Raw genomic sequence first — 144,179 nt, 5'->3', positions numbered from 1 at the left:
CTGCTAGAGAGCCATATATTCCCATCCCGCAACACTACTCAGGAGACCTCGGGGAGTGTGGGGCCTTTCTGCTAAAATGTTCCCTTGTGTTTGAGCAACAACCACTAACTTACAGTACTGATAAGTCTCGTATAGCATTTATCATGGGGTTACTTTCGGGTAAAGCTTCTCAGTGGGCCTCTGCAGCATGGAAAAGCAACTCCCCTATTTGTAACTCGTACCACTTTTTTGTCTCTGAAATGAAACGTATCTTTGATCATCCTGTGCAGGGAAAGGAGGCAGGACAGCGTTTGTTAACCATAAAGCAGGGTGTATCCTCCGTAGCTCAGTATGCCTTAGAGTTTAGGATACTGGCTGCTGAAGGTGGGTGGGATGAGGTTGCTTTGCAGGGAGCTTTTCTCCACGGTTTGAGTGATTATATTAAGGATGTGTTAGCGGCTAGGGATGAGACAGATAGTCTAGAGTCTCTTATTTCCCTTTCCATCCGCCTTGACAATAGGTTGCGTGAGCGGCGCAGAGCAAGGGCTTCACGTATCCCAGCCTCCAGGATCCCTCCCCAGTTTCGGCCTTTGCCTCCACACTTCCCAGGGTCTCCCCATACCCATGAGGCTCCCCCTGAGTCTTCAAATGCCCCCCCCCTGCTGAGGAACCAATGCAGTTGGCCCGGGCTCGCCTTACACCATCTGAGAGGCAACTCCGTTTTAACTTTGTGATCAATTGAACGGCTTTAATGTGTTAATAAAATAGATCAGAGCTGTTGGTTTGCAGATCTTGTTGGGTCTCGACTCAGCCAGGTTAGCAGTATCCCTCTAAGCTACTTTAACAGGCTGCTAGCTCCAGCTACATTTTTACTGTATGAACTATGAAGTGGTTTTAATCTTCTTGACTAACTTGAAATAATTCAATTAACATGTTTCTTTAAATCTTTGTATGTATCATTTGTGAACTATTAAACAAATGATACATCAAGAGGGGCATTTGATTTCATGCATGGCTATTAAACCATTACGTCTTGATGTGTATTATTTACTGTCGTTTATCTCAGCCCTCTCATCACCCCTAATACAGCAGCATTCATTACAAATTGTTTAAGCCAAGCTACATTATTAATATTCACAAGGTAGTCTCCTGAACATCATGGAGGCATCAAAAATATATCCCCTAATTAGAAATTGAATCTCTTTGAAAGGCAATTAAAAGCTGTTGGAAAAAAACATCACATTTTAACTTTGGTCTCTGTATCTACTGTGGAAAGCCTGGGCATTACCTCATCACCTGCCCCCAGCGACCAAAAGGGGAAGCTCATCAGTAATAGAGAGGTCCCTGATGAGCCATACCACCTCCTCCCCAGAGACCTCTCCCAACCATGTCTTGTGTCAAGCCTCCCTGCTCTGGAACAGTGAGTCAATCCCTCTCATTACCCTTGTTGATTCTGATGCAGATGATAATTTCATTGATTACTCCCTTGTTAGTCAGGCTGGCATCCCAATGTCCTCAATAGACTGTTACTGCTCTTGATGGCAAAGTAATGGCTCACATTGCACCACCCCTGTTACACTTATTGTCTCTGGTAATCATCGAGAGGCCATTAAGTTATTCGTTCTCCCCTCACCTCATGTCCCTATTGTTCTTGGTCTACCCTGGCTCAAACTACACAACCCCCACATTGATTGGTCTCAAGGCACCATAGTAAGCTGGAGTATTTTTTGTCACTCCCACTGTCTCCAGTCAGCCCTTGCTCCAGGCCCTTCCCAAGCAACTCAACCCCCAGAGCCTCCAGATTTATCCTCAGTGCTCCCTGAGTACCAAGATTCAGGAGAGGTATTTAGCAAATCCCAGGCCCTTTCCCTACCTCCTCACCATCCCTATGATTGCTCCATAGACCTTCTCTCTGGGGCCCCATTGCCCTCCAGTCGTCTGTACAATCTGTCTCACCCGGAACGGGAATCAATGGAGAAATACCTTCATGACTTGCTCGCTGCTGGTCTGATCCGTCCCTCCTCCTCACGGGTTGGTGCTGGGGTTTTTTTTGTCGAGAAGGACAAAACTCTTCGCCCTTGGATTGACTACAGAGGTTTGAATGAAATCACAGTTAAGAACAAATACCCACTTCCCCTCATCGATTCTGCCTTTGAGCCCCTGCACTGTGCAACCATATTTTCCAAGCTGGACCTACGCAATGCCTACCACCTGATTCGAATCAAAGAGGGAGATGAGTGGAAAACGGCCGTCAATACCCCCCTTGGTCACTTTGAGTATTTAGTAATGCCCTTTGGTCTTACCAACACCCCTGTAGTTTTCCAGGCTTTAGTTAATGACGTTCTACGTGACATGCTCAATAATTCATTTTTGTGTATCTGGATGACATCCTAATTTTTTCCCGCAACATGGAGGAACATGTGCAACATGTCAGGTTGGTTCTTCGCGGACTCCTGGAAAACAAATTGTTTGTTAAAGCAGAAAAATGTGAATTCCACATTTCATCAGTGAGCTTCCTTGGCTTCATCATCGAACAAGGCCAATTAAAGGCAGACCCAGCTAAGACCAAGGCAGTAACAGACTGGCCCACACTCTTCACCCGGAAGCAGCTCCAGCGCTTCCTTGGTTTTGCCAACTTCTACCGTCGTTTTATTAGAGACTACAGTCATGTGGCAGCTCCAATGACCCAGCTAACCTCCACCTCTGTTCCCTTCACCTGGCCCCAAGAGGCTGACATGGCTTTCAGAAATCTTAAACAGTTGTTCTCCTCAGCCCCTGTACTCATCCATCCTGATCCCTCTCTGCAATTCATTGAGGAGGTGGATGCCTCCGACTCCGGTGTTGGTGCAGTTCTCTCCCAGAGATCCCTCTCTGATTTAAAGCTACATCCCTGTGCCTACTTCTCCCATCGACTCTCTCCAGCAGAGCGCAACTATGTGGGAAACCGGGAGCTGTTGGCTGTGGTCCTCGCCTTACAAGAGTGGAGACATTGGCTGGAGGGAGCAGAGCAGCCATTCATTGTGTGGACAGATCACAAAAATTTGTCATATTTACGTTCAGCCCGGAGGCTGAATTCCCGTCATGCCCATTGGTCCCTGTTCCTCTGGAGATTTAAGTTCTCCCTAACTTATCGTCCGGGCTCAAGGAACGGGAAACCAGATGCTCTCTCTCGCCTTTTTGCTCCTGAAACTGAGGAGACCCAGCCCAAAACCATTATTCCCCCAGCCTGTGTGGTGGCAGCAGCTCACTGGGAGATTGAGGACATTGTCAGAGATGCACAGCGCACACAACCTGATCCAGGTAATGGGCCACAAGGCTGTTTATTCATACCTGATTCTGTGCGTTCCCAAGTGCTCCAGTGGGGGCACTCCTCAAAGCTCTCCTGTCACCCTGGTATTAACTGCACTCTAACTTTTGTTAAAGGGCCTATATTATGCTTTTTCTGGTTTTATATGCTCTTTAGTGTGTTTTCCATGTGTCCAGTGCATGTTTAGGCACATCTATTTGCAAAAATTCAAAGTCCGCGGAAACGCGGTTTCTCCTACGTCCCCCTGTTAGCTGCAGCATTAGCTGCATGTAACGCTCGGTTCTAGCCACCCTCGAAAAAAAATTGTCAGTGTGACGTCTTGTTGTGGAAAGCCCAGCAGCTCATGTTGTATGCCCGTTAACTTCTGTGGCATGCCCACGATATGCCGTAGCCTTGCGGTAGCACAGTAGTACTAAGATGCTAATGTTTTTGCTCCCCGGCCCTCGGAGCCAGAGTGGCTGAGCGACTGACCAATTACGGCAGAGCCGACAGGCCGACTAATCAGATCAGGCTTGGCACATGTGGGGACTCTGAACGTGGGCACTTCAGAGCCTTAGAGAGAGAATCAGAAGCGAGCCGGTGCATGGAGCGGCAGTACATGAAAACAGACACTTTTTTCAAACTTTAGCTATTGTGAACATACTTTAGTAGGTACATAGATTAATATACAAACCCCAAAAAGGGCTTAATATGGGCTCTTTAAGGAGGGATTTTGGTGGCCCACCATCTCCCAAGACACTCGGGCCTTTGTGTCTTCCTGTTCTGTCTGTGCTTGCAGCAAATCGTCTCATCAGGCCCCTGCTGGATTGCTGCGTCCCCTGCCTGTCCCCAGTCGCCCATGGTCACACATAGCTGTGGACTTTGTTACTGGGTTGCTTCCATCTGAACGTAATACAACTATACTCACTATTATTGACCGTTTCTCCAAGGCTGTGCCTTTTGTTCCTCTTCCAAAGCTTCCTTCTGCTACAGAAACTGCAGATCTCATGGTGTTGCACGTGTTCCGCCTCCACGGAATTCCACAGGACATTGTCTCTGACAGAGGTCCACAGTTCTCATCTCAAGTGTGGAGGGCTTTCTGCCATGCACTCGGAGCCACTGCCAGCTTATCCTCAGGCCACCGGCTCCACATTGTCCCAAACTAATGGACAATGCTATTGTACGTTTGCTGCCGCGGCTGTGGATTTCAATATCTGGTGGATTGGGAAGGTTATCGACCTGAGGAGCGCTCCTGGATTTCCCGTAAACTCATTCTGGACCCTGCTCTAATACGGGACTTCTACAGTGAGTTTCCTGACAAGCCTGGTAGGGTGCCAGGTGGCGCCCGTTGGGGGGGGGGGGGGTCCTGTCACGGCTCTAGCTGTTATCCTGTTTCTCTGTGTATCCCTTGTGTCCCCTCCCCCTCTGTCTGTTTGTGTGTGTGTGTGTGTGTCTCTGGAGGGCGTGGCTTCAATCAAACACCTGGTGACTACTCACACCTGCAACTCATCTGCCTCAGGCTAAGACCCTGGGTTCAACTCAACTCATGGCCAGATTATTGAGTCTATTGAAGTGGTAGCTATGATCGGCTGCTCTTAACATTTGTTAGAGTTTATTCCTTGTGTTTTTCCAGTGAGTCTTAACAGATTTTCTCTCGTTGTCCACATTTTCACCGGTGTCATCTCCTCCAGTCTGCTCTCCTCTCAGACAACTCAACCTATTACCTGCCTGCCTACGGAAGCAGCTACTCCATAAGTCTCCTCCACGCCGTCACTACCAGCCAGCCAGTCAGCCATCCACCTATACCAAGCCCTGCAATAAAACCTCAAACCCTTCAATTTTGCTGCCGTGTCTGCCGACATCTGTATGTGTAATGCTGTGATTGAAGGGAGAGAAAGAACGTCCTGTTTCTACTAAGGCTCTCATTGGAAGAGCAGAGGAACAGTGAATGGAAAGTCCTGATTGAAAAATGAGATGTCTTTCAAAAGTTCAGATATTACTTGGTACAGAGAAAACAGCTGGCAGAAAATTTGAATCAATCTGTGGATCTTTATGGATGTAATGTTTGGATTAAATCTTTTACTGGATTTGAATCATGAGAACTGTTCCGCTGATGCAGCAGGACTGTTGTTGTTGTTATATAATGACAGGATGAGAAGCCTACAGTAGACCATCTGACAGTAAGAACAATGAATCTGAAAGACTTGTTAGTTTTTCGTTGGTCTGACAGATGCGTAGATTGTGACTGTCTGGGTTGGATCTTGAAATGGTTTACAAGTTAGGAATAGCAAGAATCGTAGCTTTCAAGCGATATAGCATGAGTGATATACACAGAGTTGGCAGTTGTTTACATGACGGTTATAATGAAAAATCACACATATGACCCATGGGCCAGCGGGTGATATGAAAAAAGTTTATATTGTTTGTAGATTTTCAACACATCTTTCTACATATATTTGAATTTGTTTCCCAGCTATGAAGAAGCAACAGCAGAAATAGAAACGGCAGAAATGGCACCAATCAAGCAGACAGGATTGCCACACCATCCTGCATCAGCATCCAGAGACTAATCTGAAAGGTTTGTTTTCAGTTCGCCTCCTTTGTTTGTTCAGGATTTAATTTCAATGTCGACAATACCAGTATGCACATACAACAGACTAAGATATTTCAATGTCAGATCACATGAAATGCCTGTGATTTGTCTGCTTATTGCATCTACATTGTTTACCATTTATGTCATATTGCTGGAAAGTTTTTGTTACTTCCATCTTCTCCTGCACACCTGAGCTCTCTGTTGAGAACTCAACATCAACCACAGCCTCACAACTGTGAAGGGATTATTCATGTTGTTTTAGATTTTTTACAACTCCACAACAAAAATCCAGTCAGCTCAGTGCATAACCCAAATGCTGGAGAGGATGTGGTCAATGCATGGTTGCCCAGCTCTTAAACCTTCTTGGAGGATATCCACAGTACAATCCGAAGAGATCTATGCAATGACATTGAATTCACTTCCCTTTAATTAAGGGAAGATGGATTTAAAATGACCTAAAGGTGACCGATACCTCCCAATATTAATCTGTGGGCAGACGAAGTTATAAACATGCAACATGTGACCTTCAGTCTAAGACTGCAGAAGGACAAATGTGATGCTTTCTGGGAAAATGGGACACATATCTATTTCTACATATATCAGGTCTTAACCTGTCTTAGATCTGATATTATTATTTGTATTACTAGTATTATTATGATTCTTATGTACCTATTGACTGCAACAGTGTTGATTTGCATCATTTTTGCGTACAATTTTGAAAATGAAAGTCAGTAAAAACCATAACACCATGTGCTAACAAAGATGACCGATGGATCAACACTTAGATCTTAATTCAAATTCAAACCTTCAGGTCATCCTCACGTGACAGCATACCAGTGTCATTTATCTTCTTTCAAACTTGAAACTGATATTATTTTACACAGATTTAACTTAACACGATAGTTTGATGTTTTGTTATAGTAGTTGCTTCTGCTTTTTTGGTGAGTGTCAGGTGAATATATTAAATGTTGTATAATGAAATATGATCTGGGCTGGAGAATATGTCTCCAGCCCAGAACAGCTAGCTTAGCCGTATATTCTCAGTTTAGCTGTCCAACTCTGTTCAGTACTGCATGTGAAAAGCGTTTCTGTCTAAATCCCTGGTAATCCTCACATATGATGCCTGGCAGCAGCAGAATATTACTACCTGTCTGACTTGTTGTGTACACAGAGGATTCAGCTGCTTACCTACAGCACCTTTCTATCTGTCAGGGAGGGCAGTTGAGTCGGAAAATGTTTCTACTGTGTGTCTGTGGCTTTGTGCAACTTGATATGTCTGCCATCAATACTGATCTTTCCCCATGGGAAAACATACAGGCTTGGTTTGTATTGGTGTGAGTTTGATCACCATGTAAGTATTTTCTACAATAGAACAATGCACTTCTTTTTAATTTGCAGGACTGATGATGTTTTGAGTCTACTAGACACATTTCTACTGATACATCACTTATATTCTGCTTATTGTCTGTTTTTTTTCTGCTGGCCTCTCATCCTTATTATCTCTATCCATCTCTGTGTTTTATTGCAATCTTCGTACCTTCCATCCCTTCAACAGTATTCTCTGTCCTCAAGGGATCTAATTGCCAGGGATGAGCCCAGCTGTAGATGTAAAGAAATTACTGTTCTACTTGACTTTATAATTTCATGGTCATATACGTATCAGCCATTTATAAATGTAGCTGTCTGTGCATGTTATGTCATCCTAGAGTAACATGATGGTACAGAAGGTACTCAGATCGTATAGGTTTAAGTAGATAAATAAATAGTAAATAGTCTAAATGAGTAAAAGAACAGACTTGGTTTGAACTTTCAGAATTTTCTTGAAGTGTTAAAATTACTCCTCAACCATATTGTCCCCCATTCGTTGTTAATTATGTCTCATCACATTATTGTATCTTGTTCTTGTATGTTGCTTGTTGAGTGAAGCTTTTATTAAGCAATATATTAAGACACAATATAAGACAGAGTAGAGCACCTTTTAGGTCATCAATAAGAACCATCAGCAATAATCACATAAGACATGATAACCTTTTGACACAACAAATTGTTTTCATACATGTTTAACTACTAGTCGAAGATTTTCATATTGAAAATCAAATATTTCATATAATTATTTTAGCTTTTTTTTTACTGTTAATATAACCTGAACGTGCCTAGACTAATGCATCATATCATAATTGGATCATTCGTTTTGTATGTTTAATCATTCGTACTACATCTCCCTCTAAAATGAAGTGGTGCAAAGTTTAGCATATTGTTAAACAAAAATACTACAATAGAAAAGTAAAGTTGAGTTGAAAGTTACATGCTTCAGTAATCGCTCACAAGCACTTAATCCAACCCAACCTTCTTTTTTTATTGGGATAGGGTCCTACCTTGTTATTACTGAATGTATAGCCATGCATCAATAAATCCAAATTAATCAACCACAAATAAAATGTACACCAAAAGCCTTAAACTAAAATCCACAGCCTGGATTGTAGCTGCTCTTTCTCACCTCACATCGCATGTTAAAGAGCAACCTCCATTATCTACTGGACTACAATGAGGATCTGCACTCTGAAGGAGTTCTACAGGTGTGTGTGTGTGTGTGTGTGTGTGTGTGTGTGTGTGTGTGTGTGTGTGTGTGTGTGTGTGTGTGTGTGTGTGTGTGTGTGTGTGTGTGTGTGTGTGTGTGTGTGTGTGTGTGTGTGTGTGTGTGTGTGTGTGTGTGTGTGTGTGTGTGTGTGTGTGTGTGTGTGTGTGTGTGTGTGTGTGTGTGTGTGTGTGTGTGTGTGTGTGTGTGTGTGTGTGTGTGTGTGTGTGTGTGTGTGTGTGTGTGTGTGTGTGTGTGTGTGTGTGTGTGTGTGTGTGTGTGTGTGTGTGTGTGTGTGTGTGTGTGTGTGTGTGTGTGTGTGTGTGTGTGTGGGGGAGGGAGAGGACGGGTAGGTTAATGGTTAGGTGGATGTGCCCTTTAGACTTTGACAGGATACAAGTGAGGTTTCTGTTTCAGTTGGGAGCTTAATTACTGTATAGAAACTTAACGAAAAAGGAAATGTAAGAGGAAAGAAAAGAAGAAAATAAATGCATGAAATGATGAAAGTTGTGCTTATGTGACAACATTTCAGCCACTGTAAACTGAAATTAAACACAATGTAGGATAAACCACTATGGTGGAAAATCCTCGTAACGGCATCGTTGCAACAATCCCCTTTTTATATAAATACTTTATCAATCAACTTTTCAATCCCAAAATTGAAGCACAAAAAAGCACAGACAGGACCTATAAACATGTATTTTAGGGAGAGATGTCAGAGTGAGGGGGGCTTCACAGGTAAACCGGCACCTCTTCAGCAACCTGCTGTAACTGGTCCATACAGTAACAGAACTTGAACTGACAACTCTCCGGTTCCCAACCTAAGTCGCCACAGACTTAGTAACTGGCGCCCCCTGAATATCGCAGAAGGACCATACAAATAATATTGAAGATAATCAATAGTTATTATTATATTGTATTGTATGCGGGAAACTCAAAATATTTTACATATATCACTGAACACAAAGTTGTTTTCAAAAGATGGGACCTAGGTCCATATGTACACGTGTTCTGGGAGTGCATGCATCCATTCTGGTGTGTGGTTGATTTGGAGATATTGGGAAGTCTACTTGATGCCACTCTTCCCATAAGTCCACTGCTTTGTCCCTGGCCGATTCTAGCTACATGTTAACTTCAAGTTACCGGTACAGTAGAAAGATAATCTGAATTATTGTATCTTTTTCATTTCCAAGATCTATTTAACATTGCCATATTACATATGGATTTTCCGCACATAAAATGCTGTATTCGTCGTCAATTTTCCCATACATCCGTTACGATGCTGAGCAGTGGGGTAAAACATATGAAGTCATTTAAAACCCTTGAAAACTCTTGAGAAAAGAGCGATCAGGATCATATACAAGATGAGTCCAAGAGTCCAACAAATTATTTCTGAAATCACAATTGGTTAAACTACATAGATGATCTGATCAATTTAAAAATCCTCTTATCCATGTTTGAAGTATAATGTGCTTCATTACCCTTTAATTTACAGACGTTATTACAAGAAGAGATAGTTCTGCAAAACACTCAAATATCATTTGAAGGTGATTTTGTTTAGAACAACATTAAAACAAAGAGGTGCTTCAATTTATGGAGTAAAATTATGGAACTGTCAAGAGCGTGGGGTTACATTGTAACATTGGTTCTCTGAGTAGAGAGACTATCTCTCCACCCGTTACATGTACGGGATATGATCCCTTGCTCGTCAGAGTCCGTGGATATTTCTTTAAGACACACTGGCTTACCCGGTCACGCCCCACAGTTCATCTATAAAGCACCTGTGCTGGCATGCAATCAGTCATAATTTGATCGGAACGTGTCTCCAAGCAGCCTAGAGGGTGGAGAGATAGTCTCTCTACTCAGAGAACCAAGGTTACAACGTAACCCCACGTTCTCTTTCGTCTCGAGACTATCTCTCCACCCTGTTACATTACATGTACGGGGTAACTCTTTAAGACACCCTGCTAGAGACAGTGCAACCCAATCCAATTCACCAGTGTGCAAACAAACAAACTATTTACAAATGTACACTATTTACATGTCAACAAGGACAAGGCCCCATGAGACGCAAAGGCCAAGCCTAGGAGACAGAGGGGCTGTATAGGCTAGTCTGCAAGACGCAAGACTAAGCCAGAACATGGGCAAAGAAAAGCTGGTTTAGGTCGGAGGACTACGCCAGACTCCCCTGGCGAAAACCTGCAGCAGTCTTCATGAACAGACAGTGCGTGGAGCTCGCTTATTCTTCTGGCAGCAGTTATGGCTAGCAGAAATGCTGCCTTAAAGGAGAGCCATTTGAGGTCTACCTCCTCAAGAGGTTCAAAAGGCGGATGCCGTAGTGCACTGAGGACTATATCCAGGTCCCAAGGTGGAACCAAGGGTCCAGTCCTGCGGATGGCAAGCCTCAGGGCACCCCTGAGGAATCGAGAAATTAAGGAGCAGCCGTCTTCAGTAAGCGCATATTCACCAAAGCGAACCACCTTAATTGCTGCTACCATGCCCCGCAGTGTAACAGCAGACTTCCGAGCCTCTAGCTGGGACTGCAAGAGCTGCAGGACCTCTTGAGGCGTGGCCAGGTAGGGGTCAACATGGTGGGCCCCACACCAAGCTGTAAATACACCCCAACGGTAAGAGTAAGCAGCCCTAGTGCCTGTGCTTCTTGCAACGTTCTCACTACAGGCTCCAGAGGCCCTAAAGCCAGGAGCCTGTCCCTTTCAGGGGCCAGGCCACCAATCTGAGCCCTGCCGGAAACGGATGGAAGAGGGTCCCACTGGCCTGGGACAGCAGGTCTCTCCGATGGGGGAGCTTCCACGGCAATCCGTCTAACAGGGGCGGGATTGCCGAAAACCAAGTCATGTGGGGCCAAAGAGGGGCCATCAATATCAGTCTGACTCCCTCCAACCGCACACTTCGGAGAGTGAAGGGAGGGAAGGCGTAGAGCAGAAGCCTTGGCCATGGATGCACCAAGTCCACCCCAGGGGAGGATTGTCGTTCCTCAGGGAAAAGAAGAGCGGACAATGCACCGACTCTCTTGAAGCGAACAGGTCGACTTCTGATCTGCCCAGGCGACGCCAGATTTCCTTGACCACCTGGGGATGAAGCCTCCACTCCCCAGGTTGTGGGCCCCCTCTCGACATCATGTCCGCTGCTGAGTTTAACAGACCCGGCACATGTACAGCTCTTAGAGAGCAGAAGAGTGGGTAAGCCCATTGCCACAGAATGGTTGCCAGTTTGCATAGGAGGGGAGAGCACAGGCCCCCCTGCCTGTTGATATATGCTGCCGTCACTGTGCTGTCTGTCCTGACGATGACATGATGACCTCTCAGTCTCGGCAGAAATCCCCTGAGGGCCAGGATAACAGCCCTCAGCTCTAGGACATTTATGTGCTGGCTCAACCAATGGCCGGACCAGTGCCCGCTGATCCCGCAGCCCTCGTGAACGGCACCCCAACCTGTTAATGAGGCGTCTGTGAAGACCAGCTGGCAATAAACTACTGGCCCCAGAGCATGCCCCACCCTGATGTTGGCCGGGTCCCTCCACCAGTGGAGAGCACTGTGAAGCCTCCGAGAGACAACCACTCTTGTCTGGTGGGATCTCTGAGGGTCCAAGCCCCGTCTTAGCAGACACCTTTGTACAGGCCGCATGTACAATGGGGCAAGAGGAACCACCTGCACCATGGCAGCCATGAGACCCATTAGGCAAAGGCAGAGCCCCCAAGTGACCTGAGAACGCAGCTGGAAGTGTCCGAGGCAACTTCCGAAGGACTGCAGTCCTGGTGTTAGCGAAATGGTCGCTCTCCTGGAGTCCAGAACCATGCCCAGAAATGTTGTCACCTGGGAAGGCTGGAGCTTGCTCTTCTTGTGGTTTAGTTGGAGACCGAAACCCTGAATATGAATCAGGAGAAGAGCCACATGGATTTATTTTTCCTTGTACAAAGGGTACACTCTAAGAAATTGCTGTAAATTTACAAGGAAATTTCAACAGTATGATCCTGTTATGTTTAAATACAGGACATTACTGTATTATAACGGTTTATAACAATATTTTACTGTATTATTGCTTGAAGGAAACAAAACAGTAATTTACTGTAGTTTTTGCAATGCATTTTGGGAAAAAGAAGTTGAGACCACATGGTTGAAAGGACAGTGGAGTTGGCTTTGCCAGATTGTCATCCATCTCCATCCTGACAATTAAGAGGTGAGTGCCTTACTGCTCTGCTAGTTAGAATAGGAAAAAACCATCACTTACTAAATTTGAAGTCATTTGTAAGATTAATGTTAGCTAGATTTGGAAATTACACAGAAACACTGCAGGCAGACACACACGCAGAGAGTGAATTCTTTGCCAGCTAACATTAGCTTGCAATACAGATCTTAACAGTTGCTAAATGGGACAAAAAACAAAACATTTTCTTGGAATGTGGTTAACTAAGTGGGCTATAATGAACTTGACTTGCTTGCCTGGTGGTAATGGTAAGGTTAGCTAACAGCAACAGTCACTTTTTCTTTGTTTCAGCTTCAGCTTCAGCTTCAACTGACACTGACTATTGATTAAATATTGAATTAGAAATGATGATTAGCTGGGCCTACTAGGCAATATGGCCATAGTATAAATAGTATAATATACAGTATTTGAAAATGTATAAAAGGAAACTTTAGTGAGACTGTCAGAATGGACCTGGAGCATGTTTTTTGTTTTTTTCTATTTTAACACATAAAGCTGCTGCCATACATCCTGAATTCATGTAAAGTAATTCCAGGACTTATTTTTATTCATACTAGTTTTACTTCATACTTTTACTTTACTTCTTTGTATATGGAGAATATTTAGAAAGGATTGTCCATTTAATAATGTTCACTGTTCAGCTGGAGCTGCTTTTGTTCTAATGTTGTTTTTTCCCTTTATAGAATCCTTGTGGCAGTTTCAGTCTGGAAGGAGAAATCAGAGGGAGGTGCAGGTCCAGGGACCCAGTTTCCCTCAGAGGACAGGTTGTTTTGTTCAGTTATGAAACTATAACAGATTTTTTTTTTCACTTCTCTGTTTAAAATGTATCCACCAAAACTATTTTATGCACTTTTTATACATTGGAAATGGCCTTTGCTAAATGTCTTAATGTAAATATTTGTGCAAGATTTTTTGCCTATTTAACCTTCATGTTCTTAAAGTGTATTTTCTTTGTTTTTGTTACAGTTTCAATAAAGACAGATGTGGTTTGAGAAGCCACTTTGAAGTTTTATTATTTGTCTTAACATTTTAAGTTGCAATTTTAAAGGCACTGTTTATTTATTATTTTAAAACATGGTGTTTTATAACCTGACATGCAAGGAATCATTTATCAAATCACTAGGTTTAGAAAATAAATATATTGTGTCCATTTTGGTAGAAGGAAATTAATCTATAGCTAGGTGTAGTATTTACAATTCACAGTAAATTCAACAGTTAATTCTTTCAACAGTATTTTCCTGTTAAGGTTTAAAATCACAGCTTTTTGCTATATTTACAAAAACGGTAGAAAACTGTAAATTTCAGCAACAGCAATATACTGTTATTTTACAGTAACTTCCTGGCAACCCTACTGCCAGTTGTTTGCCGTTTTTTAACAGGGGGAATTTCTAAGAGTGTAGGTTTTTACTTTTTTTATTCTTCCTGCACCTTTTCGTTCTTTGTAAAGGCCAAAGAAAGTATTCCTCTACATTGTACTGTACGAAAGAAAAATTAAATTAAATTAAATTAAATGCTCAGGAATGGCCGTCATATATTCTGTATAAAAGTCCTGTCTGTATCTTTACCATGATTTGCTGCCCTGCTTGAAAATGTTCAAAAATGAATACTAACTTTAAATCTTAAATAAACACACAATTTAGGAAACAGCTTTTGTTCAGGCTCAAACAGACCCAGCACTCGTAAAAAAAACCTCACTTCTATCGAATGAGTCATGTTATCTGCTATAGAAAGTTATTTGAACACATTTCCTGCAGGTCAGAAATAAGTTCACTGTATTGTTGTTGGAGTTGAGCTGCAACAAAATTAACCATTCATCTACCTAATGATGAGAGTGTTAAAGGTCGGGGTGAAATAGAAAACAGTGTCATCCTGTGTCATCTAAATGTAAAAAGAAGAACAAGCACACCCATAGAAACTTAATGAAAATGTATTCTAATGAATAATACTCTATGAGCTCAATACAAATCTAATAGAACCCTGTGCAATCTCCACATAAATACCACCTCCTGTAATTCACATGAGATGTTTCTTTTCATTTTCCCTTCATGCCGGGAAATGAATGTTGCTGCAGGTCTTTTTTTCTGTTTATCTGTAATACAGAGTATTAAAAGTTGTTGTGGTTTTGACAGAGCCTTGTGCTGGTTATGTGCTCATATCTACCACACAGGCTATGTTATCTGTTGTAACATCAGAGGCCAGTGTTTACTATAAATGTACCTTCTGCTCAGATCATACAAGCACAGTCAACTTTACCCCCCTCCACGGAATCCATGGCCCGCAGGAGAACAAACCACCTCAGGTTACAACTTATAAGTTAAATAACTGAACTGATGGGAAAAAATGATGTGTTGCATTTCATAACAGGAATATTTTATTTCCATGAATAAACTCCAGGATGGAAATTTTTCAATGCTTTGAAAATGCCCTCTCCTGCTGTTGAGCATATTAAATTCCACTGGAAATGTTCTAACCAAGACTGAAGTTCTGCCTAAAGAGAAAGCTGATTTACATTTTGCCTGTAGGAAGGTCATTATATCGATATTTCAATGGAATGTTTGCAGTGGCAAATAGACCCTTCTTTAGACTGGCCATCTTCAGCATTCAAAATGGACACCCACAAAGAAAAAAGATCAAAAGAGCTTTTATAGCACATGGAGTTCATCTGTAGGGCTGTTCCAAACAACAGTATTCATTGATTTTGTTAGTAACATTGTGTGAAAAAGATAAAACAATGAAATATTGAGCATCAAATTTAACATGGGGATTATTCTTTTCATTATTCTGTTAGATAGTTTAGGCTTTAACGTATTGACATGGACTGTGTCTTAAAATGGCACCAATCAATATTTATTTTTATTAATGTTTACTTAAAGGTGCACTATGTAGTTTTGATATATGTAGAGATTATGTGGTATATGTTCATAACTCTATACACAAACTGTCCACAGAGGAAAATTTGGTCCCTGGAACACTGTTTGAAGATAACATGCTATGCGAGAAGTTATTTTTTCATTTTATTTTATTTAACCTTTATTTAACCAGGTGGGTCCCATTGAGATTAAGAACCTCTTTTTCAAGGGAGAGCTGGCCAAGAAAGGCAGCAGCAAAAACATAAAGTTATAGACAGAGACACAAATACAGACAAATAAAAAAATAGTAAAAAAAAAAAAGAATGTTGCATTAAAATAGAACCATCTACAGTATGTGTCGTGGTTTACTCTTGTTTAGTTGGTTTATTCCTTGTTTTGTTAGTTTTCTTTCCTAGTGTTAATGTTTCCTAATTGGGTCTTTAGTGTTTCCTTAGTGTCTGTGTTTCTTTCCTTCTGTGTCAGTTCATTGTCATATGTTGTAAGCTGTTGTGTTTTTGACAGTTGTCGTATGTTGGTCAATTCTACAATTCTACAATTCACTTAGCAGACGCTTTTATCCAAAGCGACGTACATCAGAGAGTAAGTACAACATAAGCAAGGATCTAGAAAAAAGGGAGCAATGTCAGTAAGAGCAAACGATCAGCTTTGAGTCCGATTGGACACACAGGTGCTGACAGGAAGTGACCAGAGGTAAAGCACAACATTGACGGCAGTTCTTGAGAGCTCTAATCAGTATAGAAACCATCTTAGAAGTCATCGTTATCAAACAGAAACAATCGTGACAACCATCATCATCATCAATAATATGGAGACCATCATCATTAAGTTAGTAGGTATTCATGAAAGAGCTGGGTCTTTAGCTTTTTCTTAAAGGTGCAGAGGGACTCTGCAGATCGAATGGAGTTTGGAAGTTCATTCCACCACCGGGGGGCGACAGAGGAGAAGAGTCTAGTCAGAGACTTAGGACCCTGTTGTGAAGGTTGGATCAGACGCCTTTCATTGGCAGAGCGTAGTGGGCGGGAGGGAGTGTAGACCTGGATGAGAGAGTTAAAGTAAGGAGGAGTCGTTTTTGTTGCTGTTTTGTAAGCGAGCAGCAGAGTTTTAAATTTGATGCGAGCAAAGTGTAAGGAGATGAACAGCGGAGTGACATGTGCTCTTTGTGCAGACTTTGTGGGCATGAGTTTGGTTGTTCCAAGCTGGATATTGATCTGTGGTTTCATAGAGGGACTGGCTGGGATGACAAGGAGCTCAGTCTTTGAAAGTTGAAGGTGCCGTTCATTCATCCATTTAGAGATATCAGCAAGGCATGACGAGATTCTTGCAGAGACTGTAACATCGTCTGGCGGGAATAACAGGAAGAGCTGGGTATCGTCAGCATAGCAGTAAGTAAGTTTTCCTCGTGGTTTTCCTCTGTGTGATTACTCGTGGCTCCCTGTTTTTGATCTTTGTGACTTTAATATTTTTGAAAGTAAATTTGTGTTGACCTTCTGCCTTTTTGTTTAAAATAAATATTTTTAGTTTATTCTGTGTTTGGGTCCACCTCCTTTGTTTTTCTACAACCTTGACAGTATGAGTCAAATCTGGAAGTCAGCAGTTCAAGCAGTCGAGCTAAAAACGGCATCCAATAGAATCTGCTTCCATGACTTTCATTTTAGATTTAAAAACATTTAAGGACACCAGCTCCTTGAGTTTGAAGTCATTCTGTTCATGAAAAAAATGTACCTTCAAAAAAGTTGAAAATTTTCCTGAAAAAAATGTGGCTTCCAAAATGTTGAAAATGTTAATGAAAAAAATTCGGCTTCAAAAATTACAAAAATTTCATAAACATATTTCGTCTCCAAAATTGTTGAAAATGTCGGCTTCAAAAATGTTGAACATTTTCCTGAAAAAAATTTGGCTTCAAAAATTTTGAAAATTTTCATGAAAATATTTCGGTTTCAAAAATGTTGACAGTTTTCATGAAAAAATGTTGGCTTCCAAAATGTTGAAAATGTTTATGAAAAAATTTCGGCTTCAAAAATTTCATGAAAATATTTCGTCTCCAAAATTGTCGAAAATGTCGAAAAATTTTCATGAAGAAATTTCGGATTCAAAAAATGTTAAAATTCATAACAAATCACAAAATGTTGAATTGTACTCAGTCTGTAGTGTAATGTGAATCATCATGAACGATTATCACTGCAAACCATCTTAACCAAACTGGGCTCCACTCCACTTCTGCTTGGCCATTATGTATTTCAATACAACACTGACAGGTGCTATCATGTTGAGAAAATAGCAATCACTCAAACTTTAAGTAACACTTTAGACAGGGTATTTGCCCCTTTTTGACCTAAGGTCCCCGAAACATTTTGTTCAATGGAATTTCTCTTCATCAAACTAAAGACTCTTCCTCTCTGTTCTTGTCCTGGGAAAATGGATGTTAGTCAACAGCAGTGAGACAGGTCAATGTGACAGCTCAGGGGTTTCAGTTTGCTTTAGGCAGTGGTAAGAAGCACAATAAGACAGACAAAAAGGACAGAACAGACAGAAAGTAATGTTACTTAATGCCAGGGAGGTGGAAAGAAACAGTAAATTTCCCTTACGAAAACCTGGGAAAGATACGAGCAAGCCAGGCAATTAAAGACCAGTTGCACCAACGTCACACATCTGAATATTATTGGGAAGGGTGATAAACGTGAGGCTTAATGAGTAGCCTAAACTAATTAAAAGCAGATGGGAGACATGGAAATAATTTTTATTTCACAATAATAATATAAATGTTAATTTGCTTAATTTTCATATTTTTTCATTTCCAGTCCTGTAGTCGGCGGTAATGCAACACTTTGGATGCCAACCAAAAAAAACAAAGAGGAAGACGTCATATCCGGTGTGTCGGCTGTCAGGCTACCGCTGAAGTACACAGTTTGACTTGCTATGACTGCTACCGAAAGTCAAAGTGAAGGAAATATTAACCTTTAACTAATAGTGACGGTGGTTTAATTTAGTAACTTCACGGACGTTTGGTACCACTAAGAATCTAAAAATGTTTTCTTTCACGGTCCAACCACAGGTAAGAAGAAACATCGGGCCGAGCTAACATTAGCATTGTTGTTGTTTTTGTTATCCCCTTCATATGATCCTGCTAGCTAGCTAAGTTAACCTTCTTCTCGACTTATTATTACCTTATGATTATTGAAAATTCACTTACAGTGGACAATTTATTGTTATTATTATATTTTTATTTAGCCGTAATCTTAGTGAATTAAAGACTGCGTGCCGGACCTGTCAGATAAATTACTGTACTGAAAGTGACTGCTGATGATTTACTCTACATCTCGATCTAATGACCAATGACATTTAATCTTTATACAACTGTTTTAGTTAGTGCTACCTACATTATGACTGTGATTAATATAATGTTGACTTTGTGACAATACCTTGCTGAACTATTCTACTTCCTGAGATTAACAGTCTCTATTATATTTATTATTATCTATATATGGAAGCTTCATTTGAATGTTACTCACTTGCTGTTTAATTGCATGTGATCACAGGTGACTGTACCACTTAGTCATCTTATAAATGTCCTCAACTCAATGAAGAGCTCAGTGGGAAGCAGCAGCAGTGTCACCTACAAATCAAGAAAACACAAGGAGCATGTGTCACTGCCAGAACCACACTGCACAGAGGTATGCCTCAGTGGGATGAGACACTTCATTCTGTTTCATGAACCTATTCTCAGCTACACTTTTTTTTTAACCATTACCCTTTCCTGTGAAATCATGCACTTATATAATGTGGTATAATGTGTGTGTGTGTGTGCTCAGCCCTTGTGGAACATGCGTGAACTTGGCTTATCAGACCTGGGATCACAGCAGCTGAAGGAGCTGGTGAACAGCGTGTTCCCGAGTCCACAGGAGGCGTCTCTTTCACAGACTGCCTGGAGGACCTCACATCTATCCACACACTCATTTTTCTACAATAAACATGGTGAGCATGGTTTTTAAAAAAAACATTATTTGTTAATGCTGTACTATGAACTACTTGTTGATAAGCAACAATGACCTTTACTGAATCTTTTCCTACAGGTTTCCGAAAGATAACGCTAATACTAATAATCTTTCCTTTGTTCGAAAGGTTTCTCATACGCTGGGAGGCCTGTGTCGGCCCAAGTGTTTTCTAGGCAGCACTCCTCACCTCTCAACTGTGTTGTCACTGAGCTACAATACATGCCAGGTAACTCTAGATCAGAAGCGTTCTTTCAGATTATATGTAGTAAATAGATTAATAATAATGATACCTCCACTGTGTTTGTAAGTATGGGTCCAGAGCAGAGGTTTTAAAACATTGAGGACCAAAACCAGACGGCTGCAGTCAGGCCTTGAGCGACCCCTGGAGTCTGAAGGGTTCACACCATCTTTTATAAAGGTAAGTTCACATGCTTAAGCAAAACCGAGCATGTTTTGGGTATGTGCAGTTTATTAGATTGAATCTTTCTACAAAGTTTTTTTAAGCCTGAAACCACTGCCTCTAGGTCCTTGTCAGATGAAGTGTTTAAAAAGCACCCTGTTTCCAAGTTCCTCACAGGAGCTTTAATATGATATCATGATTTATATATATCCTAATAAGGCACATTTTTCAATAAGTCCTGTGATTTAATCAAAAACCAAAACAGAATTGAGTAATAGGATGCTTGCAATCTGGTGGTTAGTTTGAACCCAGTGTACGGAGGCTGTGGTCCTTGGGCTGGGGGACCCGGGATCGGATCTAACCTGTGGCTCCTTTCCAGCATGTCATTCCCCACTCTCTCTCTCTCTTTCTCTCTCTCTCTTTCTGATTTACAATAATATCCACTGTCCTGTCTCTCTGAGAAAAGCATAAAATATCCCCAAAATAAATGTTCTTTTTTATTTTATTAGCTAATGTTATCAGTAATGCAACTGCCTTTGTGGTTTATTGGCAACCCAAATACTTAGTCCTCCAGCTGGATCTCTAAGCATTAAGACTAAACATACACAGTTTGTCAAGGGTGATAAAATTGAAGCAGTGCTCTGACTGAGTGAATTTTGTTGACAAATCTTACATTATGCTGCAGGGTTTTCTGTCACGTGATAAGGGCTTGGAAGTTGAAAGTCTGGACAGCATTTTGAAGAACAAGAACATACCTGATGGACAGCAAGATGCTTTCAAACGGGGCTTCGCTGAAGGCTTCCTGAAGGCACAAGCCCTGACACAACGCACACAAGGCATGCTTTAATACAAACACTCTCTAAATGAACTAGAAACATTATTAAGCATAAAGCAGTGCTAAGTTTCAGTTTTCCTGGTCCAAATATTCAGACTCTCTCAGGAGGACTCGTCTCATCCTGTTGATCCTGCTTCTTGTGGGGCTCTATGGGATTTCTAAGACCCCCTTTATATCGGGTAAAGGCTCCTTTTCTCCTTGTAATGAGTGTTGTTATTTCATATCCTACATTAAATTATATCTAATATTTTAACATGTTGATATATTAATATATTTTTATAATAAAACTAACATTTGCCAACAAAGCCAATGCATGCATATTAAACATTCAATAACTCCTAATGAAGAAGAACTAGGTCTCGTGTAACAACTGTTTTCTGCAGACAACAACAGCTTGTTCTAACCTGCCGTATTGACGCATTAACACATGTAATCTGATGTGGTTCTTACATAACTCTTAGTAACAGGCAGTCTGATGTGGTTCTTACATAACTCTTAGTAACAGGCAGCATGTGTGTGTGAGTTCATTAACCTTGCCATGCAGTGTGATTTCGAACTTTAATCTAACCATTTTGGACAGTGCGGTTCCGAACCACAACAGGCCTGGACTCGGCGGTGGACCCAGTCCAGATGAAAAATGTGACATTTGAACACGTCAAAGGGGTAGAAGAGGCTAAGAATGAGCTGCAAGATGTGGTGGAGTTCCTTAAAAACCCACAGAAGTTCACTGCATTGGGAGGAAAACTGCCAAAAGGTAGAGTTCTCTTGCACTGTGTTTGAGGCTGGGTCTTTTTGTCAAAGTATGATAACTATAAAGATGACTGCGTTGCCTTTCTTTTCAGGTGTTCTATTGGTTGGTCCTCCTGGGACTGGAAAAACTCTGCTGGCCAGAGCGGTGGCAGGAGAGGCAGACGTACCTTTCTATTATGCCTCTGGGTCTGAGTTTGATGAGATGTTTGTTGGAGTGGGAGCCAGCCGCATCAGGAACCTTTTTAGTACGACTATTATTTTTAATATTTTAATAGCCGGCGCAGTCTAGGCCTGTGAAGGCATGAGCCTGGAATCTAGCCTGAATATTTCTGCCTTTTAATAAGGCAGTTTTTTCTTACCAAAGTAACTTTTCCTGCTTTGCTAAAGTGCTCATGGTGGATTAAGCTAAGGATCTTATATGTAATATAGCATTAAGTAAGGTCTTTTGATTTTTGTAACATAACAATGAGTAAGGTCTTTTTACCTGCTCTTTTGTAATGTTAACAGACAAAGAGTAAGGTCTTTTACCTGCTCTTTTGTAATGTGTCTCGAGATAACACTTGTTATGAGTTGACGCTATACAAATAAAAATTGATTGAATACATTTTTTCCATCCTAAAAATTTGACATTTTCTCTCACTTTTTTTTCTAAAAGCCACTTGTGTTCTTTTCCTAAAAAGAAGGCCCTATGCTTGTGGAAAACAAACAGATTATGCTTGTGCTTCCTATTGTGTTACATTTCTTATTTGTTGTCTTTACTTTTTTCCAGGGGAGGCTAAAGGTAATGCTCCCTGTGTCATCTTCATTGATGAGCTGGACAGTGTGGGTGGGAAAAGGATTGAGTCTCCCATGCACCCTTACTCCAGACAGACTATCAACCAACTTCTTGCTGAGATGGACGGGTAATCTATACATTTAGCTGTTGTATGTCAATACGTAAGAACAACAAGATAATGCAACTGTCTTAAGTTTGACTTACAACTTTGTTTGTGTGCAGAAAAGGACAGCTGTATAGACACAAATCTATATTTAAAAAAATGTTATGGAAATAAATATTCTGACAGTAAATAACGTATGGATAAAATTACCATAATTAGAATCCGTTTGTCCTTCTTAGTAACTTGCAGTTAGTCTTCTGTTTTGATTAATAGGACTATAGATAATAGAGAGCATATCTTATTCACAATACAGTGTAGAACAGTGTTTATCAACACACACATATATTATAAATGATGTACTGAATGGTGGCTACTATCATGTATAGTAGCGCTAAAGATTGCTACAAGACAAACATGACTAACTGAAGGTCAAACTCTGATTAACATGTATCGTGTGATTATATTTTATTTTTTTTAGGTTTAAAACAAATGAAGGCGTGATCGTCATTGGAGCCACAAACTTCCCAGAGGCTTTGGATAAGTAGGTTTGCCTGCACATCTTTTCCAGTCTCTTAAAGCCTGTTCAAATGTCAGAACTGATCATTTATATATACAGAGGTTTTATAGCACAGTCACAGCTGTTTTGATGCACTGACAGCATGATATGCAGACACAGTATTAGTATTTTATTAACGCACTGTTCCTCTCCTTCAGTGCCCTTATCCGCCCGGGACGCTTCGACATGCAGGTGACTGTCCCCAAACCAGACGTGAAGGGACGCACAGAGATCCTCAACTGGTATCTGAAGAAGATCAAAGTTGATCCTTGTATGTTTTGTTATTACGTAATATATGTTAAACCCACACCTGTTTGATAGTCCTGAAACATTGATACAGCACAGAGTTGTACATCATAGGGGAGTCTTTACTGTACTTTAGGTGTAACCTAGTCTAAAGCCTAAGTGCCTGTTTTTGATGAATTTGAGATCTTGGTTAATGTTGTGTGTCATGTCTGCAGCTATTGAGGCAAGCATTATTGCCCGGGGCACAGTGGGCTTCTCAGGCGCTGACCTGGAAAATCTGGTTAATCAGGCCGCCTTGAAGGCAGCAGTCGATGGCAAAGACATGGTCACTTTGAAGGAGCTGGAGTTTGCTCAAGACAAAATCCTCATGGGTGAGTAACGAAGAAGAGTTGGTAGTTGTTAAAGAGAAATCTCATCCTGCAGTTATTATAATCACTTCCTCTTATCACAGTTGGTTTTTGTCTGATTATCAAAGATAATAAAAGTAAATGATGTGCAAAAACAGGGGCACCGGGTAGCCTTGCAGTTATGTCCTGCGTCCCATGTACAGAGGCTACAGTCCTCATCGCAGCGGCTGTGGGTTCGAATCCGACCTCGTCCCCTTTGCTGCATGTCATCCCCCACTCTCCTCTCAACATTTCCTCTTTCTCTACAGCTGTCTTAACCAATGAAGGCAAAACAAAATTCAAAGACCATGAATGTTATTACAATGCATTAGCTAAAAAGAAGTATGGCCAAGATTAACATCATCAAAATGTTATAGCAAATTCTACAAATTGAACTTGCAATGAAAAGCATTAATGGATCTTTTCCTTTTGTATGGCAACAGCTTACATGGCTAGGATCACTGTCAAAAGTCATGTTCAGAATATTGAAATAGGGGCACAGTGGTTAGTGCGCGCGCCCCATGTATGGAGGCTGCAGTCCTCCAAGCGGGTGGCCCGGGTTTGAATCCAGCCTGTGGCTCCTTTCCCGCATGTCGTTCCCCATTCTCTCTCTCCCTGATTCCGACTCTATCCACTGTCCTATCTCTCCATTAAAGGCACAAAAAAAAGAATATTGAAATAGTCTGTTTTCATTATTTTTGTCGCATTTTTTAAAATCATACTCTTACCTAATGTTAACGTTTTGTTTACTTCATTTTCTCTTCTCCTGTAGGGCCTGAGAGAAGGAGTGCAGTAATAGACAAAAAGAACAAGCAAATCACAGCATACCATGAATCAGGCCATGCAATCGTAGCTTACTACACCAAAGACGCCATGCCCATCAATAAGGCCACCATCATGCCCAGAGGCCCCAGCCTGGGACATGTAAGAAAAACCTAAATGATTAGTCTCTGCACATTAAGCTATAAAACCAGGTCTGGAACAAACTGTCATGAATTTAATGGAAATCCTCTCTACCCCTTTAATTCTCAATACTCTTCAATGTTTTTTTTTCCAGGTGTCATTGCTCCCAGAGAACGATCTCTGGAGTGAGACTCGCTCTCAGCTTCTGGCCCAGATGGATGTCAGCATGGGCGGTCGTGTAGCAGAGGAGATTATCTTCGGCCACGAGTACATCACTACTGGTCAGATGAATATCTAAACATTTTTTGAAACAAGAAGCAGAATGTAAAAAAAGTCAGGATAATATCTTATTGGAAGAGGCCTGAATGTAAAAGGGCAACATGTTGTTTCCTCCTCTCCAGGTGCATCAAGTGACTTTGACAGTGCTACAAAGATTGCCAAGATGATGGTGACCAGATGTGGAATGAGTGAAAAGGTAAACTTGTTTAAGAGAGAAGGCTGTTAGTTGTATTTTGCTATATTTTATGGACATTTATATATTTATTTTCCTTTCTGTCTTGCAGTTAGGAGTGATGACCTATACTGACATGACAGCACAAAGCCCAGAGACACAAGCGGCTGTGGAGAACGAAGTCAGGGTCTTATTAAAGGTTTGTGGGATCATTTACAATGTTACAATTCACCTAGCAGACGCTTTTATCCAAAGCGACGTACATCAGAGAGTAAGTACAACACTAATCCATTCATACATCGCCATCGAAGCAGAGGGCGCAATGCAGGGTTAAGTGTCTTGCCCAAGGACACATCGGACATGTTGCTCACCTGGGGATTGAACCCTCGACCTTCCGGTTGAGAGGCGACGACTCTACCAACTGAGCCTCAGCCGCCCTTTCTAAGGACATCTGAACAATTTTATATCCGTTCATTTTGTTTATTCAATTTCAGTGGAACATTTGTCTTTGTCTGAAGCCTTTTTCACACATGCACTCTAAAAAATATTTGGAATATTTCAGGACAGGCTGCATCTAAAATCTTCCTGACTTGCTTGTTCACACATGCACTTCACAGTGGGAGACTTTCACTAGTCAATAGACTTTCACACAGTGTAAACACATATATCTGAAATCCCTGTAAAAGTAGTTACTGAACAACTAACTGACTTTTTAAACTCAGGAAAAAACCTCCCTTCATCCAGTGCAATTCAGCCTTAGAAAAAAACATTTAACGTATATTTTTTAAGATTTAAGATTTACTTTTATTGATCCCCGCAAGGGGAAATTTCAGTTTTTACACTCTGTAGGTCATGCAACACACACATGCACAAACAGGATCCTATGGACATGCACTAATGGAGAGATGTCAGAGTGACGGAGCTGCCTACAGTGGGCGCTCCAGAGCTGATGGTGGGGAGGGGGTTTGGTGCCTTGCTCAAGGGCACCTCGGCAGTGCTCAGGAGGTGCTATGGCACCTCTCCAGCTACCAGACCAACTTCCATATTTGGTCCGCACCGGGACTTGACCCTCCGGTTCCCAACCCAAGTCCCTACAGACTGAGCTACTGCCGCCCTTTTAGTGTATATTTTGTCTCGGTCTCCTGTCCAGGGAGGACATATGTAAATTAGCTCATAGCTAACGCTGGTATAGCTTAGCGGCTGTACATGGTCGCTATCAAAATAATTAAATGTCTGGATAAGAACATACTGGTGTGCAGAAAAGAGTATGAAGCAGCTTACATGCACAATGATCACGCCACTTGCACACTGGTCCTGTGGCCTTGCTTGTGGTGAATTATACTGAATACTTCCTGCTGCCTTCACACAACATTTTACCTGGGGGCTGGTAGGAAAAAGTTGGGGATGAAAAATGATGCCTATTTTGTACCCACATGCAGTTAACCAGGAAGATTTCAGGAGTTTTGTGCTTGAGTGAAAACACCATAATATACGCTGTGAATACTGTTTTCATCTATAAATACTATTTTATGTGGTATTTATTTCATTTTTATTTGTATAGGGACAAGTAGGGAGCAAGTAAACTGTTGCAAACGCTACAGCATTTATAGCCTGAGCAATGCCTGTCCCTAGATGGGCCTTTAAAATACATAATACTCAACAACAGATGCACATAAAACAGTACCAAACAAGCACAACAGTAAACAGACGGAACGATACAGGGTACGAAGAATCGTACAATAAAACAAAGTAAAACAGGAAGAGCAAGATCATACATGCCTACAAGACTGATTCCTCTTTAAGAACTGTTTCAGTTTGGTAAATATTGTTTATTTTTATCCATTGATAAACTGATCTTTTCTACTTTCACTGTACTGCTCAGGGAGACTCTTTGCAGTTTCTTTGTTTTGCACAATGACAAAGAAAACATATTAAAACTGCTCAGGTTTTTAAGAATGATCTGGCTAGTCCAACATAGTCATAGTCCAAGAGTCCAACATTTATTCTCAGGCTCTACAGGTATGATTTCGGGTCTTTTCTAGTGGCTGCAGGCATACCTGTGATTGCTGACACATCTGTCTGATAGTTGCAGTTACAAGTCTATCCACCAGGGGCTGCCATTTAGGCCGCATGGAAAAAATTCAGATCTAGAACATAAAGAAAAATCTAAACTTTTTCTGGCCTTCACTTCTCTCGCTTTCTCCAGGAGTCCTATGATCGCGCCAAAGCCCTGCTGAAGTCTCACGCCAAAGAGCACAAGAACCTGGCAGATGCTCTGCTCATGTACGAGACTTTGGATGCCAAAGAGATCCAGCTGGTCCTGGAAGGAAAGACCCTTAATACCAGTTGAAAGTAGCAAGGACACCATCAATCAGGCGGGGCAGAAAAAAAAAAGGAGAGCGGTGTTAGGTTTTGAGAGCTCAGCAATCAAGGAAGGAGGAATGGACTCAGGTCATTAGCAACAAATTATAAGTGATATTTGGTATACCTTCATGCTGTCACCTTCATGTCAACCCATCAATATTTCCAAAGACAAAACGCTTTTCTGTGTTGAGATGTTGGGAGGGGGGGGGGGATCTGTGCATAGTTGCACAGAGTCCCCCCCCCCCACGGTCTTAGATTGATATTATGGTAAAGGGAAAACCTGAATGTAATGCTTATTTAAGGCCACAATGTTTCCATGCTATGAATGCACCTAGAATTTCAACTCCTCAGTTGTCCTCTAGTGGTGGTATTCATTTCATTTTTTATTTGCTTGTGTTTTTCTTCATCAAGCTTTCATTATTAGGTGTTGTGTTTGGACTCAGATTATTTTATATTTAGAATGATTTGAAAGTCATGCACATACACACTCCCCTCTTGCTGAACCTTCTGCCTATGTCGCGGTTGCTCATTTTAAAGGTGGCCTTTTGGGGAATGTACTGTTAGTGTAATATTCCTTTTGAAGTAGAAGTAAAAATATAATGTCTCAGCACTTTAGATAAGTGTACAAACTGAAAATGCACTTGTAAACTTCTTCTTGTAATTTATTTCATTTAATCTGTATGTACAGATGGTTTGAAACCTGCTGCTTAGCTTCAGAAAGCATGCCACATTCACACACTGGGGTTAGATTTTTAAAGTTCTAATGTTAGCCCAATTAAAAAAAAAAAATCTGAATACAGTTTAGATTTTTTTTTCATGCAAATGTGTGGATTAAATACTGTTAATCCCAAAATTATTTTTTTTAAAAGGCCAGTCACTGACACTATTCTTTTGTCATCACTTTAAAACTAAGATTTCTCTCATCTATGAGTCTATACTTTTTGGTTTGAACACTTTTAAAGAAAGGTTAGGATGTGCCAGCACTGTTAGTGCAAAAAGGAATTCAAACTGTAACAAGTCTAAATTGGAAAGTGATAGCCAGGAGTCTTATTGTGACATAGTTATTTCTCTATATACAAATTCATATTCTAATTATTCAAATGAAATTATTTTTTAACTCCTGTTGAGATGACCACCAGCATATGTTTAACTTCATAGCTTTACCTTGTTTTCCGATATTTGCTTCAATATGAGACACCATAACTTCTGTTTATTGGCCTTTTGCCCATGTTAAACTGTACATATGATTGGGATGTAGTGGGATTATTGTATATAGATGTATAGTAAATGCTTTTATGCTGAGAACACATCCAATAGCTGTCTGCCGGTGATTGAAAGATGGCAGTGGTAAATGAATGTTTGTGCAGCTGAAATAAATAAGTATCCAAAAGAAGGAAAAAATATGTTGGATTTGTTTGGAGGTTCTGTAAAGTTGATCATATTTGTTCCTATGAGTCTTTAACATGCAAAGTACTTTGTTGCAGTTATCCAAAATGCACATCATTTTAGACTATTGGAAAAACAAAATAAAATAGAATCAGACTCTTCTCCAAATTCATTAGTGTGACGCTGACATACACAAAAAAGAAGTTAAAATCTGAAGTATTTTTCCACAAACAGAGCATGTGAAATGTGAGTGTGATACTGATGGAAACACTTTAATGTAATTGGTCCTGCAGCTGTACAACTGGGCACTAAAAGTGGTTCTTAAACAATGATTATGCTAACAAGGTCAAGGATGATGATGAAAGATTTTCCTTTCAGGGATACACAATAGAAATTCACAGATGATGCAAATTCAAAGCACACAAAATGTCTCAACAAATGCAATGACAGGAGCATACTGCAACTAAACCATCAAATAGACACAAACTAACAATTGCAACAGAGAAGCACTTTATAACTGGAAATCATAACAAAGTGGCTCAAGGCCTGTGTGTGTGTGTGGGGGGGGACACTATACTTCCGTCCTAACAGCCACAAGGGCAGCAAACTTTTTACTCTATGATTATGTGGAATCTTAGTTAGCAATGTTAAAAGGTTTTGTTCAGGCTAAGCTAAAGGGAAACAAATATTGCCGAGTAAACAGGCTTTGACCAACACCCTAACAGAGGTTTGAAGCTTATTCACGTCTTCCACAAATATGTAAAACATGTACACAAAAAAAATCAAGTTAATATAGTCATTGCCCAATCATTTGAGTTTTTTTTTTAACTTTTTATAGAAAATGTGGGAACAATTCATCGCCAAGTTTGACTTCCAAATCCCCTCTAAATCCACTACCAACAGGCCCCACTCAATGTCAGAAACACCGGAATAAACACTAAGCCATGCAGCAGTCCAAACATAATCACAAGAAACACAATTTTAAAGAAGGTCCTAAATATGTAACTCCCAGACATGGAGAGCACAACCACTCCTAAGATTGTGGAAAGAGCTCCTTGCAGTATGGGATAACCTAAACGTGCCAAGGCATCCTTTGCTTTCTCATTGACATCACTCTTTAGACTGGAGCTGAAAGTGTAAGAAATGTGTGCCGAGAAATCTACAGAAAATCCGATGCACATGACCAGGTTTATCATGGAAATGGAGTCCAGGCTTATGCTCCACAGTGCCATGAACCCCATCACACCAACAATGACGGAACAAATTGCAAAAGCAACCCATGCCGAACAAAGAGGGTTGGGTGTCAGGATGAGAGAGACGACAAGCATCACGATCACAGCCACCAGGATGGTTTGAATGGTGTTGTCCCTGATGATAGTGTACTGGTCATAGTAGATGAACGCAGGATGGTACACCAAGAGATTGACTGAACATTTATCTGCTGTTTGCCTGAGTACAGTCATCAAGTCTTGCATTGGTGTTTTGTTTAATGTCTGGATGAAAAAACGAGAGGCTTGAATGTCATTGTCTACTGTTAAGTTGAAGTCTTGTGTGAACATGAAGTTGAGTTCTAAAAAATGTTGCAAATGCATTTGGAAGGCATCTTTAGAACTTATATTGACATTGGTCGCAATTGCGTACTGTTGAAAGGAAAGAAACCAAGCCAAAGTATTGTTGACAAAGTCTAAACTTTCAAATTTTGAAATGCAAAGACACAGATGCTTCAGTTGGTCCTCATCACAGAAATTGAAGGGCTGCTTTACTGCTACCATCACATTACAGCTATATTCAGAGAAGTGTTGCCTCTGATTGTTGTAGAAATCAATCACATATGAATTGTCCAAAGCAAGATTCCGGACATCGAGTCCCTGCTCTAAGATAAAGCAGCCATAGATACTTACAGCCAGATAGACTGCGTAAACTCCAAATACAAACACCTTCATAGATTTGTGGGTTAGAATTGGGCCATAGAACTGCTCAAAAAAATGGCTCATGGACTCAGGTTCTTCCTTTTCTGAGATTCGATTGTAGCTACCCCCAACACAGCAGATACTGAAGACTTTGGACTTCTCCGATGGTAAGTCTTCTGGGACTTTGGCACAGGTGAACCAGTGCTTGTTCCCTGCTTCCCTCTGTCCGTTCAAAGCCATGCATGCCCCCAAGAAAGTAATAGTGTACAAATAGCAGAAGCAGATAGAAATCCCGGCATATAGGCAGAAGGATCTGACAGAACCAAAGGGCGAGCCGCAGCCCAGAAAGAGAGCCAGAGCATCAGTCATGGTGGTGATTGAGATGGAGACAGCTGCTTCCTTGTAGGTTTCAGCTAGCCGGTCAGGGACACTGTCCAGAACACGGGTCCTCTGCCAGCAAGATATCATGATGAACATATCATCCAGGCCAATACCTATGGGTACATTTAAGGGGAGACAGGGAATTACACAGTGAATGTGACCCAAACATTACAGATGTTGTGCTGTGAAAAACCAGGTGAAGTTGCACTGCTTAAGTACAACATCAGTTAGAACTGGTCCTTATCTTAAGGCTGTGCCTCTTTTAGAATCTTTTTAAAGGACACTGTAGCTCTATGTTAAATGAGTTTAAGCTCCTTAAAGAACCAATGAAGAACTTTATTTTTGGTGGCCGATTTGGACAAAGCGGTTTGTCTGATACCATTGTTGATCCTGTCATGAATGTCAATCTTCTTGCTGATTGTCTTGTTTACTTTTGAAGATCTTATAGACTTCTTGAAAATGCAGACTAAGTTGTCTGGGTGTATTTTTAATTTTGCTCCTGAAATCCATTGGTATTTATTAACTTCAGATGATGAAAATAAGTACACTTTTGAACTTGGAAACCCTCATTGTCAATATTTTTTTCTGAGTCATTTTGATTTTTGGCAAACCAACTGGCAAAGTTTTGCCAGGGGAGACCTCACTGGTTAATCTAGTAAATGGTATGTCACACTAAAAGAGAAGTATACATTCACAGAGATAATCATCATTTTGAAACAGGGGCATATCTTGTGACATTTACACCTGGTTAGAAACATGCTTGGACTAACCATTTCTATATGACATTGCATAGTAAAAAGTCATTTAATGTCCATGCATGTTAACTTTTTATGTCAACAGAAAGTCATGTTGCTTTGAGTATACTCTCTAAATTAGATTCAGTAAGATCTCATTGACCTGGATGTTGAACCTACCTAAAATCATGAAAGGACAGGAGGCAACTGTCATAACAAAAGGTTGATTCAGCAACAAAAGCAACCCAAAACTACTCAGGACAGCTAGACCTGTTGAGAGGACCCCACAGGAGGCCACCCACACCTTAGTCCTTACAGTATCCAACCTAAAAAAAAAGAGGAAATCAGAGCTTAAAAAGGAAACATTAAAGTAAATCAGATAGCACATCAAATACATGTCCAGCAAAAGTTTGACTGACCTCCAGCATGATAGGATTGAAAATGTGATGGCAATGGCGTAAGTGTTTGAGAATAAAAAGATGACAGAAGCTGGAGTTTTTTGAAATTCCCACTGCATCGACATTGAGGTGGAGTATGACACCTAGAAAAATGATTAATAAATCAGAAATGGATAATTTTACAAAAACATTTTTTAACACTTGCGTGTGTTAAAGTTGTGCTTACCTGAATGGAAGTTGATGAACAGTTTGAGACCAAATTGACAAAGCTTTCCAACCAAATGTCAGTTTTTGTTTTCTTGTCTTCACGTAAATAGTAATGGAGCTGTATGGCTTTAGCACTTTTAACAGCTGAGTTTCCCTTGTCCAGTGTTACACTCCCTAGACCTAAATATAAAGGAAAACTCTTAAAACTAGAGTAATACCATGGGAATGTCAAATTTACTTCTTCTATATTGTTTGCGTTGTATGCAATAATATCTAAAATATCATTTGAGGAGCAGGATCCCATCACCTGAGCACAAACATCTACATATTCAAATGACTTGTTGTCAAACTGCACCACCATACTCCTAACTTTAAAGTCCAATTCTAGGATGTGCTGAAGTAACTCCACAGTCAGAATATTTCTGTCACTTGTAGCTATGAACGTTGCATAATTCCCATCTGTACTTAGTCTTAGACGTGAAAACATGGAATCATTTCCAGGAAAGGTTTCTTGGATGTATCTTCTCTCCGTCTTGGCAGGTCCATAGACAGGCGTGAACTGCTCTTCTATGTTGTTTGACATTCTGTCCTTGAGGAAATAAAATCCGCTCCCCAGACATGTTGAGAGAATAAGAGGGACGATCAAGAACCACCAAGGATGGGATCCAATAAAATGACCCAGCAGCTTGAAACAGATGCGTAGAGGTCTCTCAATGCAGTCTGTGTGGAATCTGGCCATAGCTGCAAAAACTCAAGATCTGTTTTTTCTTATTACAAAAAAAAATAAATTCCTGCTGTTTTCTACAAATTTCAGACTGACATTAGAGAGAGCTGTGGGTATTCACAACTGTCTGTATTTATTCTGCTGCAGACTCTTTTAGCTCCTCTTTGAGATAACATGTGCACACTAACAGGGTCAGCCTGGTCTGTAATGAACAGAAGTAACAGAGGTTTGAGGTCTTGATGAAAAAGCTCATTGAAAACTGTAGGTGTAGTATGGCTCACTGGTTCCCTTCAATACTCACTGTTGCTGGCCTACAAAAGCCTAACCCCCCCAGGTGATTCCCTCTCATGGTTGAGGTAACGTTAAAATTGTAGGTACTTGAAGGTTAATGAAAGGTAGCAAAGGCAAAAAACAAAGAGGTATTATGATGTAGGTTGTTTAGACCAGTGGTTCCCAACTGTTCAAGCCTCAGGACCAAATACCAACTCCTTTTTTAAGATTGAAACCAAATTTCTGGTATTTTTCAATCAGTCAGATATATTAAATAAAAAAAGTTTGGACCTGGTACAAACCATTTGACAAAACAAAGAAAAAGAATAACAGTTTTATAACGTTTTTACATAAATATTTCAACCTCTAAATGGTTGTATCACTTATCTTATCCTGTATTTTATTATTATTTTATTTATTTTTCATCGGTTTTATTTATTGTAATGTACTACTTTCAAAATCGTTTGAATAAAACAAACAGTAGAGTACAATGGCAGGTGCCAAGCAAAGTTTCAAAGAATATAAAAACACTACACAGTAAAATATTCTGTTTAATTATTGAATCTTATTTTATGAAGTAAATCATTTGTTGTTGTTTTTTCACTAGTGTTATTAAATATTCAAACTCAGGACAATCAATAATTTATAGGCACAAAATCAGTTATTTACATGTAAAAAAACAATTAAAACAAACAATTAAATTAATACTAATTTAAATACTTAAGTTTAATACTTAAAATATGTAAATGAATAGGTATAAGAAACAATAAAAAATAATTCAATTTAATATATAAAATTAATAATAAATAATTAACATTTATTCCAATTTATTTTGAAACCACGTTAACCTCTATGACGTCACGCGTCGCAGGTTGGGCGGAAGTTGAGCGAGCAACAGACTTGCAGGCTGTCATCGGAGCTATTAGCCGCCTGCCGCCCTAAAAACAAGTGAAATTTACCGATAAAAGTGTTGACAAGGTGAGGTCAAACTAGCTCGCACGGGAATATGGACGAAGACGTGCTGACAACTCTGAAGCTGTTGATTATTGGTGAAAGTGGAGTCGGAAAATCCAGGTTTGTCTTGTGTTTGTACAAGGCTTACTAGCTAGCTTATTGTGAATGTTGATGTTCTTGTTATGTAAGTTTAGTTTCCACTGCTCAACAGCTGCTGCTGCTGCTACAGCCAACTGGTCGTGTTGTTGTTCTTTCTCCACCAAGTCAGGACAAATATTTTATGTCTATGTGTTGGAAAATGAGCTCATCGTGAAGGTCTACGTCACAGCTGCTAACTTTCAAAGTTTTTGATTGACGATCAAGATAAAAATATGTCTTAGAAATTCAGCTGTCAACATCAAAACTGGACAGTTGTTTTGATCCTGTATCTGTATAATGTCTGATAGAGAGTTGGGTAAACTACAGAGGCCTTCTGTGGATGCCTGACTTATTCCGTCATATCTTTCTCTCCCAAACAGTCTCCTCCTGAGGTTCACAGATGATACTTTTGATCCAGAGCAAACAGCAACAATAGGTATGACACACACACACTGACATGCAGCACGAATACACATTAACTGCGAGAGGTAATATAAAGATGTTTTAAACTTGAGAGTTTAATTTCCCCTTCTCTTCCCTCTTTTCACGACTGATCAGGTGTGGATTTCAAAGTGAAGACACTCGCTATAGATGGGAACAAAGCAAAGCTCGCCATATGGGTAAGAGTGAAGTCGTTAAGCCTTTTGTCTACTGATTATCTGTTGGCAGGAAAAACACGATGATCTGCAGGATCTCTCCACTAGATGGTGACATTGCGTAGCCTGAAGCAAGGAAAGAAAATAAAGAAGAGATCAAACTTTCTTTTAGGAGGCATTGTACTTAACTCCAGCAAAATGTTCTCAGTATTTTAAATGAAGTTAAGATTAATTATGTTTATGATTTTGCACAAATATGAATCTGCTAGCGTCTTCAGCCCGTTGTTTGCATGTGGAGTGTCCACTGCTGCATTTAAGTTCTGTTTATGCATTATTACTGTTTGGTTAAGCTCTCTCTAACGTGTAAAAGCCTGTCCAATATTTACTCTAGTCCGGCTTCTTTCTCAGTCACTCACTCTTTTCTCTTCTTAGCTTCATCTGCCACCGTCCTTTTCTGACTCTTAGCTTCTGCTAATGAAACAGTACCAAGATGGCTGACGGCTGCTGTGTGACTTGTAGACTTGACAGGAAAACATTGGTGTAGACATTCAGACTTATATACCTGTTGATCTGTTGAAAGTCTGGTGTCATTAGAGTCTTTTGCTCCCATTGATCATGAGTGTGTTCACTTCTGCAGGACACGGCTGGACAGGAGAGGTTTCGAACCCTGACGCCCAGCTACTACCGTGGTGCACAGGGAGTCATACTTGGTATAATGTCATGCTTATAAAGCCACTCAACCCTTCACTACCAAACCTAGAGACCTATTTCTTTAAGAACCATAAGAACCATATCCACTCCCTGCTTTTTGTAGCACTTTCTTGAGACACAATAGTTTAAAGGATACAGAAACAGTTTAGGACTTCTTGCTTATAGTAACAGTCGTCTCACGTTGAAATTAATCACACTGTAGTAGAGAAGGTTAGCCACCGGGGAAAAAGGCTTCAGATAAATGTTTACACTTTAATGCAGCCATCAGATAAGTAAGATTTCCTGTTAAAATTGCCTTTCATTAAAGGATTTAGCCCCACTCAAAGTAGAAATGTACCCCTTCAAAATATGCCCTCTAATCCCAGTACTTTGTTTCTGTGGTTTTTGATAGTTTACGACGTCACAAAGCGCGACACTTTTTCAAAACTTGAAAACTGGCTGAATGAACTGGAAACCTACACGACACGCAATGAGATTGTAAAAATGCTCGTTGGGAACAAAATAGATAAGGTGAGTCATACTGTGCAAGTTTATATACTCTGCCACTGTTCAATAGGCATATCCTCTTAAAAGTAATGTTCAGTTTATTGGCTAAAAGATGGATTTATACCTGACTTCTGAAATGATTTATACCGTAGGAATTAAAAATGTAAAAAAACAACAACATAAGAAATAGTTAAAGCTCTTGTATAAATGTCATCAGGCCTTGGTGTTGTTACAATTGTGTTGCTTCCTTTAACACGTGTATCCTGCACGTAGAAAATGTCATAAAATATCTTTTCGGTTTTCAGGACGACCATGAAGTGGACAGAAATGAAGGGCTGAAGTTTGCTAGGAAGCACTCAATGCTTTTTATTGGTAAGTATTCATGTTGGAGTAACATCACACATGGTCATTTAAACTAACAGAGCCATCAAACGTAGCTTGGAGCCATGAAAGGCACCACTCTGGACTCAAAAGTCAGAGCTATTATTGCTTTGCTGGAGCAAGTCAGGACACAATTGAGTAAATCGTGCATTGAGTTTTTGTTTATACGTTTTTTTGTGCATTTTTGAGTCTTTACTGTCAGATCTGCACTGAAAGATGCAGCCACTCCAGCAGAACAGCATTATCATTACAATCAAGCCATTTAACAGATCCCTGTCTACACGTGTTCCTGATTCTCATCTCCAATCTGCAGCTCTCTGGGAAATTAGGTTAACGTTTCTGTGGAGTTTCCATTTCAGAACGACTAAATGAAGGGTTTTTAAAAAAGGGTTGGGCAAAAAGATGTTGTGGATAAATCTGTTGTGTGGATGTCTTCATCCCTCTTGATGTCTTCTGCTCTTAAATTAAGTCATTTTGTACTTTAAATGTCTTGCTTTCACCACATGGAGTTTTTTCTAATCCCTCTCGGAAATTTGACTATCACTAAAAAGAAAGATGTTTTGGATTGAGAAGCTGATGAGGTGCTTTTTTTGCTTTTGCTAAATTTTGGAAAGTGCTCCATTGTTTTTGTTGGCTGATGTCATAATTCTTGCCTGTTTGTTTTGGACAGAGGCTAGTGCAAAGACCAAAGATGGTGTCCAGTGTGCCTTTGAGGAGCTGGTGGAGAAGATCCTCCAGACTCCAGGTCTTTGGGAGAGTGAAAACCAGAGTCCAAGGGTCCGTCTTGGGGAGCAGGAGCAGGGTGGGGGCCGGGCATGTGGAGGATACTGCTCAATACCTTGAAAGTGGACAGAACCAAAGAAACAACAACCTGATAGGAAACACTAAAGACCAGGAACAGAACGGGAAAAGAGAGAGGGAGAGGTGGAATCAGATGAGTACCTTTTTAAAAAGCTGGAGTAGTTCTGTCTGTCGAGAGGACTTTGCTGTTTGCACACTACCTTTTCAACCATCATCTGTCACTACTTTCTATTGAAAACATGAATGAAGCATCATGAAGAAAAAGCCTCTTGTCTTAGGAAGTAAAGCGTTTTAATTTGACATAACCACGCCAAGTGTTCTTCAATCGGATACATGTCTGGTTTGGGTTTAATTTCCTGGTAACAGTGATTCTATTGTACATTAAGGCAGCAGGTTAAAAGTGTTCTGCCTATGACATGTACCAATTTGGAGGTTAGAGTGCGTAGCTTGTCAAGCAACATGATCCAATATAATCAATAAAGAAGTCCCCTAAACAGTACGTCTAAAAGATAGTTCCCTGCTATGCAGCTGCAAATTTAACGTATTAAATATTCTGCAAGAAGTATATTTCCCAACTTTATATCATATATAACACATTGGTTGGGTTGAGGATGGAGCTGAAAGACACCTGTTATGTAGATTGTGTTCACTTAACGTCATTATGCGCTACAACACTGTGATTGTGACGATAAGACATTTCACTTCAGACCACAGTTACTGTTTTCCAAGTATTTGTTGATAGCAGTTTCCATCAGTTTCCATGTACATGTGAATGCTTTCAAGAGAACTGATTACCTTGTTTTTCATTACTTTAAAAAAACCTGAGACAAGTTGTCATATTTATCTTTTCTTTTACCAAACTTGTTTATTTTTGGTTTTCATGTCTGATCTGGACCATATCAGCTACAGGTGCCAGGTTTACAGTATGAAGAGCTATTGTAATAAAATAGAGTTGATTTTTGCCTTTCTGCTCTGCTCTTAAAAACCATGCAATTAGTCAAGCTTCACCCTGTACGTTTTTTAATCCCCCACATCTTTTATGAGTTTGTGTGTTCGGTGTGGTCTATCTTGTTGAAGGCATTTCTCACCTGAGAACATTCCTAGTATTCATATTTGTATTCCTTTTTTCATTTCTTTGAAATGTTCCTTTTCCCTCCTTTATGTCTGTACTTTTCCCTGTTGCTTTTGCTGTGCATCTGTTTGAATCATAAAAAGCAATATGTTACATTGCCTTAACATTAAAAGTCAGTCAATAGGAATATGGTCCAGTAACGTGTGTAAGGTTTCAAACTGAAATAAATGACAACCTCAAGATGACTGATTATTGCTTAATTGTCATTCGAGAACTGCCATTTACTTCTTCTGTTGTGCAGAAGACACGTTAAATGGAAAGCAGGCTAACAGTGGAAACAGGACTGAGCTCCTCTTTCCATAATTCTTTGTTGATGACTTGTCTTTTACATGCAAGACTAAAAACGTACTTTGCACAAAATGTCAGAAAACCGACCAAAACTGGGGCACGAGAGGAAAATTCCTGTTCTAATCATGTTTTGTAAAATAGTCCCAGAGGACATCTGATTACAAGCTTATGTTTGGTGTCAGTAAGTCCCCACATGGAGCTGAAACCTCCCCACAAGTTTCTCTCTGCAGAGGCACAGCACCAAACGTTCCCCTGAGGCTTATTGTGTCTCTTTATTTCCAATAACGTTTATTTTTTGGCAGTTGGTGCTTAGTTAAGGTTTGGAAATTCCTCAGATCTAATTTTGCATTTCTGTTGGGTTTTAACATCATAAACAGATGACAGTTGTGTTTCTCATCTACCCTAATGCTATTTGCAGTTCAGGAAAATACAGAAAAAAAATCTTTTGTTCTTCAGAGAAACCCATTGCTTCTCATTTCATCACAATATGTTCAAATCTAAAGAACTCCATATTGATCAAACCTGCATTAACTGATCTTTATGTCACTTTGAGGCTTTAAGCTCAACACCGACCTCACTTTTAGTTAGACGTGAGAACAGTCCAAGCTCTGAGGCAACAAACAAATTGTCTCAAAGCCACAAAGCAGGAATCATAAGATAATAAGCAACAGTTAGTGTTCATGCTCGACACCCTGCAAATAAACGACTCTCTTTCTTTCTTGCCCTCGGCTATAGGTTATGGATCCACAAACAATGATTGCAGTTAACGATGCTTCCACTATTAAGGAGTTCTGGATTGACCATATTGCCTTTTCATAATAACCTGTTAAAGTACTAGATTGGGTCTCTTTATTTGGGGTTGGAGCTTCTGAAGGAGCACATGAGGAAGGGGGGTGTATTGCCTTGTAGGTATTTGAAAGTCATATACAACATATTTTAAGGAAACACTGAAAAACATGAGGGTAAAAAAGATGAATACAGATAGCGTGAACATGGACAAATAGCAAGTTACATGGGGGAGTAGGGACAGAGGTGGGGGAAAAAAATCGATTCATGTAAAGATAGAGATTCTTATCTTCTGAGATTCTAAATAGATTCACGGCTAACAAAAATCGATTTTCTTTTTTGGCTAATCAGTCACTCCCTGCTAAGTGCTAAGGCGAAATCTTGAACTCAGTAGAATGCCAAATGGAGCAGCAAGAAATCTCAGCCAGTCTCACAGATGACTGGAGTAGATCCTGAAGTATGTACTAATTCAAAAAATAGACATTGAATCGTGAATCCAGAATCGTTATGAATCGAAAATAGATTCTCAATCAAATTGTGACCCCAAGAATTGAAATCAAATTGTGAGACATCCAAATATTCCCAGCCGTATAGGGAACCTGCCAAACATAACTGAGACATTCGCCTGCATGCCTTTCAGTTCGGTTTATTGGTTCCTCTAAGCTAACTCTGCTTTTTAGCTAAACGTCTAAATGCTCCATCTTTACTGGCAAGCTAGTTTCTGTTTCTGTGCACTAAAAGGTTTGTTCATCGCCTGTTTTAGAAACATATACCATGGTGAGAAGCAGTCAGTTGATAATTATCTGTTGATTCACAAAAGCAGCCACTTCCACATGCTCATTATTTGATCCATTGGTCTAGAAATATTGGTTATTGCTGCCATCTTTCAGTCAGCAACTGCACTGTCCCATTTGAGTTGTCAGTCTATCCCTGTGAATCCCTCTTCATCTGGATCATAGCTCAGAGGAAAAACTTGAACAAATGTTCTTAGCTTGAAGCACTGTCTCCCTGTTATGAAGCCACAACTCCTGCCCAAACTACAACCAAAATAATTTGAACAGATATGAAACTACAAGGCCCACAATTACCCACATGAAATCTACCACTAAATACAGCTCTACATGCCTGTGCTGTTTCAGCCACTGTGAGGCAAAGATTTAAAGCAAATGACCGGTCAGAAGATTTCACATTGAGTTTATTAAAATAGCTGCTGTCAAACTTTAGCATTGGATGATCATCCAGTCTCATGAAGTTAATATAACTTACTGCAACAGACGGCAACAGGGAGAAATTACAAACATTACAAAAAGTGTAGAAAAAAAATCAACGGTCACTTTTTCCATTTTAGAACGTAAAAAGGATTAAAAGTGTCAAAGTTTATCAACTTTACAAAGCAACCAGAGGCTGTTCATAAATTGCAAGGCACTTTAACATCTGGTATAACTATACAAAATGATTTAAAGCCAGATGTTCAAATAAAATGCCTACACAGTGTTAGGCAGGGCCACGTTAACAGTCTGAACCTCCGAGATGTGAGAGGACTTCTGGATGATTCGGCTGGTGAGAGCAGGCCCCACGGTGCAGCTCTGCCTCAGAGCAGTTGTGGGTCCAGTGACACACATGGTGTCTATGATAGTCGTCCTTGTAAATGAGAAAGGCTTTCTGGTGAAGTTTTGGTCTGGGCCTGGAATGGTTACGCAGCCCTGGTCTGCTGTGCAGCTCTGGCCCCGGGCCAAGTTGGTCAGAGCGACAGCGGCATGGATCTCCCTCCAGTCCTGATCGACCCGTTTCTGCTGGACTCGCTCCTGCTGCTGAACACTGCGAATATATGAGAAAAACTGCAGTTTATGCAGTGCATTGCTAAATATCCATATTTTACCTCTAAGAACCTCAATACGACTGCTTTTTATTTTACTAGAACTAACTCTTTGTACAAAATTCCTTCTTAAAGTATAATACACTTTTGCCTTTTGGACGATTTGGAAATTGTTTTTAAACTCCCAACCTCTATGTTTAACTGTTTACTTATCTGTATTGTATTCTTCACTTTAAATAGATTTTTAATACAAACTTATTCTTTAGAATTGTTTTGAAGGTTATAAATTAATTAGAGTTGTTTCCAGATTTCCACAGCTTTTAAAAAAATATCTTTATTATATTTGACCTTTTAATCATCTTAATATATCTTTATAAAAAGACCCTCCTGGAAAATGAAAAGAATAGTTTTTAACTGATTTTGAAACCAATTGAAATAAACACTCCTCTTTATGTCCTAAAAACTCAAACAAGACCATCAGCAACAAGATTGACTATTTCAATATCAAATATTTTGAACTATTAAAGAAAGCAAGATGGTGTATTATGTCAGAAAACACCATGGACAAGAAAATAATTAGTAAGGGGACAAGCTGAACCACTAGCCAAAATCAACACAAAGTTCCTCACATGAGCTTAAGCTGCTGTGTGGAGTTTTATGCTAGTAATTAAACAAACTGAAATTATGACCAGAACATCAAACAAGCCAGAACATCAACATAAAAACTGGCTTTTAACGATATTTTTAGTGTATGTAACTGCTGCTGCAGAGTAGGTGTCACACAAGACGCTGAAGTGCCAGCCTTTTTGTTTTTACATTTTCCACTGTAGATACTCTTAATAAGTGAAACAGGATGTAAGAAAACATTCCTTACAAATATACAGGACAAGATCAGCATGGAGATAAGACGTACCACTTTTTTAAAAAATCGACACAAAACTAAAATCATTCACAGGAGCTTTAAAACATTTTGTCCAAAAGTCAATCTCTCTTGTGGCTTTTATTTTATATACTTTAGTAACTGCCTTGATTAAGTGTTGCCCTTTGATGATAAGTAGATTTTTCATAAAGGTTGATTGATTGTTGAATCTCATGGTAAGCACTACCTGGATAAATCCATCTGAAGAACAGTTTCAGAAATCTAAAGCAGGAAGGAATCTTGATATAAAGCCAGAACGATGAATCACAAGTGGTGGTTAAGTTTCAAAAAACATCATCCAAAAGGGTTTGAGAATGTTAAATTACACTCACCTGTCACATTTAGTTGAAGAATAGTCCATTGTGTCTGGAAGAGAGAAGAAAAAGACTCATCTATAGATGTTATAAATCAGTTTACATGATGGCTGTGAAATTGTATACAGAGTATATTCAAAGTATAATCAAGGCCGGATTAGACCTCATGTAAGCGATCCCTTGTGTTATTACAAATGTATGAGAGTTTTCAGACTGCATGTTAGTTATTGTGACTATGAGTGGGTTTAGCGTGTTTGTTTGTGCATGTAATGGTGTCTCAAAGTGCAAATATATTCTTCTTTGTCTATACAGCTACTTCATGCCCAATGTGTCTCTCTGGGTGTTTTTTTTTTTTTTTAAAGAGTTTCTCTTTTTTGAGGTTAGAATAAACGGATATCTGCAACGTGTCACATACTGACACTGAGTTTTCTACTAGCACCTGTAAAGTTAGTTCACTATATGTCTTTTCCTTTCCATAAGTGGTCCCTGCAGACCTTCATCTCTTTTTTTTTCTCAAGGCCTGAAAAGCACTTTCCCCATCAATGAATATCTGGAGAAAGGGTCAGTCTATTTCTTAAAAGGCCTGAAATCATACTCAGTATCTCTGGCAGAATCAGAAGCCAGAGCTGAGTAAATAAAACTTATGAGTAATATTAAACCGCTTGTACAATTCCTGTTTGTGGTCAATGCCTAAGCGTGCATTATATGTAAAGCATATTTTCCATTTCAGGTTTGGATTATTGCCTTTATTCATTGGAGCAGATAGAAGTTGGTCGAACTGGATTTTTCAGCGAGCACTAGACGGGGAAATTAAAGGCCCTCAGTGAAACACAGTCTTTCAACGCTAACAGCCCGAAACATCCCCGTCTCTGATTTCTTTAAGCTAGCTGAAGCCAAAAAAAACTACTTATTGATAGTAAATCATTTTTCTGTTTTATGCTATTTTGCTACTGAACGGCCCTGGGATTTTTTTCTCTTTGGCCATATGACTAGCTGCCAAGAAAGTACTTTAGTACCTCTGTTGTATTTTTGTTACCAAGAAAAAACATTATTTTAACTCTGGTGAGTCAAATTTATAGCAGGGATCAACTGCAACAAAATGTTAAACCTTAATGAAGCTGCCTGCTGTTGCTATTAACATTCACTACTTTGACAACAGAGATACGGTATACCTTCAAACAGAGAATTAGATGCAGGAGTTAGTTAGCTTAGCGTTGCAAGTACAAACAGTGGAAAAAAGCTAGCCTGTACCTGTCCAAACTAAAGGTGAAAAAATTCTCCGACAGACATCTCCAGAACCAACAAATGATGTTTTATTTGTGGAACTGTAAAAAAAAAAAACTGAAGTGTTAAACTAACAATTGCAACTTAAGATCATAAAAAACTGTTCATCACAAATTCCGACATAAACGTCTAACTTGGGTTTATTGTAAATTGCGAGTTATTGTTGAAAAACCAGATATAGCTTGATGGATAAATCAGAGAGAGATAGCAGAGTGATTGATCTAGCTGTTCCTCCAAAGATCACTTGGATCACAGGAACTAGTTTGAACTAACTAACTTGAAGCCAAACAAGCTTTCCAGTCATTTTGCTAAGCTAGTCCCTCCCTGGCCTCTGCCGAATAAATTAAAGGATATTTCCCATTTGAGCAGTTTTTTCTATTTATTTAATATGCTGTACAGCTTCAAAATCTTTGTTTCTGACCAATGTTAGCTAGGAGGCTGACAGTGCAGTGGCAGTTACATTGAGGATGGCATCCGCAAATGAAAATAAAAAAACAAAATTTTTTTAGTATTGATTTAGAAGTTTTTAATCTTAATTATATTTTTAGTTGTCTTTACTTGAGTTATAATTTAAAGCCAAAGAAATTCAGCAAGGGTTGCTTTTGAACAATACTGATATATAAGCCCTGCTAACACAGCTTTGCGAGCAGGAGGTCTTAGCTTTATCGTCAGGAGAATAAATAGGCTGACTGATCACATTCACATCAGCCAGACATCCACATGTAACATGGCCTTAATCTGCTTTTATGGACAGATATTAAAGTTGTTCAATCGTGACATTTACTTTAATATATACGGATACGCCAAAAACCTTGACTTATCTACACTTTTATCTATGGTATAACATTAGCAGGGATTCATATCCCCTTATGACCCAAAGTCCGTGACTTACACCTTCTGACAGGTGTTTCATTTGGATCCAAACTGAAAAACAACTACGTACTGAGAAAATAATTTAACACTTCATATTCTTGATATGGTTTGTGGATAAGAGAGTCTCCTCTGCATGTTTTTATTTGGAACAAATTTGCGGAAAACGCAGAAAGGCAATTGTCCAGATATGTTTTTTTACAGCTCTGTGTCCAATAAAACACAACTCTGGTCACATTTATGGCTCTCTAGTCTTTCAGAGGAAATACAGAAGGGGATGCAGGGACCGTGTTACTAGGTGTAAACCGCCTCATATTTCTGAACATTAAGCTGTAATATAACTAACACGTATTATTCCACTAGACTTTTAATCGTCTGTGGGATTCAGACTGATATGTCCAAAGTTTTCTTGTGAAACACTGTGTCGTGGCATCACTTATTCGACCATCTCTCGAGCTTTAGTGACTGTTTAAGTCGTCTCGCGGGTGAAGTATAAACGTGTTAATGGTGTCAGTGCCTGTCATGAATTTGGCAGCTTGACTTTCCACCTCACCTCCACTAAGGAGCCGCTGTAGGTCACAAACACCCTTAATATGACCAGCAGGGAGACATTAAATGTTAGAACAAACATCTCGACACTCTCTGCTGCCCACATACAGAGTAATGATGACATCAAGAAACCTCCAGGTTCTCCAATAAAAATAATTTCAAGTGAGCGAGTAATAGCATGTTTGAAGGAAGCTAGTAACATTTTGGGAAATATGAGTATTTGCTTTCTTTTGCTAGAAAGATGCCAAGATTGATACCATTGATACCTCATGGCTACATCCTGAATACAGGGCTGACGCTAACGACGTCTCACTTCGCCTAGCATGAATGCTAAAGGCAGAGAAACAGCTAGCTTTTTTTCCATTGAAAAGTAAAGAACTAGGCTAATCATTCAGCCACTTCTAAGAAGCAAATATCAATATGTTATATTTCACTTGTTTAGTTCAAGATAGAAACTGAACCCAGCTAACCAAAAGATGGCGACATACAGTAACCCCTGTAAAGCCACAACTTCTCTTTCAAATGTTTTAAATGGATAACACAAATTCATTTAGGTTTTTAATGAACGAAATGTTCAAAGTAGTTAAATCCTCTTACTTGTAGAACTAGCAAGCTGTTAGCCCCTCTGTTTTCATTTTAAATAGTAAGCCAATAGCTTCAGATTTAGCTTTAAAAAAGAGTGCAATTAGTGGTATCAGTCTTCTCAGCTAACTTTTATCAAGACAGCAAACAAGCTTTTCCAAACATGTCATAGAATTTCATAAAAATAATGTATTTAATGATAATCATTATTTTATCATTGATTCATTCATACAATCACTATTCAATTATTTTTTTATTTATAATATGTTAAGGCATATGTTAAGGCAAACATAAAATATAAGCCTGTTTAAATGTTTAAAAAGGTTATCCCAATCTGCGGGCCAGAGCAAGGTTAAACCAAGCGGCAACCTCAGGTTTTAAAAAATGAGGCCAATGCGAAAGTGGAAAAAAAGAAGGAAGGAATGGAATCCAAAAGACAAGGAATCCACTTTAGATCGTATATTTTAAAATTACCCCTTTTCCAGACGAAATAAACATGTTTAAAGCCTGGCACAAAAAAAAGGTTTTAGTCTCAACAGCTCATTTATCTATTGGTAAAAACTCTACTAGTGTTGACATTTTTTATAATTCATCCATTTTGATTATATCAAGGCTAACAGGTGGCCGCATTGTAGCTGTTTGCAAGTAGGCAGAAGACCTGCCTCAGCTCCACCTCTTTGCCTGTTACTAGAACGACCAAAAGTTAGGTAGACCGCCATTGTTGAGCTTCATAATGCCTCTTCAGACACAAAAGGTTGACGTCACTGAGACTACGTCCATGTTTCATACAGTTTGTGGATAAACTGAGTGTAAAGTGTGTATCTGATAGACTCAGTGTGGACAGAGTCTATTAGACACATCTTATGCCTGGTCACAGACTTTAAAAGTATTGATGAAAGAACTTCAAGACTTTAAGCAACGCATGAATGCATCCATTGTATAATTTGAGAGAGACATTTATTTGTTAGCCTAAAGAGTAAAATCTGTTTAAAAAATCTCTTCACAGCTCTTATGACATAATGTAAATCTAGATTGATTTGAAGTTGCAGGGTTACACTAGGGAGTGTCCGCCTGCCAAAGCACACAAGAGTGAAGGAAGGAAAGCCACAGCCTCAGATGGATATTAGAGATCTCGCTCTGTGTTTCCTCACATCTGAGTGGCAGCTCTGACACTCGCTCTATGAGACATCCTCAGCGCAGTACTGACAGACTGCTCCATTTCTACATTTGGCTGAGGTTTCTTCTTCTCACCCGGGGAAGAATAAAGTCTCAGACGTTCTGTAATTGTCCTTGAGACTGGACTGGACATTTCCACCACGGCAAGAAGCTGAAGCGGAACAAATGGCACATTCTCGTAGATGGAAATGATATTTGCGGTGAGCAGCGGCAGCCAGCACAAGCGCCATCCAATTTTAAAATGAGGGATTTGAGCGTCTGCATTGGTCTTTATTAGTAATGTTTGTAAAGGTTTGGCTCCTGTACCTGAGCAGATTTGAGGGTTGTCAGCTTACTGGTTTCCCTGTAGGACTGAAAGGGCACCCAGGTGTCAAGTTTAGCTATAACTTTATAATTGAATATCGCTGCTGACTTTCAGTGTATTGCCAGAGATTTATTAAAGTCATTGAGCTCTGAGGAGCCATGTGGACGTTTCTGTACGGTCTGTTCTTATTTAACTGTACACTGTGGTGTGTTAAAAAAGAATCAAGGGGAAGCAGGGTAGTTAAATTGTCATTTTAGCTAAATTCAACATAAATCTGCAATTAGCAAGGCAGAAGCTTTGAGGATTTCTGTGGACTGAGGCTTCTCCCATCTCCTTTCCTCCACATCTACCTTTGATGATGTACTTACTTACATAACTTGCTTTGATTTAATGCATAATATCAGTCCTAATTACAAGAAGTCCTAAACACATTTTGTGAAAAAGTTATGTTGTGATATTGTCCTGCACAGAGATAGAAAACTAACATGTCTCACCCATGTGGTAGACAAAGTTGGCCTCTGTTTCGTATGATGATGCCGGGGAAACGACATCTCGGTCACATTCGTTGGAGCTGAAAGACTCTGAGTGGCTCCTCCCCCTGCGGGTTGAGGTGACGCCATCAGACTTCACTGCCATCATGTGTCGCAGGCTGTCGTTCAGGTATCGGTTCAGTAAACTGCTCTTGTACTTGGATGGTGGTGAGACGCTGTTGTAACTGTTGGCGGAGTCCGCCATGGCCAGGACGCTGCCCTGTTTCTGGAGTGCACTCTTGTGGGATGATGATCTGCCAAAGTCTGATTGTCTGATGGGAGCTTCTAAGGGACAATCTTCATCTGCAACAAAGGAAACAAAACGTTAACCACTTTTAAAATGTATGGAAAGGAAGTCATAAATTATGATAAAGATTATGGTTTATATCTTTTTTTTCCACATTTCCAACACACAAAAGGTAAGTTAAACACATTGTAGAATGATATATTGTAGCCATACCATCTGAGTGAGTTTCATCACTGCACACGCTCAGTCTCTCAGCATTTCCTTGGATGTATTTATTGTAAAGTTTGATCCTGAGTGCCCAGCTCAGGTCTGGCTGTCTCACTGTGTTCTTCAGCCTCCGCCGTGCATTTGCAAACCAGTTTGACACCTGCACAGATGCACCTTGTTATAGAACACACTCTCAACTCAACATGAACATGTAGTAGCTGCAATCGCTGTTTCATCTTTCATGCTTGCTCTTACCTGCACTAGTGTCATATGTGAGCCCAGAGCTAGCAGCACCTTCTCCGTCTTGGTGGGGTAGGGGTTGTCCCGGTGTTTGTACAGCCAATGTTTCAGGGGTCGGGCCATGTCCTGCAGCACCTGCCTCTTGTGGCGGACTTTAACCCCACCCAGGCGAGACCTGGAGATATCAGAAGTTATCTTGTACATTTAAGAGGGCCACCTACAAATCCCTCCTGGCCAACAAAAAATCATCTAGAGACATTAAAAAAGCAGGTCTGGATTCTACTCCTTGTCATATTATTTTCAGAGATCCAACATAATTCCACCATTTGCAAAACACTTGTGCAAGAGTGGCAAGGAAGACCTTTCTTTGGACAAGCAAACCTCGAGCAGAACCTGAATCATGTTGAACAGCCATCTGCTGAGACTGTTAAATTATCTCTATAAATGAAATGTTTTAAAACTGCAATAGACTGTTGAACCACATCTCAATGAATGCAAACATTCATTCATTCAACATGTTTTACTTGAAATAATGTAGGAGTAGAGAGCCAGAAATGACTAGGTGAACAGATGAGGACAAAACAGGAAGGTTATAGAACTTGAATCTTGAAAGTTGGCTTTCTTCATGAGCATCGTGATGTTTTATCTCTCAATAAAAATAAAAAATAGTCGGTTATCTACTGTGTGCCTGTATTTGTTTTTCATCTTTTTGTGCTAAATACTGGTGTCTCGTAAGCCGGTTTTGATTTTTTAATGCAACACAAAATTGTAAATGAATATATCAACCTTATAACTGCCTTTAGGAGCCAATTACAACTCTAACACAAAATTAGACCATCTGTTTTGAGCGTGATCATGTCATAAAACAATATGAGAAGTGTTTGCTTACCCATATCTTCTGTAATTGATCGTGGAGCTGTTTTCAGAGGTGTTGTTGCATCGCAGCAGATCTGTTCTCTCTCCGTCTGTCAAACTGCTCTGAGGTAAATCTACACAACTCAGTCTGTTCCTCTCCTCAGCTCCCCTGCCGTCCTTTAAATGTAGCAGAGTACCAGACTTCATGGCAGCAACTTTGTTCATTTTTTAACACGGAGAGTTTTCTTCAATCAACAGGTGCATCTGTAGACTCCAACCAGATGTAAATAGAAGCAGCAGGTTCCCATCCTGGATGAATTTATTGAAAAGGTATTTTTAAAAAAAAGGTTGTTACAAGTAGTAAAGAAGTGATCCTTGTGCTCTTGTGAGAGAATATTGTTAGAAAGTCAGACAGAGGATGTTGTCTGGTTCTGTTGAGCTATGTGAGGAGAGTTCAAATAACCTGCTACTTCTCTCCCTATTGGCTCTCCCAACATCCAATCACTTCTTTCGGGAGCTTTGTGAGGAAAACATGCAGGGCAGCAGCTTCTGTCGCACCCCGGCCCTGCTTCTTAAAAATCCTGCACATGTAGGAACATCAGCGAATGTGGTCGTCAGATATACTCGTAAGAAGGTTTGTCTGGTGTTTCCGTATAGTCTGTGCTTAGCAGTCTCATATTTTTAACATGAGGCATATACATTTCTTCAGTGGTTTTACCAAAAATCGTGTCAGCAGATAATAGATGTTTCACCGGGGGGATTCTGGAAATTCATGGGTGTAATGACATGGTTGCTAATAACCAGCAAAACCACCAAACTGTGCCTTATACGTTAGGCTCTGAGTCCCGTTGAGCTGAAATGGTTTTTAATACAAATTGGCTCATTATAAAGTCAACACAAAAACTGGAAAATGAAATAGATCCTTGCTCGTGTATTTCACAGATTTAGAAGACAGAAAGTGTGTCGGCATGTGCATTTAAGTGTCAGAATTGTGCATCTTTTTCTGTGTGCAGTTTAAGCTTGGATAATCCAGCCAGAATGCTTATATTTGTCAATGTGATCTTTTAGAAAAATGAGGTCTGACAGAAGCTTATAGCATCGTCATTTTCTGTATGACAGCATGCGGGCACTGGGCCCATTAGTTGGAAGACTGATTTAACTCAACCGTCATCCACGCATGTTTTCCCTTGTCATCCCTTCTCAGTATTGGCTTTGCCTTGCACAATAACTCAAGCCGTTTTAAGCAAACACATGCATGCATTGTTCTTGCAGAGAGTTGAAGGTGATGGCTAGAGTTGGAGCAGAGCTTATTCAGTGGTTAAACAAATTAAAGGACTTCATAACTCTCTCCTCTGTTCATAACTCAGCTGTATCAGAAGAGAGGTTGGGTTTCGACAATTTCAAGCGGAAAAACACATGGAGCAGAAGCATCTCCGTTAGGTGCAGTAAATTCCTCGCTCACATTCCTCCACAGCAGTAGGAGAATGCTACATGCTATCACAGACCATTTAGTCGGGTCCCTCTGTGAAACATTCACCGGCTCAACTGTTGATATTAGCTGAAACACACCCTCATTCAGCAGCCAAGAGAGCCTTAAAAAACACTGAGAGAGGGCATATATCTTTTCTTGTTTAGATTGTTCCCTGTGAGTGTGTGCGTGTGTGTGTGTGTGTGTGTGTGCGTGTGCATGTGTGTGTGTGTGTGTGTGTGTGTGTGTGTGCTAGTGAGTGTGTGCGTGTGTGTGTGTGTGTATGTGTGTGTGTGTGTGTGTGTGTGCTAGTGAGTGTGTGCGTGTGTGTGTGTGTGTGCGTGTGTGTGTGCGTGTGTGTGTGCTAGTGAGTGTGTGTGTGTGTGTGTGTGTGTGTGTGTGTGTGTGTGTGTGTGTGTATGTGTGTGTCCTGCAGGTTTGCTGACTCCATGCCCATCTAAAGAGCCAAGTCTCTGACAAAGTATGTTGGAAGAATTAATTGCAAAAGGGAAGCTTTGCCGAATTTAAAACTTCATCATTTCCAGTTCAGAAGATTCCGATTAGGGATTATTTAAAAATCATCTAAAATAATTGTCCTTATGTTACATGTAGCTAATGTATGTTAAAACATTGTAGCTCTAAATGAACAGAGTACAATGTGACCATATGGAGGTAATCTCAACACTATGCCGAAGACCATCTGGAGTTTGTAGCTTTAACTTAAAAATGTTCATGTTAACAATTGATCAAAAAACAGTGATTTTTTAAAGTGAATATTTGGGCCTTTTTGTCGCATTTAAGATAGGACAGAGAGACAATGTTGGGAGAGGAGAGAGGTGGATTACATGCAGCAAGGTGTCGAGGTCGGGTTTGAACCCACGGGCTGCTACATTGAGGACTATAGCCTCAATACATGGGACCGCTTGGCTATGTGCCCCCCCTGTTAACTGTTGTATGTGTGAGTATTCTGCCACATCTTTATACTTAACCCTGCCAAGCTTTTTAGCATCCTTCAGCTAATTGTTTTGGTTCTACCAAGTGCAACTTTACATTTTTGTTTGAACAGATTACTTCTGCTCATTACTACCAACCCAACAACAAAAAGAAAACTGAAAAACTTGTGTGAAACAGATGAACATTTGCCAGACAATGAGACACTTTCCTCAGGAGTTGGTGTAGACCAAAACAGAGCTAAGAGGAGATAAAGGTAAAACATATTATGTTAACAGATGAAACGAAGGATGAACCAAGTTTGTTTATTCACACTATAAAACTATAACAAGTCTGTAAAAAAAACTTTGGACGTTGGGGCGCTAATGGCACAGTGGTTAGAGTGCACGCCCCATGAATTGAGGCTTTAGTGCTCGAAGCGGGCGGCCCAGGTTAAAATCCGACCTGTGGCTCCTTTCCCGCATGTCATTTCCTACATTCTTTCTTCCTGATTTCCGACTCTATCCACTGTCCTATCTCTCCAATAAAGGCACAAAATGCCCCCCCCCAAAAAAAATGTTGCACATTCACTTTGCTACCCAAGTAGCAAAAAAACAGTGACCTTAAAATGACCCAACCATTGTCCACTAACAGAATACAGCAAACACAACTTTTAATGAGTCCTGTTTGTTATCTTCTCTTTTGACTTTCATAATTAAATTCTGTACATATTTTATTATTATCTGAAAGGGACAGATCATGTACATTCAATTCAATAAGTTAACACATTATGTGAACATGCCATTGTTAGCAAAACGCTAATGTACAAGGCATTCCCTCACAGGTAACAAAAACAGACAGCCTTGAGCTAAGTAAGTTATTTTGGGTCCACAACAGCAGCACTCATTTAGTCGTGTGTCAAGTCCTACGCCGACTAAGCCTCTACAACAAAACCCTGGAGGGGATTGAGTTGTGCAATAGAACATTTTGTTTCTTATCATTTCAACTTTTTCTTTGTAATGAAATTGTTATGTATTTCTGTAATCACTGTATGGTCACCTGGAAGAATTCATGACTTTTTAGTGAACAGTACTCTAAAATGAGCTGAAAACTTTCCCCCACCAGCTTTAGGTTTGTATATGTACCTCACATATACTGTCAGCATGCGGTTAACTGTGAGGATTGTTTCAGAGTTTTGAATATCTCATGAGAAGAAGAAGATATTGTTTAACATCACTCATGTTTATTTTTACATACTTGCGATAGACAGTTACATGAGTGAGCCAAATTATCCGAGACCAATTGACATCATACTTCTGTGTAATGTTTGAAGCGGGAGCTGCAGCGAACATAAAATGGCGGGTTTTCATTGGACCACTCCGGTGTCTTAAATGGCATGGTTATGATCTCAGTTGGTGCCTGCAGATTCTCAGCGGTGTGATGAAATTATACTGCCACGCTTTGGCAGAGCTCGAGCTACGGGCCTGGCAGAAGTGCGACTGCCGACCTGACTGTCTGGTTTCTTACGTTTTATTGCACAGGAGACATGCAGACACACCAATGATTGCATCTGCAGTCATCCATTTATTCTTCTGTCTTCTTTGAGTATGCAGTTATGTTTGACACTGACAGTACGCATGTTAAAGTAAAATAAAACAAACTAAAGGTCAGTTTGTTAATGCTATTTATCCCTGCAGCCTAATAGACTGTGTAGAGCCTCAACATGCTTTTACAGTAAGCTTTTATGTTCCGTCGTAACTTTCTCTCCATACGTCTGCAAAGGCAAAAATCCCTGGAAAGTCATTACCGTCTCCCCACATCATGCAGCTCCCCCCCAAAACACGACATGATAGACACATTAACACTCCTTCACACACAATTGAGCACAGCGTCCAAGAAGAGGAAGGAAACACCATGCATGTACAGGAATTCAGGGGTTAAAAAAGAATTAGATTAAGCAGCTAGTGCAGTAGCGTACTCAGGCTGCTGAAGGGCACGGGGCGGAAAAAATAAAAAGGGCACCATCTGTATGACATGGGGTTTCAGCATGCAGAAAGTTAAGGTGCTTAATAGTGCATTGATAAAATGTTTAAGATTTAAATGTTGTATTAACTACTGCACCTCTGTGATCAAACACATGGAGAACAATTAACTATTTAACCATTTATTTATCAAAGACACACGTACATATTTAGGAGCTTGTCATGTTAGCGGGGATCGATCTAGCCTTTTAATGAAGAACTGCCTCTAGCAGCATTTTGAAGACTTTTTGCAGGCTCTTCACATTTTGTTTTCTCTTTGGTTTTGACAACAGCTACATGCTTCTCTGTGGGGGGGGGGGGGGGGGTGGAGAGAGAGAGAGAGAGTGGTGAAGGGTGTTGTCATACGTTAAGATTGGATTATGCATGAGCACCAAATATAACTCACTTTTTCCAGCAGAAACCTGTATGACCCTCTCAGGCTCATATAATTTAAAACAACAATTGCTTATCCTGCCTCTCCTCCTTCTTTAATAGCTGAAGCATTTCCTTCCATAAAATACCCTATTAATATAAGCGTTGATTATAATATTATACATCATTACATTATGCTACTGGTTAAAGTAAAGTTTTTGGTAAAAAAACAAGATTGGCTGGTTAATTTTTAAATCCACCAGCCACAGTGGCAGGTGGGCGAAAAAGTACATTTTCAACCTTGATTGGAAGGGCACCTGAGATTGTACTTTTTATCTCGCCGGAGGGAAACTGAGAGCCCCCCGCCCCCGTTGTGTACAATCCTGAAACAAGCAGCCATGAAACAGGTTTTCCTCCTCTTTCCTACACAGTCTTTAATCGACTGTTATCTTCTGTCTGTCCTTATTTTGTTCAGCTTGTTGTTGGCAGCATGTCTCCCTGGCTGCTACTAATAATATTTCTCTGGTGTACATTACAGTTAATTGAAGTGCAGCAGCTGTCAGAATAATTACATGCTGATGTTTGCGACTTGGCAGGGGACGATTACACTCAGCCACAAACTCTGGAGAGTTTCCTTTTTTCCCTACTTCTTCGTCTCCTCCATCCTGTGAGTCGACGTTATTTCAGCTTGATGCCAGCAGAAAAACTGGCTCTAAGACAAACTGAGGGAGAGAGAGAGAGAGAGAGAGAGAGAGATGGATTCTGTTTGCCTAATTCTATACACACCGGGGGACACTATGGAAAACTGTGGTAGTTGCAGGACTTAATTACAAATGGAAAACAAAATATGATAGAAATTCAATGTTTATGAATAGAAATTAAGACAATTCTTTTTGTTTTGCTCTTTTTTTTCTGGTTTCAAAATTCAAATCCAGCCACCCAAATAGCCACAACTTCTCCGTGCTTTTGTTGGAGAAGAGGGGCAAATCCACTCTGCAGGAATCCACTGCACGTCTGCCTCTTCCACCCTCTTTAGGTCGGCCTTCAGCTCTCGGAACGCCACAGCGATATCACCGTTAACAATCACTTTGTCAAACAAGTGACTGCACTGGCTCTCCATGGTTTCAGCTGAGTCAATCATGTCCTTAAAATCCTCCTCCTGTGACACAAGAAAACCAGGATAAACAACCCTTAGAAACATGATGTTACATTTATGTTATGCTATTTATGCTATGAGTAAACAACCAACTCAGGAGGATTTCAGGGGCAGTTTTTCTAGACATTTTCAAGAGTGCATATGTGAAAAAAGCTATAGTTAGTCTTAAGAACACAGACAATCTCTGTCCAAAAATGGTCAGATGTAGATTTTCACATATGTAATTTACAGTGGGAGATTTGTATGTGTTCTCCCAAGTAGAAATACTTGTATGAAACACAGATGAAATACTAGGTTTTGATGGGGAAGGGGGTGGTGCATGAAAGGTTGCACTCACACTAGGCAATCTGTACCGTGCCCAAGCACGTCCAGTTAGTTGGACTTTGTGAGTGCTCCATTCTGTGCTCAAGCACGGTACACTTCATTGGCCCTGGCCTGGAAGGAAGAGGTGTGCTTCAGCACGGCACAAACACGGGCACAAAAAAAAGGACATGAATTATAATCGATACCATGTTTCCCTTTTCAAGAAATCCTTATGGATTTAACAAAATGACAACAAATAAGCCAGAAAGTCCAAAAATGCAGTCATATTTTTCTGTGTCATTTTCCAATGTGTGGACGCGGACTGACCACACGTTCCTTTCTTAAAACTTTTTTTTTTAGTCTGCCTGTCTTGTAAACTAAGCACGCTCCATGATAACATAAAGTCATGCATGTTTTGGATTATGACGTTATGTGCAAGAGCTAACCGTGCCCTTCATTGTGCTGCCCATTTGTTTGCAATAAATGTTCCTGACTATTACCTGCTGTGTTCAAACATCAACTCACCCTGACTTTAAAGGAACAGATTCAGCCATTTCTGTTTGCACATGCACCTATAATGGGATAATGTCAGGAAAGGTTCAGGAGTGCAGTGTGTGAAAGGGGCTTAAACAAATACTGCAGCTGAAGTCTGACCATATGCTGACAAAAAAAAAACTCCTATGTCTTTTCTCCATAATCTGCACATACTGTATCCTAACACAACATGGAACGGAATCACATGGCCGTTCAACTGTAAATACAGAGGCATAAAATGTTGTTACATGCTCAAGGAGTCAGTCAAGGAGAGCGGGACTTTTTACAACAGCTGTAGTACGGGTTGAACGCACAGCCCTGAAAGATATGCTCCAAAATATCTAAGGGGTATGGTCTTTAGCAGTGGGCAAACTCCATCCAGGCTGCAAACCAGGTGTGTGACCTGGTGGGTTTAATAAGGGCAACATGCGCAGTACGGGTCAAACAGCGAGTGGGAAGCCAGATGGGGATTATGAGAGTTATCTGGCATCTTTTTGTTATGTCTGAAATATGTCAGCCATCAAACAAATCCTGCTTGTTTGGAGACACCTGAACACCTCACTCACTTACATGTTAAGTTATGGAACAAGAAGCCACCCACCAAGCAGCTTGTAACTCCCCTGTCTCTTAAATGTCTCTTAAAGGCAAACCACAGGGTCAACCATGTGTAAGGTAAGGTGTGGGGGTGAGTAAGGGAGTTTTCTATGGGTGTAAGGTGGGTGTACCACTGCGTTTAACCTCACTCCGCCCTGCATGTTACAAGACATGGAACAAGCACCTGACTTCACACATGTACCTGGTGTGTTCAGTGTGTTTTTGTGTTCAACTTTATCTTACTGAGAAGATCCTCACTGAGTTCTTGTCCTCTTCGTCACAGATGAATTTAGCTCTCCGTCTGGTGAGGCGTAGCTCCTCGATGCGCGGGGGCTTCACAAACACCACGTAGGGTTTGTATTCAGACGTGTACACATGCTTTATTTTCTATTGTGGCAAAGAAAAACAGGAGGAGGTTTTAGAGTTTTTTGGGACCCAATTTTGCCTTTAGAAAATGACGACAATTAGGATAGAGAGTGGAGTATGACATGCGGCAAAGGATCAGGATTGGATTTGAAAACACAGCCTCTGTGACGCGTCTGCACATGGGGCACGACATAACTGCTAGGCTATGTGACACCACAAACATACAGAGGTTAGACAAATGGAGAAGTAATTATTAATGGTACAATAAGTAGCATATAATAGTAAAAAGTATTAATATCATCTTCTTCATCTGGCTCAACCAACAGAAACTAGTTCTGAACATTGACTGAAATCTGACAGTACATTTCCACAATCTTAGAGATTGCAATCAACTGAGGAATGTTGAAGATTGGTTAAATTGATTTAAAAACGTTCTTACTTTGAACCATGAGGGATTACTTTCCATGCTGTTTAATAATGTGCAGGCTGTAATATGCAACAGATCAATAGAGTACAACAGAAATGATACAGTATGTTTATTATTTTATTGTTTTTCATTTGATTTCCATTTCTTCATTTAATTCCCCCTGCATTGACCTGAGGAGGGTAAAGAACAGTATGTGCCTCTTTCAATACACATGGGCCTTGTTTAGACCGTTGGCCAAACGTTGCGTTTTGTCAGATCCAGGTTCAATTCAAATGGTTTCAGAACATTTGGAGAGAAAAAAAATCAGATGATATATTCATTTTGCACAATCAGATTTAAGTCAGTGGTTGAAATTTGGATAACCACTGATGAACATCTGATGCTAAAATTTTCATTTATACTCTTTTTTTAATAACTCGTTTAACAACGCATAACAAACATTGTCTAATCCAGATTGAAAAATAACATTGATCCTACTCTGTCGCTGAGATTGTCAAGTCCTACACCACCAAGTAACAATACAGCTGCTGTAATTCTCGTGTTTGTTAGCTGCATCACCAGCCTTTGTAGTTACCGACACCTCCATCTTCACCACTTATAAGCCATGCTGACATGTTGGTCATGTCTGGACACAAAAGTCAAATGTGATCACTCGCAAATACTGACTGCTGACGATAGTCTTTTGTGAAGGTATAGTTGATGCCTGAGCTTCAGTACAGTGTTAAACACACCATTGAGTCCCAAGTCCTAATTTGTAAGTGTGGACCTTAATTGTAAGGGTGCACCACATGTAAATGTAAATGCTTTTTATCCTTACTCAGGCACTTCAACTAACTGGTAGCATCAGATCCTACACTGTCTTCCCAAAATGCACTACTGCCAATTCCGTGTTTGATGGACCACCTGGTCAATTGGAAGCACTGCTGCCAGGAACCTAACACTGAAGTGGTGCCCTCTGAGACTTTATTTTTTTTTATTATTTAAACATTCACAAGTCACTTGATGAAAACTATTAGGTTGAATGATTTACCAGGAACACATGAATAATTTTGGCTAGAATATGCCCTTCTTGGAAATTCATCCAAATTTAGTTGGCTACATAAAACACATTTAATTAGCTTCTCTGATGAAATGATACTTACACTAGGGTGCACATACAGGAGGCACACCTTGCCCTCAGCCATCACTCTGTCCACAGAGTCTAGACTAGTACCGTAGTAGTGTCCTTTGTGTCTCCCATACTCTATAAACCTGGAAGAGAGAAACCGAAACCGACAGGAAAGAGAATAAGACAGCACAAAATGGTACTCAGGCACTACTAGAAATGGAGGACATTACCCTCATAAAAGGGTAGAGAGGAAGAGTTAGTGAACACAACACCAGTGGGACTATTTTTAACATCCTGGGAATGGAAACCTTAAGAAACAGCACCTTTGATTGAGAATATCCTCTTCAAACATGTGAATGGATACAAAATGATAATCCACTCCGTCTTTCTCCTTCTTCCTCTTCTCACGTGTGGTGTCTTAAAGAGAAAAACACAGGGGACTGATACAGATTTCAATGAGGAGAAACCATTACTAGGTTCAAGAGGTAAAGGTGAGGGTTTTGGATGTCTGTCTTACACGGCACCATGACGCCATAGTGGTCAGGGTCGGATATCAGCAGCCTCCTCTTCAGTTCACTTACGCCAACGCCGCTAGGCCCTGGAGACCAAGATCAAAATCACTAATGTTTTCCTCACGACAAGTCTAACATCGAATAGGCTTAGTGATCTGGTGACACATCTGTCTTTATCATTTGAGAAGAAGAAGTGAGAGAGAGTCAGCGAGACAGAGGTCTGATTTCTGCGTGATTTTAGTCTGAAAATGATTATTTTTTTCACTAAACTGAATGTAAAACACTCCCCTGTCCTCTGGATAATCCATAGCATCACATCTAAATGTGACATCTGCAAAGCCACACAGTATCAGTGTCATTAAAGTGTAGGATGCACAGGATGGAGCAACAATATACACACTCCAATACTCTGTAGCATATGGGATTTTCAGGTTTGTGCACCATGAGATTGCATCAGACTCTAATGGAGCGCCGTCTCAAAGTAGGATTCCTGACATACCTGCCTTTTCCATCACAGCCTTGCATGAGCTCAATACATTACAAAATATCAAGTTTATGGACTCTGCGCTCTAACACTGCTGATGTCCTCCACAGCTGCTCCACAGAACTGGAGAGGAGGGCTCTTTGGCAACTTTCTCGGACGTTTCTTCTTTTTTTTTTTTTTTACATTTGCTCAATCTGTATGTCTGAAAGAGGTCACTGCCACCAATTTTTCTGGGGCATAACGGTCTTTTTTTTTTTTTCAATTTAAAGCTCCTTTGAGGAAATTTTCCTTTGTGTTGATTGTGGCGCCCCCTGTAGACAAAGTGGTACATTAGATCTCATTGCTAATTTTGCCCTGTAAATGTGTTAAAGTATCAATAATTGTTTTGCTCACTGTGAATCTTTGCTGTGGAAAATGTAAATAAAGGTTTCTACAGTGTGTGCTGTAAACCAGCTCATCTGACACCTACCCCCCTGCAGCAGTTTCAGACTGCAAAAAACAGCAATAAAGAAGTGGTCAATGTTTATGCTGATGTTCTCTTTCGCTTTTGTAGGTCATTAAGTGGCATCAGTGTTCATTTGAGTTTGTTTTATAAGCAGCTTAAAACTCCTCACAGGAGCTTTAAAGTCAAAATGAAGGTTATGTTTCTAACCTTCATGGTCGGACATTATCCTGCAGGCAATCTACAGTTTTCCTGTCCCAGGATCTCATCACCAGTAAGCTGAATATTCTTAATAATGAACTTCAGTCAATGAAGAGCCTTTACAGCAGACAGTAAAATGTATTGCAGAGTCAGGGTGAGCTCAAACGCAATTAAGGAGGTTTAAATGTAAATCCAGGCTGTCTTTACTGTTCTAGTTTGATGACAGAGAACTTGGCTGACATTATAAGGGGTCTTATTCATAATCCATCCGTCCCTTTCTCTCCATTCATCTATCATTCATCTCTTTACTATCTGGGCTTGTTTTGCACCTCAACGTGTCTCTCCTTCAGCCTTCCAGTTTTACTATTTTCCCCTTTTCTTTACTTTACTTTCTCCATTAACCCACAGTCACAGGTGACCAGGAGTTGCATCATAATCTGACATTAAAAAGACTAAATGTAAAACTCCCTGGGGAGAGATATAGCTCAAAAAATACATAGAGCAGGCCTGCAGGGTTGGCAGAGAACTGAATTTGGGGTGGGCCACAAAGTAACGGAAGAGAACATAATATATTCTGCCGTAGAGTTTTTTGACAGTGTTTACGTGGTTTTGATGGGAAATAATTGTTCATGTACTCAAGAGTTGAAGCATTAATCTTCATCAATGCAATACTTTTTCTTTTGATCAAATGCAGCTTCAATAATGCTGTCCTTTAATGAATAGGATCATGTTATTTTGATTTTGAGGACAAAGGAAAGCAGTGGGATAACATTAAACAGAACACAACTGACCACAAAATGTCGTATTTTCTTAAGAGTATTTTCTTAACAATGTTATATATTGGACTGGCTAACAGCAAATGAACCAGTCAAACATGCTTTTTGAATTGTACAAGATGGGAATTTGCTTTTTTCCTTCAGTTTAGCTCATACATACCAACCAGTGCGACCAATCGGTGTCTGTCCGTGGGGTTTCTGTAGTGTGGGATCACCTCTATGTAGGTAGGCGCAGTACATGTTCTGTGTATGCCTGTGCTCCACCTCTTGGCCCGTGCTGCTTCTCTGGCCCAGCTACTCTTTCTCCCGAGCCGAAAGCTTCTTCTTAAACCAGCTAAAAACAGAGAGGCAATCTTAGACCAGTCAGGTTTCTTGCGTAAAAACCAAAGAGTTTCCTCCTATTAACAGACCTGCATCGCTGCATTGCAACAGAATATCTGGCCCTATCATTGGCGAATGAAGTACTGTTGTAGTACTGAAGGTTTGCCTTGGTCTCAAGAGCAGTCTCAAGACCTCTTTAATATCTCAGTCTTGTCTCTGACTCAAACCCATTTTCACTTGGTTATGTAATTGTCTTGGACAAAGAGGACTTAGGCTTTTTTTTTTAAACTGTAAAGACCACAGCTGCAGGGATATCACTTCATTAAACTTGCATTGTCTGACTTATCTCATCAACTGCAATTTCACAACCCATCAGGTATCCTGTGACGATGATGTAGCCTCTGTTCCAAGCCACCAACTTTTCAAGGCTTTCAGTGTAGCCAGCAGGTCATGGGAACGGACGTCTGGCCAAGTCTCCCTACTTGTGAGTTGCCATTGTTTACAACCAGCGAGAAGCGAGAACGTCGTAAGATGACTGTTGCTGGTACCTGGAGTTGCATTATGTCTGGTTGTGTCTCCCCTTTTCGCTCTCTACTAGGACTGTTTTCATGCAGGCTAAGCACTCTGAAAAGCTTGTAGTGGATACCCCTTGAACTACAGAAACCAGAATACTTTTGGGCCTAGAGGTTCCACTATTTTTACGTTAATACATTTTATCCTTACAGTGACTGGACCAATAACTTTTGTTAAGCACTGTGTTACATGCACTGCTCTAGTCTTAGTTTTGAATAAACCAGTTTTGTATATCTATCAAACCTATTGGATAACTTTTAAACCTTAATATGTTAATAATCTCTTCAGAAATGTGAGGCTTAATTACTTAAGCACTTAATTTAATTCCATGATTCAACATCCTTTTAACATGATTGAAAGTGGGAAATCTAGAACCATTTTCAAAAACACCAATGACTATAACAGAAAGAGGGGAGGGCTGCAGTTGTAAAGAGAGGCAGAATAAAAGATTACAACACCATTTAAGAAGCCATCAACACCAAAGAACTACAATAAGCAACACAAACCCCCGTTATGAGATGACAACACAGCCTGTCATACAACGCTTGAAGGCCGTCTGACAGCAATCGTCTGCCATGCGACTGTGGTCTGGCCTGGCTTGGCAGGCACGCTCTCTTTTATGAAGTTAACTGCTGCTAAGTGATGCTGCCAGGCTTTCTTTGACGTCAGCTGCAATTTCACTTTGTAAGCAAATCTGTCCATTTCCTCTCCAGGCTCATTCTAAGAAATAGGGCCGTATGATTGAAGATTAAAACATTTTGTTTACATGAGAAATGTACTGATGATTTCACTTATAATGTAAAAGGTGATTAACAAACCAATGTAAGACAGTAAAGGAAAAATCCTCTCCTATGATCTAGAGGAAAACACTGTCAATCTAAAGTAATGTTGGCAGTGAAATTCTCCTCTGTCACAGTGCTCTCATCCATAAAACCTATTCTTTTTTTGGCAAGGCTACATGAGATTTCTTTCTTACAGGAATGAATGAAAAAATGGATAGACAAGAGATAAGCCTGAGAAGAGAGTGACATGCAGTAAAAAATGCGACTGAGCCTTTCATGCCAGGATTATAAGATACAGAACCAGATCTTTTAGGGCATTCATGAGGCACATCATAATTCAGTGTTGACATCAGAAGAAATAGTTCAACAATCTGGAAAAACAACTACAAATTGATTCCATTATGACTTTTCTTCATTAGTGCCCTGATGAAAAGATTGTCCTTAACTTCAGGGACGTGTATATATACAGTATATAGGATAGTGTTTGAAGGAGTTTTATATTAGGCTATTCTTTAAGTCCAATGGACTTCGTTAAATTTAAACATCAATTTTTGACAGAAACATTCAAATTTAAAAGCAGGTTAGCTAGTAATTCTGCTAATGGCTATCAAATGCACACACATGATAATTGTTAGCTTGTGGTACATCTTAGTAATTCAGATATTAACTTTTTTCAAATACATTTTTTACAGTGAAATAAACTCACTAACATGGGGAGACAAAATTAGATCTTGATTTTTGTGTATTTTATTATCTGTGGCTTTAAGATCTGATTATCTTAGCTTAGCTTAAAAATAAAAACTAAGAAGATTAGAAAGACATTTTGTACAATTTTGGTGTACCAGGTGTGTTGAAAAAAGCAGTAAAAATGTGTGTTGCGATTTTGAAGCGGCCATTATGAAGCTGTAGCTCCTGGACGAGCCTGAACTCCCCCAAATCCAGTCATGCCCTGAAGATTTTATGAACCCACACCCTCCTCTTTTTTGTTGCTCGTCTCGTCCTCAGCAGAATGAAAATCCAGGGCTTTCTACTTAATAGTGGACAGATACATACTCAGCATCCAAGGATTCACTATTTTCACAATATCGTTTTGGTCTCCTAGCAACTTCCTAGCAAATCCTAGCGCTGGTGATTTGTGCTTGTGTGCGCTCCTCTTTTGCTCTGCGCCCCTTAACAGTGTGAACTGCCAGCTTTAGCTTAACGTTTCAAAGCAGAAATGAGTGTGGTTTGCTCATCGTTCATAGAACGATTAATCACAAGCTAACTTCATAAAATGTCATAAGGGCAGAGTTAGCTTGTAGTACCGTGAATCATCAGAAATGTTTGTTTTAAGTTGAGAAAGAACATTGATTTTAATGCAGTTTTTCACATATTTCATAACGCAAAACATTATGAAAAAATACAAGCCTGAGACAAGATAACATTTAGATTTTTTGTTGTAATCCACAGGGGATTTTAAAATATAATCTACAGGTTAGCTACCTTAGAGCAAAGCTTCGCAAGCGGAAGAAAACAGTAATTGCTCTTACAAAAAAAAACGTAAAAGATGCCTCTCAATGCTTATGTTTTGTGAATTCAATCGAAAAACAAAAGATTGTAATAACAATACATTTTGTTTTACAGGGGTGAAATGCATCCCTCTAATTGATAAATTTATGCTAGGTGGAGCTAACTGTCTGGTGGCTCTAGCAATTTAGCCATTGGACAGGAGGTGGTATTTGTCTAGTCTAACCCACAACAAGAAAGTGCCTCACAATGCCTTTTCTGGTGTATCTACACACACAGCACTACTCTATCTCACTCACTGAGTACTCTGCATGAAGTCGGTTAGTCATGCAGCATCAGTAAGTTTACAATACATGCCAGACAAAGAGGGAACACAGAGTCTGAACCATGTCGTGAGGTGGAAGCTGGCCTGAGATCAAATGAAATGCACGTTAATTAAAGTCGAGACTTAGAACTGATAAAATGCTAAATATGTAATGACCTTGTGCGGAGCAGATGTAAAGAATAATCAGTCTGAAATGCATACACCCATATGAACCATATGATCATCCTGCACTGCTGATATCCATCATATATCCATGAGATCAAGACCAATAGAATAAATGCAAAGACTTAAACCACATTTGCTGTTCCAGTTTTCTCCCACAAATCCTAAAACCACAAAACTACATCACCATAAAAACTGGTTTATAAATATTTATACTTGAATAAAACTACAGTGTAATTTTTCCCTGTTTTTACTCTGTTAAAGATAAATACATATTTACTATATGCATGTTTTGAGCTGTAAAGTCCAAATGTCTGCAGTTTTACTTTCTTGTTTCATACAGATCAACAGTATTTCCCAGTATCAGTGAAACTTTGAGTGTAACAAGTTCAACATCTCACCAATGTGGATCCCGGATATAGCTCTGTAGTCTACATCCTCTGTGACTGAAAAACAATCAAATAAAAAGGAAAAACAAGAGAAGAGAGTTAGAAATTCATGGAATCAAACCCACATGAACTAACTAACTATCCATCTATCTATCTTTCTATATGCTTTGGAAATTCTAATAATAGTTTTATCGGTAAGTCATGACATTAAAAGATTTTTTTTTAAATTAAGAACTACCCTTCTCAGGAATTGTCATTGAGAAACTAGCACACAGTAGAAGGCCAGATACTTAAAACCTGCTTGGATACAACAAGGGAACATTTAACAGAATACTCTCCCTTTTTGTAATGTGATGCATTTGAGGAAATACTATTATTGTTTTTGGATAACACACCTCTATAAATCTTTAAAAGACTAACCAAAACAAAAAAAGTACATGTTTTTCATGTCATTTGAATTATGCAGAAGGTAAATGTTCCAGAGCAAATTCACACAGACAAAAACATTACCTTCCCCCTCATCTGTGCAGCATGTGGAGAAAACAAAAGCAGTGAGTACAACAGCAGGGCAGCAGAGCTCAACCATGACCCTGATCTTGAGACGTGACCTGTCACCTCTCAGCTCAGCACTAAAGGACCTCGAATGTGTTTATTGGAAAGTGTTAAAAGGTTTTACTCCTTTCAGGTGTGCTGATTTTATGGAGAAAAGGTCGGCTCATCACCTGGTGGTTTGACTGGTCGAGGCCTGAACAGAGCTTTAGGTCGCTGTAGTGCAACTCTCCTGCGGAAAATAAACAACAACAAATCAAAACAGCATTTGGACATAATGTCATCAAGATATTAATGAGGAGCAAGATGAGCAACCTTTCATGGAGCTGCTTGGAGGGGATGAGTCCTGCCCGAGTGCTGCTGTCCCCGAGGTGACAGGCCTGCCACCAGGTGTCATCCTCCATACTGACAATCTGGAGGACTTCGCCTCTTTTAAAGCCCAATGCTGCATCTTTACAGGGAACCGCAGGATCCTCGAGAGGATCATAATCAAAAAGAGGCCGCAAGAACATCTAAGGAAAGAGTATTTTGTAGTGTTTCAGCCTTAAAAGACGACTAGCAGTTGACAAAGACAAAACAAGTAGTGTCCGTGTCTTTCAGCTAGGGAACCCCTTCTCTATCCTGCCGTTGGAAACAACATCCCTGTCCGATGCATTTAAGCATATGTTAGTGTAAATATTTGAATAATGACCGTGATGAAAGAAGGTAATTCATCATAATCCTTTACAAATGCTCCCTGCGCTAACTGTTTCCAACATCTTGGACATCCACTTCATGTATGTGATGATAGTGTCGGAGAAATCGAAACAAAAGAGGATTCTGTAAATTCAATGTTTCAACATAAAACATAAGGTGAATAGATTGTTATTGTTGAGTGTCTGCAGCCAGACATGTGATAAGTGTAAAATGATCAGTCTTTTTTTGATATTATAAAAGTACTCCCTGACATCATGCTGCTGCAGTTACAGCATCGTAGCAAAGACACAAAATAAAAACCAAACACACAAGATACCACTGATTTCATCCCTTTTTACTGAAACCATGTGGGTAGCCTTTCCAAATGCAGCAACGTTGCATGCTCACATTAAAATACACACGCCACGGATTATGCATGGTTTACATTCACTGTACCTTCTTCTTATGTGGTGACATTTCTCCGCTGGATGAGGCTGGAATGATTTTGAACTTCACTTCACCTTGAGAACAATCCTGCACAAGAACGACACAAGGACAAGTCTGAAGCTTTGGGGAATAATCTTGCTCCAATCTTCTTCTTTTTTTCTCAGAGATAATTAGATGAGACGTATGATACCTCTCTGCAGCCGTATAGCGCAAATGTGAAGTTAGATAACAATAATATGACGTAAAGACCGAGAGCACGGGGGAAATGTCTAGATTTGTTTGGTCCCAACATGAGAACAACAGCCTACCAGCCACTTTACTTTGTATAATTAATCCGAACAAAACTTGTTGTGCTAAAGGTGTAAAAGAAAGTATTTTATTTTTCTTCTTTTGTTCCTTGTTGCCCTCTCGCTGTCTTTATGCTGACCTAAGCAAAGTGTGTGGTTATTGCTTTACAGGATGCTGTATTCACACACACAAAAGCCATGAACATTTTCTGAGATATTCTGGAATGCAAAGAGCCACATTTTTCACCCCCTAATTTTTCATGCCAGCTCCTAAGTAAAATTTTCAGGGCGAGCTGATGTGAATGCAGCAGATAAAAAGTTAGGAACGTTCTCCACAGGGGAGCAGGAGGTGGTGATGATGATATATCACAAGAACCAGTGAGCGACCTGTGCAGTTGTCATGTACATAATGAAACCTTCTCTTTGCCAACCATCTTGGATATCTTGAACTTTTCGTGACTCAGAATCACGCTGAGAGGGTTCACATAAGTGAATAACATCAAAATACTCCATCCTTCTCCTGCACTAACTTCACCTCACATCCCATGACAATTATTACACAGCAGGAAGTAGTAAAAAAAAAAAAAAAAAAAAGTTTTCTCATGTTTTAGCAACATTTCTCATATTGATAGATGGACTGGTGAACGTTCTGTATTTGCTGACAATAGGAAGTAAAAAACAATGCCAAGAAGAGAAAAGAAGAGAAGAGAAGAGAAGAGAAGAGAAGAGAAGAGAAGAGAAAAGAAGAAAAGAAAAGAAAAGAAAAGAAAGAGAAGAGGAACAGTCACTCAATTAGGTAAACATTTGAAAAGAAAGCACTGAACAGTGGAGGTGAGACTGACCAGAAGAGGAAGGACTTCGTTTGGCTTTTTGTGCTCCAGTGAGACTCCATTCACCTCTTTCAGCTCATCTCCTTCGTGGATCAGGCCTTAACAATGTTGGAAATACAAATGTAAATACAAAGCAAACACATCTGTTATGCACACACTAGTACAACTTCATTTAAAGGTACAGGAATGGATACAACTTTCATACAAGACTTTTTCAGCTTACCGCTTTTATCAGCAGCACCTCCTCTCATGATCCTCGCCACAACAATCGCCCCAGTGGATCTATCCCTCTTAATAGTTGCCCCCTTGGGGTTAGAGATTATTGAATAAGTGATAGAAAGACAAACACACAAACAAGGGTTGAAGTTTTGGACAGTAAAATAAATAACATGTTGATTTCATTACAGTGCAGACATATTAAGAGTCACTTTAGTCCAGGGGAAGCTTATTTGTATCAGCACGGACACATTCAGCCAGCTGCCTTCATGTAAAACACAGAGCGCTGGAAAAGGTTATCCAAATCAGCATTATGTTCAACAGATGTTATTGATGTGAAGCAAATCGCAATGGAAAGAGCATCTTATGTAGATGACTACAATCAGCGCACGCTCGGGTGTAACTCTGTTGTCTGGAAAACTAGAACATGTTGGATCAATCAAAGAGAGCATGTCAGAAAAAGGTCAGCCACCCGTCCAATCTAGTGTTGGGATCAATACAAAAGTATGTTCTCCATTATTGGTGCTCATGCACAATCCCCTTTCAAAGCTAAGACAAATACACACATATAAATACACACATACAGTATACACTGCAAAAAATATCCCATCATTGGGTAAATGATGCTCCTATTTTATTAAGATCATATTCTATTTAAAAGAAAAGATTCACTCATCTTGCTGCAGGGGATATGATGGTCGCTTTGTAAGCAAGATATCGCTAAAATTTCAATTGAATTTGGTGGAAAACTGAGGTCACATGCTAAGAAATGAATACTTACTTTTGATGTGAATCCAGGAATTTCTAAAATGAATTTTAACTGTGTGCGTGAATGCATTTTTGATTATTTCTGATATTTTCTAATGAACTGCTGGACCTGCTTTAGTGGAAAACAATCTGGCACATGCACCTCGCAGCTGTCTGTCACTATACGTATTTTATGGATACCTTGATCCACATGCAGATACAAGAGCATTTTTCAAACTGAATTTTGTTATTGAAATAGAAAATCGAAGGATTTAGCAGCCTTGGCGAAGGTTTGTAGCCTTTGTACTCTGATTAGTTTCCAGTCTAGTTTCTGTTGATCCAGGAAATCCCAGAAATAAGGGACAATGGCCTGGATTAAGGTGGAATCAGGCAGACCAGTCAGGTAGTATCAAGTATACTAGGTTTGATATGGGACCTCGGGATTTAGAAACAAAAGACAAATTATTCCAACCCATTTCAAAGCAGTGCAAAACACACACACACATGAATGCTGAAATGATGCTGCGTGTCACAACAGATATATGGCAACAAAGATGTGGAAGAATTGACTCTGTAAATTCCTGGTTGAGGAAAGTGAGCAGCAGTCCAGACACAAAGGTGATCCAGGCTGCAGCAGGAACAGATCCAGTCCAAGAGCTGCAGACCTGCTACACCTTGGCATTCACATCTTTAGCAGTCACGCTGCTTGACAACATGACATTAATCCAGTCGCGAGAGAAACCTCAGGATAGTGTTTTTTTATTTGAACTGCCTCTGCTGGTCAGATGTTGTGGCAGGACAAATTATACATATAAGTGTAGTTGCCTTATTACACGGTTGTCTTAACTGAAATACCTACACTTGTGTAGGTTGTGTGCACATTACACAGCTAGAACAAATTAGAAACAGGCCGACATACAGTACAGTTGTTCCTATTTACAGAGCCAGATGTCAGTTGTTCTCATGGAGTGAAAAACAGGATCATGTTAGTGACATAGTTTGTTTATCTGAGTCATGATGTGTGAGAATGGTTCAAACTTATTTTTGCATGGATTTATCACAGTTTTTTAGTCGTTCTACCGGAGAGGTTTTAAACTTTTTTGCCATAGTTTAACATTTTGCTGTTTGTCATATTTGGTGAGATTTAGATAAGAGGAGTGATTGATGTACACTGATTAAAATACGGCTCAAGTTGGCAGGTCATTATCTTGGTTTAGTGAAATGATTTGAAACTAGAGAAACATGTTACCTCTGCCTCGGTCCAAAGTAAAAGAAAAATGAATGTGTATGAACAGCTGCAAAGCTTGCAATAGGACATGATATCTTTGGTCAGGCTAGGGGTCCCACAATCAGCAACCTCCGGTGTTGAAAAATGAAGCCAATGTGGAAGAATAAAATAGTGCAGTTCCTTAAGTGTCCACTTGAGGCTAGCTCCAAAAGTCTCGAAAGTCAGAAACACACCCATTCTAAAATCTTTATATCAACAGCAGAAATAAACGTAATGTTTACAGCATGGTACAGAAAATGACTTTGGTAGGAATAGTTCACGTCTTTATCGACACATTATTTCTTAGAACTCCTCCGTTTTGATTCTTATGAAGGATAAGAATTGTGCATAATTAGATGCGTCACTGATGTGACTCGAGGGACACGTTGTAGCTGTTTGCTAGGAAGCAATGGCCCGCCTAATCCCCAGCTCTTTGCTGGTTGGGTTGGGTTGAGATAGCAATTTCAAAATGGTGACCACCATTCAATGGGCTTCAAAAGTATGCTTCAGAAACTTATGAGTGACGTCAATGAGATTGTTTTATACAGTCTGTGGGGCTTATCTGTGCTAAGCTAAACTCATGTAATCATTAGCGCTGAACAGAAATGACAGTGGAAGTGTATCGACCTGCTACTCTACACTCAGTAAGAAGTCAATGAAGTGTATTTTGTAAAATGTGGAGCTTTTGAGTTAAGCTAAACAGGAAATACAGTACATTTAATTTTACTTTTCATTTGAAGCGTGATGGTGTTTTCACTGACCAGAGGCTCTTTGGTTTTATACAGACTGACAAATTTGACTGTATCCTCGTCGCTGTCCAGGACGTCATCAGGTATGGGTGGCAGAGTGAGCTCAAAGTCTCTCTGAGCTACAGAGTCATGGACAAACAGGAAACTCTGTACATGAAAAAAGGAATTACAGTCAGCAGCATTAAGGCACTTAGATTTGACATTGGGGATTGTATCTTCCTCAAAGTAAGAGGGACAGTTCAAACAAAATTTAAATTGGTGTGTTGTTGTTGAAATCTGTATCTTGATGTAGTTCACTTAATAACAAATGTATCTTTAAACAGATGCATGTTTAAATGTCACATTTTAGGTATTAAGCTCAAAATCCTGGTTGACATTGTAAAGGTGATTAACTAGAGAATGAGCAAAAAGTTTGGTGGGCCTGCATTCACTAAAGCATTTTAATCCAAATGCAGCACTTTCTTCATGGTCTAAAACGTACTTTTTGCCCATACAAATATTCCAAATTTAATATAATTTTTAAAGTACTGCCAGGCTGTGGGCCACCTGAAAGGAACCCCCCACACACGCCTAACTCGGCCTGTCTGCAGTCACACTGGCTCGGCTCAAACATCACATGTCTGGGAAAAATATAGCCCTCCAAAGCAGGACTGTCAAGTGATATATGACTGACTATCAATGCCCAGACAGTTCATTTAAGTTCAGTATTTGTGAACTTTGGCAGAGTCAAAACTCCAGGTTTGTTTGCAGAAAAACAATATTCTGGATCGGTCCTCTTCTGGCCAAGAGTGCAAATCCAATAAAAGGGAATGTACTGTAATAAGAAAGAAGGAGATGAGGGAGGGGAACATCTGCTCATCAGCTTAATTTTAACAATCAGCCAATCCATCTGTCAGTTAGTCTACTTGTTATCCCGGGTCCGTCAACAGTTGATCTGCTTAGAAACTGCCAACGCGTGAGCAATGTGTCTCTGGCCACTTTCAGAGACAGATTTTCAAAAAAACAAACATTAATTTACAGAATATTAAACCTTGAGTCTCTTAAAAGTATGTGTGAGCTCCTGCATTTAAGCCAAGAACAAACTGGTCATTAAAATGTTTAAACAAACCTGTTAGTTCTCGGAGGGCCTCAGCTCCTCATTATGAAACTCTACGACTCCTGCAGCTCACTGGAAAAATCTACACTGTGTGTGTGTGTGTGTGTGTGTGTGTGTGTGTGTGTGTGTGTGTGTGTCTGTCTGTGTGTGTGTGTGTGTCTGTCTGTGTGTGTGTTTGTGTGTCTGAAATATGACTGTCAGCAGATCAGAAAAAAAGGAAAACTGCATTGAGTCGTCTCGGCCTCTACATGAGTGAACACTAATAAACATAACTAGGGAGTAGATTAGCTTCAGTGCCAGTGTGGTTAAAAGATGTCAGCACCTCTCAGCAGGCAGAATGATGAGGTGAAATCAAGTTGAATCCAATTTACAGTTGAACAAATTTGTCACTTTGTGTGACCCATAAAAGAGCAGAATGTAGGAAACAGAATACTACGAGACATTTGATGTGCTCGAGCGTCTTAACAGCTTCAGAATAGCTCCGATGGAGCATGACAGCATGAGAATTAGCAGCTCAGATTACTGCTCTTGTGTTAGCTGTTTCAATAAGAGTGACTGAACATGTTACCACACCATTCATGAGGTGTTTTCTTATACTATAATGATCTGCTGAGGCACTGAAGTACAAGGAAGCAAAAAAAAAGATCCATGTGAACAGCAATTAAGTGATCTGCTTCAGTGACCCAAAACCCAACGCTGCTCAGTCTAACTGAATCAAGCACAGACTGGAGACTGTGTATTTGTTTGTGTAGTAATATTAAAGGGATTAAGATGTAAGGGGATTATTAGACATGTTTAGAAATGTTATTATGTATTTAGTTGCAAAGAGATGTAGGATGACAAGAGTGATAGCACATGAAAGTCTGTGTGGTATTTGATATCGTTAAATAAAAGCTGAAAACAGGAAGTAAAAGCCTAGATCTGTCTCAAAGTCTCAAATCTGCCCACCCACACCTCCCAAACCCTTGACCTGAATTATACTAGGTACTTGGATACAATGGACCTGCAGACCCTTACCCATATAATCACAAGAAATGTAAGGGTTAGGGTTTATTATTTAGGCTTTATATCTGGTTTGTTTCATTCATACAAAGACCGTATTTCGTGTTTATTCACAGATATTAGTCTGTACCTTTTGAGAAAGCAAAGTTAGCTTTATTATTATTATTATTATTATTATTATTATTATTATTATTATTATTAATAATAGAAATTTAAATCTGTCATTGATCCGTCTTTTGTCCTTAGCTCAGCAACATAATCCATCTCCTTCTTGAGTGTCATTGGTTCCAAACCCGGGGGTCAACGACCTCAGTGTGCCGGTGAGGTTCATCTGCTCTGTGATTGTCAAAATCAAATTGACTGAAATCATGATAACACACTTACTGGATAGTTTATTCAAACGTCTGCAGATGTAAAACTGAGTAAAAAATAATATGGCAGCAGCTAGCTTTGTGGCTAGTTGCTGTTTTCTGGAAGATGCTGACATGCCAGGTCACAGCTTCCCTCTAGTTTTATTTATGTATCATTTCCCCTGTTATTAAGTCATTTATTTTCTCGCCGTAGCTTTGGATTTATTGTACACATGAAAGTGTTGTAAATTTACTAAGCTAACTCTCAGCAGGAGAAGCAAGCATTTCCAAAACTATTAAAAATTTTTTTAAGAATTCAAAGTTCTTCGGTACAAATATGAGGGAGTTTAATTTGACTAAGGACTTGGCTGGAGGAGTAATGGTCAACACACACGTGTAAGTTTGTTACAAGAAAACATCAACATGAAAGAAAATACTTTTCACCATAAAATGGGGTTTAGAAACAAGGTCAACCAGTTCTTTGGCTTCATCTCTCCAACTCTGGTATATCAGCCCCTCGGCCAACTGGAAGCAGAGAAAAAGAGAAGGAGTGATGGTTAGATTTTTGATAATTAGAGGTATACATTTATATCATGGCCTGGGTGAGGTTACTGTAATACGCTGTAACTGGCCAAAAAAGACAGAGAAACAAGCAGAGACGTACAAGAAGAGTAAAATTCCACTTCGACTGGCGTGACCTGTCAACATTACTGTCGTCATTTCTGTAACAACCCCTTCACCTCATCGGGAGTTTGCTTTTCAGTTCATGATGTTAACATTCTGTGTTACATGTAACTCTCTTTGGTTTTTGTCATTTAGCCACTGTTGGAAAAATGCTCCCTAATGTTCAAGGCTACACGGCAGCTGCAGCGACAGCTAAAACAGAGCAGCCCTGACCGTCGACGGAAAGCGAAGAGGCGGAGAGTGACTGTGTGCAGTCGCCCGTCTTGTCAAGCAGATCACTGTAATGACTTCTACTGCTTCAAGATGTGGAGGCACACTCCAGAGACACAATGCATGAAGGTCATTAGTTTCCACTGTGAGCAAACAGAAGCCTCTCTGAGGGGAAACAGACGCATGGTTTGGCCCTAACAGCGGGTCCTGATGATTTAAGCCAGGCGGAGAGTTGCTGTCGAACCGAATCTGGAGCAAAGGAGGAGAGGGTAAGGAGATGGAGAGGAGAGGGATGGATAGACAGTATGGGAACATGGCAGGAGTAACAATAAAAATGGTAACCCTATCCAACGACCAAAACAGGCCAAATAACAATCTCAATCTAGCCCTGAATATTAAAAAATTGATTTGAAAAGAAGTAATAAAAATAATAATTATGAAGCTTTCGTCCATTAAGATACATAACTTCTTTTTTGTTAAATACATTGTTTAATTAAAAATAGTTTTGTTCTTAGGCGATTAATCATTTGTGTGAATCATAATATTAAAAAGAAAAGAGATTTGGGAGAGTCAAACTGAAAAACACATGTCCAACATTTTGTTAACTAAAGCAGAATCTCTTTCAGGATAAAAAATGTGCATTATTAATAGAGTCTGACAGATAAATCTATCAATCTATCTATCTATCTATCTATCTATCTATCTATCTATCTATCAAGGTTGGTATCGGCCCAAAAAATCCCATATCGGTCGGGACGTAATTGTTAACACATTTGTATTCATAGCTTTATCAGTTTGACATTGATAATTCATTTGCCCCTTGGCACCTAACTCTTTGTTGAATCTGGCCCTTCTGATAAAGTACTTTAATTTGCCTTAGATAGGGTAAAGTGAAAGGACACAAGAGTGCAACAGGAGAGAAACCGGAGAGTTAAGGGAAAGAACCGTGAAATGGGAGAGGGACTTTGGTGAAAGGATGGAAGTATAGAGTAAAGGAAAAATGTAAGAAGAACATGCTTCTTTAACACGTGGCCCAGGAATATGAGGGGAAAAATCAGGAAATGAATGTAGAAGAATACTACTAGAAAGAAGTCAGTGGGATGAAATGGAAATATTGGAGCGATGGTTGCTAACATGATGAAGACTGGTAAATGTAATACGATGCATATCTGAGGGAATAGAGACTGGTCTAGACTCGCAGCATCAGTGGGAGTACTCTCTACTGTCACTTCATCTTATATCTGATGTTAAGTGTGTAGACTACACACTAAATGATTTTAGCAACCATTTGCTCGGCTATACAGTCTGTGACGTACTCCTGGCACACGCATACAAAATCATATCTGCTCTGAAACGCTGCCTTTCAAACTGTAATAGAGATTTGAGTTAACATTTCATCATTCAGTACACATGAGACAGGATGTACGTTCCACTTGTGATTCTGTGAGACAGGAAAGTCATCAGTATATCTGAGGAATCACTTTGAATGATAAAAGAAAATCCATCTCCCTGCTTCCCCTGCTGTCAAACTGTCGTCTGTGTCTTTCTGTAAAAGACGTTTGGAGGGAGTCACTTACGTCTGAGGCCAGACTCGCTGCGTTCTCCTGGACAGGGACTGGGCTTCGCTCCTCAAAGCGCTTCAAACGCTCATGGATCTGCCAAGTTGAAGAAGAAGCCTATCACAATAAAGTTTTTTGATGTAGTAAAAAGACCCTTTCTACTTTACTTTGACTATTCATCCAAAAACAGCTACTACTGATATTTCTGCTGCTGGTAACATCAATTTATTGTAATAGAATGCTTTTTTTTTTTTTTTTTTAAATACTTGTAATGTTAACAGGACTATGACGTAAACTACTGAGTTTTGGCTGCAACTTTTTAAAACATCCAATAATTACAGATGTTCAAAGACCGATTATTTACCGGCTTTGAAAACAACATTTAAAAGTAAGTTACAAAGTATTTTAAAAACATTTCACAAGGTCTCAATATCAGGAATTGAAACTTTATAACAACCATTAAAATGATTTACAAACAAAGTCTATGTTAAAAACAAGTCTGCTCTATCAATTTAAGATGTTAAAACTTCTTTACGCTTTCAAGTCATTAGGATATCACCAACAAATAGTTAAAACAACATCGAGTGTTTCAATGTGAGCCACTATCAACTGTCAATAAGTCGTTTACTTATCTAATCAGAGTATGAATGTTATTGTCTATTAAGATAAGATAAGATAAGATAGTCCTTTATTGATCCCCAGTGAGGAAATTCAAATGCTGCAGCAGTAAAAGATAACAAGAAGAACTTGCATATGAGTATTAATACATTTAGAATATAGGAATAAAAATAGAAATAAAGATACTATGTATTTACAACTATAAACAGGATGACAGGACAGACTAGGACCCACTGCTGTTGTATAGTCTGATGGCAGTAGGCACAAAGGAGCGCCTGAAGCAATCAGTTTTATCAACTATGATACAAAATATAATGTATCAAATAGAGCCCGACCCATTAATCGGTCAGCCGATAATATCAGCCGATATTAGCTTATCAATTGATGATCGATATCGGGTAATTTTATTGCAGATATGCGCCGATACTACTAAATTTATTCACCAGTCATAAGCATTTCATTTCAGTATCATTGGATTACACTAGCAGTTCTCTGTCACCAGCAGAGTGCTTTATAGATTACAACAAGCCTTATAACTCCATAGTGTCAATCAGTGATGCACGAACATGCACAGATACTTTCCAGTTGAGTGACCATCTTGTCTTCTTTATATATCTTTTCCACAAGTGTTTGATAACTGCATTTGAGGGATCAACAAAATAAAAGTGTGTATATCTATATCTATATGTCTCTACAGATCAAAATAGATCTAAGAAAGATATTACCCGATATTGGCATCAGATTTTTTCTCTCCCCAATCTCGATATCAGTATTGGCCCCAAAAATCTCATCAACAGATTGTATTTGACACAAACTAATGTTAAAATAACAAAATGAATGCATTATTAATCATTATTGAACATCATTAATTGTCACGTCATTTTTTTGTTAACAGTAACATAATAATTAACTTTATTAATGAACTGCTAAATACTCATTCATGACTTTTCTCAATAAATGCTTTGATTTTTAAATCAGGTACAACTTCTTTTATGTAGCCTGTTTTTTTTGTAAAAAAAAAAAAAAAAGTATAAACTTCATAGATTGACTAAACTAATTATGACTTTAATTAATTTTTAATTATTAACAATATCATCATCATGTAGATAATGACCCCTGTTATAAGTATAACTAACAGGTAGTGTATATAATATAGTAGTTTAAATGAAGTCAATCTTGATGAACTGTGACATTAAACTACCACTTGCATGTGAATGCATTACTAATGTATTAACTGTAAATGGTTAGAATCAATAGTGTGACTGACAGGGATTCACTTTTCTTGATAAAAGCACATAAAACATTCTTACTTTTCATTAAATTTGTATTTGTGTTGATAACGTCTCTGTATTTTTACATACCGGCTTTTCCGGTTATAGAGTATTTTAAAAGTTTTTAAAACTCAGTATTATAATATTAAACCATCTATTTTGGGCACATACTATCTGCAGACTTTTGTTTTTTGTGATTTGCATTAATACGGCACAAATCAAATGTGTGTTGACCTTAAAGAGCAGATGGAGTTTCTTCTCCATCAGCATGCTGTGGAGAAACCTGTAGTCGTCCTCTCTGTCTGAATGAATCTCTGGTTCCGACATCACTCGTGAACGCAGAATGCACCGGCCTGGAGGAGGAGAAGCAGGGAACACACACAAATTCAAACACACACACACACACACACACACACACACACACACACACACACACACACACACACACACACACACACACACACAAACACACACACACACACACACATCCACCTGCACCTGTTAGTGATTTACAGATCCTGTTTGTAAGGTTAGGAGGTCAAGAACCCAAAAGAGAAGTCAAAGGCTAAATTGAAGGTGTGATGAAGAAACTGTTGGGGGAGCCTTTAAAAGACACCCCGATGATGAGGATCAGAACTTTATATTTGGTTGTATTTTATCCTTTCTGGCAGGATAAGGGAGGTGACAAGGTAAATGTCAGATTCACCTGAAATATTTTGGAGGTATCTCTGTGTTTTATTCAGCTCAGCATCGTCCTTGATCTAAAACTGAAATCAAATATTGGACAAATGTATCAGTCAGGAATAAGACCAAAACGTGAGACTATTGTGTGAAGAATGATCAGAGATAGGAGAGAAACGTATTGTACAGCTTCTTATGAGATATTACTGCCACCTAATGCTGGAATGAGATATTTCAACACACACAGTTTTACAAGCGTCACTGGTGACTCCTCTATATGGATGTTAGACTGAATCTGATTTGTGTGTGGTACGTTGTTGTGTATGTAAACTGTATGCAAACAGATGCTTTTAAACAAACGAAGCTCCTAGCAGATAAAGCTATTTGAATATGAATTTATATGCCATGTCAGAAACAAGTTGAGTAAGTCAATATATTATCGATGATATTCAGGCTTCTTTTTCTTTCTTTTTGACACTAAACGTGACATTTCTGTATGATTAATGGCACATTGCTGACTTTAAATTACATTCAATGACAGGAAACATGACTCACTGAAGGATACATATCTGATGTCCTACACACAAAAATATAGGTTTACCTTGTGTCTTTATTTATTTTCAACAATTTGAGATTATATGACCAATGTGAAAATAAGCATGCAAATACACAGCATTCTATGTTCAAGCATTACAATCAGGTTAACATAAAGGCACTTATAATATAAAGAAACTGATGTTGCTTAACAATACCGTTGAAGAGACACACAACACAATATCAACACCTGTATTCTGTGTTAGAGTAGTTCAAAGTTTCACTGGCTGATAATACATTAGGATATTGTGTTAAAACAAAAACATGTCTGATAACAGCTGTAACATCTATAATCTGAAGTACAGTTAACAAGTGTACAGCTCGTTTTTATGAGCTTTATAATGACATTTTAAGAGTGGAAAAATGTAGAACAACTTAATACTCACCTCACACTGTCTGTTATGCCACGTTCAACCCGGCCATACCACTTAATATCTCCAGCTTAATATGAGCTGCTATCAAACATCCACTTGTCGAGAGAAACAATTGTTTAGATTGTAGGGGCTCTATCTGTCGGTTTTATTCAGTCAATATGAGTCAGGGCTGACCTAAATCGAGTCAGCAGACAATCAATACAGCACTCAAAAAACATAGCTGAACCAGTTCACTTAATACTACCACTACATTCACACAGATTTCATAGGCTGTATCTGAGGTCAAAAGTTGTATCCTTTTGGTTTCCTTTTATTTTTACTATAAAATACCAATTACAATTTTTAGTTAGGCTATGTTCATCATCTATCATATAAAGAAGTTAAAAAAAAAAATTAAAGTGGTTGTATCATATCACATTATTTTATCCTCCTTCATTTAATTGACTAAGTAATATTTCATGTGTTTTTATTGTTGTATTGTCTGTGTTTTGCTCTTTTATAGTGAGTTTCTCTGCACTCTTTCCTCAAGAAAAATGTCCCCCTGTGGACTATACAATATCTAATCTAATCTAATCTTACATTAATGAGATAGCCTGTGCGAGCTAATGAATACTTACACAAGAAGCTGCTCAGTATCACAGTATCACCCTGACCACTGACCCCTCTGAGGGGGAAATTGTTGAGAATTTAAATGAATTTACTTATTTGCTGTGTGATTAATCCAGTGATAATTGGTGCATTCATGTTCCCTCAGAAAAGAATTAGGTGTCCGACTTGCAGACAGAATCGTCATCAAATGGGGGGGAAAATCTGTTTTTTTATGGTTAACATACTTTGTATTAATTCACCTAGGCCTAGCCTGCCTATTGCATATAAACTATTTGCTCAAATAGCCTATAATTTGTTATATAGATACACATGACAGCGCTCCCATCCACTCCTCCAACACCATTGTCAAGGTCCCCGATGATACCACCATAGTAGGACTGATAACTGACAACAACGAGACGGCCTACAGGAAAGAGGTTCAACATCTGGTACAGTGGTGCTTTCATAACCACCTAGAGTTAAACACAAATAAAAACAGAATAAATAATTGTGGACTTCAGGAAAACAAGACACACTGAACATTCTGCCCTCTGGATACAGGGAGAGGAGGTAGAGAGGGTGGAGAGTTTTCAATTCCTGGGAGTCTACATTTCAGCTGACCTCACCTGGTCCAAAAACATCTCCTACCAGGTGGGGAAAGCACAGCAAACACTCCACTTCAGCTGCTCTGCACTACTTGCGCTTTTCTAGAACCTGACAGCTGCTCTGGACGACTTGCACTTTTCCAGAGCCTTTTCTACTGTTTGCTTCTTATGATGTGATTTTTGTTTGTCTTTACATAATCAGTCCATCTGTGTGTGCTGTTTGTCTGTGTGTGCTGCAAATGACAGGAGCTGCTAAACTGTTTTTCGTTGTTTTCATAGCAATGATATAGCCTATATTCTATTACAAATATCTTCTTCGTAGCATCAACTCTGTTTTTTTGCTGTTGTTACAACATTCCGACTTTCCGAACTGAAATCACTGGCCCATCCGAGCAGCACATGAATGCAGCACATGATTCACCTGTTCAGAAGGCCCACTGACCAAAGAACCAGAGGGACTTTTGTCCTGCCTCATAAAGCACGGACCACAAACCAGTGAAGTCTGTATCGGGAGATGACGACAGCATTAAACGTAGGCTATAGGGAATAGTGAATATCATGTGAATATAAGTGTTAACCATAGGGTGTTAACGGTACACCAGACCGGCGGACAGACCGTGGGTGTGTCCCCCATAAAAGTCAGCCAACGAGATGTGAATACGGAGGAGGAGTCCGCTACAACTAGCTGCGTTTTCAGCTGCGTCACGTGATCCAGAGACAGCTAAGACCGGTAATGAAGCTATTCCCTTCAAAATAATAGTGCAGAATTAGTCAGAGTTAACATCCAAATTAAATCTCACATTCGTCGTATGCTTTGGCGTTTTCAAAAGATAATGTGTTATACATAAAAAAAAATAATAATAATAAAATAAAAAAAAAACAGATTAAAAATATTATACGGTTACTGTTTCTCGAAAAAACTTAGGTTATTTATCATATATGACGTAAAATGTGTATTCTTGTGATAAGTTAGGATATCTGCTTACATTGGAGTTAACTAATTAGTAGGTTCAAAAGGAGAACCATGTTTCCAATAAAAATACGAGGATCTAATACAGTCAAATCATGGCAAAGGTACAAAAACGTTTCTATCTTTGGGACTATGAAAATATTTAATTGATAATTATTTTTTATAATTACTTTGAAAAAACAAACATTAATCCACCATGAGCACAACTGAGCAATATTTAGCAGAGTAACAGACAGAAACCTAGAGCAGAACCAGGCGCCTGTTGAACAGCCAACCTTATGAGGTTTTTTATTAACTGATATTGGATTTGGTATCCCTTTTTAATATACAAACATTTGTATTCATATTAATAGACTTTTAAACCGCAGTCAAATTCCTCGTCAGCTTATAAACCTAATTCTTCTTCTGATCTGATCTAATGATTGCGCTTTTACTTTGAAAGGTTCAACCGGAACTTCCACTTCTCTAGCTAAACATTACTGATGAGTTCGTCTTCTCCGTTTCCTCCTAACTCTGCTGCTTTTCCGCTGAGCTACAACGACCAAGCCAAGCGCATACCGCAACTACATGTCAGATGATGCGCTGAGGGTGGTTTTTAATAAAGACCACCCGCTATGCAGTGCTGGTGCTCGGTGTTCGGCTTGTAGGTATCTGTGCGGCCGCAGAGACCGAGTGTAGATATCAGGAAGCTGAAGAAAAGAGAAGTGAGAGAAGCAGACAGACAGGAGGCCACGGTTCCCCCTCAAACACATACATACATCACCTCGGCCTTGATGGTGATGTATGCAAGGAAACCAACAAGAGTCAGCGATGGGTAATTTAAGCACAAACCTTAAAATGAAGTAGTGTATGCGTACGGTTCACTTCTTTTGTAGGCGAAGTGTTCGTGTATCTGTTAGCTTTCAATGCTACCAGCTAGCGAGAACAGCCAGCAATTATTAGCCTCGTCGGTTTTTTTTTCCTGTAGCTAGTCGAATCGTTAGCTAACTAAAAGTTCATATAAAACCCTGCATACATATGGATATTGTTTTGTTTATATTTAAAACACAACTTGCTTTTCACTGCAGCAACATAATGACAGAATAGTGGGTTGCTAAGGTGGAAAATAAAGCTAACTCAGCTAACGGCTAATTAGCTAAGATGTACAAAAAGTGTGTTGCAAAGGTGGAAAAATGTTAAATACTAACAGTGTTGTTTGTCCCCAAAGGTGCAACGACAGAAGGGATTCGCAATCCTATCAGGTATGTTATAATCCATCTGTAGACGGTCAGCTGTCATAGCTGTCACATAATCAGGTAACTAAAACGGTGTAGTTATTTTACAACAGTATTATGTTAATGTTTGAATACTCATAAAACATTTATTTTAAACTATTTTGGATGAGTTTGGTCTCTCCTATCCAGCTCTAGTTAAAGTCCAAAACAAATTAGCGCTTAATCATAATGTAGAATGATTTAAAACTAAATATATCAAATACCAAACAACAACTCTCCATGGCTATTAAAAAAGAAAACATATCTTTGTAAAATGTCCTCAAGGAGAGTTTGATTTTATATTAAATTCATGTTGTGCTGATAATAGATTAGACATGATAAGATGGGGAAACCATATAGATACCCTTTAACAGCACTAAATACAGATATTACAAACTTTTCAATTGCCTCCATCAACCAATGCACCACAAAGACAGAAAATGTGCCCGTGTTGAGTCCTTCTTGAAAAGCCAAATTCCATATGGTAATATTTATCCAACAAAAATAAAGTTTGAATAAACACAGTTCAGTAGACTTTGCATTTGAAATGGTATAGTTCAACACATTTATTCTTCATATAAATTACTAATAAGAGTAAGAAAAACCTTCACAATGCTTCATCGGTAGTCCTGGCGTGTTTCTTTAGAAGCATCATTTTGTGACATAATCTTTGTGAATCAATCATCTCCAGTGAATGAGTCATAAGACGTTACATTCAGCCACTCCACTCCGAGCTGTAGTTTGTGCTATTATCAGTTATTTTTGATCAGTGGTAATAGATTCAGTACTGAATGCACTAATTGTCATCAGTGTAAAGTACACTTTATTTCATTTGAAAAGTTAATGTAAGTTTTATCTGCATGAAGGGAATGGCATGACAGAAAGCTTCAGCGATTCTTAAGGGCTCTCTCTACCATGCTGTCTTTTACCCAGACCCATAAATCTCAGCCAAAGAGCCAGTCCAGCAGCCTTCACCGGTATGACAAGGTGCGTGATGGCTCTTCTGACCCAACACCCCCTTACAAGATGCTGCGGCGCTCAGACGAAAGTCCTGTCAGCAGGCATGGAGACGGAGCAGGACACGGCAAGGCAAAAACCTCTCACACTGTCAGAGGAAAAAATGGTAAGCCCAGATCTGGTGGTCATACGTATGGATCGGTATTGCATTTAATCTTGAAGACGTAGCACAAAGAGAAGGCAACACAGTGATCCTGCAAAAACAAAAGTAAAGACTAAAAGAAAATCAGATACTGGAGCTGCAGGCAAACTAATGGCTCTAAGCCTCAGCTTAGAGTGAATCATATGGTTAACTCACCATATGGTTTTGATGAATATCACTGCATCAAATTTCCTTTGGAGACTTATTTTTCTGTAGAATTTTGGCACACTGTATGAATTTGTTTGGTTATGAAATCACTCTCACCCTTATCAGATATGGGTGCAAAGTTTGCTGAAAAGTCAAACCTTGACCTAGAAACTATCATTGAGAGCAGAATCAAGTTTGAAATTGTTTTTTCATCTGGTCACATCACAGCTATTACTACTCAAACATAAACAACTTCAGCCAAAAACAATTACACATGAAGGCAGTTGTCGCTGTCACTGAAGATTTAGTCCTCTGCAGAACACTGTGTATATCCTGTCACTTCATAAATGGCTTTGTTGCAGGGACCAGCGGCTCTCCTCAGGAGAACTCGCACAACAACAGCTCCCACCACGGCTCAGACTCGCATGCGACTCAGAGCAAGCCTGCAGACAGGGTAAGATGTTGTCCACTTTTATCTGATCATATACCCTCAGGATTTCGTGTACAATTTGCTGTCAAACTACTTTGGATCATGGTATGTGAGGCATGATGTAGAGGCATCTCTCTCTCAGAGAAGACGGTCTGATCAGATTAAACCTCCTTGTTATGGGGAATTGATGATCATGTTTTTTTATTTTTCGCTAGTTGGATTGAGTAATGAGACCAGACACAGATTATTTAAAATAGTTGTGACACTGACTGTCAGTTGTTTTTTTTTAACATGATGAAGACAGGTAATCTTGTTCGAACGTGCTTTAGCAATCACATAGTTTTATTTCAAACATATTATTATGCTCGTAGACGGGAAACTCGTAATCATGACAGTTAGATTGAACAACAATTTCTATCATGAAGTCATATGCGCATAAAAAGAATACCTGGAAATCTTGGGTTGGCATTTACCAAATCCACTAGCAGTTGAAAAATGTGCAGCTCTCCCTTGATCTTTCAGATTTGAGCAGCCGAAATAAAATACTTTTAAGGAAAAGAAGGTAGAGGAGGAATAATGTCAGAGAAAGAGACTGAGGATGAATTCATCCCTTTTAAATTGGTTATTTTGATCCTTGACCAAGGGGGATAAAATGAGGCATTGTTGCAGATTAGCTCTGGTCCAGTTGGTGTTATAACTGACGTTTTACAAACAAACCAATGATAACAACTAAGGAAGGGAAGTCCAATTCTGGTAACTGACAGATGTGTAAGCGGCACCTTGATGCTGCAAACCTGAAAAAAAGGCAAACAGTGTTTAGAATTCATAAGAAGAGTGTACAAAAGCCAATAACCTGAAATTGGCATATAAACCTCAGATAGGCACACCTGCACGTAATCTTCTCACTATCAATCAAGATCCATCTGAAGCGATGAATTGTGGACACGACCAGAGTAAGAGGCGAAAAAAATAAAGTTTCTGAAAAAAATCAAGGTGCTTGTGAATGAAGTGGCAGTTAGACGACACATATTGTATCACAATCATTTGTTGGCAAATGTAGCTTGCACTATGGCTTATATGAGGATACATAATGTTTGTGTAAGAGCTGTGGTTGCTTTGCTTATATACACGATACATTTGTAGGCGATGAAGACGTGCTGGTTGACAAGAAGGCATTGTGTGAAGGAGCTACAGCAGTGTCTCGGTGTACTATACACTACAGTTATCTAGCGGTGATATATGCACACTAGTAGAAGACATTAGTGTTGCAGTCAAGACCACACTAACCAAGACCAGAGTGCTCCGAGAATGAGACAAGACCAAGACATTTAGGGATCGAGTCAGGAGACGGGCAGGGTAAGACCGAGACAAGACCAAGACCATAGATATCACTGAAAAATCATCATCTTGTGTTCAAAGGGCGTGTCAAATAATTAATTAATTTAAGTTTTCTGTTGTTTTTTCTTCTAATCACAGTAAAGATGAGGGAAAATAGCCTGTCAGTGGTGGTCTTGACCGGTCTTGATTCATAATCCAGAGTCCTTCAAAAAGTCTCGAGACCAAGACCAATTTGGAGTACTACAACACTAGAAGATAAACCTAAAAACTAGTTGGTTATGGTCAGCCAATATTTCTTTCTTTTTGTTTTTTCTTTGGATTCCATCAAAATAATAAGTTAGTGAACAGTGCGTCCATCTGCTCCCCGGGTGAATAAATAAATACTAATAAACTTAACGGCAGAAAAGACGACGACTATTTTTTACATATTAAGAGGTAGTAATTCAACATGACTCACTTCAGATACAGGTTTAAATGAAAAATCTGGTTTGATAGTTGGTGAAATTGCATGTTTACAAGGCATCAATATATAATCTGGCTTAAAGTCACCACCTCACAGTCATAAATGTAAGCATGGGACAGACTCTGCTTACTGGTGCGCACATTTTCAAGACAGGTTTGTTTTTATAGTTACAAACTTTGCATGGAAAGTGACGTACCCTCAGCACCCTCAGAAACCAAGATGCTTTACAGTTTAGCTGTAAGATGATTTAAGAGTGAAGATTATCTCTTGCTGCTATAAAGCGACTGGTGATTATGACCCTGTCCTTCTCTGCCCTGCTTTGAGGTTCAGGAGCCCAGAGCAGTTTTCATTATTGTAGAAGCTACTGCCTATCAGTCTATATTAAATAAAAACCACAACAAACACCTGCTTGCTTTCACAAAGACTCATGAGCAGATTTGTTATAACAGGGATAAAACATAGTTATTTGTAGTTTTATCACACACTAATGCTCCTTTTCTGTCAAAACTAGTCAAAGTGGAATCTCCTACTTCATTTCATGCATTAAAAATACTGTTTTTGTTGCTGTGGTGAATGTCGTAACTTTAACCCTTCTGTTAGATCTCATTCATACCCAGCTATAATCTACTGTTACTGCAACCGGCCATATTTATCTTAAATAGTGCCCTCTAATGTTTGCTTTGTGGAGAGAGAAAGTGAGACACAATGTATCATGGAACTCAAGCCCCCTCTGCTAAATCTGCCTTTTTGATTTATGTCCAGTGGTAAATAGGAGAACAGGATGAACTACATTCTCTAGAATTGTCAGTAAATGCATGAGCATTAATATTGAACTCACCAGCTTGAGTACAGACTGGAAACACCTTATCCATTATTGAGAGTGGAAAGTGAGCGATGTTCACTTACTAAAGGATGACAGACTTATGATGACGTGTTCATATAATTGTGACATTATCACCGTTTCATGCTGTGGTCTTTTTTTTAAATCATGCAGTTATCCTTAGAGGAACATACATTAACTTGCACACTGTGATGTGAAGATGTGGCCACTGGATTTTTCAAACTGTGCTGCACTGTTTACATCTTGAATGTGTTGTTGCTAACTAGGGTGCAAGAGATCACACATTTCGTGGTTGAGATAATAAAAATAACCTTTTATTATAGTGTTTCTTCTCCTCATCTAGAAATGTCTCTAAAGGCATTTTACCAGCACAACAAATCAAAACCCATCTCAATAATGTATCACATCCTCTACATTGTTACAATTCAAACGATAACACAAGCAGTCCCATACAAAACATCTCAAATCCAAAACAAAAACTCTGTGAAAAGTGGCTCGCTCTAATCAGCAGTGACAGGTTTTCCTCTCTTTTATGTAGCGTTTAAAATGTGCAGTAATGAATGAATGAAGTAATAAAGTGAGGGATGTTACTAATGTTCATACAGCGTGACCCAAAAAAGGGTCTTATTGAAGCAGCTGTGAAGAACTTTTGGTTCTCTTCAGACCGAGCTGTATCTCCAGCCTCGTTACTTATCCTGTCCTGTACATGTATGTGTGATATTATATAAGGTTAAATCTCTTCCTGCTTCCTTTGAAAAGTCAAATGTAAAAGCTTTGTCAGCGTCAGAATATCTGGTAGCTGTGAGAGGCATTAAAATCACAATTTAGGTATCATCTTCTTAGCTAATGGTCTTTCTGCTTTTTAAGGTCCTTTAGAGGTCTGGGTTTTAAATTGAGACTGTTACATAACCGTTTAAAAACTCTTTGTAATAGGTTTAAATTTGTCCGACTTGAAGAATATTTGAACTTTTTACCTCATCTCAAAGATTATAAAGTCAGCCGTCAGCTTACATCTTCTTCAGACTTCTGTTTGACTCATCACAGTTCCACTTCAAACCCCTAACATCTCGTGTCTTGTCTCTCTCTGCACCAGGAGCCGGCGGATGACTGGACAGAACACATCAGCTCCTCTGGGAAGAAGTACTACTACAACTGTAGAACTGAAGTCTCCCAGTGGGAGAAGCCCAAGGACCTGTTGGAGAGGTAAGCCCACTTACTGGATCAATAAAGGTACACTGAAAGACTTTAGTGATAGAGATGATCGGTCTTCTGCTTAGTCATACATCATAAGCTCAAGCAGTGCACCTCTTTTTACGGAATGCTATTATCTCAGAGTGCAGGCTTGAAATGCATCCTGCACATCGTCAACGTTGCTTTTTGTTTATTCTGTTTCAGGGAACAACGACAGAAAGATCCAGTCAAGATGGCGGCGAACAGCTTCCCCAGGGACATGGACTACAGACAAGAGGCCTTGCAGGACAAAGCCACAACAAGTAAACATGGCAGCATTATAAAACCTTAGCACCCTAACATTGAAGCTACCTTCCTTTAAACATTTAAATTAACTCAAGAAATACGAACATATGGGGATTATCAATGCTGTGTTGTTGTTTCTGCCTCTTCTCCACAGAGACCACATCGGCGGACCAGTCCACTGCATCCAACTCCGGCCATTCCTCCTCTTCCTCTACTTCTCAGAGCATCAACTCTGCTTCTGGTGCTCTAGGTTCCACCCCCTCCACCATGTCTTCCTCCTCTTCCTCCTCCGCCTCAGGACAGGTGCCTCAGTCTCTCCAGTCCCCGTCACCAGCACTGCTGCAGGACCCGGCCCTCCTACATCAGCTCCTCCCGGCGCTGCAGGCCACTCTGCAAATGAACAACGGCAGCATGGACATGGCTAAACTCAACGAAGGTGAGTTGACAGAAGATGACCTCGAAGGGTCATCGACAGATAACTGTGGTCTCCTTAGTTGAAGGGTCAGCACCTTTTTTCCATCAAAAGAGCTGTTTTTGCTGCAAACATGTTTGAACCTATCAATGAAGTGTATGCAGCCCATTCACATTCCTAGTAGATCTAAATGAACATCCAGTGATATCTTTTACCACATTACATGCAACAACTTTCCAGTGGTGGTTTTCCTCCATCACATGCTGCTGTCTGTCTGTGTACCATACAGGAATGCGTAGGGATCTGTCACATATTGGCCCGCTAATTAAACACCAGAACCAACCATCTGGATGAAAAGAAACGTACATCATATTATAAAACAACTTCAAATGAGAAGTCACCACAGTGGCTAATTTCTGACCCTCTCTTTTGTGGATAGTTAGAGCTCCTCCTGTACCTGAGCGCTCTGTCGCCTCACCTGCTGTTATCGGGCTTGCGGAGTAAAGTGCACGATTGGTCGAGCGACAGAGAGAGGGAGCAGAGCAAAGCAGGGATATTGACAATCTGACAGTATGCTTTTAGTTAACATTATTTAAGGGGCTACATTCAAAACGTTAGAGATTAAAGGCAGCACCCTCCAGATCTGTGCGCTCACCTTTTGTCTTCAGTCAGTCCTGATCTCAGTTTTGTTTGAGATTGTTCCTTAAGTAAAGGGATGCTTTCTACATATGTTTGAAATGTTTTTCAGCACCTTCACAGTCTGTACCGCTATTTGTGAAGGCTTATGCTAATGTTTTCTTCTTCTTTTGTTTTATTAATGGCGGTTAGCAAACAGCTTTAGGGTGCGCTTCACCTACTGTCTGTCAGTAGTACCCAATTATAACCAGTAGGGGTGCAAACGAGTACTCAGGTACCCGAGTACCAGTTCATTAAATAATAATTGATTACAAAAATAGTTTTTGTATTTGCATATTTGTAAATGTTTCTTATTGCATTGTGGGTTCTAGGATAAGCCTAATTCAAAACAGAAAAAAGGAGCACACTCAAACAGAAATAAAACTTCAGGTGCACGAGCGCAAAAAGAAAATAGATGACAAACAAAGCACTGATAAAGGCTCTGTGCTGAAACGCGTCCGTTGTTGATCCGTACGCTGCTACCCTAACAAAAATATCCCTTTAATTGACCCCTTTATGAATTTACAATGAACAAAAAGTCCCAAACAAACGAAATATGCAATATGATCTACGAAAGTTCAGTTCAAATTGTCTTTTTAGTCCACAGAAAAAGAAGGACTTTCACTTTGCGATTACCGCTTTACCCCGCCAAACCAAAGACGTTTGATTATCCAGGACAGAGCAGCATAACTAGATGTTTTCCTATATTTTGGAATTTTAGATGATTATTCTTTTGATAACTACAAAACGGAACAACCTTATTGGGAGAAATAGCTCATAGCGGACGGACGAGCGAGATTGAGCCAGTGTGTCATTACGCACAGAGGAGAAAGATGAAACAGACAGACACTTAAATCGTTCACTTGTTCTATTGTAACTTAATTTACCAGAGTAAAGTGTGCTCTACACTGCAGACTGGTCTTGTCAGAATGTTGCTGTCACAACAGCTTCAACGTGCGATGAGTGTGCATTGATGTCTGCACATCCGCTCGCCACACTCACTACTCTAATTATAATAAAGTGTTAAAACAGTCATAAGACACTTCTGTGTGAATTTTTATTTGAGGTTTGCTGTCTGTTGAAGTAAGAAATGTCCTAATTTGAACGTTAATACAAAGTAGGCCTATTACTAACAATTAATAAAATCCCGAAGGTTCAAATTAATCAATAGATAGTCGGCATAGCGTCACAGAATCGCGTGACGCGTCAAAAGAATCACAGAAAAAAAAGAACTACAAAACGATTACTAGAGTACTCGCTTTAACAATGGGACAGTTATCGATTAGAGAAAATTTTGCATTTCTGCACCCCTAATAACCAGGTGCTGTAAAAATAATAGAAAAATATATTTTAAGAAGAGATAAATTCTCATGAAACATTCGGTCACCAAAAATCAATGACGATTCAAATATTTGAAAATCCGGACCCATCCCTTCACTGCCCTGTACTGCTGTGTATTGTCTCCTAGGAACTATATTGGCCCCATTGAAAGACAGATTAGAAAACCTTGTGTTGTTTCAAAGATTACAGAATCATGTTTTGAATGAAGAGCCAGTATAGCACCATCATAGTGGTAATTGGTAATATTTTTGGCCTTATGTTTGCTAAATAGTTGTTGAGATGGAAACTGTCTTTAAGTGCTCTTTTACATGATGCCCAATTGTTTCATACCGTGCACAAGCACAATTTCTTCCCCCTCCCTTCTCCCCTGCTGGTCTGTGTTCACATAAGTAACATCATTCAGTGCCTGAGTACACTTGCATATATACACAGTCCCATATAGCAGGTGGCAGTATGCACATAATTGGTTTGCAAATCCGACAAACCACTCTTGGACCGAGTCGTTTTCTTTGTCTTTTTTTTTTTCCGGAGATCGTGGGGTGGGGGGTATATTTTAATATTATGTTTGTACTTAGATAAAATTTGTTTTTTCCCTCTACATTAATTTAGCAGGCTGTGAGATGATGTTGCTATTGTTAAGTTAGCAGCAGACACTGACCGTTTGACCAGATTACGTGTGTTCCCGGCGGTCGGTCCGTACCTAATATGTACATATCTATGGTCTGTACGGAACACGGATCAACTTTGTGCTGTTTCAAAGTAAAAAGGTGCGCGTGGTGGCTGGAGCTCCATTGTGTTTGTGCAGCTATGTAGTCTACTGTATGTTGGTGTAGCTCAGCGTGCCCCGCGATGCTCACAGTCATGACAGCAGAGAGAGGAGCAGGGAAAGTAGCTGCAGCTACATCAAACACGCTTAATACTCATAGGGCCAGATTTACTAAAGGTTTGCATGCCTTAAAATGTGTGCAAACTTGATGCCACCAGTAAAAAAAAAAAAAGTGCTATCTGATCTACTAACGGCGTGCAGTGAGGATTGCGTCTTTCAAATGAGCAAAACAACACGCATTGTCAATTTAGTATGTTTGCCTTAATGAATATGCAACATGGGGCGTTTCTGCCCTAACATGCAAAATACTGGGAGGAGAAAATGCAAAAAAAAAGTAAAGTTAGTACACGCATTGCGATTTACCAAACCTGAAAAAAAATGCGGTGATTGTGACGGTGTCTGTATTTAACACATTTGAAAGGAACGTGCTAATCCAGGAGACCAGTGTTACACACAACAGGCTGCTGTTATTGTAGGAGGAGACATAGGCATAAAGATCGCGTTTTTCCCCACAAGTGTTTACATGTTTCAAATGGCAGAAAAATAAATGGCATGCATTTATTTTTTAATTTGATTCAATATTCTAATCGTTAAGGAAGAGAAACACCATGATTAAACTACAGGCTATTGTTGCCATATATCCAAACAAAACTGAACATCCACAGCCTCTGAATTATATAGAATTTCAACATTGACATTTATGTCTTCCTATTTCCCTCTTTTCGCCAACATTATATTTTAAACTGGGGATTTCCTTTTTCTCGGGCTGCGTGTCTTTCCCCCAGCTCGTCCCCTCTGGTGCGCTCCTCTCCATAGTGCTCTCCTCCCTCTACAGCCCGCTGCTGCTACTCTGTAGGACGCTTGGATTGGGGGACCTCACCACTGTTTGTACCCCCGTCTTTGATACCTCTTCCCAGGGCATTTATGTCCGATCAGACACAGCGCTGGCCAGCTGTCTGGTGCACAACAACGGCCCGAGTGTAGAGCGCCCGTGCCACAGAGGACACAGCTCGCACTTCCTGCGCAATGTATGACACTTCATTCTTAAGATTAAGGGAATAAAAGAGAGGCCCTATTTAATGCCGAATTTAATATTTTCTTATAACCAAAATGTTCTTTGTAATATTCAGATTTATATTTGCCTGAATATTATTATATTATTATACTTGCCTCTCCCACTAATACCTATTTTGCGCTTGCAGTCATCCTGCTTTCTGTCCAAACTCTCCGTGATGTAAACCAGTGGAACACGCGAAAGCCCAACTTAAATATTACCGCCTCCACAAGGTTTGCACCTGGTGTGTCATTCACGCAAAACGGCCACTAACCAAACGTGCAAACTTTTGGAGTGAACACGCAATTTAGTACTCTTTAATTGGGAGCTTAGTAAATCTGGCCCATAGCGCGTCTGCACTCTCTCACGCGCTCTCTCTCCGCCGCTCTCTCTTGCACGCAGCAACTTTATGAATACAGAAAAGTAATCCGTGGCGATCCTTGTCTATAATGCAGCAGCAGTTTCTAAAGGCTCTGAGTAGATGCTGAGTGATATTTAGTGTGCAGAAACCCAAGGAGGTTTAAACCATCTGTCAACCAGAGGGGTCACTGCTGGTGAAGAATAAGACAAAAAAGATAAACGCTAACCTCAGGAGAAAATAACTGTGATTGCTTTAAAGAGTCTGATGGGAGAGTATGTGACAGATTGGATATTTCAATTTCAAGAGAAAAAATGCTTGAAGGATGAGGACTCTGTTTTCTTTTCATTAATAATATCTCTGTGAAACTTTCTAATGTAATGAGTGTGAACGTTTTGTAGCTTCATGTTTCAACAGGTGTTGAAGCATGAAGGCCGTCTTTGTGATAAGGACAATATGGTATCTCTTCTTCACTCTGTAGTTGATCATGTGAGCAGAAAGAAATGTCCTTTTGGGAATGTCTTTCCAATCTGAGTGTTTGATCATAGTTATTAATGTGTGAATGTTTTCTGCCATTTCTAACCTAAGTCTCATAATGACATTTAAACAACTGAGCTCATGTAGCTACAGAAAAGATCAGTCTGCCCTCTGATGTCATTCTGATCTTGACCATGTCTTCTGACAAGTGTTTGTGTTACTCACCTGTTGTGTGTCCTTGCTAACTCACCTGTGTGTGTGTGTGTGTGTGTGTGTGTGTATGTACATTTCCTCTTTCCTCCCTCCAGTCTTGGCAGCTGCTGTCACCCAAGCTTCCTTGCGGTCTGTGCTTCATAAGCTCCTCACTGCTGGACCTGCTTTCAACATCACTGCTCTGCTCTCAGCTGCTCAGCACTCCAACCAAGGTAGGGCCTCTTCGCTGTTTCTCACCATCTGCTACAAACACTAATTTAAACGTGTTTTTTTCCCCTAAGGTTCCTGCTCTCCCTGTCCTTGAAAAAATTGCAGAGTAAGACCTAACTTGTTGTCACCAGCTTCAGTCAATGAGACTACTTTTATAACTGTTATATAATATTATTTCAGGGGCACTAAACTTTACCAAAAAATACTAGTTTAAGTACAGCCAGTTTTTTCAGTCATGGGTTTCTTTCACTGTTCATCTATAAGGAGTTTCTAAACAGGAGCCGAGGTCTTCTCTTCAAATCAATCAGTTTCAGATTGAATATGTGTTTCTATTTCTATATTGCTCTTCAGCTGACTCATGATGTCCCAGTGAGGGGGCTGGGAGCCAAGCTGCAGCTTCCATTCATAAATCTGAAACAGTCAACAGTTCCATTACTGAGTTTACAGTGGCTCACTCTCTCCATCGCTTTAGTGCCCCAGACTCCAACCATTTATTGTCATCACAAAAGGCATACACTGTCTTAATTGGCAACAAAAAAAGGTCTTTGCAGTCAGAGGTTAGGGTGCTTTGCAAGCACAAAGTGCACACTAAGTGGAGATTTTCTGCACTTTGATCCGTCCAAATCAAGTACAAATGTCTAAAGTTGGTCCTTATGGATGTACGTTTTAGCACATTATGGGACTTTTGTTATCAACCTGACAATGTACTCTATATTCCAGTGAGCCTGCTCTATTAGAACAGTGGATTTGGTGCAACACAATAACAAAAAGTGATTTGTATTAAAAGTCTGACCTAAAGGCCTGTTTTTATTTTATATAGTTCTAGACTTTTATTTTGCTGCTTCTCCAGTTTTTGCTGCACATTTGTTGAACAGATTTTTCCTGAGTGAGCTGATATAAACTCCTAGCATGCAGATTATCACAGGACATTTGTTTTTATAAGAACATTTCTGATTTTGATGATCAATTCTTAAAATGAATCAAGGGTTACATTCTGTGTTTGCTGATTGAGGTCAAATAAATCCAAAGGAAAACATTGTGCTAATCTTCTTGTCTTTCTCTCTCAGCCCAGCACTCCAGTCAGTCCCCCGTCTCTCTGACATCAGATGCATCGTCACCGCGACCGTACGTCTCACCACGGAACGGCACACCACAGAGCAACCAGAAACCCCTCATGGGTGTGCACCAAGGCAGCGTCACATCCTCACAAACAAGGGTGAGTCCAACCAGAAACAAATGTAACAGAAACAGAAAGGACAGCTTCCTCTTCTACCCCCTCACAGCTTAGTTTTTCTCCCTTCTCCACTTTAGTTGGAGTTGTTTTAATATGATGCTCCTCTTTCCTCTTCAGGGCAGCATGTCTTCAGGGAAAGGATCAGCCCCCCTGTCTCAGACTGCAGAGAAGCGTCCAGAGGACCCCAGAACTCTCCAGCAGAGAAGGTAGAAGACATCTATTTAACACTTTTTTTGTGTGTGACAGGAGCTTTAAGCTAACCATAAAAAAAGTTACTTTATTTACTTACCGTAAGTAACATAAACTAGACAGTATACTCAAGCTGTTTCCTACATTTGGATTCTGCAGCAGTGCTGTAAAAAAGCTCCACCATTACTCTGTTGTGGGGTTCAGTAAAAGTACAAAGCCAAGGTAACATTACTGTCCCACTGTGGTTTCACATTGTGTTATGGTGCTGCGGAAGCATAAGGGAGAGATTTTTGGAGGTAAAACAAACAGCTTCCAGAAACTAGCATCTGAATAACAAAAACATTTTACAGACCTCAACAGGAACACGGGACCCAAAAAATGTCCTTGAGGACCATTTGTAGATGCAAGGAACACATTTTGCTGTGAGGCTTTATGCATTCTCCAAAATAATGGACGTGTTAACACAGAGTAAAGTGATTTATCAAAACACAGAACCTTACTTTGTTCACTTGGAATTACCTATCCCTGGAGTGGGAGTAGAATTACTTCCAAATGACATTTTCGGGCCTGGCAGTGTTAGTGAATCGACCAGATTGATTCTTTTTTTTTTTTTATCAACCTGATGAAATGCATGAAAGTGTTTCCCACCAATAGCCTTTACCTATGCAGAGCATGTTCTTTTTTAAAAATCCATATAAGATCGCTTCTGTGTAGTGAGATCGATAAATTAGTGGACAATCTGCAGAGGTTCTTTACCTTTTGAGTTCATGATGGGCGTAGCAATTGAAGGTGCTCTGCAGGTGCTCAAAGAGAGAGAGAGAGCTGTCCAATGGGATGTCTCTCGAAATCTATTTGTTACAGTTTTCACATTTTACCATCCTTTGCATAAAAACATCTCTGTAAAGTACAAAGAAGTTTTGTTATTCACTCAGAATGAATGCAATATGATGAGCAGTGTTTGTGTAGATACAAATGTTATGAATTAATTATTAAGTCAAAATAATATCCAACAGTGACTTCTATGCATAAACATCAGGGAGTCTGAAGCATCGTTTGATTTAAACCAGATGTACTCAATATGTGTTCTCCCTCCAGCAGCCAGGAGCTTCTGTGTCTGGGATCGACCCTACCTGGTGCTGCGCTGCCCCATGTCCCTTCCAGCAGCACTAGCCAATCACCGGGCGACAACCCTGGCTCCTACACCCCCACCCTGGCAGCTCATTTTGATGAGAACCTCATCAGACATATCCAAGGATGGCCTTCAGAGAACACTGAGAAACAGGTACAGTCCTGCACAGAGGTTTTTATGTTACAGAGCAGGTGAGGATGTCTCATCAGGTTTACCAGTCGTCTTATGTAGAGGTTTTTTTTGTGTCTATTTTAAAAATGGTTTGATCAACAGAGTTGTTCCTTTGGCTCCATCTTCAGGCAATACTTGACATTACTCCAACCTCTTGTAGTAAATCTTGGACGAATCTCAAAGGCCCTATTCTTTTATTCCATCCTATAATGTAGCTTTTCAGTGTGTATTGATTGATTCAGGGGCAAATATCAGAAACTCTGGCCTTTAATCTTACTACTGTCATAACAAGATCCATGAAGTGTCTGTTTCTGAAGCTATTAGAGTCTTCTCTTGGCTTTTTTCTAGAGGTTGAAATGATTTTTAATTAAGAATTTATTTCTTCTTTCTACACAGCCAGCTGATCAATCGGCTTTTCTTAAAGATGGCGATATGATTAATCTTTTTTCACATTCCACTGATGATATTTAATTATCAAATTAATATATCTGTCCACACCGGTGTATCATTCCACAGTCCACACTCGTGCTTTCAATTGAGTTAAATTCAGAACCACACCATCAGTAAGATAAATGTTTCTTCTCATTTCTGAAGTAACTAAATGTTGGTTGGAGAAAAAGCAATAAGCATGATTTAACAAGATGCACTCGTACCTCATTTGTCCACCAGGCGGCTCGGTTGCGTGAGGACATCCACAACATGGGAAGCTTGTACATGTCAGAGATCTGCACAGAGATGAAAAACCTGCGCTCCCTGGTCCGAGTGTGTGAGATTCAGGCCACGCTGAGGGAACAGAGGTAAGGAACATGTTGTCACATTTTGTCAGAGAATTCACAATAACTGACAAGGACATCCCGCATTGATTAGCCTTTTTTTCACCCCTCCCCTCAACTACAGAATCCTGTTTCTGAGGCAGCAGAGCAAAGAGCTGGACAAGCTGAAGAACCAGAACTCGTACATGGTGTGAGGAGCAGACTGCCGAAGAAAGGACTGGGATGGATTGATGGATGGATGGAAAACGCTAGAAATTAAAGAGGATAAACATGGACAGCATCCGCTACAGCCTGTTTATTCTCTGTTTGAGCGACTGGGAAAAGCTTTCAGAAATAAATGAGTCGGCTGCTGAAGAGGTGAAGCTCCATCATCCTGAACATGTCTTTTTTTCTGTCCTTTTTTTTTTTTTTTTTTTTTTAAAGAATTTGTTTTGCCAGTGTCCACCACATACTCTCTGAAAGGTGAAATTGTCAGTTCACCGAGACGGACACTTTACCCGGTGGACACAGAGGACCTGAGGCTCTTTTCAAACAGCACCTTCTCGGACTGTGAACCTTGGATTGTGTGTATCGTATTGGGTTAACTTTGTTTTCTGGTGTGTTTCTTGATGTGTAGTGATCAGGAAAAGATTACAATTAATTCTTGGGAAAATCATCTAAAACCAAACCATCTCATAATAATCAGTGTGACATTATTTTTTCTTTTCGGTGGATGTTTGAACAGAATCGTTCGCCTGCCAATCTTCGGAAACAGACTTTGTCATGCATTGAAATGTATGGATTCAATAGCAGTGATGTTACTAATGTTATTTTTTATTCACTATACCTGTCCGTGGTTTTTCCAGATCAGCGTGTCTTTGTGCTGGTTGGTTTTTTCATGTCAAGAGATTAGCGAAGACCTTCTGCCAGACCTGTCTGAAAACACGTCAATTTACTTCTGTCATTTTGTCCCAGCTGATGGGAATTTTTCCAGTGATACAAATTCACTGGTGCGTTTGTTGCTAGATCCACCCCAGATGTTTCAAAGCCATTTTGAAAAAAGCCTATATTATTGGACCTAGATTGGCTGCTAGTACATATGAGGTTATATCCATTTGTAGCCCTGCTGGCTCCGTTTCTCTGATTCCCTTCTGCTCTTTGTCTTTATTTCTTTGTATAGTTGTCAACTTTTTCTTTTTCTCCCAACTCTGACGGGGGAAATATTTCATTCCTTTTGTGCAGCTTAGCAAGAGATTGTGTGAAAGAGTAGAAAAGTGACTGAACTCCCAGTCATGTAAAGCTAAATTATTGTCACTCACGATTGATTACGTCCTCGTAGTCATAATGGAAAAAAACAAAACAAATCAATGGAAAGACGATTTATATTTTCTAAAAGGAAACTCATGTTTAGTTTCATCGTTTGTGTTCCGCTGTCGTGGCTACGGCCCTTTTTATCAACTGACTCTAGCCAGATGTGGCTACTTTTTTTAAAGGCTCCATTCATGAGGAGAGGGTATACTTTTTATACATTAAACTGCAGCCGTACACTTCTACACCCATGAAGCAACTTCCTTTGTCTCTTGACTATTCTTTTCTTTGTCCTTGAATAGTTTCCACCACATCTGATGTGCACACTTTTTTTGGGGGGGGCAGTGGGATGGGGGGGACTTTGTATTCCATGAAATATGAGAATAAAATATTATACCACAACTCCTGCTTGACTTAAGCTTTTTAATTACTGTGTGTGCGCTGTATACCTGGGCTATATTTCCTGCTGAATTATGCATTTTGTGATTTTGCTAAATTGAAGTGTAATTATTCAGGGGGACGAGGGTTAGTGTGACAGCTTTGGGAAATGCAATGGGAGCCGACTGTACACTTTGTCAATGACTCATCAGGTGTGTGGGTGTCTGCATCCAACAGACACGACATTAATAATGAGGTACTTGAGTCCATCTGCAGTGCCTTTTCTGGTCAAACGATGGCGACAGTGAGCAATCTTTCCTTGAATCTGGTTCTGCTTATGTGTGCATTTTCCCTCCATCAGATTAAAAACCTATTACTGTACACGTCACACGTAAAATGTAGCCTAAACAAAAGCAGACTGCTGGATGAAATCCGAATAGAGTTGACCTGTGTTATGATTCTGGGCCAATTCTAGAGCCAATACACACACAGTGTATACATATGATTGATGATAATTGAAAAGAGCTGCTGATTGACGGGACATCAGCATGATAAAAACAGTTAAACTGTGGGTTCAAAATGTCAAAGTACTTCAGCAGATTGCTGTATGTATGATGACATTGAATTTGGCCTCGTAGCTGGAACACGTCAGCAGATTTTCCTGCTTGCAAAGCTCCACACTGAGCTTGTGAGTCCTCTTCTTTATCAGCCCTCTGAACCGGTGTCAACTCTTGGCTAACAGTTTTAGAAGAGCCCCACCTTTACCTCTTCACCAGATAAAAAGCTGGTTTCTTTTCCCCGTTACAGCTATTAAAGCTCCTGTGAAGAGTTTTTTATGAAATAGATTGAAATTAATATAGCTGCCTCTTTACGAACCACAAAAGCAAACGAGGCCAGCAGCATAAAAAAATGACTATTTCTGTGTGGTTATCTTTAATGCTTAACAGCCCTGCAAACAAAGTGATTTATTAAATTTTTCACTGCCAAGAGTCTACATGCGTGATATGTTTGGACTTTCAAAAAGACCAGGATGAGATGTTTTCTTAAAAATACCCTTTACATGTACAGGACAAGATAAGCAGTGAGATAAGTGGTACTCTGGCTTTACATCTAAAGGCTAACTGGCTTAGTCCACAGGGGGGCGCCAAAACTGACACAAACCAAAAGTTCCTCACAGGAGCTTTAAGCTTACCATTAAAAAAGTTAATTTCATTTAACTTGAGAAATGTAAACCAGACAGGACACTCAAGCAATTTCTTACACTTATATTTTGCAGCAGTGCTGTAAAAAAGTTCCACCATGGCTTTGGCTTTGTTCTTTGACTGAACCCCACAACAGTGTAATATTGCTGCTTCAGAAGCATGAGATGCACATCGTGTAAAAGAGCAGTGGAAGCTTAAATGCACACACACACACACACACACACACACACACACACACACACACACACACACAAACACACACACACAAACACACACACACACACACACACACACACACACACACACACACACACACACACACAGTGCTGTTCCATCCTATCATTGTTCCTTTGTATATAATACATATTAACTTTATATTAAACCACTAAATACTCCACATGCAGTGTCAGGGTATGGAGAGCAAGTTCTGGTACTGTATTATTTAAGCATATCTGGACGGACTAATATCCCATCTCAAAAAATGCTCCCCGTATAGAATCACTTGATATAACACCACTACTCGCTGCATCCTCACTGTAAGGAAAAATAAACCTGTTTTAACACTAAAGTAAAGACTGTAAATATTTACAAAAATTAGAAAAAATTTATTTCATATTTAAGAAGAAGAGTATCTTGATGAATAACATCTATGAAATAATGATCCCTTTACTACACTGAGCCTCGTGAGCACATCTGGATGGGTAGCACTATACGATGGAACACCACTTCTGATGTTTACATGGATTCTGTATCGCCTGTTCCACCTCTGTTTCCACCTGAGAGACTTTTAAAAAAACAATCTATTGGCAATTTTGACACATTGTAATTGTTAGCAGTTAGCTTGTTAGCAACATTAGCTCAACAAAAAGTCCATTTAGTTTTAAAAAGAAATATTCCCTGATGAAGAGCTGTGAATTTTTACTGTGCCAGTTTCCTGTGTGACCAGATATTAATGGTGACACCGTTGATCAATTACCTCAAGCATATATTTTGTTCTATAAATTGACATAAAACAAAATAACATTTAACTAAATCATATTCAAGTATTGGCCAAAATATCTGCGACAGATATGAGAAAACATCACACAATCTCCTGGGTTAATACCACTGATGATACTTGAGAAAATTAGTGTTTATCATTTCTGTAGACGGAACCATTGTACAGATTAAGATATTGCTCCAATATTTACTTCACAAACTGCACATCTGCTTCAGTGAAAGTCATTATTGCTCTTCTCTTTATGTTCTAATGATAGTTCATATTGTCTCTCATCTCACATCACATCTGATAACCTCAAAGAGAGAGTTTGTTTTCCTTTTTTTCATTAAATGTTTCTTAGCCTTGGAAATCCAGAATTATCCAGATTAAATGGTCCCATGTATATAATCTCTAAAGGTTTGATGAATTGCAAGCATGAGCATTAGCAAAGTGTCATTGTAAATAAATATTCTGGTGCTTTGCTGTGTGGAAAGGTTAGTGCTCCATGTCCAGCAAAGAAACCTCTCTGTACTTTTTCACTGGTCAGCATCGGCCCTGTTCAGACTTTGAGCCACTTTATCTTCTTTATACTCTCTTGAATATCTAATGACTTGTTCAAAATCTCCCTCAGATTCATTTATTTTCATTTAATCATAGCTCAACACCTGAGACGTTTCTGCTCGATGCATCAGCAGCTCTGTTTGCAGAGATCACCACAGTGTGTGCCTGAGCTGCTTCATTTGTCCTCGTATACAGTATTATCAGAGGGCACGGAGAGATTGCAGAGCGTCGCTCTCATTACAAACCAATTTGCAACAGTCTCCGGTTTCTATTACGGCTTCATCACTTGCATAGCAGCAAACACAATTCACTTTGCTTCACTTCATTATGTGATCTATGACTCAGAGTGGACCCATTCGTTTATTGGTGTGACCTGAGATCATAAAGACTTTGTTTATCTCATTCATCTTTATCCGACTGCCAAAGAAAATGATGTGCTGACACGACACAACCAAAGTAATGACAGAGCACTTTTGGGTTTCAAGTCATAGATGTGTTTTCAACATTTACTATACGGCAGTGACAAAGTGTATTTGTATTAGGCAAGGCGAGTTAATTAGCACCTTTTAGACACCAGGCAAAACAAAGTGCTTTACATGGGCATCAAAATAATTTCAAACATTTCATATGATAATGTGTGTGCATACACAATTTATACACAATGCAAACACCATTTACACAAACTAGACAGGTGTGCACAGTCCAATGAGCAAATACATGTACACACATACACAAACATATGTGTAACCATGTAAATACATGGACACACAGGCTGTTGAGGAAATTACTAAGAACTTGACTTCACACACGCAATGATTCAGGAGACTCAGATGGCTTAAGTTGAAGAAGGTTTATACATACAAGAATACTCCGGAGCAGAGATGGAGTAGCAAGCGCACGTCTGAAGCTGTGTCCCTGCTATGCCAATTCTCCCAAACTCTTCCACAGGCTTTGCATACATAGAAAAGACGTTGTTGACGTCAGGGTCATACTGACCTAAGGCGAAAAAAAAGTGTGCTCAACCACATGTTCTGTAAAATGTTCTAAAAGATACCCAATAAAAAGGCGAGGGAGCAGTAAGTAAAAAGAAAGAAGATTCAAATAAAATAAGAAGTTTAATGAATAGTCATTTATTAAAAGTTATGGATTAGAGACTGTGTTTCTATTAAAAACCAGTAAGTAAAGCAAAGCAAAGAAGGCAAATAGTTCCTAATAACAGACATTTGTAGTTTACTCGCCACAGTAAACAGAAACCTGTTGAGCCCTGATTTAAATGAGCCAACCCTTTTAGCACATCTCAGATCTCAGATGCTCGAGCCGTTTATAATGGTATGATCCCAGTGGGCCGAATTAAGTCAAGTATATTTATTCTCAGCTCCTAAATCAAAGCTGATAAGTTATGTACACCAGTGTGGTGCACTCAAATGCTACTTCTTGATGTTAATTAAGTAGGACAGTGAACTTATCATCTTGATAGGTCTGCAGCCATAACTCATCCCCACGCCTGCAGCATCTGCATCATTGAGGCCGAGGTCTTGTCAAATAATTATACTGGTCGTAAAGTAATAATCACACCTCAGTCACTCACAACACTGGGTAAACTGGGAGGCACAATGTGAACAAATAGGTGCATATGCTTGCTTCGTTTTAGTACAAATTCTCATCATAGAAGTTAATCTTCAATCATGGGCAATGACAGTATGCAGTAGCATGCTAGCCGAAGGTTGGTCAGGTGTGGGGTCCATGACAACAAATGTGTCATCTCAGTGTTTCCTTCGGATACCCTTTGCACCTTTCAAAACGGGTCTTGTGAAAACCAGAAGAGTTTGATGATCATTGTGTCCCCATAACCCGTTTCACACATACGGAAATCTCCTGAAAAACTCCGGAGATTTGGTTACCCGGAGGTGCTTTTTGTTTGTGTGAACGCAAACAGCCGCATTTTTCGCACGGACTTTACCCGGCCAGACCCCTAGAATTTTTTCCGCAGAAAGTCCGAGTGAGCTGATGTCTGAACGCGGCAGCATATGCTCCGGAGATTTCAACTCGAGCCAATAGAAAGAGAATGACGTTTATATACAGTGACTGCCTAAAGTGTCTGCACGCGACCACTACGATCTCCGTGCACGTAATTAAACGGCTGCATTATGTTTTCTGTTCGTCACTATGTTGTTCTCCTCTTTTCTGTGGATGTTGTCATTCCATTGGATTACACATAGCATTGATATAAAGGCAAATATTCTCATTATAGCGTCGTGTAGCGGACTCTGTTGCTACGGCTGCTACTTCCGCGTTGTTTATTTACGTCACGTCTTACCTCAGGAAATCCCCCGATCCCCCTCCCCTCTGACAGGGATAGTCCCCCGTTGTGACGAGCATATGTGAACGGCTAGTTCGGGAGAATCTCCGGAGCGGTCCTCCTGCAATTATCTAGATATTATCCGGAGTGCATATGTGAAAACATCTCATGTAACCTCATTACGTCGTCCATAACACTTGACTTACCTTTGACATCATGCTTATGTTTGCAACCCCTGCAACTCACTCTACACATACATGACAAGAAATGAAATAAGCCAAATCAATGACAATGTAGTAAGCACTGACTTAATACACAGGAGTTTATGAGATTAGAAAGTTCATTGCCTTTTCAAAAGGTGCTCTGTGAAAAAAACGTGCTTTACCGCTCTCATGAATTTTGCCTATTTGCAAGCCCTTTACACATTATCCATTACCTTCGCAGTGTTATCATTGCATTTCAAGCAGGAGAGACGTCTTAACAGTGAAGAATTGTTTATTTTACAAGTTAAGAAAAGTAAGATAAATGTCAACGTGTTCATAGATTAGTCCCCATCTGAATGAGTAGTGAGGCTGAGAGCAGGAGAGGATATCAGTGTATGATAAAGTAGAGTGAATTTGCATTGTAATGGTTTTTAAATTATATTGTCCATCCTGTTAAATCTTTTTCTTTCTCTCTTTTTTTTCCCCCAAGAATTAACTTTTCCCATGTCATCAATGCTCTTTTCAACAATCCAATTGACCCATCAAATAGATTCTACCACCCCAACATGTTATTGAATGCCTTTGGTTAACACTGGACTTCAGATTCATGTTTTTCTACCTTTTCCAGGGAAACATAATCTGTAAATTTATGACAAATGTGTGAAACGAACCAAAGCAGTAACATACCATGTAGGGGCGTAAAAAAAAGTGAAGCATTTTCAATTATTGTTCCCTATTCTGTTAACTGAACATTTAAGGACCTGTTGCATCATTCTTTCTTAGAAGGATGAGATATATTTCCTATGTCAGCAGGAGTTTTAAATTGTGTCAGAGTTACTCTGGACCAGATATTGCCCCTTTTCCCCACGAGACAGCTCAGAAACATTGCACTGCATCATTCTTTAAACCCTGAAAGGCTTGATCACTGTCACCTTATATAACAACCAATATATCGCCACACCAGTTGATTGATGGATCCCATCGCTCCTGACTTCGATTCTTCGGTGTTCTCTTCGTACGGCGCAGGCCAAAGGTCATCTTCATCTACTCTTACCTTCTCCTTGTTTGGTTTCTTCTCTCCTGAGGATTTTTACAACATCTTGTCACAGGCTGAACCTCAATCAGACGCTCATCAGTCAGGCTGTGTAAGACGCTGGGCAGTCCCTGTGTCCCTTGGCCCCTTTTGCCAGCAGTGTCCTTGGGGAACATGGGGAACTGTGCTGATGACCTGCCATACTATATTTATCGCTGTCACACATTTATTTATGGGTCCCTCAGATCCGAGTGAGCCAGCTGTGGGCTCAGCTATTAGCCCTGTTTCTCTATTCACCACTGCTCCCCTCTCTTCAATTAGCCCTTCTCTTTTTATCTCGCTCTTTTTACATCTTTTTCTTTCACCCACTCTTTCCCTCTGTCCTTGTCATCTCCTCCACCTTTGCTGTGACACCTTACACCCCGGCAACATCATCTTGTCCTCCCTGCTCTTCCTCTCCCGTCGTCTCAGCCGGGGGGGGTTACATTAAAGTGACCGATCTCTCCTCAAACTGAACTCAACTTTGAAGAGAGGAGGAGCTTTGGGCGACTTTGTAAAACTTTTGATGAATGACAGAGCTGATGGCGTGTTCCTTTAAAAGTTCACATGGTTCGACATTGAGATGTGATGTTTATTAGCAGCCTCTAGATGTAAAGATTTGAGTACACAATTATACATGAGGAAAATAACACCTGTGGATTAATGGTTGCAGGAGGGAGTTGGCAGTCTTGGAATGTGTTGGACATTTGGTGATTCATACTGTATATATACCAGCTCCACAGTGAACCTGGAGGCAAACCTTAGCTGCTTTATGTTACAGCAGGCATGGGCAGCAAAACCCAAGGCCGGATAAATACCTTCAGGGGCCCCTGGGCACTGAAGCTCATGTACCCCTCACGATAATTTTATTTATTTTTTTCAAACTTTGATTACACATGATTGGTTCGCTAGCCTGTCGCTGAGCACAGATATGCTCAACAATTTTTTTTTTTTAACAATGATGGAAAAATCTTAAGGCTCTCTGTCATTTTGACGGATTAGTATCACTGTGTGTCCACCACTCCTTCCTAACGCTCACACAGCGCTGTCATCAACCACATGTAAAGCACCTGTAGTAGACCTCCCAGTCCAGTTGGGGGAGAGTGTGCATCATTTATTAGTTATTGTTTTCTTCGGTAGGCTTTCTGACGTGCAAGACATCGTTGTCTAGCCAGTGTTGCAAAGATGGCGACTTTCCCCGCTAAATCTGGCGACTTTTTATGTCAAAGGCTACTCGCGACAAATCTAGCGACTTTTTCTGGTGTTATTGGAGACTCTTCTGGTGTTTTTGAGACTCTGACGTGAAAGCACGTATCGCAGTTACTGTCCTCAACAAGCAGCGGGTGCTGCCGTGAGCCCCTCCCCCGTCCCAAAGCACTCACAGGCTGTCAGTCTCACAGTAGCCTCGCGCAGCAGTCCCAGATGCAGTCAGAGCAGAGAGGAGTCTAGTGGCTGGTTGTTTTCACAGCATGGTTAAGCTACTGTATATAGCTGGTGTGCTTCGGCACGGTACAGTTCATGCACGAGCACAAGCACGCGGGTACACAACGTTGACAGCCTTCGGGAGAAATCCCGGAGTAATATGAACTTTTCATGAGAAATATAAATATATATATACTCCAATCTATAAAGTGCATTGCAGTTTGCTAATCAGTCATCACTTTTTTAGCCATCTAATGCATATTTTTTTCCCCCACTCCCATCGCGGAGGGCCCTTACGTGCTCAGGGGCCCCTGGACACATGCCCGGATTGCCCGTATGGTAGATCCGGGGTTGGCAAAACCTCTCAAAGTTTTATTTTATTTGTTTATTTAACATGGACATAGAGTAACATTGGTGCTGTAATTTAACCATGCACAAGTCTCAGATTCACTGCTCTTAGTGTTTATAGCGAGATGATAATTTGCTAAACCTGTGCATGGGAGGCTTGTAGAGTCCCATGATCTTGTTTACAAGAGACACTGACTTTTTAAAGAAGAAGAACGTTAAACATTAAGAGCATTGAAACTGTTTGTGGTGATTTTCAGCTGGTAAACTGTTCAGTGACAGTTACGCACAAAAGGCTGCACCATAACAAGTACAGAATTAAAAAAAATGCTTTTCACTGTTTGGCCAAATGAAGTGTTAACGTAATTTCTGCATCAACATTTTGGTTAGTTAGGACATTATGCTTCACGAGATAAGATGAACCTTCATCTCCATGGTTCAACCACTAAAGAAACAACTAAAGTTACAAATAAACTAGTTTCATGGGTTGGTTTAGTGCAGACTGCACCAAAACTTAACGCAACAATGTAGGAATTAGGTTGGGTGACACTGTTTGCTGTCATCAACTTCTATGCTGATAATATCTTGGTGTTCTTGCAGCTTGTGTTTTAGCTTGTGGCTAATAAAAAGGCTGGTTAAAATCCTTCTTAATCATTGTTTATTATTTGAAATGTATTTTTGTAGATCAATACAGTCAAGACACAGGATACATTTATACAATTGCATTTGTACATGAAAGCTTCAGGGAAATGGTTTTGCAGAAGGCTTGTGTCAATGCACATATTTCCCCAAAATGGTGTGTCTGTAGACTTGTTCTGTTCACTTTTGTGAACCTTTTGTCCATGTTTACAGACGTTTCTTGTGTTTCATGTTTTTTTTGTACTCATCTTGTGTCCTGATTCAGATCTTTAAATTTTTCTTATTACCTTATGACATTCCAGCATTAACAATTTGATGATTTTAGGCCTCTCTCATTCTGGATACCTCTGCCTGTCATACAGATGTCTTGTGTTATAAACCCTGATTATAATTATTTTTGCATCCTGTCTCTGAGCATTGCATTTGAGTCCTTACCTTGGTTTTTTTTTTTTTTTACTATTCTTATGTTGTCAGCCCAATGACTTCTGAAACCTGTCCATGGTAACATTTACATTGCATGTTTTATTTGATACAAGCATATACAAGTCAAGTTAGTTTGACAGGTCAAGACTTTTAGCAAAGACATCTCAGGATAATAAATTAGATCAAGCTACACAGCATACTTTTTGAGAAATTAGTTGCAGAAGAATTTATGACCAGGCAAATATGACCTAATTTAAAACTTTTATTTTATTTATTTTCTCTCAGTCCAGACAGTGTATAGGAAAGACAGGCACATTAAAAATAAATTCTAACAAATTTGCAAAGACACATACAGTAGGAAAGGTTAAAGGCTGAAAAGGGCAAAATACTGCTCTCATATAAACTGTCAGTAACTGTAACAGTACAGACTCACCACAGGGGAGTGCTGTTAGTCAGTGGTCAGACCTTCTGGTGAAGTTTCCTCGTGGGCCACTGTGATCCGTTTGTGAACTGAACACTATCCATGAGCAAATTACTGTCTGGCTTGCATCCAGAGAGGAAATTAGTGCTTCAACCAGGTAGTAAAAAAGTAATTAACAGAACGCTTTTCAGACATTTATCAGAAGATTTTGTGGTATTTGGCTTGAGGGCAGACTAGGAATCCTGTATGTTTCAAGAGATAAAGAAATAAAAGACAGATTGAAGCATGCCGTTTTTTAGTTTATTGTTGATTTCTTGTATCCTTTGGCCTTATTATGGAATCCAAAAATATGTTTAATTAGCTGGAAATATAATTTTCATTAAAACAGACGATGTCAACAGTAAGGCTAAGATATCTGAAATTCTCAATTGGTGCTGTAGGTTTTAAAGGATCTCATCACAGCTATTATCACCTCACTCACACTGGGGAAGGATCCTGGAAAGACTGGATAGTTCATCCTTCTGCGATATATTGCAATAAAAAAAGGGAAATTATACCAGATAAGTGTAGTGTCTTCATGTACATCAATTACAATTTCAATCAAATAAACCAACGTTTTGGGGCACTGGTGGCGCAGTGGTTAGTGCATACGTCCCATGTAAGGAGGCTGTAGTACTACAAGCGGGCGGCCAAGGTTCAAATCCAACCTGTGGCTCCTGTCCTGCATGTCATTCCCTACTCTCTCTCTCCCTGATTTCCTACTCTATCCATTGTCCTATCTCTCCAATAAAGGCACAAAAAGCCAAAAAATACATCTTAAAATAAATAAATAACAATAATCCTTTTTTTGGTTTAGTAATTTATTTTGTCTTCATTTCTTCGGACCCACAGCCGCTGCGATGAGGACTATAGGCTCTGTTCATGGGGCGTGCAACATAACCGCTACGCTATCAGCGCTCCGTACTTTTTTATTACTTGGGTCTTTGAAACATTCAGAATTTCAAGGTGAGTGTTTCTTTATTATTGAGGTGAATAGAAAGGTAAATTTGTCAAATCCACAGAGAGAAAGAAAGAGAGAGCAACAGACAGAATCAGAAAAAGAAATACATCATTAATCCCGGGGGTAAATTTTGCCATTACAGTTGCTCTCAAACACACTATACAGTAGGAAATATAGAAATATGTATAAAATATATAGAATAAAATAGAAATATAAGTGGAATAAGAAAAACTATGTACCAAAGCCCATGTTATCAGAAGAAGTAGTGAACATATGTACGATATTTACAAATTATGAGCAGTGTTGAACTGTGTAGCTGTTGCACAGCAAATTGCACGTAACTGGATAATTTTCCATTATTGAGCGTAAATAAATAAGTCCAGGACATTGTACAGACTGAGTGTATGTCTCTCCCAAAGCAAGGAGTTATAGAGTTTTATGGTCACAGGCAGGAATGACCTCCTGTGGCACTCTGTGGTACATCGTGGGGGGACTCAGTTTAGCACTGAATGTGCTCCTGTGTCTGACTGGCATGTTGTGGAGTTGCTGGGAGACATTGTCCAAGATGTCAGGCTTTGAGCACCTTGGGGCTGAAGCCATAACAAAGGATAGTCCTTGCTGGGACAGTGCAGTTCATACAGAAGTAGATCATGTGCGCTACAGGTGTAACCTTTTAAAGTAATCAACAGCAGCACATCAGCTCCCTTAACGGTTCTTAAATGTGACAACAGGTAGGGGAATACACTCATTTTAAATGTGCCTCCCAGGAATAAGTGTCTGCATGATTGTCATGTTGGGGTTTGGGACAGAAGCAGAGGAAGAACCGGGAAAACCAGGAGTCGGCCGGACTGCAGAGGGGGAAACGGGAGTCTGCCTGACCGCCAAAGGGAATCCTGGAGTCGGCTGGACTGGTGGGCCCGATTAGGGGGCGGCCAGTAGGAAGGCCGTAAGGCTAGGACAGTTCAGGAGGGGCCCAGGAACAGCGCTCCCTACTTTGAAGGAAGCTATTTAAAAATCGCCTGTCTGTCATTAATTCTTGAGAAAAAATCCAGTCTTTCTGACAGTACTTCTTGGTCCATATTAGGTCAGTTAATTCAGTCCCATTCATAAGAAATAATAGAAGGACCCACGTGCAGAAACCAAAAATAATTTATCAAAAAGGCCAGTAGTTGGAGATTTAGCTGTGTGTCACCAGCGAACTAGTGGAGAGAAATATTGTGTTTCTTGCCGAGCAGTGGCATGTAGCGATAAAATAAAATTGGTCCCAGAATTGAGGAAAAACATGTTCACCAATAGACACAAAAAATCTTGGGACAGTAATATAAACATTACTGATTGGGTGTGTGTACAATATGATAGGAAAGGCGTTATTTGATAAATGTGATTTAGCAAGGAAGTGGTTGAAGGGGGGCCTACTGCCTAATCAGAAAAGATTGCACATAATTTTAGCAATGTACTTGACAACAAAAAAAACTTTCATACTCTAACTTCTGAGCACACTGCAAAACAAACAAGCAAAAATAAACATAATACAAACATTGTCCTAAATTAAACAAGTATGTATCTGTAACTCCGCATTCTGCTTTTGATGTTCCTTTTTTTCAAAACTAACAAAGCCCGTTTGTAATGTTTACTCAAAATCCCTTTCCAATCACTTCTTTACATTTATTTATTTTTATGAAATAGCTTGAAAAATAGTGAGTCTGGCTAATATATTCCCAGGGGAACATTCCCAGACCCCCCACTAGTATTGGGTTTAAACCCCTATCTACAACATCTGGCTCCGCCCCTGGACAGGCCTGCTTAAAATACTTTATCTGTCGTTTAACCAATTTTTGTTGTACAGTTTTGGTCAACTTTTGTCAAGCTATTTTCTATTGAAATATCTAATCTTATGCATAAAACTGGACAGTTGGAGTTGTGTTTTTATGGCAGTCCATGGTTTCCATCAGCAATTCTCAATCATCTGTTATTGTTGTGCCCTGAAAAAGGGTAATATGAATAAATGTGCTCAGACACGATGCTTCCTCTCGGGCAGCGTCATGAAGAATTTCATTTCTGTTTAAAAATGATTTACATAGTTACAATGGTGCTTTCTGTTCACATGTTTGTGTAGTTTAGTTACAAGACTGGGTTAATTACATTTACATAACGTTTTCTGCTTTTGGTTCACTTTTTCCTTCCACAGGCAAATAAACAAAATATGACAGGTAAGTATATACATTTAAATTATCAACAGTGTGGAAAATAAACAAAAATATTCTGTCCATCACTTTACTTCATAATTCTTTCTTTCTTATATTTCTCGTTCTTTTTGTTAAACAATTACTCTCGGACAAACAAACGCATAATTGATCAATAACACGAATAAACATGTAGACCTCAATCATGAATATTCTCAAAAACTCTTCAAAAATTCTTAATGTGCATCATACTTAACTGAACACGTTTCACACACACACACACACACACACACACACACACACACACACACACACACGGACATGCTAGCACTGACCTTGTGTGGCGCTATGTGGACGGTGGACAACACAGAGATAAACTAGCTTATATAGTGTCTCACTTCGTCGTTCATTTCTCAACTTCAGTTGCGCTCTCCCGTCTCGTGTCTCTCTCTCTCTAGACCGCAAGAGTTGCTCAAGCCCGCCCTCCCTCTCCCTTTCATGTCAGTGATACGTACTGACTGAACAAACAGGACGGAGTCGGTCGGGAGCCCTGTGTCACTCATGCCCGCCCCTACTTCTCCCTCTCATGTCTCCAAAATTGAGGAAGTAGCAAATATTTTATTTAACACTTAGGTGTTGTGAAAATGTATGTGCTTTTTATAGCTGCTGTCGGTTTGCAAACATCTTTTATATCCAACTTAATTTCACTCAGCTGACTGTTTTAGTAGCCTATGTGTGTGACAGTCTCGCACGTTCACTGAACTGTAGTACTGCAGGAGTCCTGATTCTCTCTCTCCCGCGGCATCAGTAAGTCAGTGATACGTGTACTCAAAGTACTGAACAGAACGGTCGGGGAAAATATATGTGATTGTTTTAGCAGCTTTCAGTTTGCAAACTGTAGCTTTATCCAACTAAATGCTCAGCTCATTGGTTTATTATTCACCACCAGCCGTTCTCAGTACGATCGTGAGCAGAATTAAACGTTCGGCCGCGTTTCAGCTTAATAAATTCTGATTCACAGGCAGAGCTCTGGTGAAGTACTGAACGATTTGGTGAACGAATCTGTTGAACGAATCACTTTACTGAACTGATTCTAGTGATCCAGTACACTGAAAAGAACTGCTTTTCACATCACTAGAATGAGAAATCGCTGCTGAGCGCTCCCCCTTCTGGCCTCGGCAGGCATGACTAATCAATCCAAAACATTATCTTTCAATATAGACTCTACAGGTAGATCACAGATGAACAACTCTTGACAGACAGATACAGTGTCTGTATATTTCAAAAGTTTTAACCAGAAATCGTTTTTAAAATGTTTTAACTCTTCAGAATGACTCTGTTTTTAACACTTATCTCTTTTACACGTTTTAAACCTTACATACATTTCTACAATTGTTTTTATGACACTACAATCCTATTTATTTGTCTGTGAATTTTTTTACAACTTGTCAGCTATTTCAAATAAATTACACCAGATCAGATTATTGTTGACGTTCACATATTGTGATCCAATAATTGTAGAACATTAAAAAGTTACTTGTTTAAAGAAACATGGATCAGATTCAGCCATATTCCTACAAACACTGAGCCCCCAGAGCACAACTTGCGTGTGTGTGTGTGTGTGTGTGTGTGTGTGTGTGTGTGTGTGTGTGTGAGAGAGAGAGTTAATGAGAGTAAGACAGGCTCTTACTCAGGGGGCACACTCGCTGTGTGGTACCTCCAGAGTATAAGCCAGTGTAAGTGTGATTAATCGTAGGCCAGAGATGTGGCATTTTCCCGACCTTTTGAAGGTTTCATAAGAAGGTCAAGTGTATTTTGTTTTTAATAACTGTTGGAGAACAACAGCAGTAGTTTTTCTCTTACATGGACAGCCTTGTGCACAGGTCGCCTGTGTGTATATCCAATCTAGAATCTTCTTTCTCTGATATCATTTTACTGTTATCTTAGAACCTAAGTACAGGGATAAGAGCATCAAATGTAGTGTAAAATCTCTTTTCATTAACTGTTGACCCATCTAAAACTCAATGAGGAGCAATAAAGTGATTCCACTCCAGGCAGAGAGAGAAGTGTTGAAGTCACTTTATAAAGTCAATCTCACAATCTTCTGCAGAGGTACGTTAATGGAGCTGAAAATGCCACAACATTGTCCCCCACAGCCGGACTGTAAATGTTAATGCTTAATAACAATAAATAGCTGCGAGATCCTCAGACAGCTTGGAGCGACATTAGACTGGATCAATTAGCCTTTTGAGTGCAATGGCCAATTAGCTGAAGGATAATTGTTCTGCAAAACTGTTATTGTTTCAAACAGTTACAACAACTCAGCTCATGGGGCTCCAAGAAGTGTAATTATGTGCTACAACTGAAATGGGTTTGCAGCCTCAACACCAGGTCCTCCTCAACTTTAAGTTTCAAACAGGGACCAATATAACACACCTACAGTGGATGATAAGCTGAGCTGTGGAATGTGCAGTCCCTGAGCAGATCACTCTCACTCACACCTGTTTGATCTCCAGCAAACAGAGGGTGAGTGAAGTTTTACAGCCGGTCCGCATTGTACAAAGTGTTTTATGGGTAAGAGTGTTTTGGCATTATCCATCAGCACCGTTCAACATGATTTAAGAGATTGGAAAACAGACTGGATTTTTTTTTTAAGGTTTAATCATTAAACCGCTTGTTTAAAGGCTCAGTCAAAAGTTCTGAGTGACCGTGTGGCTCCCGAGCAGCTGTTCTCGGACTTTGTGCTCCCTCACGTACGTTTTTTTCCCGTCCGTGTTTACCTGTGAACAAATGTGGGTTTACCCCCAATTCACACATACTCTGTGCGCACCGTGGTCCGTCAGCGCCGCGGTTTTGCTCCGTCGGATGCCCATTCACACTGGATCCGTTTCTGGGACACAGCGGAGCGCACCCATGACACATCCCAGGAGAACTACAAGATCCCGCGGGAATAAAGAGAAAAACATGCAAACAACATGTTGCTTTGTCTTTCTGATGATGAATTGTTGTTAATTCTGTACCTGTTTTGACGTAATGTTGATAAAGTGATGATAAATACAATCGCAATCCGTATATTGTGTTTTATTTTGAAATTGACCGGATGCTCTGTGCGTTTCCTTGTCTGACTTCCTGTCCGGGCTGTCATATTCTGTCCAGCTTGACGCGTGCCTGCAGCGTACTCCGGCGAAAATAGACTCGCTGCGTATATGAAACGGAGCAGAGACGTAGTGCCGTTGGTGGCACGCGCCGGAGACGGGCCGCGGCGTGCGCTGTGCGAACACAATGAATGACTAGAGTGGCAGCTGAGTACGGCGTAGTGCGTGGCGCTGAGAGATCACGGCACGCACGGAGTATGTGTGAATTGGGGGTTATCCAGCTCTTCCCTCAGCCCCTCTATTTTCCTTTACCAGGTCCTTGTTATTAATGTAACATATTTCTCGGTGAGAAACAAAAACTGTTAAGATAATATATCTTTAGAAAGACTTGGCAACTAGTGAGTGTTAGCAGGCCAGGAGACTGTAGGCCATAATGATGACACACTGCACTCGGCTAAAGAATCATTGGCCCTGCTGGCAAAATTGTACCTCTGTAATTTATACCCTTGCAAGGCTGAACCAAGGTCACTGGTAGAAATAGAAATAAAGTACTTATCTCGCCTGTGCGTTTCTGGTCATTTGACAAATGATAAATGTCGATTGTAAAGCTGCAGCTCCAGCAGTCTTATTCAGAGTGGGATGGATTAGCATGATGGGTTGATGCCAAATTACAGGCTTGCATCACAGTAGTCTGATGAAGTCCATTTCTTTGTGAGAAATTTAGCAGAACAACAACACTCTTCTCGCAGTGTGGAATACATTTGAAGCAGTCCCTGACCTCTGACTTGCCAATGTCACAATCACTGTAAGGATGAACGTCGAGATGGTGTTAGAAGAGAGACTTAAAGGTTCTTTTGTATGTTTATGACTGTTGTTAAGGTACAGGGATAAGGGCAGCAACATAAAGCCAATGTAACCAGGCAAGCAAAGCCATTGATCGTTCAAAAAACCTAAATGAAAATAACAGAGTCTTCACAATGTTACGACATAGCTCGTTAATAGAAAAGGAAGCAATATCAAAACCAGTGGGAATCTGTGAAAGCACTACAATTGAATAATCAAATGTAGCAGGAAATAACAAGGAATCCCTACTGTGAAGCAGCTGACATGTTACTGAACTAACTGACAAACAGAAGAGACTATACCACAGTAAATACAACACAATAAGACGGATCAAGACGATCACAACAGTGTCTTACCGTACTGAGGGAAGTCACTCTTCTCCCTCCTCTCTCTCGTTCCTTTTATTGATGAACAGATTTTTCTTTACTTACATCGTTTTGCCTCCTATGTCGACATCTTGTCTTATTTACAAATGCTTTCTAATCTAGTGTATAAAGCTATATTAAGCTGTATAAAGTTCAAATGAAAAGATAACAAATTGGCCCTTTTTATATGAAGGTGTGTTGGTACATGAAAGTTAAGAGAGAGAAGAGAGAGACAAAATGTCTCTGTGGGAGTCATTTGGATGCAAGGAGTCTCAATGTTGAAATGATACACTGATAATCAAATCTGTAGTTTGGACTCTTAAAAATGGCAGAATGCTCAATTAAATTAAGTATTGATTTCCCATGAGTTGGGAGCTGTGCAGAACAAATGTGCACATGTGAAGGGAGGCAAAGAAGACACAAGAGGAGAGGAGACAGAGGAGGAGGGGATGGCTGTCCTTTGTGTCTAGGTTTGCTTTCTTTTCCATTTTCTCTCGTTGATCCGCTCCCTCTCTGTTGTCCACTATGTCACTCCCACGATGCTAGCTTGGGGAAGATGGAGAGGCCGCCTGTCTGGAAATAGCTCATGGGAATTTCCTCTCCTGTGCAATTTTCACCAATAATCCATTTTGATGACATGAACCAAACATCAATGTTCCTGTCACTTGAAACGCCAGTGAGTGTAAATAACACCTTAATCTGTTAAGCCTGTTTTTTACTGTGAACTCTGTATCCATCTCCTGTTACAAACACAATCAAATTGCAGCAAGTGCTCATTTTAAACCCTAAATCTGCCATACTGCTTTAGAGTGTACATACACAACACATAAGATGCAGTCTGTTTGCTCAATTACAGTGCTTAACAAGATTGCATCGTCCCCTTCCGTTCCTTTGGCTTTGTGGCTTTGGCATTTCATAGAGTTACAAAAAAGGCAACATAACGGCCTGTGTCCAATGGCAGCACTTTATGTACTGGCAGTACTCACAACCTTGGTTTCATAGTGACACTTATTGTTGCTAGGTTACGAACGTTAACTTCCACATCTCTCAGTAGTGTATGCCCTGGCCAAGCGACAACCTCCTGTCTTGAAATTTTAAGCAAATGCGGAAGTGCAAAATACTGCAGCTCATCGAGTGACTGCTTGAGGCTGGCCCCTGAAGTCACATACGTACCACATTCAATAAAGCTGGTGCATGCAGGAAAGGGTGCTGCAGTTATCGTCCTGCCCGATGGTGCACTGTAAAAACAAAAAGTCATGATAACATAAAAGTTAGTTTTACTTCAAGTCTATGAATATGTTGTGTTAACTCAATATTATACGTTTATGTCACCTCAACTAATTGAAAGTTTTCCAACTTTGCAAAGTGATTCATATTAACTTTTGCGAGCTCTAGTTTTGATTGAGAGGAGTATTTGTCTTACCTCATTGTAGCAAGGGGGGTTCGGGGATGTGGATGGAGATGGAGATGTACCTGTGCTGGTTAGTGAGTCTGAACGTGCTCCTTTGTAATCTGGAGAGTGGCATGGATTTCCCGGTTTTCTTGGTGAGTGAAGTTGCCGTGCTTATGATGCCAAGTCTTTTGAAACAGTGGTCGAAAAAAGTCGTCGAGGTCATCAAGACAATTCTCCAGGGGGTCCAGGTCGGTTGAAATTGTATTCCAATTTTAGAAAAAGAAAAAGAAAAAGAAAATGGAGTTTGTAGAGAGAATACAGAAAAAAAAATATGCTTAAAAGTCCGATCAGAGTTGTTTGTTGCCGTCTAGCAGCTCTCGTGAGAGTTATGTTCACAGTGGCATTGGACTTCCTCCTCCGAAAATAAATGTACCCGTCTCAACACATTGCACTGATTGAAGCTATACACCAAGCCAGGAACAACTTCCCACAGACTCTGTCAACAACATAACGAGACCTCCCGAAGCCCCTGTTCTCTCATAAGAGCTCCCTGAGTATATGGAGAGGTGGGATAAAAATTCTGCTCATCAGAAAATAAAAATTAGTGTGATAGGTGTAATTTATTTGAAATAACTGATAAGTTATAAATAAATTCATGGAGAAATAAATATGATTTTAGTGACATAAAACAGCGAATTCTTGTAAAAAATGTCATAAAACAATTGTAGAAGTTCATTTAAGTTTAATAATTTGTAAAAGATATCAGTGTTAAAACAGATTCAGTCTGAAGGATTTAAAACACTTTAAAACTTATTTTTTTGTTAAAAACCTTTGAAATATACAGATATGTCTGCCAAGATTTATGAATCTGTCATCTACCTGTAATGTCTATCAAGAGATAATGCATGTGATTGATTAGTGATGCCTGCCGAGGCCGGAAGGGGGAGCTCTCAGCCGCGATGCCTCATTCTGCATGACGCTGACAGAGGAAGCATCGTGTCTTGAGTCCATTTATTCATTTTACCCTTTTTCAGGTAAAAAGATAATATATATCTGTGTTTATCTACAAAGGATGTTTCTAGAGATGTTTTCGTGTTTATTGTTAGGAACTTACAGAAAGGTTGATGTTTAAAATGTTGTATTTACATTTTATGAAAGTTCAGTAAGACACTAAGCTAGGTTAGCTCCGTGTTGTATGTCGTCCACATGTCACCACACGAGGTCAGTGTTGGCATGAACGCGTGTGTAGGTCTGGACGTGTGTGTATATTAAGATTAAGAATCTGAAAGTGTTTATAAGAATAGTCATGGTTGAGAATATTCATGTTTAATCGTGTCAGTGAGCACATATATTTTTTTGTTAGGAAGAAATTGTTCAACAGAAGAAATATGAAGTAAAGTGACAGACAGGATATTTTTGTTTGTATTTTCAACACTGTTGATTATTTTATTCTATTGTACTTACCTGTTATGTTTCATATTTGCCTGTGAAAAGAAAGCACCTTTGTGACTATGTGGATCATTTTGAAAAAGATAAATTAAATCATTCTGCATGACGCTGACAGAGGAAGCATCGTGTCTTGAGTCCATTTATTCATTTTACCCTTTTTCAGGGCACAACATTAGCACTTACAGAAGAGGGTCTCAACTAACCTCTTTCAAAGATCCTACATCCATTCTTTCTATGGCTGCGATGACAAAAACAGGAATTAATGTTTAATTTGGTCAACAATGAGGCTGCAATGAAAATCAAAAATCTCTTTGATACCTGTCTCGACCTTTGCCAATGCAAGGATTGAAATATGGAGAAACCTGTCCTTTATGAGTATTGTATATCCCAGTTGACAAAAACATAACACATATTACCATTACGTCACACTGACAAAACCATGCAGAGACGATTCGAGAATATACGAGAATAATCCTGAAACACAGACAGATGAGATTCTTAATTCCCCCGTGTTACATTGCACGGCTCCTCTTTTTTTTTTTGGTACAGACTTTTCTCAGAATCACATAAAAAGTTTACCTTCAGAACCCGTATATTTCTGTGTGAGGAGATAGTGGTACATTTTCTGGATGGTTTCTTTACCAAAAGCCTAAAAAAGAAGATCCCACATCTTAATGTAGGTAATGAAATTCATGGAATTATTACAACTGGTGACATCAAAGCCATAGGTGAAATCAGACAAAAATGTCATGGCCTGACACAGGCCTTCACTTGTAGTGTGCCTTATGAACACTTTTACCCTGGTGAGAAGGATCTCTTGTGGGGGACTGTTAAGGACCGAGCAGTAAGGCACGAGACAGGTTTAAAGAAAATGTGGGTTTTAATTTAACCCAAAAAGGATCGGAGCTGCTTCGTTGTTTGTGGCAGGTGACAGGACTCTACGGCCTTGGTTTTGATTAACCTGAGGACGTATAACCCCATTGCCAATGACGTGGCCCAGGTACTCTGTCTCTGGAGCAGCAAAGACGCACTTCGATGGGTTGACAGTCAGCCTGGCAGATTGAAGGCGATCCAAGACGGCTTGCAGGTGTTCCAGGTGTTCCTGCCACGTGTTACTGTAAATGACAATGTCATCCAGATACAATTACAATTACAAGTAGATCTCACCTGAAGCCTTTGGCTGTCTGAGAAGTTACTGATATCATGGTCTGCCAGGTCACTAGAGAGAGGTAAGTATTGTTCATCCACTTCTTCTTCATCCAGCACACTTCTTATTAGCATCACTTCTGTTTTTCTTTCAGGTCGCTGCACCCACTCTTTTAAGAGATGTGTGTGATGAGATGTGTAGTACCATACTGGAGCGTGAGTGCCCTGGTGTTGATACCTGGTATGTAGTTGGCCCAAGTTTCTTTAGGATTTTGAACAGTCCTTGCCGTTTAGCCAACAGTTTGTTGTCATCACTAGGTAGGAGCACTAGTACTTTCTGTCCTGGGTTGACTTGTCGTACCAGGACATCCGCCATGTGCGATTGGGCCAGCTCACCCATTTTCTTTAGCCGCTCTCTCATCTGGATGACATATGATTCAACGATTCAACAGATCACCCTCCCCTTGCCCCCCTCCCAGATCTCTCTCAGCAGTGCTAACGGCCCCTGAACTTCATATCCATACAAAAGTACAAAAGGACAGAAACCAGTGGAGGATTGGGGTTCTTCTCTGTATGCAAAGAGGAAGTAGGGCAGCCATTGATCCCAGTCTGTACCAGTGTCGTTTACAAACTTTGGAGCATCTCTTTCAGGGTCTGGTTAAAGCGCTCTTTTAGCCCATTTATTTGAGGATAATATGGTTATATATAATAATAATAATACATTTGATTTATAAGCGCCTTTCAAGACACGCAAGGACACTGTACAACAATCAACATTTTAAAAACAGCGATGGATAAAAAAAAAACCAGCATACAATAAAGAAATTAAATGTAGGACAGTGTAATTGCAGTTTAAAATGTTAGAGTGAGTAGGAGATCTTGAACAGATGGGTTTTGAGTCTGGATTTGAAGATGGGGAGAGAGTCAATGCATATATATATATATATACATTACACACAATATGAGTAAAAAAACACAATGTTAGCAAATCTAAACATAATCTAATATTAAATACAAAGTAAATAAGTACTAAAAATTCTCAAAAATAAGAATGTGAATATATACAACCAGGATTTCACTAAGCATTACTAGTCTTAAATAGGAAGATTAAATATGAAATATTAAATTTAAATGTGCAAAAACAGAGTCGTAAATGGACAGTATTGACATAAGTTAAAGTGCATGATTGTAGACATATTATCAGCAGAAACTATTCAATATAACGGCGAGTAGACAGCCAAATGAAGTGAACATGAGTGCAGGGATAATTTGTAAATTCAACATGTGCAGAAGAGATTACAGTAAGGAGAGACAGAAATTATCATGATGACAGTTCTCTGCTCGCATGAGGTGAGCTGTTGTACAGAGTTATGGCCTTCGGTAAGAAAGATTTCTTGTATCTGTCCTTGTGACAGCGGAGTTGTATCAGTCTGTTGGAGAAGCTGCTCCGCTGTTTGTCCAGTAGGGTGTGCAGAGGGTGCTCAGGATTATCCATAATGGATAACAGTTTGTTCAGAGTCCTCCTCTCTGTCACCACTACAAAAGAGTCCAATAGTCTGTTATAACCAGCATATAACGGTTTCCTGCTTTGCTTCTCTCTTCAGGACCAACATGTCCATCCCAAGGTGCTCAAATGGGGTGCCAATAATGGGTAGTGGTTGAAGTGGAGCTCTGGGGGGTGTTTTAGCAGATGTTATTTGGCACTGAGGGCAACTTTCACAAAACTGAGCAACATCTCTGTGCAGGCCAGTGGAAATGGTTTGTAATGCGAGCCGTGGTTTTGTGTTTGCCCAGGTTGCCAGCCCAGGGAACTGAGTTCCTCAGGGCAAGTATGGTATTTCTAGCTGCTTGGGGAACCACTAGCTGCAACGCTGACTCTTTTTGCAGGATATACTAATCACTTATGATGTCCAGCTCAGCCTCCGGCTCCTTCTCCTTGTCCTTCTGGAAAATAGAGACTAAAGATGGATCAATTTTCTGCATATCACTTATATTACCTGGAACTTGAAACCCTAGTGGCTCAGTGCTGGTTGATGTTGTCACCCGTCTTTTGGAATTTCTCCTGCCTTCTTTGTTTGCGGGTTTTCCGAGACATCCCAGGTGTGGTCTCCAACTCCTCATTGAAAAAGGGCGGGCACTGAGAATTGCGGAGGGCTCATTGGATTGCATTCTGGTTATATTACCACAGTGTTACACTTTCTGCTTTGTTCTGGCTCCAACAAATCAAAAACAACTGGTATGTCTCTTTCTGGAACGGCATCAAAAGGCAGTTTATCAGCAAACCCAATGTTCAAAAGGTAAGTCTGACCTTCTATCGTACATGTCAGCTGTTGGATGAGGCTTCTCGTCTCCGTGAACACCGGTATGTTGGTGGCTCGTCTCTCTGCCACCGATATGCTAAAGCAATACGTTCAAATGTGACTAGGAAGTGTTCAATATCGTCATTATTAGCTTGGGCTGAAGGATAGTGCATAGTAGTCAATGGAGCCTCCACATTTGATGGGTCAGAGTCTGGAAACTGAGGATCAGGTACTGGAGTTGTTCTAGCCTGAACATCTAGATGCAGAAGCTAAAACTGATGTTGAAGTGCTTTAAAGCGCTGTTCTTGACTTGCAGTTAGCTCATTATGCTTAGCCTCCTGGGCCTCTTGCTAACCCATCTGGGCCTGGAGAATGGACATCAGGTCTGTCAGAGTTGTACGGAGCCCCTAAAGGGACATAGGCAGAAAAAATAAAAATATATGTTTAGCTATTTATAGGCTATTAAAAAAATCCTCAATTTGTTTTTAAAGTATTATTTTCCAATCTGAGAAATGTAGTATGAAAAACGTGAGATCACATTTGTGTAAAATGATTTTCATGACAGTACACCTCTCCTGGGTGAAGTTATTGAATATTTCTGTATCATATTTTTTCGGTATTGCAATTTGCAGACGGCACATTCGAGCACCAGCCGGCTCTGCTTAGAGTCCAATGCAAGTTCCCCAGCGCGGAGGACAGCTCGTTTTGAGGAAAATACGAATGTAGCTCGCAGTCTATCTTGTTGTGATTGCAGAGAGGTGTCGAGCAATGTTCCGTTGATGAGTTATTGATCCGGGAAAGCCGAATCTGTGAATATATCTCTAACATTACCGAATTTATCCTTTGCACCGAAACAGATGACAAGACTTTAACATCCGTTTTAAATGTCTTTCTGAGACAATATAACGGTGACGGTGCGCAAGCAAAGCAGGTATGTCCTTGTAATTAAGTCCAAGGTTAAAATATAGCTCAAATAAGTCCTGCACTGTCATTTTTATCACAAGAACACAGAAGGCTAAGACTGGCTGGTTTCTGTTGTGCACCTGATATCTGGTGCGCATGAGAAGGTTTCTGGTGCGCACGAGAAACTTTCATGTGAGCACCGGTTAGTTTCTGGTGCGCATGAGAAACATATATTTTCATTTTTTCTGCCTATGTCCCTTTAGGGGCTCCGTAGAGTTGGCTCCTTACCTTCACCCTCAATGACTTCTACCACCTCAGAAGCGTCACTGTCTTCCTCTTCATCGCTGGCTTGCCATTCCTGGGTATTCACTGGGCCGGCAGGCCCTTCTTTGTTCCTTCCACTTTTCCCACCACGATGCATTTGTCCTCTTTTCAGGGGGAACAGGGTAGCAAACAAAAAAAATCAAAAAGTTGAAGAGAAAAAAAAACAATCCTGTGTCTTTCACTGAATGACGAATTCTGTTTACAATTTGTATGCAACCCTGCACTTCATAATACTGTATATACATTAATACATAATATAAATTCAAAACAACTTAACTGTTATTAAGAAGGATCATTAAAAAACACACCACATCCAGACAGGACACATTGAAAACATATTTATTATGTTTATAAATTTCTAAAAATATATATTAGATGTATTTCTTTACTACGTACTTATGTACCAAGATAAATTCATTAAATAAATATCTAATAAAGTCAGAAACATTAATAACTTGACTAAACTGAAATAGAAATCTATATACAATTAAAATTGATGAATTCATTTAAATGAATATTTTAGGTGGATTCAACTTTTGATTAAGTATTTTAAATTTTTGATTTCAAGTCAAAAGAAATTGATAGACCATTTTGCCTTAACTAGATAATTTCACAGGAAGTGAATTGTGATCAAAGGTTTTGTTAACTTAGAGATTTAAGTACAACTGACTTGATGTCAAGTTTATTTGGCTAGAAAATGGTATTTCTTTGGAATAATCACAAATTTATCTCAACTTATCTTTTTAAGGCAGCCCGGACACTAACTTTTTAAAGTTATAACAACTAGTTTGTTTTACAGTGTGCTGGGAGTACAAGGAGGCGTGTTGGTCAAGTTATATTGATTGAATGGCTATCAGGTGGTAAAGGATGTATTTCTACGACTCGTTTTGCCCATTACAGGTTTATATGGCCAGGCATATAATGGAGTTGCAAACATGTATGGTAAATATTCAGAGGCACAGGCCATCATTCAGAGAAAGTAGCCACTTTCCCCATATGTGCACTGTGGTGCACTTATCATCCAGCAAGCCTATACTGCCCCAGCTGCTATTCCCAACTCCATGGAATGGTGTCTTGAGCTGGGAAATTGTATTTGGCTAGTCAGGCAAGATAAAATATATTTTTAATGGAATTGTGTGAAAGACATCTTTTGGTAAAAAAAGAAATCCTGATAGTTTCTAAGTTATGTACCAAAGCCTCTCATATGTTTGAAAGCCTCGGTCTAACTTCAATTGCAACACGATGTGTCCATAAGCCACCTAAATGTTTTACCAGCTCTGCTCCTGCAGATGTACATGCATCCCTTTGAGTACTACAGAGTAGAGCTGGGAGATATATTGAGTTTTTAAAAAATATCGATATATTTTTTAACGAGATATAGCATAGGGCTATATCGTAATATCGATATAGTTCACGTAACATTAAAAGTTTCTTCCGTAGAGCCGCAAGTTTGCCTTTTTCTCCTTTCACTGTCTGTCCCTCTTAAGCCCTCCTCTCTCCCGCCTCCTCCCGCTCTGTCCCTCTCTGAGTGAAACTCCAAACTCGCGCCGCCCCCGCTCCCGCCCCCGCTCCCGCCCCCTCTCAAACAAACAACAAACAACATGGATGCAGACAGAGACAGGAGCTACGCTACCGAAGAGGAATTGGTGATTAAAAAGAAAAATACTGGCTCAATAATTTGGAGATGGTTCGGTTTTAAAATATCAGACGAACAGCAGAGTAATGTTTTCTGTCGAGAGTGCCGAAAACAGGTAGCAACGAAAGGTTCTAGCACGACGAACCTCTTCCACCACTTAGAAAAGCGCCACAAAGTTCAGTACCAAGAGTGTGTAAAACTCCGTGCTGCGAACCAGATCCCGAGACCTTCGCAGCCTTCTGCACTCAAACAACGAACCACGCTGAAAGCTTCATTTACCCACGCTGTGCCTTATGAGAGAAAAGGTGAAAAGTGGGGCGATATTACCAGGCAGTAGCCTACCATATTGCTAAGGACATGGTCCCCCTTGCAACGGTGGAACAGGTGGGCTTTACACTGATGCTGATTTTATGGAGGAGTGGGAAATGTTATTAGCTATTTTCCCCAAGATCATACTGGAGAGAACAGAGCTAAAGCCCTGCAGGATGTCCTTGCATGCTGGAAGCTCAACCCAAAGGGACTGGTTGCTATAACAACCGACAACGGGAGTAATGTTGTCAAGGCGGTGCAACTCAACGAGTGGCAGAGGATAATAATATTGTTCTGTTTATATTTCTTTTGTTACTTGAAATGTGCACAAAAATGGTAACAGATGAACATGTGATGTTTTTTATCTGTTTACACATGTTATTTAGCTACACAAAGATGTCTGCACTTTGACAAAGAAATAGGCCTGCCCTGTTGGGGCTGCCATGTGTACTGTTACACAGAAAACATTTATTTATTTTGTTTAAGGGGCATTTTATTTTAAAGTATTATTTTGTGTTTCACAAACAAGTCGTTTATTTTGTTATATTTCATGTTTATGTTAACATTGTGCAGCTGGCTATAAATGCCTGTTTGACTTTTGACATTTGGCCCATGCTGATTTTACTTGGAACTGATATTGTTTTTGTAATTTTTTTACAGAAGAAAATATCGAGATATATATTGAATATCGTGGTTCATAAAAAAATCTTGAGATATGATTTTTGGTCCATATCTCCCAGCCCTACTACAGAGCAGAGTTTTATAAAGACCTTGATGTTGGTGATACGCAGATCAGAGAATGGTTTGAGCAGGAAGGAATGAGATTAATAACAAATCAAGCAACCCCTCGTTATCGCAGAGGTAGATGATGTCGTGTAATAGTACCCAGGCTTACAACTAGCAATGTTCAAAACCAAGTATTCTTCCCAGTCCAGTAGTGAAGTTGGAAATCTTCAAGGGATGAGTCCTGAGGTCCGTGGCCTATTTGATCGATTTGAAACACTTGTGAGATTGCTTATTGTTGTTCCAGTGTCATCTGCTTGCACAAAGAGGGAACAGTGGGCTCTGGAGACATAAGACATGGCTCTGGAGCAAAACCATCCCAGTCCCTGTAACCATCAGGGACTCTCTTTGCTGCAACCCTTCATGATACAAATCCCTGTGAAACAAATTAGGGGAAACCCTCATCAATTTTGTCTTCAGGAATTTCTGCCAAACTCACAGTCTTAGTTTGAATGAGACCAATCGGTAGGGATTTTACATATTTAGACTTTGTTTTAAGATTGGGGCAAACAGCGATGAGATCTCCCTGCTCATGGCAGTAAAAACACTTGCGTATTTCAGTGATGTCAGATAAACTACAACGGACACTTGGTGGGGATTTAATGTTTTTGTCAAACAAAACTGACCAATCGTATTGCGGAAATTCTCTTGTCACTCTTGTAATAACTCTTTATTTATTTATTTTTTTAAATATATTTCAGTATTTAGGGGTTAAACCCAATACTAAATTATCCTGTATTGTATATTTTTTATATTGTGTGAAGTCAAGTTCTTAGTAATTTCCTCAACACTAGGTACTTGAGCACATATAGAAATGTACTCAGGTAAGGGGTACCCTTGTACGGAAGCAAGTCCTTGACGCAGTGGCCGTGGTTTGGATTGGACCTCAGCCCTTTGCTGCATAACATCTCCCACTATCCTCTCCAGATGTTTTCTGTCTCTCTTCAGCTGTCCTATCCACTAAATAAGAAAATGGCTCAAAAATATAACAGAAAAAAGAAATGTGCTTAGGTAACTAACTTTGGAATGTAGAGTCCCACAAGGCTCAGTTTGGGGCCTAAGCTGTTTAAATCGCATAAAACTCTGGCAGAAAACACATGTTATCATTAACATGAAAACAAGTTATCCTTAAATTTGAACAATGCAGTTGAATAATGCAGAACTCACCAAATGTGTAAAGTGTATTTTAAGATTGCCTACTATTGTAAAGTGAATACACTGCCAATAAATATTGTACTGCAATGTTCAATATGAACCTTTTTTGGACTTGTCAGGGACGTTAAAAAATGTTTTTCCAAGAAGTTAAAGTCCCTGTAAACCAAAAAAATAAATAGTTTTTTAGTTTTTTATACAAAAGAAGAATGTATTATTAACCACCAGGCCAAATTTCAGCAATGAAAAAAACGTATAAGTTTATAAAATGAAGCTTCAAAATCATGAAAAATGTAGCTGTTCTCTCTCCTCTGGGATGCTGTGGGCGTGTCCATGGAATGCGCCGAAGCTACACCCACTCACGGAGAGACGTTCCCTTCTCAACTGTCAAGGCCTCAGCTAACTCCTCTATCAGACCTGTCTGTCACAGAATGGTAATATTTTTTCTCCATCATTTTGGTTTAGTCTAGTAATGTGTAATGGAAGCCTGTTTCTCAATAGCATAGCTAGCCAAATGAAAAAAGCTTAGCTAACCACAATAAAAAATATGCAACTTTACCACTTTTTGCTTTGCATCTATTTATTAACCAGGCAGCCATCCTCACACTATAATTGCCTTTGATTTTTATTACTATTTGGTAGGGGTGTAAAGGTACACGTCCTCGGACCGTAACGTTTCGGTACAGGGCATTTTGTCCGGACCGATACTCGTTCAGAGAACCGCGTGATGTCGGTCAGGGACGTGCGTAAAGGCAGCCAGACACTGGTGCGGTGGCGGTCTCAGACACGACGTTTCAAGCCGTCTCTGTCTGGTTATTTAGACACAGAAGGCATCATTTACAACATCAACAATAGCTGTGCTACTAGCCGAGATTTAGGGAGCGCAGTCATTTATGTAGATCTTCCTCCAAAATAATGTTACCCGTTGATATGACCGATTATTATTATTATCTTACACACAGATGAAAGTACTGTATCTTATTTGATTGGAGCTGGATGCTAACTTTAATCTTACACCACACATTCCCTCTCTCTCTCCCAACCAAGAAATGGGAGGCATCCCTTCACTTAGTAATGATAAACTTGACCACATTAGTTATGAAAATCATGCTAGGCTACACAATATAATCACGTTATATTATTTCACTTGCCAACAAAAACTTTGACATAGATTAACTATTAACATACAGCAAAAAAGGGCAACTTACACTCAGATGTGGGCATCCACTGTCCGTGAAGGAGCCAGGGCAGGTGACGGTCGGGGGGGAGACAGACGTTTCGGCACCACTAACCAGCCAAAGGCGGTCAACCGACAAACCCATTTGTCTCTGGTGAAAGTTGACAAAACCTTCGGGGAAAACGTGGGCACTGCAGAGGCGGGTGATATTAGTGACCACCAGCTATCTATCGTGGTACAGCTTCACAAAGTTAATCCACCTGTTCTTCATCTCGTCATCCTTGGGGAATTTGAACAAACAGACCGAGCTGTTCTTCAAATTCTGGCATCCAGGGAAGATACACTTGCTGCAGAGGGCATAGCTAGCTAGAAGATGCTACAGCGCTCAGTGTTTTTATATCGCTTAGCATGGAACGTTGAGATGAAGGGCCCAATTACGTAATTACGACTGATTTAGCGCCGCCCATTAAAACCTAGAACTGAAACTTGAGAAAACCGTAATAATGGTCAAAAATCGGAAATCAGTCAAACATAGTTCTCAGTCTTTTCACATGTTTAAAGCTATCTTCTTGCAACATATTTAGCGTGCTTGGAGACATATTGCTGATTTTACTTTACAGGGACTTTAAGTAAAATAAAAGACACTTGCTTGTCTTATACCATCTCCCCCTGTCCCTTTTTCAAGCCTGGCACATTCTATGCCTGTAAAGGCTGTTTCGTCATGAGCCGGGGATCCGGCCGAAGATTTCTGCCTTTTAATAAGGCCGTTTTTTTCTTACCAAAGTAACTTTTGCTGCTTTGCTAAAGTGCTCATGATGGATTAAGCCGGGTCTTTGTAATATAGCATTAAGTAAGGTCTTTTGCTTTTTGTAACATAAAAATTAGTATGGTCTTTTTACCTGCTCTTTCGTAATATTAAAAAACAAAGAATAAGGTCTTTTACCTGCTTTTTGTAAAGTGTCTCGAGATAACGCTTGTTATGAGTTGACACTATACAAATAAGGATTGATTAATTGACTGATTGATTGTCTTATTCATGCGAAAATCATTACAACAAAAAGGTCAACTCTGACGTGCATGGGGGCATTTCTTTATTGTGAAAAGATAAATGGATGAATGAAAAATGGGAACTTGGTCAACATAGAATATAACAAAGAGACATAATGTGAGTTTTAAGGTCATAATGATTGATCAGAGCACAGCATCAGCCCCTCTCCTAGTTTTCAGTTCCTGTCCAGTCTCACACAGCAGTCCGACTGTCCAGAGCTTTTGTTGTTCCCTGCGCTGAGTATTGGTTCGGAAGGGCGAACTGCTTTTAACTAATGACTTGTGGCTTCGAACCTGGCAGTGATGAATGGAGCTGAAGGTCCCTGCTGTGGTTTTAGGATTATCACTGTGTAGTAGTGGATCAGAGGGCCAAAGTGAGCTGAGACATGTTGAAGCATGTGCTCCGCTGGTGACCCCTGCGTGGCCGTATGGGCTTTTGCTCAGCCTCTTGTGATTCACTGGGTAAACGTGGCAACCAGCCAGGTTATCCTCACATGACTGGTAGCAGGATTTCTGTTCCGTGTCAGCTGAAACTCAATTTAATTATCATCAGGGGTCTGGGTGCGTTATGATGCAAGACTTGACTAATCCAGGTGTTACCTAACAGATATTTAAATGTGTATAAACTGGTGAGAAGAGCTCTGTACAGCTGAGAGTACAACAGAGTGGAGGTCAAAATATCCCTCTGAACTTCTGCCAAGATTCTCTCCTTCCAGTGGCTTCGGCCTTTTGTCCACTGCCAGAGAGTCACGATGCAGACAGCCTCTCTGTCTCTTCTTTTTACTTATGCTCATTATCCTGACCTGTCTGTCACAGGATTTGTCCAATTAGTGAAGCTCCCTTTTGTTGCATTCCTCATAAACTTTCTACACAATTTCTTACACTTTGCCCCAGAGAGAAAAATAAACAGATATCATAGATAGTGAGGAAATAAATGTCATGCAGAGGCTTCCCTTAGAGGCTACAGCTGAAATGCTGACATAGTGTTAGCTTACGCTTAGACTTACAGTAATGAACCTGTCTAAACAGAGACCTTTCCAGGAAACCACAAACCTTTCTAGAGAAGTGTTGCATTTTTATGCATTTTAAGCCCATTAAATAGACTGTTTGAAACTAGGCCACAGTTCTTGCCCCAAAAAGTGTCACAGTTTTGTTCCACTGCTCACCAGTCTGCATTCAGTCACTCCGTACTTTTCCACTCACCCTGCCTCTGCTCCACCCTGCCTGCCAGCCACGCCCACCTATTAGCCAACTCAACTCACCTGTGCACACAGCTATGGAAGTGATTAGTGATCAAAATTCAAATGCTAAAGCTAATTTGAAAATTCAAATGCATTAACAGAAATGTTTTTTTAATTTTCAGAATGAGTGTATTATTTGACTCAAAAATAAAATGATGATTAATTTATCTAATTTGAATTTTAGTTTTCAACTTCAAAAATGCACATTCTTTGACCAAATTAAAATGAAGAAGAAAATTGCATTTGCTTTATCATTTTCAAAAAATGCCCCGCTAAATTTGTATCATAATTCAAATGAAAAAGCTAATTTTAAAATGGAAATACAGTAAAAGAAACACATTTTAATTTTCAGATTATAGGTGCATTATTTGACCTATATTTAAAATGAATATTCAGTCATCCAGTTTGCATTATACTTTTGCTCTCTATGTGTGCATATTGTATGACATAATTCAAATGAAAACGAAAGTCTTTGGCTTTTAGTTTTCAAACTTGCCGTGCTAAAAAGTGATCATAATTCAAACCAACTTGAAAACGAAATGGCAAAGTGGACGGCGCAGGAAAGTGACGCCAGACTCCAGCTCCCAGGCAGGCTGGAGTTACCTGGATTATAACTTAAACTCCTAAACTCACCTGCGAGCTGTCATTGGTTGGGAAAAACACATCCACTCCTCCCCCAGACACATTTAAATCAATTTGCTTGTGTTTTGTCATTCAATCCATCAATCATTCATCAATCCATCAGTCAATCAATCAATCTTTATTTGTGTAGTGCCAATTTATAAGAAAAACGACAAGGACAGCACTCCAAATTTTTGTATTTAATTGCCACACGCCAATTTATAACAAATGTTTTCTCAAGACCCTTTATGTATAAGTATGTGTGATGTTAATAGTTACAACTAGGTATGATAACAGATTTATCAGTCTTATATTAACATTAGCAATAATCTAATAATCTATAGTAATATAGAGCTTGAAGATTCACTTTAATGTTTATAGGAATGATGTAAGGCTTATATTAACAGTTGTAGCAGTTGGAGTCAGTAGGGAGGGTCCACAGCAGCAGGCCTCACGCCAACGATCCAGAGGAACCTAGGAGATAACAGTGTTCAGGAGCTCCCAGCAAGGTATGTGGTTAATTACTTCAATGAAGATTAACAGATAGTGGCATGCAGTTATATGATATGACTGCACAGAGAGGGAAAGGGAGAGACAGGAAATCAATGTGCCAGGTCCCCTGGCAGTCTAAGCCTGTAGCAGCATCACTAGGAGCTGGTCCATACAACCCTAACTATAAAGGCCAATTCATACATACTCCGTCAGTGCCACGGTTTTGCTCCGTCGGACGGCTCGCGCCCATTCACACTGGATCCGTTTCTGGGACGTCAGTGCAGCGGAGCACACCCATGACATATCACAGGAGAACTACAAGATCCCGCGGGAATAAAGAGAAAAACATGCAAACAACATGTTGCTTTGTTTTTCTGAGGATGATTTGGTGTTTATTCTGTACCTGTTTTGACGTAATGTTGATAAAGTGATGAAAAATACGATTGCGAGTCCGTATATTGTGTTTTATTTTGAAATTGACCGGATGCTCTGTGCGTTTCCTTGTCTGACTTCCTGTCCGGGCTGTCATATTCTGTCCAGCTTGATGCGTGCCTGCAGCGTACTCCGGCGAAAATAGACTCGCTGCGTATTTGAAACGGCCGTTGGTGGCATGTGTGAATTGGGGGTTAGCCTACACCTAAACAATGCAATGAAGCTACCCAATGAGCATATATTACACACATATTACATCAGAAAAGGCTGCAAAATAAATACCTACAACACTGAAAGGTCGTGCTCATGCCTTCCTGGCAAAGGTTGTTGTGTTTGTTCCTCCTCTCCGTTGTCAGATTGGTGAAGTTGAAAACCAGCCATTGCTGTTTGTATACCGGTGTTTTTCCCCCCCTCGGAGCCAAAGTAGCTACATTCCCAATATGGTAAAAGGGGCGTGACATTTCCGAGAACCATGCCGAGCGACTGACCAATTACGACAGAGCCGACAGGCCAACCAATCAGATCAGACTTGGCACACGTGGGGACCCTGAACGTGGGCACTTCAGAGCCTTAGAGAGAGAGTCAGAAGTGATACATGGAGCGGCAGTACATGAAAACATAGAGGTTACTCATTTTGTCTCTAATGTTTAGAATTGTATCATGAAAAAAATTCATGAAATAACTACTGTTGATTGCTGTTTTTATTTTCTTCAATTAGCAAGGAGTAGTAGGCAGCTTGAGCATGATGTAGGTCCTTCATATATTGACTATCTTGCCAAAGTAAACAGGATTCTTCTATTTTGGTGGAGTGCCACAATCTTTTAAATTTATGTGAAATTTGTTTTAGAATACGAGTTTCTGAGTTGTACCATAGCATGGAGCTAGTCTTTGTCGTTTGATAACCTTCAGGAATGTATGGGTGATTGTAAAACACAGGAACTAGGCTGTTCAACAAACATCCTTTTTCCCCTTTTCTATTTTAGTCTCTTTTTTGGCAAGACATAATTTGCATTAATTTGATTCATTTTGAGGCATTTTTAATCACAGCCATGTGTAATTTGTTTCCTGGGAACAGACAGCCTCATGCAGATGAAGCTATTTATTTTTACTGTGAAACTGTGCAGCTCTATAAATATGTAATTTAACCAGAGCTGAAGTTCATCACTGGTTCCTGAAGCTTCACGCTGATCTTGTCCACAGTATCACTATTTACACTTCCTTGTAATGAAGTATTGACTTCAAAAGATTACCGAAAAATCCTGAATATAAGTCACACCGGTATATAAGACGCACCCTGTTTTGAAGGTCTCTTAGAGAGAAAAAAAAGTTTAAATTGTTTTCCTGCGTGACTATTTATATTGTGTTCAGCGATGTCTACAACGTGCAGTTTCTGTGCAGCTGTGTCGTTCTTTAGTTCTGTCTGTTTTCACGTTCTGGAGTTTGCACTCCTACTAGCTACAGTACGGTAGTCGAGCTCTCAGCCTACAGGGAAAGTTGTGAGGCACAGACTCCTAGCTTGCGAGCCGCGCTGCCTGACTCCGCTGGTCACTCTTTAACCTTAATATAGGACTCTTTAAATCAAAAGAGCACTCCACAAGGTTTATTTACGGAACAATATACCACTGTTTTCTGTAAATGCACGATTATGACCTCGTGAGGGAGAAAAGATGTGATAAAAGTCGCGCAGCCAGACTGGTCTGTGTCGCCGTCTTTCAATACACAATGAATGGGGATGGCTTTTTAATCTCATCAAGTACCAGTTAGTGGCTGCTGCACCCTCTGTAATGACAGCACATGTTTCAGTATTTTGTACTGGTATATTGGTCGCACCGGTGTATAAGACACAGCCAACTTTTAAGACGAAAAAATAGGTATTAAAAGTGCGTCTTATACACCGGATTTTATGGTTATAAAAATGACAGTGAGATGCTTGGGGCAAAGTCGTCCCTCTTTAATGACCTCCTCGTTTCATACTGAATGCACAGATATCACACTTAATTTACTGCATCATTACCCTCTTAATTGATTTGTGTCATTGTCCTTGAATTGATATGTGGGAAATGTTAGAATTGTCTTTTTTTCACATTGGGTATCATTACATGTTTCCAGTGAATAATGCAGCCACAGGATGAACCGCATGGTAGCTTCATGTAGAACAAAGTGAGATTTATGAGCAGCTAAAAGTGAGATTAAGTCGTGGACAAGGTCTTATTTGTGTTGCTTTTATCAGGACAGTGGTGAACATTAATAGGGAGGACAAAACTGTATAAACATTGGCTTATCTGTGGCAATGATGTGATCCTACAATTTTCATACACAATGGAGCTTTGGACTGTTTTAAAAAGCGATAACGTCTGACGTCACATGTGTTAGAGGAAAACTGGAGAAAGAAGGATGATGTAGATTCAAGAGGTCTGATATGAAGACTTTATTTCTCCTCTAATGTCTCCCTGAATGATTTGACGCTCGACGGTACCCCGGACTGGTCAGCAATGTTCACCACATATGAGCCTTTTTTTCTCTCTCAGGCTTGTTGTCCAGCTATCTGATGTGAACGATCCGGTTCAGTGTCCTGAATTTAAGAGAGCCGGGCAGCGTGTGGAGCACCCAGGGGCTTTCTGTGACATGTTGTGTAAGTAGCCAGGGCTTTGATGGATGACTCTTATTTTCTTGTCTACCTCAGACTACTTTTATGTTTATCTTGATATCTGCTTGATGGGTTTTCATTTATCCAGTACCGACCGGACAGGACAGGAAGTGAGGTAGGGAGGGAGTGAGGGAGAGAGAGAGAGAGAGAGAGAGTGAGAGAGACAATCAAGAGAGAGGGAACACTGCATAAAGTGAAACTCAAGCAGGTGGACAGAAAGGGAAAGGAAATGACACCTCAGAGAGAGACCTGGGATAGTTAAATTGAACTTGAATTGTAAGTTAAATGAAAGAAACACTTGATTTAACCCTTTTAAAACAGACCTCTTGCTGCTGGCCTTTGGATATTGTATTCCACACAACCGACCCTTTGTCAGGCCCCAACCGCCTTGTCTATTGTTGCCAGGTGAGACAAAATCTCGTCGCCGGGCTCCCTCCCATTTGAAACAACTAAAAACACCATGTGATTTGACTGACTTTTATTGACATTAAGTTAATTAGATTATTTTCAAAACTTGGTTTTAGAGAAAGACCAAATACAAGGATACATAATTCAACTTCTCTAACAACTTGTTAAAATTGTTCAAAATATTACTGATGCCACGTACTAATAATGTCGGTTAGTGTTAGCTGTCCTCTCGCGTGTGCTAGCTGTCTCGCCTCATATATACAGTAGAAATTGTTCATCTTAGTTCTGCTCATTCTGGTCTGCTGTTCCCACATCATGGGCTTCATACACACAATAGACCTCTTAGGTTTAACTTGTGAATGTGTGAAGGATGTGTTTTTACACTTGTGGAACAAGAGGAGCACCCTGAATTCCGTTGATTAAATGAGTTAAACACTACTGAGTAAATAACACATACAGGAAAAATTTCAAGCTGCCGGATGAGACAGAACTAAACCTTCTGAAGGGCGTGTCAAATTTTCCAATCTCCTATATTGTGAACCAGCCACCTTTGGACATGACTATAAGAGAAGAGAGTTAGCCTCTTGGCAGTGTTCTAAGCTACCAGGTAAAATAATGTATTTCCTCATGTGTGGCTGAAAGCTTGATAACATACTGACTAGAAACCATATTTCATTTATTTGATCGAGCCTGGAGTTTGGGATTCAACCTGAAACCATTTTAAATGTATTTATCTTTGCCAAAGCCCTTTCAACATGTACTATGGGCATTGCGTTTCTTTTGGGTTTGAGAACATCGCCAACAGACATCTGTGTGTTTGATTCGTTAAAAGCAGGAATGTACAATTTGAGACCTAGTGACTCATCATCTTTCTCAATTAAGGAGCCTTTTTATGCAATAGCTGCATCCCCTTTCTCTAGGTATCCACATTCAATGAGTCCCCTGCCCCTGTGAAGTAATTTGGTGATTTAGCACTCTGATATTGTATCTATAAACAGAGTGGAGACAGCTCCTCGTGGATTGCATGCTATCAGTCCTTTCAGGTTGTTTGTGGAATTTTAGTCTGGGAATGACTGACTGAAGCAATAATGAGCTAGGCTTTTCAATATTTAATTTGGTGCCGTCAAAAAGTGCATGTTTGCAGAGATAATATCCCTATGTGGCCATACTACTAAAGAACCGAGCTTAATCTAAATGGCCAACAGGGTACCCCGTGCACAGCCTATACGATCTCAGGTACGCACGGTTGCAGGAACATAACATGAAAAAGAAATCAAAACTCTGTGGCACACTGAAAATAACTTCTCTGTATTTTATTGTGAGCGAACAACACGTTTCAGCTGTAGTTTCCTCAGGTTTGCCAAAGAACCACGCTTGTTGTAGATATTATCTAACCAGTTTCTGAAAATGATGTTTACATTAGGAGGATTAATGTATCCATTTGTCTTTCTGCATGTCAGAGGTAAATTTGTTTATGGGAATAAACTATGCTGGGAATCTAAAAAAACAAACACAAGTTAACATATTGTCCACATGTAAAACGTTATATTACTGAAAATATTTTTATTTTTATATATTTTAAGCTTCAATTTCTTGTTTGTGTAGATGCAGTTCAGTCTCCAACATGGTTTTCCTCTCTTAGTCCCCACGTCTCTCCAAGATTGCTTGCCTTTTAAAAACCTGTGAATAAAAAAAGAGGTTGTATTAGGTACGTTTTCATTGATGTAGTTTTGGTTATAACTATATTTATGTTCAATTAAATCTTATTTTCAGGTCCATCTTGTTAACCGTTCATCTCCACGAAATACAGCAGCAGCTGATGTTGCAGTGTGTTTTGAATCTCTGAATATTCCCTGTGCACTGTCACAAGAATTCAATACAACATCAGGCAGCACCCCACTGATGTTTGAACATGCCCAGCAGATACTGACGAAACATCAGCACAAACCAGCTTGTCCAAAAAGGAGTAAAAAGGAAGAGCAAGAAGATCTATTTTTAATGACAGACATTGATAAAGCTGCCACAAAATCATTAGATTCCTGTTAGTCCTGTTATTTTTAATGCATCCACATTAAAGCACTTGGCCATTAGCACAGAAGAAAAGCAATGGTGAATGTTTTATTGTGGATTCATAAACCAACATGACATCTTAGCAGTTCCATGAATGTTGACCATTGTATTGTTCAATAGCACTTTTTGCCATATTATTGATGTTTAGTTTGCTATAAAGAAAAATCCAATTTTTATATAGTTGCTTCATGTTGGTGCAGCACCTTCATAAATGGTTATTGCCGATGTGTGCAACCACTTTTGGCCACTGTACTGTTTGTTATTACATAGCATTACAGTTTGATTTTATTTTAAAATTTATATAGTGCCTTACAGCTTTAGCAAATAATATTTATCTTTTCTGATAAGGTCTGCAAGTCTTTACTGCTGAAACCGCTCACTTGGTGAACCATCAACAAAGGGCTTGTTTGGCAAAAATAAATAAATAAAAATAAACTGTTTAAAAAAGTGTATAGCTACATAACTTTACCAGAACATCACATATTGTCAGTATTAAAAATATTTTCTCTTACCTTGGATGATATACGTATTATTTGTGATTGTCGATGGGTTAAATTGCCAGTGTGTTTTTCATGAGTCAAATACGAAGAGGCATTTTTCATAAATAACCTTCAGTTTAGGGAACAGGAAGGAAAAATTCTCCCAGATTACGATGGGGATATCTTGAGTTTCTTTCGCAGACTTCCCAAGCACATCTTTTAACCATTTCGAAGGAACAAAAGTTCTTAAGATCAGCTCGTTTGTCTGAAGGCCTGCAGGCAAATCAAGTACGTCCCACACGCTCTCACTGTATAATCATTACTGGAGCACCTTTGGGTAACATGAACACTTAAGGGTACCCACATTTTCTCAAAGTAATTCTGTGATATACATTCGAGCCCTGTGGTTGTTAGTTACTTGATGAGCAGCACTCCCCAGCATCACCCGGGGGAAATTTAACCAGCACACATTGATTTTCAAGGCCGTCCATCAACTGACCTTAAAAATATCTGGAGCATCCTTGAGAGTACTCACTGAAACACACTGTGTTTTTTCTCTCACTGTCTTGATGTGAGACAGAGACAGGCACAAACAGTCTGAGTTGGTTTGGTCTTCTCCCTATATGTTTGGTTTCTACCTATAGTGCATATGAGTTGAAAATCTCAACGCCAGTACAGTTACAATATACTATTTTCATTATCATGTTTGAATTATACAACTTTGTTGATTCAAGAGCCAAAATAATGACTCAATGTTTTGACCTTTCAACACTTCTAGTTTATTATCTAACATCCTCACTGCAGTATTGGCATACTGTCTAATCTAAAATGGAGTGGAACTGTTCACTTAAATTGAAAAATGTAATTTTGCTAATTGACTGTACAAGTGCAGACAATTTACAGTAGCCTATACCATATTCTTATATGGAACTTACATTTACTAATACAAATATATGTGAAATGAAAACCAAATATATATCTAGCCTACCAGCCTGCACGCTAGCAGACGGCAGACACACAAAGTTAGCGGTAGAAAAAATTGGAACAGTAACAGTTCCTCAGGACTTGGTGAAGTCCAGAACAGAGATCCAACAAGAGTGCAGAGTAGACTTTCATTCATGAGGTTAACAGAATACTCAATCCCAATGAATATGGATGTGTATAAAAGTTTCTGTTTAAGGTTTCTATCTGGGCACGTCCCTTTAATTCAACATGTAGGTTATTATATCAGACCTGAAGAGATTTCAAGCTGATGTATACCTTCAGTTAATTATTTCTCAAGTATATCCTGATCATTGTCTCCAAAACTCTGAACTTTGAAAGAAAGTCAATAAGCTTAAGTCAGACAATTTTTTTTTCGGATTTATTTTTGGGCTTTTTGCGCATTTATTGTAGCGATAGGACAGTCAATAGAGTCTGAAATCAGGGAGAGAGAGAGTGGTGAATGACAGAAAGAAACCATATAGGTCAGATTCGAACCCAGGCTGCCCGCTTGGAGAACTGTAGCCTCTGTACATTGGGGGGCATGCACTAACCACCATGCTACACCCTGGACAGCTTATCTTTCATTCATTAAAGATTAAATGCCTGCCTATAAAGATGCAGACTTCTCCATGATGTCTATAAAATGTAAGTAGGTACTTATCAATACTTTTGTACGAACTCCACAGACCAAAGATGAAGTGAAAATAAATAAACTGAGCACTTTAGTCTTTATTGAAAACAAGCTAACAATAGATTGAAGATGACTCATCTCACATATTGTAGTTGTAACCCACTTGGGATAACAGTATATATTCAAATATGTAATGGACCAGTGTCTAGGTTCTCAGGAGGGGTTTAAAAGTAATTTGACAGACACAATAAGAACCAGAGCCACAGTGTACTTTAAATGAAAGATATATATTTAAACAAAATGTCTCCTTTAAACCAGCACAAAATGCTTCTGAAATATTAAATGCAGCATTAACGGGCATTCAGTGTAACAAAAATGTTTGCAGTGTACATAAACAACAAATAAACACAGATCCCTTTCAAAAGGTCTCTTTTAAGAGTTGGACGTTCTTTTAGTTCTCCTTTAAAGTTTGAATGTTCTTGTGTTGGAGTCAAGTCAGTTAAGATTTAGTCAGATAGGTCAATGTCATTGAGTTCAAGATCTCTTATTTTGAAAGATCCAAAAGTGAGGTGGTCTTAAGTCGGGCTTCAACAGTCCTACCACACTGGCACACTCAAGTGATGGGATGGAAGAAATTCTGGTTTCCTCCTAACAGGTTCAGGGACGACTCGCCATCTCCTTCGTCAAGGAGAATCCACATCCAATCTATGAAGGTTTCAGGATTCCTCAAAAACCTAGCCAAGACACTGCCCAAAGCTCTCAAACTCCTGGCACAGAAGTCCGGTGGTTATCTCTCCCTCTTCTCCAAGTGTCATCTAACTGCAAGCTAGACGTTTTCATCAAGTTTTATACTTGAAATAAGTTTCTCTCTATGTGAGTAGCACTCGTTTCATTTCTCCGAGTTTCATACTCTGAGTCTGCACTCTCGGACTTCTCCGTGCAGGAGGCGGGACTTAATTTGCCATAGCCAATCGAGAGTCTGTATTCAGTGAACCAGCGAATGGGAACAGAATCTGAGGGACACTACTCTGACTGACATATTAGAAAACAAACACTAATACTGATATTAAACAACACTACAGAGCCCAATTTTCAACCGGGCTACACCATGCATAAAGTATATTATTGCAAACACAACTTCAACAAGGCAGTGTTGATGAGAAAGTCATGCGTATATTCTCTGCTCAGAATAAAGAGAACTGTCTTCATAACCAGTGTTTTATTGCAGTAGTTAATTTTGTATGTATTCTTGTATGCCATAAAAGGTCGTTGTAAGAACAGAAGTGCATGGGTTACAAGCTCTGTGAGTGTATGTATCTTTATTTACGTTCATGTCTGACTAGGTAAGAAATATAATTCACGTCTCGAACCACTGAGAACAAGCAGGCTTGACAATTTTAAACAACATTGTGTCCTCACCCAGCCTCAGCTAGTCCGCGTCTGACAGATGACAGGCGAATAAATCCCGGAAAAGTGTCTCCTCCTGACACCTATATGTGCTCATCAACTGCAGGATCTACGAGAGTCACCCATCCAGAGAGGTCTTTATTTAAAGGAAAAACTCAAAGCCTTCATTCTGTCCCCAAAGCCTGTGTTTGGAGGGCAGAGGGGATGTGACGGGGGTTTGTTGTAGATGGTCTCTCAGGTTGTTACAGTTCAGCTGGAGGGTACAGGAAAGTAGAGAGTGGAAAGTACACAACATATCAGTTACAATAAAATACTATTCAATGTATTTAGCAGACACTTTTATCCAAAGTGACGTACATCAGAGAGTAGAACGCAAGCAAGGAACTAGAAAGGAGTAAACAACATCAGTAAGTGCAAACTACCAGCTTTAAGTCCGATCGGACACAGGTGGTGACCATAGACTGTAAATATTAATGGACGAAGCCTGAGTGACGTTTGTCATTTGTTATGGCAGATGGCTCCAGAGGCTCATCCGCAGCCGCCGCCATGCTGGAAATCCTGTCCCAGCCTAACCTTCAGTCGACCTAACGACAGGCTGAGAGCTGGAGCTGAGATGGGTTTTAAGCCTCTTGACGAACCTTTACATCGCGCAGTCAGCTACGCGCCTAACTATGGATAACACATATCGTTTTCAAAATCAAAACAGAGCCATTTCAAAAAAATTAACCCCCCGTTCAGTGTGTGCCACTGATGACAATGACTAATCAGACCTATTTCATTTTTTGTACCAGGCTGTAAACATGTTTATTTATGCTGTAAAAACACCCTTTTTGCCAGTCATGTGTATGTGACTTTCGGTGCTCCTGGAGCCAGCCTCAAGTGGACACTCGAGGAACTGCAGCATTTTGCACTTCGACAGCTGTTCTAGAGAGTTCTTATCAGCATCAAAACCATCCTAAATATTGTCATTACCAAACAAAACCGTCATCGTCATCTTTAATGTCATTAAGTGCTTAGGTACTCTTGAAATGGCTGGGTCTTGAGCATTTTCTTAAAGAGCCCATATTATGCCCTTTTTGGGGTTCGTATATTTAATCTATGTACCTACTTTTGTACGTTCACAATAGCTAAAGTTCTAAAAAAGTGTCAGTTTTCATGTACTGCTCCTCCTTGCTCCCTCTACGCTCTGAGTCCGTCAGCTACACTCTGCTGAGCCCCAACTGTTTCATGCTGGTGCTCAAGGGCGACATCTGCTGGATCAAAATATATATAAAGCCTTTAAGGTGGTTGCACTCATCACAGCTACATGTTCCCCTACATGCCCTAGCAGGGGCTACACTCGCACACGTTCTTGTTACATAACTTAAGTTTAAACATTGAGCAAATAGTGTCTGGAATCACTTCAAATGTATTGGCTGGTGTGATATTTTCTGCTAACTCTAAATTATAGAACAAAACTGTAGTTACCTGTAGCAGCCACAATATCTCAATGGTGGTTGATACTGTCTGGGATCAGCAACGAGGAAATTATTTCTGGATAAATGGATTTTAATGGAGTATCGGATCGATGCACAGATGGATGTAATAGCTGAAAACGGATGCCATATTTTTTTTTGGCAGCAATGGAGGCATTTTAGGATACTGGTGTCATAACAGATAATTCTTACTTTGAAGGATTACTGATTCCATACAAGTCAGTAGTGTTACGGCCAGCTCGTGTAGGCCCTAACATTCAGAATGGAGGTCCACATTTTGCTTGAGTCAAAACACAAGCAGTACCAGGCCAAACACCATGGCCAGGGCCGTCACAGTAGAGCAAAATACTTTCCAGCAAGCCATTGAGTCTCTCTCTCTCTCTCTCTCTCTCTCTCTCTCTCTCTCCCTCTCTCTCTCTCTCTCTCTCTCAGGCTGTAACTAGAGTTTTCTTGACATAAGATCATCAATATTGTTCTTTTTCTTTTCACCCTCGTACATTTCTTCAGGAACAAAGTCCAACCTGAGCACACAATGGGCATGAAAGCATAATGAACTCTCTGGACGATGTCACAAGTCCATCACAGGGCTAACACAGGTAGACACACTATCACTCACATACATACCTGCAGGCAATTTCGAGGCTGTCTTTTCATCTTTGGAGGACAGTGAAGGCGAGTATACAGAGCTGTTCTGTACAAGAGGAGAACATGTAAAGTCTCAGTGCTGCATGGTAGAGAATCAACCCTGTGACTGTGAGATGAGAGGTGAGAAACTACTTTGAGATGATGTTTACATGACAATTTAATTCAATGTTGCCCTCAATTCAAAAAGGACCACACTAAGCTGATTGCATGGTTAATGAAAACATATTCAATAAATATTCCTGTTTACATGCAGCAGTGCGCGCTCCAATTAACACAACAAACCTCTTTCATCTGTTCGGAAAAGGTCTAAATTGGGATATTTGCACTGAATAACCTGTTAATCCTCAAGTCTTTCATAATGTTAAAAATGTTTTTGTTTTTTTTGTAATTCACACAAGAATAGTCAAGAATATTATCAAATATAAGACACTTAAAGAAGATTTAAAGGCACCAGTGCGGGGGTTGTAAACCTGTAAAAGGCTTATATGAAAATCTCACCCAGAAGAAATTTAAAAGGTAATGCAAAACAAACTAAATATAAAACTATTTGTGTCCAC

General features: G+C 39.8%; 6 protein-coding genes across 9 annotated transcripts; 3 read left to right on the top strand and 3 right to left on the bottom strand.

Annotated features, from left to right (window-relative positions):
• Positions 1-18,397: 18,397 nt before the first annotated feature.
• Positions 18,398-28,689, top strand: LOC132978936 (ATP-dependent zinc metalloprotease YME1L1-like). Of its 2 annotated transcripts, none has more exons than XM_061044312.1 (18): positions 18,398-18,579; positions 19,064-19,198; positions 19,337-19,499; positions 19,647-19,745; positions 19,828-19,937; positions 20,605-20,755; positions 20,850-20,933; positions 21,356-21,508; positions 21,597-21,749; positions 22,274-22,406; positions 22,861-22,923; positions 23,097-23,209; positions 23,400-23,555; positions 24,343-24,494; positions 24,628-24,754; positions 24,875-24,948; positions 25,037-25,123; positions 27,131-28,689. In XM_061044312.1, exons 1-18 carry the CDS (start codon positions 18,553-18,555, stop codon positions 27,272-27,274), a joined length of 2,124 nt encoding a protein of 707 aa, XP_060900295.1. In that variant the 5' UTR covers positions 18,398-18,552; the 3' UTR covers positions 27,275-28,689. The 2 variants fall into 2 exon arrangements, with proteins under 2 accessions (XP_060900295.1, XP_060900294.1); XM_061044311.1 differs by having other exon boundaries at positions 21,335-21,508.
• Positions 28,690-28,938: 249 nt separating this feature from the next.
• LOC132978935 (patched domain-containing protein 3) lies at positions 28,939-33,575 on the bottom strand. Its single transcript, XM_061044310.1, has 4 exons — positions 32,324-33,575; positions 32,119-32,240; positions 31,880-32,025; positions 28,939-31,078 (listed from the first exon to the last, which is right to left on the bottom strand). The coding sequence occupies exons 1-4, from the start codon at positions 33,041-33,043 to the stop codon at positions 29,568-29,570; spliced, it is 2,499 nt and encodes an 832-aa protein (XP_060900293.1). The 5' UTR covers positions 33,044-33,575; the 3' UTR covers positions 28,939-29,567.
• Positions 33,576-34,168: 593 nt separating this feature from the next.
• On the top strand, positions 34,169-37,554 carry LOC132978934 (ras-related protein Rab-18-like). The gene is made up of 7 exons (XM_061044309.1): positions 34,169-34,372; positions 34,771-34,826; positions 34,949-35,010; positions 35,624-35,696; positions 36,089-36,207; positions 36,489-36,555; positions 37,235-37,554. Exons 1-7 carry the CDS (start codon positions 34,305-34,307, stop codon positions 37,405-37,407), a joined length of 618 nt encoding a protein of 205 aa, XP_060900292.1. The 5' UTR covers positions 34,169-34,304; the 3' UTR covers positions 37,408-37,554.
• A 3,103-nt stretch (positions 37,555-40,657) lies between these two features.
• On the bottom strand, positions 40,658-50,712 carry LOC132978933 (homeobox protein Mohawk-like). Its single transcript, XM_061044308.1, has 6 exons — positions 49,499-50,712; positions 48,625-48,784; positions 48,376-48,529; positions 47,880-48,218; positions 42,639-42,672; positions 40,658-41,389 (listed from the first exon to the last, which is right to left on the bottom strand). Exons 1-6 carry the CDS (start codon positions 49,687-49,689, stop codon positions 41,056-41,058), a joined length of 1,212 nt encoding a protein of 403 aa, XP_060900291.1. The 5' UTR covers positions 49,690-50,712; the 3' UTR covers positions 40,658-41,055.
• Positions 50,713-54,341: 3,629 nt separating this feature from the next.
• On the bottom strand, positions 54,342-79,630 carry LOC132978937 (MAGUK p55 subfamily member 7-like). 2 transcript variants are annotated; one of them, XM_061044313.1, is made up of 17 exons: positions 79,435-79,630; positions 78,008-78,126; positions 75,903-75,980; positions 73,876-73,956; positions 70,996-71,130; positions 68,228-68,309; positions 68,017-68,102; positions 66,897-66,974; positions 66,081-66,277; positions 65,939-65,997; positions 65,229-65,273; positions 61,319-61,492; positions 59,261-59,341; positions 59,067-59,160; positions 58,778-58,886; positions 57,086-57,229; positions 54,342-55,414 (listed from the first exon to the last, which is right to left on the bottom strand). In XM_061044313.1, the coding sequence occupies exons 2-17, from the start codon at positions 78,098-78,100 to the stop codon at positions 55,181-55,183; spliced, it is 1,770 nt and encodes a 589-aa protein (XP_060900296.1). In that variant the 5' UTR covers positions 78,101-78,126; positions 79,435-79,630; the 3' UTR covers positions 54,342-55,180. The 2 variants fall into 2 exon arrangements, with proteins under 2 accessions (XP_060900296.1, XP_060900297.1); XM_061044314.1 differs by lacking the exon at positions 79,435-79,630 and having other exon boundaries at positions 78,008-79,398.
• Positions 79,631-82,048: 2,418 nt separating this feature from the next.
• On the top strand, positions 82,049-99,300 carry LOC132978939 (WW domain-containing adapter protein with coiled-coil-like). 2 transcript variants are annotated; one of them, XM_061044315.1, is made up of 13 exons: positions 82,050-82,399; positions 82,793-82,826; positions 83,772-83,961; positions 84,507-84,598; positions 88,310-88,419; positions 88,612-88,709; positions 88,847-89,128; positions 94,144-94,260; positions 95,326-95,474; positions 95,610-95,698; positions 96,780-96,963; positions 97,651-97,778; positions 97,879-99,300. In XM_061044315.1, the coding sequence occupies exons 1-13, from the start codon at positions 82,359-82,361 to the stop codon at positions 97,946-97,948; spliced, it is 1,584 nt and encodes a 527-aa protein (XP_060900298.1). In that variant the 5' UTR covers positions 82,050-82,358; the 3' UTR covers positions 97,949-99,300. The 2 variants fall into 2 exon arrangements, with proteins under 2 accessions (XP_060900299.1, XP_060900298.1); XM_061044316.1 differs by lacking the exon at positions 94,144-94,260 and having other exon boundaries at positions 82,049-82,399.
• Positions 99,301-144,179: the final 44,879 nt, after the last annotated feature.

Source organism: Labrus mixtus, chromosome 8 (assembly GCF_963584025.1).
Source record: "Labrus mixtus chromosome 8, fLabMix1.1, whole genome shotgun sequence".
NCBI classification, from domain to species: domain Eukaryota; kingdom Metazoa; phylum Chordata; class Actinopteri; order Labriformes; family Labridae; genus Labrus; species Labrus mixtus.
Note: the sequence above shows the minus strand (reverse complement) of the source record. Positions and strands in the feature narration are given on the sequence as shown.

Coding starts and splice junctions, on each gene's coding strand:
- LOC132978936 (XM_061044311.1), top strand. CDS start 18,553: ATGTTTTCTTTCACGGTCCAACCACAG. Junction 19,500..19,646: donor ATTTTTCTACAATAAACATG/GTGAGCATGGTT, acceptor TTTGTTCGAAAG/GTTTCTCATACGCTGGGAGG. Junction 24,495..24,627: donor GAGGCCCCAGCCTGGGACAT/GTAAGAAAAACC, acceptor TTTTTTTTCCAG/GTGTCATTGCTCCCAGAGAA.
- LOC132978935 (XM_061044310.1), bottom strand. CDS start 33,043: ATGGCCAGATTCCACACAGACTGCATTGAGAGACCTCTACGCATCTGT. Junction 32,241..32,323: donor GTTCATCAACTTCCATTCAG/GTAAGCACAACT, acceptor TCATTTTTCTAG/GTGTCATACTCCACCTCAAT. Junction 32,026..32,118: donor TCAATCCTATCATGCTGGAG/GTCAGTCAAACT, acceptor CTTTTTTTTTAG/GTTGGATACTGTAAGGACTA.
- LOC132978934 (XM_061044309.1), top strand. CDS start 34,305: ATGGACGAAGACGTGCTGACAACTCTGAAGCTGTTGATTATTGGTGAA. Junction 35,697..36,088: donor TGCACAGGGAGTCATACTTG/GTATAATGTCAT, acceptor GGTTTTTGATAG/TTTACGACGTCACAAAGCGC. Junction 36,556..37,234: donor GCACTCAATGCTTTTTATTG/GTAAGTATTCAT, acceptor TGTTTTGGACAG/AGGCTAGTGCAAAGACCAAA.
- LOC132978933 (XM_061044308.1), bottom strand. CDS start 49,689: ATGAACAAAGTTGCTGCCATGAAGTCTGGTACTCTGCTACATTTAAAG. Junction 48,530..48,624: donor CACATATGACACTAGTGCAG/GTAAGAGCAAGC, acceptor GCATCTGTGCAG/GTGTCAAACTGGTTTGCAAA. Junction 42,673..47,879: donor CAACTTTGTCTACCACATGG/GTGAGACATGTT, acceptor TCTCTCTTCCAG/ACACAATGGACTATTCTTCA.
- LOC132978937 (XM_061044313.1), bottom strand. CDS start 78,100: ATGTCGGAACCAGAGATTCATTCAGACAGAGAGGACGACTACAGGTTT. Junction 75,981..78,007: donor AACTCCATCTGCTCTTTAAG/GTCAACACACAT, acceptor TCAACTTGGCAG/ATCCATGAGCGTTTGAAGCG. Junction 65,274..65,938: donor TCGACCAGTCAAACCACCAG/GTGATGAGCCGA, acceptor ATTGTTTTTCAG/TCACAGAGGATGTAGACTAC.
- LOC132978939 (XM_061044315.1), top strand. CDS start 82,359: ATGGTGATGTATGCAAGGAAACCAACAAGAGTCAGCGATGG. Junction 94,261..95,325: donor TGCTCAGCACTCCAACCAAG/GTAGGGCCTCTT, acceptor TTTCTCTCTCAG/CCCAGCACTCCAGTCAGTCC. Junction 95,475..95,609: donor TCACATCCTCACAAACAAGG/GTGAGTCCAACC, acceptor TTTCCTCTTCAG/GGCAGCATGTCTTCAGGGAA.